The sequence below is a fragment of the Lytechinus variegatus genome, chromosome 2 (genome assembly GCF_018143015.1).
Source record: "Lytechinus variegatus isolate NC3 chromosome 2, Lvar_3.0, whole genome shotgun sequence".
In the NCBI taxonomy this organism is placed as follows: Eukaryota; Metazoa; Echinodermata; class Echinoidea; order Temnopleuroida; family Toxopneustidae; genus Lytechinus; species Lytechinus variegatus.
This window is the reverse complement of record NC_054741.1, coordinates 74887609-75011828: the sequence shown is the minus strand read 5'-3', so window position 1 is coordinate 75011828 and position 124220 is coordinate 74887609. Positions and strand designations below refer to the sequence as shown.

At 35.9% G+C, this 124220-nt stretch overlaps 3 protein-coding genes and 1 long non-coding RNA gene across 7 annotated transcripts; 2 read left to right on the top strand and 2 right to left on the bottom strand.

The window, feature by feature from the left end:
* Positions 1-3833: 3833 nt before the first annotated feature.
* LOC121409021 (ribosomal RNA small subunit methyltransferase NEP1-like) lies at positions 3834-20552 on the bottom strand. Of its 2 annotated transcripts, none has more exons than XM_041600798.1 (5): positions 20385-20552; positions 10802-10903; positions 8444-8585; positions 6231-6439; positions 3834-5270 (listed from the first exon to the last, which is right to left on the bottom strand). In XM_041600798.1, the coding sequence occupies exons 1-5, from the start codon at positions 20523-20525 to the stop codon at positions 5142-5144; spliced, it is 723 nt and encodes a 240-aa protein (XP_041456732.1). In that variant the 5' UTR covers positions 20526-20552; the 3' UTR covers positions 3834-5141. The 2 variants fall into 2 exon arrangements, with proteins under 2 accessions (XP_041456732.1, XP_041456734.1); XM_041600800.1 differs by lacking the exon at positions 20385-20552 and adding an exon at positions 12839-12955.
* An 18493-nt stretch (positions 20553-39045) lies between these two features.
* Positions 39046-43343, top strand: LOC121409634. Its single transcript, XR_005969189.1, has 3 exons — positions 39046-39096; positions 41901-42051; positions 42890-43343. It is a non-coding gene; the product is annotated as an uncharacterized LOC121409634 (long non-coding RNA).
* A 4993-nt stretch (positions 43344-48336) lies between these two features.
* On the top strand, positions 48337-94657 carry LOC121409020 (MLX-interacting protein-like). Of its 2 annotated transcripts, XM_041600796.1 has the most exons (18): positions 48337-48793; positions 63903-64009; positions 76152-76222; positions 76855-76998; positions 77462-77615; positions 78327-78422; positions 78889-78977; positions 79340-81449; positions 81989-82212; positions 82632-82803; positions 83340-83452; positions 84534-84569; positions 87847-87909; positions 88161-88248; positions 88695-88794; positions 89958-90081; positions 91100-91229; positions 91742-94657. In XM_041600796.1, the coding sequence occupies exons 1-18, from the start codon at positions 48453-48455 to the stop codon at positions 91855-91857; spliced, it is 4278 nt and encodes a 1425-aa protein (XP_041456730.1). In that variant the 5' UTR covers positions 48337-48452; the 3' UTR covers positions 91858-94657. The 2 variants fall into 2 exon arrangements, with proteins under 2 accessions (XP_041456730.1, XP_041456731.1); XM_041600797.1 differs by lacking the exon at positions 84534-84569.
* Positions 94658-99202: 4545 nt separating this feature from the next.
* LOC121409018 (RING finger and transmembrane domain-containing protein 2-like) lies at positions 99203-118582 on the bottom strand. 2 transcript variants are annotated; one of them, XM_041600794.1, is made up of 9 exons: positions 118480-118582; positions 113013-113438; positions 111278-111354; positions 110388-110488; positions 107406-107559; positions 106093-106239; positions 105101-105166; positions 104243-104344; positions 99203-102782 (listed from the first exon to the last, which is right to left on the bottom strand). In XM_041600794.1, exons 2-9 carry the CDS (start codon positions 113374-113376, stop codon positions 102651-102653), a joined length of 1143 nt encoding a protein of 380 aa, XP_041456728.1. In that variant the 5' UTR covers positions 113377-113438; positions 118480-118582; the 3' UTR covers positions 99203-102650. The 2 variants fall into 2 exon arrangements, with proteins under 2 accessions (XP_041456728.1, XP_041456729.1); XM_041600795.1 differs by lacking the exon at positions 118480-118582 and adding an exon at positions 113915-113939.
* Between the last annotated feature and the right edge of the window lie 5638 nt (positions 118583-124220).

Genomic DNA, 124220 nt, shown 5'->3' with positions numbered 1-124220 from the left:
GGAAAATGGAGTAAAATATAGTGGAAAAATATATTTTGTCACATGAACAGTGAACACCACCTGACCAAGAAATAACTTTGAACTTGTTCTAACTTCTCTGTCTCTGATCATGTAGTGACTAGCACCTTCAATCATTATAATAGTATCAGTTTTTGTTCAAAAAATACCTGGTGTTTGTCCAATAATAAAGAAGATGATATATTAGGTTTATAAATGTCCACCCCAACAAAAATTTGATTTGCATAAAAAAGAAAAATCCAACAAGCATAACACTGAAAATTTCATCAAAAGCTTTACTTAATTTCACAAAAATAGTTATGTGCATATCCTGGTCAGTATGTAAATAAGGAGACTGATGACATAATCCACTCACTGTTTTTGTATTTTGTTACATGAAATATGAAATATTCTAACTTTCTCCTCATTGTCAAGTGAAACAATGATTTATTCCTCCCTGAACATGTGGAATTAGCATTGTTTAATACTAAATTGGTTCAATCGATTTTGTCCTTATCGTCAAATCTATAAGAAAAGAAATATTGTATAATTCAAACAATAAAAAACAAAAGAAATAGTGGGGACATCACCGACTGTCTCATTTGCATGTTACTGAGTTGTGCACATCACTGTTTTATGAAAAATAAGCAAAACTTTAGAATGTCATAACTTTCTTATTTTACATTCGATTTTGATGTAATTTACAGCATTATGCTAGTTTGATTTTTTCTCTATTTATTTAAATCAAGGTTTTTCTGGTGTGGCCTTGACCTTTAAGTAAATTTTTATAAAATAATAGAAACAGAACCATAACTGATTATAAATGAAAGAAAACCACATTATATTACATGTACCTATGCAAATGCCTTTTTTTTAGTGAGTACAACCACCCACTTGAAGAGGTTAACATGCAATAACTAAGAGCTATGCACACTATATTGAACATGCAAGTCTTCTAGCATAGAGATATATCATTAGCATTTTGGGGGGGATGGTACTTTTATTCCAGAGGGGCTTGAATCCACTTGAGGTAGTGGCCAATCCACCTATGAATCTTATATGACTCCTAACCACAGAAGGTGCAAGGACTCTGTCAGTGATAACCTTCATGATACGGATTGGTGCATTGGCATGCTGACAAATAATTCATAGCAAGCAGTAAAACAGGGTTCCAAAAGGCATCATTCAGTCTTGTGTTTGCCACTTCTCTTTCTTGAATGCTACATTTGTTTGAATGTAGCCAAGTCACCAGACCTTGTCAAGGGCTATGTTTAACTCAAGTGGAGGAGTATATAGGCCAAGTGCAATTGCAGACAATCTTAACCTTGTGATAGCTGCCTCTAGTTTTTAATTGATGGAACACATAAGCTTTAGATCAGGGTTGTCATGTAATGTTCGATTAGATATAGTGTTTGATGAAGATCAAATAAGGATACCTCTCATTTCATGTTTGATATTGCAGCTGCATATGAAATACTGTACTACAATGTTGTAACTATTCTTTTGTGAATTTGATATAGGAGCAAATATTGTACATGCACATGGTATGCGGTTCTGTATTATTAGTTAGTATTAAACTGTACATGAAATTTAAAACAAATCTTCTCAGGTACTAACATGCATGTAAATGTAACATTCATTTATTGTTTTAATTTGTAGAAGTTCATAAAACAAATCTAATTAAGCTCAGCACCAATGGTAAGAATAGTGATTTCCATACTTTCCTTTTCATTCATTTCACTGTTTTGCATGGAAATGTGTGTTTTATCGATTGTTTGATATATTGAAATAGAAATTTTATGTATTCTAAAATTTGGTTTATGTGTGTTAATCATTGACTACATTCCTTTGAATTTATAAATTATACAAAGGTCCGGTCGGGGGTGGGGTATAAGGTAGAGAAAAAAGATGAATGCATACATTTATAATTTAAATACTAGTAGTTTCAAAATTATTGATTTATCTTGGCTTTCTTTGATGATGGTAATCTTTAAAGATATTAATTTGCTTGACCAACGAACATGAATTAACTTTGATTTTAATAGGAGAGGAAGTCTATGATATTTCCTGAATTCATAAATCATGGTGGGATTGAATGCCGATCACAGAAACCATCAAAAGGTTTGAACAAGTGGAATGCCTCTGGCCGTCTCACCTGCATCACGCGGTTCAATATAGCAGCAGTGCTGACTTTGAATACTACTCTAACTCGCACAAGATGTTCAGTGATACATGGTTACTCGTATGTCCACTTTTTATGAACGAGACCAATAAACTTACAGAGATATGATGGTTATTCAACAAAAAACCCCAACATGGCCAAAGTTCATTGACCTTACATGACCTTTGACCTTGATCATGTGACCTGAAACTCGCACAGGATGTTCAGTGATACTTGATTACTCTTATGTACAAGTTTCATGAATCAGATCCATAAACTTTCAAAGTTTTGATGGTAATTCAACAGATAAACCCAATTCGGCCAAAGTTCATTGACCTTTGACCTTGGTCATGTGACCTGAAACGCGCACAGGATGTTCAGTGATATTTAATTACTCATATGTCCAAGTTTAATGAACTAGACTAATAAACTTTCAAAGTTATGATGGTAATTCAACAGATACCCCCGATTCGGCCAAAGTTCATTGACCCTAAATGACCTTTGACCTTAATCATGAGACCTGAAACTTGCACAAAATATTCAGTGATGCTTGATTACTATTATGTCCAAGTTTCATGAATCAGATCCATAAACTTTCAAAGTTATGATGGGAATTCAACAGATATCCCCAATTCGGCCAAAGTTCATTGACCCTAAATGACCTTTGACCTTGGTCATGTGACGTGAAACTCATGCAGGATGTTCAGTGATACTTGATTAACCTTATGTCCAAGTTTCATGAACTAGGTCCATATATTTTCTAAGTTATGATGACATTTCAAAAACTTAACCTCAGGTTAAGATTTCGATGTTGATTCCTCCAACATGGTCTAAGTTCATTGACCCTAAATGACCTTTGACCTTGGTCATGTGACATGAAACTCTAATAGGATGTTCAGTAATACTTGATTAACCTTATGGCCAAGTTTCATGAACTAGGTCCATTTACTTTCTAAGTTATGATGTCATTTCAAAAACTTAACCTCAGGTTAAGATTTGATGTTGACGCCGCCGCCGGAAAAGCGGCGCCTATAGTCTCACTCTGCTTCGCAGGTGAGACAAAAATGAAAGAGAAAAAATCTGAATGGCTAAAGCTCAGTTTTTGTTTTTAACCAAATGAGCATGTGAAAAATTTAACTAGATTGGCTATTGTCATTTCGCAATTGACTTTGTTTCATGGAACAAATTAAAGTTCTACCTTTGATTAAAACAATTGCCATTAATGAGGATTGTACAATAAAAGTGATATCACTATAAAAGCCACCACATAACTAACGACTGGTTCACGATCCAATTTTGGAACAAATCACATTTCGCTCATTTTCTGAAAATGTGAACTGAAAAGTATCTTTTCATTTGAAATTCATATTGACTGAAAGCATAACAATATAACAGTTTTTGAAAATTGCAAGCAAACCTTTATTTTGGAGTAAAGGTAAAATGAGTTTCAAATCATCATTACTAGATATGAAATTAGTCACAGATTTGAACATAGGTTTTCATACTATGATTTAGAACATTACACAGTAAGATATTTCATGTCTCAATATTAATAGCATCAAGATCTATGTTTAATTCCAAAATCGGGTCGCAGACAAATTGTGAGATGTGTGGTGGTCTTTACTTGTAGAGCAGTGTATGAACTATGAAGTGGGCAGAATGAAACATTTTGACATATCTTGCTTTGACAAGACCCATTTATTTTTTTATACATCAACTGATAGGAAATACATGAGGGAAAAATTGCCCATCTCCCAAATATCTAGCCCCTGATATTCCCCCAAAATACAAGCTTTGGGGAGACCATTCTTTCTATAGTCGCCCCAAGATCTGTCAATAAATATTCAAGATTATTAGAATCAATATTCTAATTGTGGCTGAATAATGCTATTTGCTTTTACTGCATAATTACTTGTAAGAAGTAGCCCTTAATATGAAAGAACAAGCCCCTAAAATTCCACAACTACCCCAATGTGGAAAAAAAAGATAGCCCTAAAAATGAAAATTATTTCCTACCCTGACTGATTGCTTAAGTTAAAACTTGATATTAAAGCTATAAAACTAAAAGAAGATTGAACAGAAAACTGCCTAGATATTGAAGGATTTGAATTATTTTGGTTGATTTTCATCCATGATTGACCTTAATAATTGTAGTAGTGTCCCATGAAAATAATTGGTCAATATATGCCATCCAAGCAAACCATTTGCTAAACACATTTGGTTTACTCCAAATTCTTCGGAGGAGCATAGGGACGTTATATCATTATGTAATATGTGCTATACAAGAAGAGTATTATTTCATCATTGGCCAACTTTTGGTCTAATAGACTCTTGGCCCAACTGCCATTTCGTCCAATAATATGAGTCTAATGCAACTAGACAGAACTTCACATCATGGTATCATGGCTCAGCAGCCAATTAAGATCAAGATATACATGATAGATACCAAAACTGAAAGTCTTATGATAAAGGGCCCAGGAGGTTACTATTAGATGAACTAGTTGTAGACAAATAGAATCTGTCTTGCCATTTGCTTATAGAGGAAAAGAAGCCATTATGGTCAACAGGAAATCGAGAACGAGTCTATAATTGACCACTCCCACATAAGAAAGCAGCATGTGATTCAATATTTTACTTGAAATTCTTTCGCTTCAAGGGGAAGGTCCCTGAGCTACACATTTGTATAGATCTGTTCATGATCTACTATATTAATTCAGTAGTGTTAACAATCATACACAACTTGTATGCCTCTGAACCTGTGTAAAAGTCTGCTTGAGAGTAGTATGTGCCAAGCAGATCATGCAGGGCGAAATTGACACGTACGATTTCACAAAGATGGAAGCTCTGAAGATCTTAGATTCTAAGCATCCTCTGCCAGCTCTTTTTAATGTAAAGCTCTAGGTACAAATTGGTGACTGTAGGTGAGAAATGCACAATAACATATGGAAGAGTCTCTGAACTTGATCATAAATATTGCCGACTTCTACGTTCCTGCAAGACTTTCAATATCCCATGCTTCTTCGAAACCCGAGCAGATCTTGGCACATGTGAGGGCAGCAGACAAAGGGTACTGACTAATAGCTACATCTCCTTCTGTGTAGTCTGGCTCCACCTAGGTGTTACAAAAAAAAATATTGGTAGGTTACATAAGTTTTCATTCCACACTTTAACCGACTCTCCTAAGAAGAATTGTTTCCGACTATTGGAACAATGCAAGACCCTGATATTTGACTTCCATTAAACATACACTCTTAATTTACAGTCTAAGTCTTATGTGCGATCCAGACCAAATACATGGCTAACTTTACAGCTGGTCCTCACAACTAAAGTCAACCTAAAAATGTCAGAATACAACTTAATCCTAGACTGTATACTCTGTATTGAAAGAAGGCTGGTGTTAGAGCAACATCAGCTACATTGAAGGACAAGTACACCCCCCAAAAAAGTTGATTTGAATAAAAAGAGTAAAATCCAACAAGCATAACACTGAAAATTTTGTCAAAATCAGATGTAAAATAAGAAAGTTATGACATTTTAAAGTTTTGCTTAATTTCACAAAACAGTTATATGCACATCCTCGCTGGTATGCAAATGAGGAGACTGTGATGTCATCCACTCACTTTTTCTTTTGTATTTATTATATGAAATATTCAAATTTTCTCCTCATTGTCAAGTGATACAACGGTTAATTCCTCCTTGAACATGTGGAATTAGCATTGTTTAATACTATATGTTTCAGTCAAGATGGTCCTTATTGTCAAATCTATAAAAAATAAATATTGTATAATTCAAACAATAAAAAAAAAGAAATAGTGAGTGATGGACATCATCGACTGACTCACTTAGTTGTGCATAATACTGTTTTGTGAAAAATAAGCGAAACTTTAAAATGTCATAAATTTCTTATTTTACATCCAATTTTGATTAAATTTTCAGCACTATGCTAGTTTGATTTTTCTCTATTCAAGTCAGCATTTTCCTGGGGTGGAATTGACCTTTAACAATTCACTAGGAGATGTGTGCTTTCACTTTGCAAATTGGTTTGCTATGCACTAATGAGCAACTATCGTACCTTCCCATGAGCCATTGCACCAATCACTATGACAACAGGCTCATCTGACTCTGCTAGCTCTCTTGGGTGGACACACTTCTCTGCACTGAAGGAAGTACATATCTTGCGACAGCCTACTGGTAAGTGGTCCGTGATAGGATTCTTGATGACCTTTAAGAGTTTTTGAGGACCATCTGCAGCATGGATGCTCAGCTTGTGAAGGAGCTGGACTGCATGGAGCAAGTTGATTAATGAGCAAAAGAGGATGTTAACACACAACATTGAACCCTGTCTTTCAAATAGTACTGAAAGATTTAACTTAACCAGAGAACTGATCACAATTATCTGTTAATTAAACAATTTGAAATCAAGCTTGGTATTTAATTCTATGCTTGCCGTTTCTGAAAGTCTAGGTAATGATTATAACAACTTGCTAGCCATAGACATGAAACATCCCCACTGGATAAGCAGTCACATGGTAACATTAAAGGGAAGTTCACCAACAAAAAGTTTTTTTGTTGAAGCAAAAAAAAAAAACCTAACAAAAAACGTTGCCAGAGATTTGAGAAAAATCCATCAAAGAATGTAAAAGTTATTAAAATTTCAATTATTTTATTTGTGATGTCATATGCCAGCAGTTTGCTACATATCGTAAGGTAAAAAATCAATGAAATGTCATTTTCTCAGAAAATTGAAAATGTTTTTTATTGTACCTTCAGTATAACACAAGACAAATCATTTCTCAGGTCTGCTCCTAAAAAGAAAAATAATCATCACAAAACATAAACAAGTGGAATGCCTCTGGCCGTCTCACCTGCATCACGCGATTCAACATAGCAGCAGTGCTGACTTTGAAAACTACTATAACTCACACAAGATGTTCAGTGATACTTGGTTACTCTTATTTCCACGTTTTATGAATTAGACCAATACACTTACAGAGATAGGATGGTAATCCAACAGATACCCCCAATTCGACCAAAGTTCATTGATCCTAAATGACCTTGAACATGTGACGTGAAACTCATGCAGGATGTTTGGTGATACTTGTATAACCTTATGTCCAAGTTTAATGAACTAGGTCCATATATTTTCTAAGTTATGATGACATTTCAAAAACTTAACCTCAGGTTAAGATTTTGATGTTGATTCCCCCAACATGGTCTAAGTTCATTGACCCTAAATGACCTTTGACCTTGGTCATGTGACATGAAACTCTAATAGGATGTTCAGTAATACTTGATTAACATTATGGCCAAGTTTCATGAACTAGGCCCATATACTTTTTAAGTTATGATGTCATTTCATAAACTTAACCTCAGGTTAAGATTTAATGTTGACGCCGCCGTCGGAAAAGCGGCGCCTATAGTCTCACTCTGCTATGCAGGTTAGACAAAAATTGAAATTTATGCATTTTACATAACATATATGGCAGCTGCTCGATAATGACATCGCAAATCCAAAATTTAACATTCTAATAAATTTCTTAAAGGGGAATAAAACCTTGGAACAAGTAGGCCTGTGTCAAAACAGAAAAATCCAAGAATAAGAACAAAGAAAGTCTGAGAAAAATCGGACAAATAATGAGAAAGCTATGAGCATTTGAATATTCCAATCATTAATGCCATGGAGATCCTCCCATTGGCAATGCGACAAGGATGTGTGATGTCACATGTGAACAACTTCCCCTTTGATGAACTATAAAATACCCCCCAAATGTCTCTTTTTGCTTTTTCTTATGGTGATACAAACACTTTATCAATGATGTATTCTTTAAAAATATGTATTATATTCACTCCTATAGAAAGAACACATGACCTACTGATAGATGTGATAAAAGAGGCATTTCAAGTGAAATATATACTAAAGTAATGGGGAGAGTTGTTCACAAGTGACATCACATATCTTTGTCGCATTGCCAATGTGATGATCTCTATAGCATTAGTGATCACAATATTCAAATGCTCATAACTCTCATTATTTGTCCGATTTTTCTCAAACTTTCGTTGATCTGTTTCTTTGATTTTTCTGTTTTCACAAGCCATTTTGTTCCAAAGGTTTCATTCTCCTTTAATGGATTTTCCTCATATCTTCCCCAATATTTTTCATTATTTTTTCTGCTATTTTTACAACAAACTTTTCTTCATGGTTAACTTCCCCTTTAACCACAAATTTGATGATAAGAAGTTAGATATTGATGAAAAAATTGTATTAATAAGATGTTATCGCCTTACCCATCAAACCACAAAATCTGTCAAACGTTCTTGGAATCCTAGTCTGAGGGCTGATCTGAATCAGAACATTGCGCTGTGTGTGGATGAAAACCTGAAGAAGACCCGCTCGATTGAGAGGACTATCAAACAGCATCAGCAAACACTAAAAACAAGAGAATGAGATGAGAATGTATTGGAGTTTAATGGCACAGGTATTCATACAGATATGGGTAAAGTGAACTAAGAGTCTGGGATTATTTTGGTGAAAGACATCAGGGCTCCAATGCTTTAAAAATCAAGGACAAGTTAGAAATTGCATTCTGCTTGGTTTAAAATAAAGTTGCAACCAATTTTAAAGTTGTGATTGATGGTAAAAATTTTTGCAACAGGACCTTCAAGATTTTTTCAAAAAGAATAAATGAGAGTCTAAAAAAATTACACAATGAGAAAAATGTGTCAAAAGTTCTTCCCTTGAGGGATAGGGAATTAATCACAGACATAGAGACTTTATAAGAGTATATATTCATACATGTTTATATCGAAGTGTTCCATGTCTACATGTATATACTATCAAATTTAACAAAATTTTCAGTAACTCTAAAAATCATTAATTAAATGCCTGTCTCAAGCTTTGGCAAAGGGTTAGAATTATATAGAGTACCTTCTACAGCGCGTATAAAAAACGGGACAGTTTCAAAAAGTATATAAAATATTTGTTTCAAATTATTATATCTATATTTTGATGTTAATAGATGCTCTAAGATCTTATCTTTGAAATGCCATTTAAAAAAATAGTTTTTGTTCATGCTTGAGCGAACACGGAACGTTTTTGTTGGGGGTTCAAAAAGAGGCTTGCGCCAAAATGGCAGAAATTAGAAATTTGATGATTAGACATTTGGCTAATCAGCAGACTTCCTCTTATTCTTTTCATTATCTTTGCCATAATTTTTGAATTATGCTGTCAAATTTCACTTACAAATTTATTTATATACCTGAATTATATTGTTTTTCATTTAAACTTCTTTTACCCTTGAATTTTCCTTCATAAGTAAGAAAAGAAGAGACTTTTTGTCAACCCAAGTAAGAAGATTTGCAATATTAATTGGGAGAATTTGTAACTACTCAAATCCTTTTATTATGTGAAACAAATCATGTTATGGTACCTTCAATAATTATTATGTGAAACAAATTATGTTATTGTACCTATAAAAGACATAAAACCTATTTTCAAGGGGTTATTGAATAATTCACCAAGTTTAATTATGTGCTTGACAGGACAAACAGGAAAGGATTCTTTTCTTTCAATAAATGGTGTATTGAGTCTATTTTGAAGGAGCAAGATATGGCAGATCGGGTAAAATGTATTAAAAAGTTCTGAAGCGAGCAAGCAAAAATTTCCACTTTTTTATTAAAGTTTTGACATAATATTCAGTCAAGACAAGGCAAGAGCGATTTTGTGTCTCGCCCACCAGAAATATTGTGATTTGTGAGGGCACGCAACAGAATATTGTATCGAAACTTGATTGTGAAATGACTGGGATGATAACACTTGTCATAAGAGCCTTGCACATGTAGTGTAGCCGAATGTTAACATTTAAAAAAAAAAAATTGATGTTCTTGCCTAAAGAAGGAATATTCAAAGCTAAAATAGATTATATTAAAAAGGAACAACAACAGAACTATTCAAGCAAATAAGTAGATTTGGAAATCAATTTTGACCGCATAATTCAAAAATTATGGCAAAGATAATGTAAAGGTTAAGAGGAAGTCTGCTGATTAGCAAGAAGTCCGATCATCATATTTACCATTTTATGCCATTTTGGCGCAAGCCTCCTTTTTTACCCAGACAAAAACATTTCTGTGTTTGCTCAAGCATGAATGAAACTAAATTATTTTCATAGGATTTGAAGGATAAGACTCCAGAGCACGTATTGACACCAAAATATATCGATCATAATTTGAAACAAAATTTTTTATAGACTTTTCAAATCTGTCCCATTTTTTTTTGATACGCACTATATAGACAGACTTATCTAGAAGTGTTGTGTTGCGTTAAGGCAACCATTTGAGATAAGCCCCCATCCAAAATATCACCCCAAATTTCATAACTGTAATAATAAGAATATGTAATGTAACCTTGGACTTTCAATCCAATAATTACCTTGAATTCGTGCTCAGCCATTGCTTCTACTGTAACTGTAATTCCCTCATTTCTATCTAAAAATCAACCACTGTGACTTAACTTACATGCAAAATTTTTCATATGTAATTGATTATACCAGCTTGGCCTAATGTAGGAGAAAGCTGTCCTGCTAAGATCTTATGGGAGTTACTGTAACAGAAACTGAGAGGGAGGGATTGCAAGGTAATGAGACTTACCTGATGTGTAATGTCTGGTCTGCAGTCTGAGGGCTCTCTTTTATGCTTCTTCATCAAATGTTTGTGATGATCACAATTCATTAACTCATACCCCTTTGAGGTCTACAGGTAGCAGTAAGAGAAATATGAAATAAAAGATTAAAGATAAATACAAGTTGTGCCACTGAATCCAATCAAATGACTACCCAAGTGTCTGTGTGTGCCAAAGGATTCTGGAAGAAATTGTGTAACTGGTGAGAAATTAGTAAAAGCATGAAAATCTAGCCCAATGCTGTGTCTTTCTTAGAGCAATATTAGTATAATATCCAGCATTTGATTATCCGTGTTGGTGATATTCAGTGTGACCATTTTACTACTTAGATTTCATGATTTAACAAAGTTCAGTTAAATTAATGCAACTGTATCAGATCTATCATATAGTGCAATTACCGTAAGTAACGGTGTATTAACCGCACCAGTGTATTAACCGCACACCCAACTTTGGACTTCAAAAAAAAAAAAAAAATCTTCTCACATTTACATGCATATTTGAGGTACGAAGAAACAAAATCTAAGTTTTTAAGATTTCAAAGTATCCAAAGAGATTACCGGTTATGCAGAAATATGCTGTTCTTGATCAATTCATCTACAAATGTTAGAAAGAAAGAACGGTCCCGACAATATTGGCAACTTACACACTCGCTCACCTCACAGTCATAGTGTACACACACAGCACTGCCATTACATTGCAAACTACGATACAGTACAAGTCATGCCAGTATATCTTATCAAATTATGATCTGTGTCTTTCCCAGCGTAGGAGGAAGAAACATTCACATTTCTTGCATCACTATCTCACAATCACTTTCAGAAATTTGATGTCTTAGCATGAATTTTGGATACGGGATTATCTATGGAAGGTTCAAGAAACAAAGAAATTGGCATTTTTTCAGTTGTTTTTTACGGCTTCGCGCCGTCTCTCTCGTGCGTGGTTTACATGGTATCTTATTAAAAGCAAACAGTACAGGAAGGAAAAAAACAAGCTGGCGCGAAACGGGACTTTGAATAGCGCCAGCTTAAGTCGCACTATAACCACATTACAATGCAATCTCTAAGCTCACTCAACTCTCACTCAGCGGTGACAAAATATTACCGAGTATGCTTGGCGTCTCTTTTAAATTAGCCAGGGAACTTCACTACTTTGAATCGAGAATAAAGTCAAAATTAATGTCATGAAGGTGGGTGCGTTTGTTATGGACATTTAATTAATATAGCAATAATCGCTTCCCATTACCCGCGGCTCATATCCCTCTAAACGACATTGCCTGGGCGGCTACGCCCGGCCACTCGATGTGTTGTTACCTGGCAGACATCGTACATGTACGGGAGGGGTTACGGCGGGCTGGCTCAGACCCGTCACCGTGTATAAACCGCACCCCCGACTTTTGCTTCTACCTCGCCGAAAAAAAGGTGCGGTTAATACACCGTTACTTACGGTAACTTTGATTGTGCAGACTAATGAAAAAAGGTGGTTTATGAACAAGTCTCAACTGATATTGCGATCAATGAAATATGCAATATGATCTTTTGACCCCTCAATGACCCTTGACCTTATCATCCGCATGAACACATATGTGGTATTACCCAATGGCAATTTGTATCAAGTGTAAACACAGTTGATGCAGAAATGATATAGAAATGAGAGCAATTTGAACAAAACTTGACCTTTTGACCCCTAGGTGACCTTTGAACCTATCATTCTTATGGACTCATATGTGATATTACCAACTTGTTCAATGCAACCACCCTGCCTGGGGAGGGGGATATCTACAAACTATGGTATGGCACATGGGTCCGAGCTCAGACCCTCACACATGCGAGTTTTTAAATCGGCAGCTAATTATTTGTATGTGTGAAAAACTCTATGTTGGCTCTAAATCACCAATATTGAGACTGATAGACGCATGGAAAAGAAGTGAAACTTTTTGTAAAGTAAGAATATTAGTTCTAATTGTATTTAAAGATTGTGAGTTTTATATCCCCCCCATAAAATCCCACCTTTGCCACTCGGAGTATCTGAGCGAGTTCATATCCTTGATGTTCAGGTAGGTAAAGCGTAGTGTAACGGTAGTGAAGTTGAGTTGGAGCCTGCACGAACATCACTTGAGGTACTCTTCTCATTGATAAGATATGGATCCATCTTTTAATTTCCGAAATTTGTTGTCTAATTAACTAAAGAGGGCGCAATTTATCTCCATATCAAAGGCCAAACAAGACCATAACCTTGTTCATTGAATGAGTGGGTAGGACTATGGTATGCCAATGTTGTACAGAACACACACTTTAAAAATATCATTAAAATATCACTTTTGTGAGAAAAATTACTAATTTCCATACAGTTGCAATTTATTTTACATTAGTAACTTGGGAATACTTTTTGTATTCACCAGAGTGCTCAAAAACTTGAATTTTGGGCATATTTTTGTGTACACCCTCTATTGGTCGAAAGTAATATGGCAAGAAATTTTTCATTTTTTGATCTCTATTTTTAATTAAGAAAAAAATTATTTAAAGTGTCAAATTTAAATAAGAGCCAAGGTTTATGAATAATAGGTGTAATGGAAACTGTCGGTGTAAAAGAAATCAGACATTCGCCCCAAACAAAAAGAGAAAATAAGTCAAACATTGCCACCCTTATTTTGCCACACATGGAGATACATATAACTGAGAACAAGGTTATATCATAACCTTGACCTTGTTCATTGAATGAGTGCTTTGGAGTTTGGTGGAATGCTCGTTGACAAACGGTAGCACTGCTGGCTCCATTCAAGGGTCCATACATGTTAATGCAAAAATATGTAAAAACATATCATCACAGAGTCCTCAAGACTAACAATGTACAATGTAGGCACATGTAGCCTGGGGCGTTTTGGGGAGTGAAAGTTATATACTGTACGTATGGAGTCACTCCCCACTAACGCCTGGTACTCCTTCCTATACTTCCCCACATACGGGTACAAAACCAGAAACTTTCGCCCCCGAGAATTCTACTTTCCCTCTAAAAGATCTAGCCCTAAAACATGTACCACAGCGACAAATTGTGTACAACGGATAGCGGAGCGTGAACGTAGCGGTCGTGTACATTTTTGCTTATTACATGACGTCATCCAGCCACTGCCGAGAACCAATTTCTGAATGAAAATATAGTGAGCATGCGCAGTGCAAGCCTTTTATTTCCCCACACAGAATTCCACCAAAACAAGTGTGCAATTCTCTATCACCTCGTACCAAAATCGACCTAGAATTTCACTTTCGCGTATTTTATATGAATTATGAAAGGTATTCTCGGAGGATCTATTTTCTCACCGATACCGCACAGGTAAGAGAATTTCGATTACTTTTTGCTTTTCCGTCAAAATCTTACAAATTAGCGTCTATATGTCATCGTGTTCGTTGGAATTTGTAGAGTCTATCGCAACGTGCACAAAGTCAATTGGCTTCCGAGTTTCGGAGCGTCGCGTGAATATGCATGAAATTGCTGAGTTTCGATAATTTTTGACGATACCGTAGCGATCCGATCACGAACCAAGACCATTTACCGCGTACACATCGTGACCGGATATCGTTATCGCTATCGATACTTCCGCACGCAGTCCGAAGGAATTATTTTTCGGACCACGTGATCATGACGTGATCTGCGCGATTGACCAATCAGCGGTCTTAGAATCGCAGTGCGGAGACGATCTATCCGTTGTACACAGTCTATGGACAATTTGCCATTGTGTGTACATGGGGTCCAACTTCATTTCCAACATTTCTGCGATATTGATTTCAGTTTTAAATCGCGCGATTCGCGTGCTGTCACCAAGCGGAAGACAAAGAAATCAAGATGGCGACGTAAACACAGCCGTAAGCTCTTCCTATCTTTTCATAACAAATCTCTCGTTTTTTAATGAATTCTTCTTTAAAAATGAAATCAATATTGCAGAAATGTTGGAAATGAAGTTGGACCCCATGTATGTTAGGCTAGATCTTTTAGACATGTTAGAGGGAAAGTAGAATTCTCGCCATCTCGGGGGCGAAAGTTTCTGGTTTTGTACCCGTATGTGGGGAAGTATAAGAAGGAGTCCCAGGCGTTAGTGGGGAGTGACTCCATACGTACAGTATATACTTTCACTCCCCAAATCGCCCCAGGCTAGGCAAATGTCGCGATGTCGATCGTCGAATGCCGAGCGTCTTACTCTTAGTACTCTATCCATAAATACACGTATAGTCCAGGATAGGCCCCATAGAAACTTGACCAAACCTTGTTTTTTTATATATACAATATTTTTTGATGGTTTCTTGTCAATTCGAGGGTGCTGATTACGAATCTGGATGATGCCACTCGTGTAACCTTGAGCATTTTCCGCAAATTGACAAAATCCAATATGGCCGCCAAAATATGCAAATTTACCCATAAAAATCCTAAAATTGTCCGCACATTGGCTATGAAATGCATGGAAGCGTGTGGCAGGAGTAAAATACACTCTGAAAAAATAATTTTTGACAAAATATTTATTTTCCTGATATTCAAAATGGCCGCCATAGTCCATTGTATACTCTATTATGTACAATATGAATAGGGAAAACTGATTTTTACAAAAATGAGCACTAGACCGCAAAAAGTTACGATATATGAACGAAGTAATATTTGCAAATTATCATTACTAACGAGATATATCATTTATTATGTCATAAATGGGAAGATTTCTGTATTTTGATGCCTAAAATGGCCGCCACGGGCCCAAACAGTAATGCGTACAATGGCAATGGGGGCCAAAAAATTCACAAGAGTGATCACTAAAATGCATATTATTGAGATTAAACGTGTGGAATACTGACTAAAAACATAATTGTTAACGAAATATATTATTAATATGCCATGCATGTGATGAATATTGTATTTAGATATTCAAAATGGCTGCCAAAGGCCCTAAAAGCATTATCCACAATGAGAAAGAGGGGCAAAGAAATCACAAGAGTGATCACTAAAATGCATATTATATGTGATAAATTCATGGGATACTGTTTAAAAACGTATTTTCTAACGAAATATATCATTCAGGTTTAAAGTTTGTGTTAAATACTGTATTTTTACTTTCAAAATGGCCGCCAGAGACAATAACAGTGTTATGCACAGTGCAAAGTGGGAAACCAATATTCACAGGAGTGAGCACCATAAATGCAGGTATTAGTAATCTATGAGTAAAATATTGTCTGAAAGCATAATTTATAACAAAATATATGATATCTTATGTAATTTATGTGATAAATGCTGTATTTTGACATTCAAAATTGCCGCCATAATCCCTATATTTATCATGTACAATGCGAATGGAGAAACTAATTTTCACAAGAGTGAGAATCATGAAATGCATATGACTGTGATATACGAGTAAAAATATTGTCTTAAACATGATTTCTAACTAAATACATCACATATTGGTTGTGGAGGTTATGAATGCTGAACTTTGAAATCCAAAATGGCTGCCATAGGTCCTAAAAGTGTACTTTTGAAAGAATTTGGCTTTGTTTGACTCTATATATTGCCTATAATTGTGAATTCTGATGCAAGGGTGAAATATTGTCTAACACCATGGTTTCTAACGAGATATATCATAATGTTGTGTATTTAAGGTGATAAACACTGCATTTTTAAATTGAAAATGGCCAACATAAGCCCTTATCGTATAATATACAATTTGAGTGTAGACAAATAATGTTCACAAAAAGGGCATATGGCAGCCATTTTGTATGGTGAAATACAGTATTTATCACATAAATTGCATAAGAGATGATATATTTTGTTATAAATCATGTTTTCAGACGATATTTCACTCATACATCACCATTTAGCCATGCAAAGCCAAATTCTGGTGAAAAAATTTGTTCCCATTCACATTGTGCATAATATCGTAGGGCCTGTAGCAGCCATTTTGATTTTCCAATAACAGTATATATCACCTTACTGGCAGAATAAATGATATCTCTTAATAGAAATCATGCTTTCAGACAATAGATCACTAATACTTGCATTTATTGTGCTAATATTGGTTTCCCACTTTGCATTGTGCATATGTCTCTGGCGGCCATTTTGAAAGTAAAAATACAGTATTTAACACAAACTTTAAACCTGAATGATATATTTCGTTAGAAAATATGTGTTTTAAACAGTATCCCATTAATTTATCACATATATATGCATTTTAGTGATCACTCTTGTGATTTTTTTGCCCCTCTTTCTCATTGTGCATAATGCTTTTAGGGCCTTTGGCAGCCATTTTGAATATCTAAATACAACATTCATCACATACATGGCATATTAATAATATATTTCGTTAACAATTATGTTTTTAGTCAGTATTCAACTCGTTTAATCTTAATAATAAGCATTTTAGTGATCACTCTTGTGATTTTTTTGGCCCCCATTGCCATTGTACGTAATACTGTTTGGGCCAGTGGCGGCCATTTTAGACATCAAAATACAGAAATCTTCCCATTTATGACATAATAAATGATATATCTCGTTAGTAATGATGATTTGCAAGTATTACTTCGTTCATATATCATAACTTTTTGCGGTTTAGTGCTCATTTTTGTAAAAATCAGTTTTCCCTATTCATATTGTACATAATAATAGAGTATACAATGGACTATGGCGGCCATTTTGAATATCAGGAAAATAAATATTTTGTCAAAAATTATTTTTTCAGAGTGTATTTTACTCCTGCCACACGCTTCCATGCATTTCATAGCCAATGTGCGGACAATTTTAGGATTTTTATGGGTAATTTGCATATTTTGGCGGCCATATTGGATTTTGCCAATTTGCGGAAAATGCTCAAGGTTACACGAGTGGCATCATTCAGATTCGTAATCAGCACCCTCGAATTGACAAGAAACCATAAAAAAAATATTGTATATATAAAAAAACAAGGTTACGCCTCTTCCAGGGTGACCAGATTTCACAAAATGAAATACGGGACAATCGACAAAAAAAGATCAACAAAGAAGGAATACACAGTGTTACACCCAGTGGTGTACCGTGAGTCACGGCATTGGGGGGGCACCAGCAAAAATTTTGATTCACCTAGTGAGCGCGCGAAGCGCGTTCTTTTGGTAGGTATACTGACTTATAGAGACATTTTAAGGACAGTGTCATTAAACGAATATGTATGTTACTGATCACATAATCCGAGCGCGAAGCGCGAGCTGAAATTTGTGTATATATTGACCCCAAACGGACACTTTAAGGACTATATTGTAGGAATCTATAAGAGTATACATATCTCACCATAGTAATCTAATGCGAGTACCAAGCGCTTGCTGATTTTTTTAGAATTATATGCATCCAAACACATAAAGCACCTGTAGTCATTGTAATCATGATTAACATGCACTTCTCACTAATCAAATATTGCGAGCGCGAAGCGCGAGTTAAAAATTAGGAAATTCACACCTGAAGAGGGGCATTCTAAGGCTTGTTTGTTGGAATTCACGTAGTCCATGCGTATTTAACTAACCAAATGATGCGAGCGCAAGCTGAAATTTTTTATATTCGGATCAGAAAAAGGGACATTTTAGGGACTGGTTTTAGGAATTCATGAAGAGCGGACATATCTCACTAATCCACTAATGCGAACGTACGTGCGGACGTGAAATGTTTGATATTAAGACCTTAAAATGATATGTCACTGCATAAAACAATAATAATTCGAAGTGCGAGGAAATATATTTGGTGTATATTGACTTGAAAACGGGAGGTTTTAGTACAACAGGATTATATATCTCGTTAAACAGACAATGCGAGCTTCAGGAACAATGAAGACATAGGCCCTGAGCAAATTATGTTTCATAAAGTTATGATATTTTTTTTATTTTTAAGTAATATAACATAATTATAATATAATATAACATAATCAACAATAATTTTTCCTTCCCACTACGTTTCTCTCACTTTCTCCCTCTTTTTCTCTTCCCCCCCCCCGTTTTTTTTTGGGGGGCCAGCCGATTGGGGGCACGTGCCCCCCGTAGTTACGCCACTGGTTACACCTGTGAATAATTATAAAGAATTGGAAGGGTGGGTGAACGAAAGAATGAAGGAGAGAAAGAAAAGACGAAGGAAAAGAGATGAATTGAGAAGAAAGAAAGAAAAAATTAAGGGGAAAATGAAGGAAAATTGAAAAAAAGAATAAAAGAAAGTTAGAATAAAAGAGCGAAAAATGTTACCGTCATTCTTTGAATTGAATACAGAAAGAAAAAGAAGGGAATGGAAGAAGAATACAATGTGTGAAAGACAACATAAAGGAGAGAAAGAAAAAAAAGTAAGAAAAATGAGGAGGAAAGAAAGAATGAAGGAAAGAAAAATGTTTCCTTCATTCTTTGAAAGAAAGAAGCAAACAGAGAAAGAAGGGAGGAGGGAAGGAAGGAATTAAGAGAGGGAGATAAAGAATAATGGAAAGAATTAGAAGGAAAACTCAAATGAAGAATGAAAGAAAGGAGGAAAGAGAGGGAGAAAGAATTTAAGTGAGGAGGGAATGAAAACATAATGGAAGAAGAGAAAGAATTTAAAGAAAAAGGAGAGGAAGGGAGGGGGGAGAAAAAAAGTTTTAAGAAAGAAAGAATATAAAACGGGAAATTTGATAAAGAAGACGGGTAAGAAAAAGGGGGAAAGAAAGAAAAATGAACAGAGAGAGAAAGGATCAGGAAAGACAAATAGGAAATAAAGATAGATGGAACAAAAACGGGCAAGCAGGAAGGATAGAAGGATGAAGAAAGAAGGATAGAAAAGAAAGAAAGAGGAAAAAATTTCAAACTTCAAGCAAAAAAAATCCAATCATCTAACAAAAATCATAATGATATTTGGTGTTTTTCAAATATAATTTTAGAATTAAAAATAATGTTTTAGAAATGAATAAAATTTCAAGGTGATTTTTTTTTACTTAAAAATTAGATGAAACATCGCGGCATCATACACAACAAGACTCAAATCGAAAGCTGAAACAACTAGATCTAGTTATGAAAACTCAATAACTTAATTGTTCCTCCGAGATTACATCTCCAAATCAGTAATCTGAGAACCCATAATATAGTCATACAAATTTCCCGCCGATTTTGTGATTATTTTGGCATGTTTGGTGGAGAGAATCTGCTCAGATCCTACATGCCTAGCTAGTAGCCTGCCACACAATGGCAGGAGGCCAGTTAGTTTACGATGTATTGGGTTAGCAAGAAAATCACCGTAGAACTTGCAAATCGATTTTATTGTTGTCTCTGCTTCGTCATCTGTTGGTTATTTTGATGAAAATTCGTCACTTTTAAATACATTTTGTTCAATATTCTGAAATACGGGACAAATATGCGTCCCGGGAAGGGTTTGTCGGGACGCCGGGACAAAGAAGCAAAATACGGGACAATCCCGGGAAATACGGGACGTCTGGTCACCCTGGCCTCTTCTATCCTGGACTAGTACTACATCATTTTGAATAGGTGGGCACAGGATTAAACAATGGGGCTCTACTACTATATTTTACGAGCATAAAAATGATTAAATGCGTCCTACCTTGATAGTTTCCAAAGAAGACTTTTCAAGAACTACAATAAGTCGCTTCTTCTGTTTCTTGTCATGAATGGTTTTAATGATTTTCTGTTTTTTTCGTTCGCCTTCGGCTTCGTCGTATTCATCTCGCTTGCGGGATGCCATGCTTGTAATTTACAAATATTTTGTGACCTGCCCGGTACGTAAATAGTCTTAATGTCAAGTTTTTATAAGTAAAATACTCAGGCAAAATTGCGAAAAAGGCTTGAATTTTTATCTTATCAATAAGGTAACATGATTTTTTCTAAGTTTAAAAATACAAGATTCATCAATCTAAATTAAGCATCAAGTCCTCAGCTAAGACAAAACTCTCAAAAAGATCTTGATTTTTGTGTTTTTTTAATCAAGAATCTAGGCGGTACTGTCGCCTGAATTTAGTCTTGAATACTGTCATGCTTAACGCATAACAGTCGGAGGAGGAGGGGGGGGGGGGGGAGGCTACAACCCTGACAGATTTCACCGGAAAAATAAGAAAAGACGGGAAAAGAGAAAAGGGAGATAGAGATAAAAGAAGAGAGGGAAAGAAAGAAAGAAAGAAAGAAAAAAAGAAAAAAAGAAAGAAAGGGAAGAGAAAGAAGAAGGGAAAAGGTGAAAATAGCCTAATCAAAAAGGAAAGAAATAGAAAGAACATTAAAAAAGGGGAAATGGAAGGAAAGCGGGAAAAGGAAGGAGAAGAGCATGTGAGAAAGTACAAAATAACCTAAAATACTACTAGTAATACATTAGGCATGATTGGCAAGAGAGGGTTATAAAATCAAAAGATATGACTCAACGGCACGGGCAAGCAATGGCGGGAAATCGGAAAAGGAGACAGGAAATACAGCTGGAGCAAATAGCTAAATTGGAAAATCAGAATATGAAGATAAGGGAGGAGAAAAAAGAGATCTTGTATGAAAATTCATAGTCCAGGATAGAAGAGGCGTAACCTTGTTTTTTTTTTATATATACAATATTTTTTTATGGTTTCTTGTCAATTCGAGGGTGCTGATTACGAATCTGAATGATGCCACTCGTGTAACCTTGAGCATTTTCCGCAAATTGGCAAAATCGCATACATTCGTAATTCCGAAGCTTCGTAATTCCGAAGGTTCGGTTATTCCGAAGGTTCGTATTTCCGAAGGTTCGTAATTCCGAAGGTTCGTAATTCCGAAGGTTCGTCAATCCGAAAACGAAATAAGGTTCGTAATTCCGAAGGTTCGTTAATCCGAAAACGAAATAAGGTTCGTAATTCCGAAGGTTCGTTAATCCGAAAACAAAATAAGGTTCGTAATTCCGAAGGTTCGTTAATCCGAAAACAAAATAAGGTTCGTAATTCCGAAGGTTCGTTAATCCGAAAACGAAATAAGGTTCGTTAATCCGAAAACGAAATAAGGTTCGTTAATCCGAAAATTAAATAAGGTTCGTATTTCCGAAAATGAAAATAATTCATTTTGGTAACGAAAACGATGTTGTCATTACAAGATTACACGATATTATGCAATGATAGTAATAACGATCGATGATGTGTGTTGGGGCCAAAGCATGTATTTCATTAAGAATGGCGCCCTGATCAAGCATAGGCTAATTTCGATTTTATCTGAGCAATTGCTGCCTATAAGCAAATGGTTTAATTAAAGATGCAGGGGATCAAGTGTGTTGGAAGCGTGCGAGCAACCTCTAGATAATAGGATTTGTATTGGAGGGGATGTCATTTTTAATAGCAGCTTCTGCTGGTAATAAAAATAAAAATAATACTAATAATGATCCTTGTGAGATGTTGAAAGCGCGAATCGCAAGCTGAAACTAGTAGACATTTCATGTAACAAGACGTGAAGTGAGCATTCGGAGCATTTTTTGTAATCGTGAGAAAGATGTGTAGGCCCTATCTTTCTAAAGAATTAATGCGAGGGCGAGTTGTAATTTGTTTATATACTGACCTGGGGCCCGTTGCATGAAACTTTTTACCTGAGAAAACTCAGGTTGTTTTTACAGGAGTTTTTGCCCTGTGCTAAAGTAGTTGGCGGAAATCAGACTAACCTTAGTTTTCAGTTTTTACCGGAGTTTTCTCAGGTAAAAAGTTTTATGCAACAGGCTTCAGAAAGTAATCTTTTAAGGACTGCATTTAGTGACTCATGAATAGAATATATATCTCACGAACTAAATAATGAGAGCGCGAACCGCAAGCTTAAAATTTGTGATATTCCAACCTGAAAACTGGACATTTCATACTTCTTTTTTGTAACCAGGAATAGAATGAGTTCCTCAATAAACAATACTTGATGCGAGCGAGAAACGTGAGCCAAATTTTTCCGATTTTCCAACCTGAAAACTGGACATTCTATAGCATTCTTGTAAAAAAATAATAATAGCTGGGAGAATAGTTTTCAGAACTGAAGTGGCTTCCCTGGGTAAATGATATCTTTATCAATATCATCATTCTAGGCCCACATGAAATTTCCAAAAGTTTGAGCACGTGATTCGCTCGCAACATCTCACAAGGATGCCCTTTTCACAGTATTGACCAAAAAGGTGAATTTTACATCTTCAGATTTGACTTTTTCCCCCAAACCGCTTGCTCTCTACGCTCGCAGAAATGATACGTAAATATATAACTTTAGCATGTTTAGTGATCACTTAAAAAATTGTGCTCAATTTAGTTACTACAAAAACACACAACCTCTTTACACAGATGATAATCTAATGGTGAAAATATCCGTTTGCACCAAATTGCCCCTATTGGCCCCCTTTTTTTACTTTGCCACCCACCCCCCAAAAAAACAAATACGTTCCGCCGCCATTGGCTAAAACACGATCGTCTTCATGGCTAACTGCAAAAAGTTCTTAAAATGTCCCCTTTAGATCAGATCAGAGCTTATATATTTAAAAATTCTGTTCGCGCTTCTTGCTAGCAGTTATTATCTAAATTTAGTTACATAGGCATCTCGCTTTGAAGATCACAAACATATTGCCCATCATATTAACAAAAATATAGCTCGCGCTCGCATTATTTAAAAAGGGTTTATCATGTTATTACATATTTACTTTATTTTATAAGGATAAAGCTAATTATTGACTGTTAGGACTACCCTTTCAAAGAAACAAACAAAAATCAACTTTAAACTGCCGATCAAGGAAAATATGGCTTAAAAAAAAAATTCCCCACCCCCCCTCTATTTGACGAAAGTTGGATCCGCCGGGAGGGAGGCAGGGGGCATCAAAAATGGAATAAAAAACAGGGGAATTAATATTTTCCAAAATGGGAAAGTTCCCTTTTCAAAAACAAATATGCCGTTTTTCATGTTTTTTCGAAATAAAATACTCTTTTTAAAGTATACAAGTTAAGTTAAGTTTTCAGGCTGGAATATTGAAAAATTTCAGCTTGCGCTTCGCACTCTCATTCGATTGGTGAAATATGCATCCTAAAGAGGTCACTAAACAGGTTCCTTTTCTGGTCAGTATGTTTAAGCTCGCGTTTTGCGCTCGTGTTAATTCTTTAGTTAGATGCACATCTTTTTAATGACAGCAGAAATCTGCTCGGATTTTTAAAAACTAATTTTCATTTTTCATTGAAATAACCTAAAGTTTAGATTGTGATTCACGCTCGCAACACCTCGCAATAATGCCATTTTAAGAATAACTGACCACAAAAAACGTTATACAACTTCACCTTTGAATTTGTTTTACCAAGCCGCTCGCTCATTATACTCTCTCCCGAAAAATAAAGCCTAAATATACATTTTGCCATAATAAGAAGTCACTTCAAAAAAGTTATTCTCTACTTAATCACTATCAAACAGACAATGACTTCAAGCAGATGATAATCTTAAGGTGAAAATATCACCACAGTCCCAATTTTGACGTATGAGTTTCATTTTTTGGCTTTACCCCCAACGAAAATTCGTTCGGCCGCCCTTGCCTTCCCATCCTCATATGATAATTGAACGGCAACAGTGTCCCCCGCCCCCCTCCCCTTGCCTCTGCTTTCCCGGTTTTCATTTTTCGGATTAACGAACCTTATTTTGTTTTCGGATTAACGAACCTTATTTTGTTTTCGGATTAACGAACCTTATTTCGTTTTCGGATTAACGAACCTTCGGAAAAACGAACCTTATTTTGTTTTCGGATTAACGAACCTTATTTCGTTTTCGGATTAACGAACCTTCGGAAAAACGAACCTTATTTCGTTTTCGGATCAACGAACCTTCGGAATAACGAACCTTTTTTCGTTTTCGGATTAACGAACCTTCGGAACAACGAACCTTATTTCGTTTTCGGATTAACGAACCTTCGGAACAGCGAACCTTATTTCGTTTTCGGATTATCGAACCTTCGGAATAACGAATCGTCGGAATTACGCCACAAATGTTCGGATTAACGAACCCTTTTTCGTTTTCGGATTAACGAACATCGAGGTATAGGCAATTTACGTGTTTCGGAATTACGAACCTTCGGAATAAAGAACCTTCGGAATTACGAAGCTTCGGAAATACGAAGTGTAACCGGCAACATCCAATATGGCCGCCAAAATATGCAAATTACCCATAAAAATCCTAAAATTGTCCGCACATTGGCTATGAAATGCATGGAAGCGTGTGGCAGGAGTAAAATACACTCTGAAAAAATAATTTTTGACAAAATATTTATTTTCCTGATATTCAAAATGGCCGCCATAGTCCATTGTATACTCTATTATGTACAATATGAATAGGGAAAACTGATTTTTACAAAAATGAGCACTAAACCGCAAAAAGTCGCGATATATGAACGAAGTAATATTTGCAAATCATCATTACTAACGAGATATATCATTTATTATGTCATAAATGGGAAGATTTCTGTATTTTGATGTCTAAAATGGCCGCCACTGGCCCAAACAGTATTACGTACAATGGCAATGGGGGCCAAAAAAATCACAAGAGTGATCACTAAAATGCATATTATTGAGATTAAACGAGTGGAATACTGACTAAAAACATAATTGTTAACGAAATATATTATTAATATGCCATGCATGTGATGAATGTTGTATTTAGATATTCAAAATGGCTGCCAAAGGCCCTAAAAGCATTATGCACAATGAGAAAGAGGGGCAAAAAAATCACAAGAGTGATCACTAAAATGCATATATATGTGATAAATTAATGGGATACTGTTTAAAACACATATTTTCTAACGAAATATATCATTCAGGTTTAAAGTTTGTGTTAAATACTGTATTTTTACTTTCAAAATGGCCGCCAGAGACATATGCACAATGCAAAGTGGGAAACCAATATTAGCACAATAAATGCAAGTATTAGTGATCTATTGTCTGAAAGCATGATTTCTATTAAGAGATATCATTTATTCTGCCAGTAAGGTGATATATACTGTTATTGGAAAATCAAAATGGCCGCTACAGGCCCTACGATATTATGCACAATGTGAATGGGAACAAATTATTTCACCAGAATTTGGCTTTGCATGGCTAAATGGTGATGTATGAGTGAAATATCGTCTGAAAACATGATTTATAACAAAATATATCATCTCTTATGCAATTTATGTGATAAATACTGTATTTCACCATACAAAATGGCTGCCATATGCCCTTTTTGTGAACATTATTTGTCTACACTCAAATTGTATATTATACGATAAGGGCTTATGTTGGCCATTTTCAATTTAAAAATGCAGTGTTTATCACCTTAAATACACAACATTATGATATATCTCGTTAGAAACCATGGTGTTAGACAATATTTCACCCTTGCATCAGAATTCACAATTATAGGCAATATATAGAGTCAAACAAAGCCAAATTCTTTCAAAAGTACACTTTTAGGACCTATGGCAGCCATTTTGGATTTCAAAGTTCAGCATTCATAACCTCCACAACCAATATGTGATGTATTTAGTTAGAAATCATGTTTAAGACAATATTTTTACTCGTATAACACAGTCATATGCATTTCATGATTCTCACTCTTGTGAAAATTAGTTTCTCCATTCGCATTGTACATGATAAATATAGGGATTATGGCGGCAATTTTGAATGTCAAAATACAGCATTTATCACATAAATTACATAAGATATCATATATTTTGTTATAAATTATGCTTTCAGACAATATTTTACTCATAGATTACTAATACCTGCATTTATGGTGCTCACTCCTGTGAATATTGGTTTCCCACTTTGCACTGTGCATAACACTGTTATTGTCTCTGGCGGCCATTTTGAAAGTATACAAATACAGTATTTAACACAAACTTTAAACCTGAATGATATATTTCGTTAGAAAATACGTTTTTAAACAGTATCCCATGAATTTATCACATATAATATGCATTTTAGTGATCACTCTTGTGATTTCTTTGCCCCTCTTTCTCATTGTGCATAATGCTTTTAGGGCCTTTGGCAGCCATTTTGAATATCTAAATACAACATTCATCACATACATGGCATATTAATAATATATTTCGTTAACAATTATGTTTTTAGTCAGTATTCCACACGTTTAATCTCAATAATATGCATTTTAGTGACCACTCTTGTGAATTTTTTGGCCCCCATTGCCATTGTACGCATTACTGTTTGGGCCCGTGGCGGCCATTTTAGGCATCAAAATACAGAAATCTTCCCATGTATGACATAATAAATGATATATCTCGTTAGTAATGATAATTTGCAAATATTACTTAGTTCATATATCGCGACTTTTTGCGGTCTAGTGCTCATTTTTGTAAAAATCAGTTTTCCCTATTCATATTGTACATAATAGAGTATACAATGGACTATGGCGGCCATTTTGAATATCAGGAAAATAAATATTTTGTCAAAAATTATTTTTTCAGAGTGTATTTTACTCCTGCCACACGCTTCCATGCATTTCATAGCCAATGTGCGGACAATTTTAGGATTTTTATGGGTAATTTGCATATTTTGGCGGCCATATTGGATTTTGCCTATTTGCGGAAAATGCTCAAGGTTACACGAGTGGCATCATCCAGATTCGTAATCAGCACCCTCGAATTGACAAGAAACCATCAAAAAATATTGTATATATAAAAAACCAAGGTTTGGTCAAGTTTCTATGGGGCCTATCCTGGACTATCATAAAGAACGGGAAGAAAGGTGGATGGCGTCTCGGGAAAAAAAAACCTTAGCGAAGGGCTAGCTATAATTATCCCCCTATTATATCCTAACCTAAGTTAAGCTTTACGCTGGTTAGATTCTCATGAAAAAGTGATCTTTTCCCCCTCAATTGCTTTGCTCGATCACGATCAGGACTTAAGCAATTCTTTACCGCGCTCTCAATGCTGTGCCCCCTATTTGTACTTATCACGCACTGAGCTTCGCCCTTATGCTCAGGGACAATAAAAAAAGTCCTGTTCATACTACGATATGCCCAGGGAATGTATGGCTCGCTACGCGCTCGGATATTTTTTGCAAAGTATTATTTTCGGGTATTCCATAAAATCATCAAAATTTCCTTTTTCAGGTCTGATCATCAAAACATTTCAGCCAGCCTGTGAGTCAACATTTTGCTTGGTGAGGTATGTATACTTTCATAATAATTCTATTTCAAACTACTAAAAAAAAAACCCTACCCATTGGCTCGCGATTTGCGATATATCAACCCATGCATTCTATTCATTAAAATGATGCAGTTTTCGGGCCTTAATAGGCATATTAACAAAACTTGGCCTATCATTGTGGTTATTAGATTAATAAGTTAAGATTTTAACATTATCATAATTTCCTTATGTCTGAATTGACCCCCTTTCAGACAGTGGCGTAGCTAGGATCTTTTTTTCCTGGGGGCACTGGGGGTCCTTGCTTTTTCAGGGGGCACCATTTTCCCGGTGTGTGTGTATATGTCACAGGGGCGGATCCGACTTTCTCCAATAGGGGACGGGCCCGAAATTATCTTCACCTATATTTTCCCCGATCAGTCACTTCTTAGTTTTATTCTTACAAAACAACACAAACATGGAATAATCTCATAAGCCTCATAAAAGTGCGAGCGCGAAGCGCGAGTGATTTTTTTTATTTTTTTAACTTTCATGTATTTTGTCCCAAAAATTTAATATTCTGGGCAATGTTATGTGTGATCCTGAACAAGATTCGTTTGTGACTGGATGGTTACTGCGAACGCCAAGCGCGAGCAGAAATTTTTATTAACTGTTCTAGCATTATCGAAAAGGGACCTGTAGGACTGCTGTCAGTTACCCACGAAGACGGTATATGTTTCAATAATGCGAGCGCGAAGCGTGAGCAAATTTTTTTGACATTCTAACCTAAATAAATTTCATTCTAAGCACTTTTTGTTTTAATAAATGGGATAGGTATGTAACTAAACAATAACAATAATTGATGCAGGCGCGAAGCGCGAGAGGAAGAAAATTGAGATTTTAGACCTAAAAGCTGAACATTCTATTCATATTTTGTTACTTATCAATAGGATATAGTTAATTGGGTATCATTAACAATGCGATCGTGAAGCGTGAGCAGACAATTATTGATATTCTGATGTGAAACTGGATAATTTAAGTACACTTTAAATAAAGAGCATGCAGGCTATCCTGCATGTTTTAGATTTAGACCTAGAATCTTGGTATTCTGAATACATTTGTTTAATGGAACATTATGGAATACACGTAGACAATAGGAACTTGGCAAATAAAACAATGTGACCACGCAGCGTGAGCTTAAAATGCTGATATGTAAGTGTAGACCATAAAACGGACATTTTACAGAGCACTGAAATTTGTTAATGAAAAAAATATTGATGATAGCTCGATGTTCGAGCTAAAATATGTTTTGTATATATATATTGACTTCAAAACTTGCTCCATATCAGCCTATTGAGCAAGAGATGAATCTCATCGAACAGGCAGTTCTGGCGCGAAGCGTAAGCAAAAATTTTATATAGTAACATGAAAGTTTTTTTTTTGCAAAGTCTCACCCTCACATTATTTCATTCACTCGTCTTCCTCCTCTTATTTTCCTCTTTTGTCTTTCTTCTTTCTCCTTTTTTTTGCTCTTCCAATTTTTTTCAGGGGGCACCTGGGGGGCACACCAAATCTCAGGGGGGCACGTGCTTCCAGTCCCCCCCTCCGTAGCTACGCCACTGCTTTCAGGATGGAATATAGAAAAGTTTCATTTCCGTTTGTGCTTCGCGCTCGCATCAGTTGTAACTTTCCCGTTCATGATTACAAATAGCGCTAAGAATGTCAATATTTTTTTTTACGTCGGAAAGGCAAAAATTTTCAGCTCGCGCTTCCCGCTCGCATTATTTTATGTTGAAATATGTAACGTCTTTATAGCTAACTGATAACAGTCCTTAAAGGACAAGTCCACCCCAACAAAAAGTTGATTTGAAAAAAGGAGAAAAATCCAACAAGCAAAACACTGAAAATTTAATCAGAATCGGATGTAAAATAAGAAAGTTATGTCATTTAAAAGTTTCGCTTAATTTCACAAAACAGTTATAATCCTAGTCGGTATGCAAATTGGCAGACTGATGACGTCACCATAGGCGGCGGAAGCGGGGGGACGTGTCCCCCCTAAAAAATTATTTGAAAACCTTTTTTTTTTCTTTTTTTTTGCTTGTCAATTTTTTTCCTGCGTCCCCCCTAAATTCACGTGGACCCCCCCTTGAAACGTGTGTTGTCCCCCCCTAAAATTTAGGTTGATGAGCTTTTTTTTTTTTTTTTTTTGCTTGTCAAATTTTTTTGGTTAGCAACTCATAAAAAAAACTTTTTTGGGGGCGCTTGTCCAATTTTTTAACTGTGTCCATTCCAAAATTTCAGGTGGACACCCCCTAAATTTTTTGTCTTCCGCCGCCAATGGACGTCACCCACTCTAAATAGTAAGTCACTACTTCTTTTGTATTTTATTATATAAAATACTCTGATTTTCTCCTCCTTGTCAAGTGAAACGCAAAGTTTTATTTCTCCCTGAACATGTGAATTTAACAGTTTATGGTTACTAAGTTGGTCCTTCTTGTCAAATCTGTAAAAATTGCAATATTGTATTATTCAAACAATAAAAAACAAAAGAAATAGTGAGTGATGGACATCATCTACTCTCTCATTCAGGGGCGGATCCAGGATTTTGAAATAGGGGGGCGCCAGCGGCGAGGGAGCGAAGCGACCGAGCGGGGGGAGGGTGTGGGAGGGGGGTACCCCCCTCCCACGGCAAGGACTTTTTCAAAAAATCATGTCCAAAAGTCGTATTTTGAGAGCACCTTTAGAAGAAAAATGCACACTTAAATCACTGTAACTTCATGAATAAAAGACACATACTGACTCATTTAGGAGCTGGTTTCCAGTCACACACCGTATAAGCGGTCATTCAAAACATACATTTGGCAAAGGCTCTTCACTTGCTTGCATCGTGTGATTGAAACGTCAAATTTAAATGATACGAAACTGAGACTTGTAATCGATAAGTTCCGAATAATCCATTCTGTTTATTGTCATTTGTGTATTTACATTGTGTGTTTCAAACGAGAATTGTTTAGTCGTATGGCAACATGCATAAAATTTGGTTCTTTTTTCCCCAAAATGCACAGTAAATTGTTACAAACTACAGAAAAAACGACATCATCCTCTGGTAATCAACCTTTTCCCTCGTATTATTTTCAAATCATCTTCAATAATCCAGTAATTCTACACAACCTCAAAGTAATATAATGCTTCTTAAGGGGATTCTCATCATTTTTATTGTTTACGTTCAAAGTCTCTCATCGCGTTGCCATCTTAACTTATGACCAGCCAGGATGAAATTGTATTTACATTTATTTTAACATAAGATAATCAATTTTTACGAAGCACTTGTTAAAACTATACCACAAATAATTAAATAAGGTCAATGATAAAATGCTAGAAAATACATGTAAGGAGCTTTGATATCCAGTCCATAATTGTATAAGTTATAACTATCAGTGGCAGACAATGTAAAATAAACCGAGGCTCGTCTTCGGTATACAGAGTTCAGAAGGCATTTTGTAAGCTTTTCATTTATGAAATTACAACTTGTTTAGACCATGAATTCATATAGGCTTCCAATTTGATGTTTTTTTCTACATGTTGAATCAATGTATACTAGCTTTCCAACCAACAAAGTAAATGTTGTAAACTGTATTGATTGCCTTCTGTTGGGCAAAGCTATTCCTGCCAAGTTTGAGCTCAATCATGACTTTTATTTTTTAAAGATGAAAATATGGAAAGTTTATTTATGCAAGACAAACGAAGAACAGACGAAATAGTGGAATTTAATTACTCACACTATAATATATAAGGGATATACTTTTAAAGCTCAGTGGGGTCGACTGGTGATTGAGAATATACAATTTTGCTCCTTGATAATTCGTTGGAATGATTGCTTCGGCGAAACTTAAGCCCCAGTCACATATAGACACGGATCCTCACGGATCAACACGGCAATGCCGGCATGATCCGGGGAGGTCCGGGATAGTTTTGCCCCGGATGACTGTAAACACGGCATCAACACGGCAGCTTCACACGGATCTACACGGACCATGCCGGCAGAGCACGTCGTCAACACGGACCAACACGTCAGCAACACGGACCAACCCGTCAGCTACACGGACCAACACGTCAGCAACACGGACCAACACGTCAGCGACAAGGACCAACACGGACCAACACGTCAGCTACACGGACCAACACGTCAGCTACACGGACCAACACGTCAGCTACACGGACCAACACGTCAGCAACACGGACCAACACGTCAGCTACACGGACCAACACGTCAGCTCAAGGACCAACACGGCAGCTATATTGACCAGCACGGCAAATGAAAATCTGTTCATAACAATGAGCTGATATTTATCTAATTATTTATTTATTTATCTATTTGTTCATTTTTTCTCATCCTTGTCGCAAAATTATCATGTTGTGTTTAAAAATATATCAAAACTTCCTTAACCAGTAAAAACGCAGTTTTTTTTATACAACACAGTTTACTGTTTTAACAGTAGTTGTTAAATGTTAAGTACTTTAAATCTTGAACGACAAATGTAATTTCGATTTGATTTGATATCACTTCATTGAAATCACAATAAAGGAAAGAAATTTACAAAGTCTATACAAAACATAATAACAATTAAGATAGGCCCAGGTTATGACGCATATTACTGTCGATGCAGGGCAGTAGTATAAAACTTAATGTACAATTTCGATGTAACAGGTACATAACATATACATATAAAATATATATTTAAAAATGAAATGTGAAATAATAATAACAGACAAAGTAGTGGGTAAATATTAGGAAAAAAGAAAAAAAAATATTCATACATGCACTAAGTTTACAAATATTAGGTTGGGGCCAATCTCCAAAGCGTAAGAAAATATCCTGAATCATTTAATCATCCACTTGAATAAATTAAGCATGTTTGTGTCAACTGTTTACTAACTACTGAAAAGTTCATAAAGTAAATAGCGCTGTAATGATTTTGATGGGGAAAAAAGAACACGGACTGCCAAGGATACTCCAGGCAGCCACACGGACCTACACGGCAGCCACACGGACCTACACGGACCATCCCGGATGGCTTTGCCAACACGGCAGTCCACGGATGACGCCGGATGTTTTTGACAGTCAAAAACTGCCGTGTTGGCCTCCCGGACGTTCAAGGACCAACACGGACCACCCCGGACCTCCAAGGATGCCCAAGGCGCCAACACGGATCTCTCCCCGGACCACCCCGGATCAGATCCGGGATGGTCCGGGCTCTATATGTGACTGGGGCTTTAGTTGGGGCGCCCTGGATAATATGCCTCTGAATCTACCAGAAAGTGTAAAAGTTAGTTCTATACTTTAAAGCCCCAGTCACATATAGAGCCCGGACCACCCCGGACCATCCCGGATCTGATCCGGGGTGGTCCGGGGAGAGATCCGTGTTGGCACCTTGGGCATCCTTGGAGGTCCGGGGTGGTCCGTGTTGGTCCTTGCACGTCCGGGAGGCCAACACGGCAGTTTTTGACTGTCAAAAACATCCGGCGTCATCCGTGGACTGCCGTGTTGGCAAAGCCATCCGGGATGGTCCGTGTAGGTCCGTGTGGCTGCCGTGTAGGTCCGTGTAGCTGCCGTGTAGGTCCGTGTAGCTGCCGTGTAGGTCCGTGTAGCTGCCTGGAGTATCCTTGGCAGTCCGTGTTCTTTTTTCCCCATCAAAATCATTACAGCGCTATTTACTTTATGAACTTTTCAGTAGTTATTAAACAGTTGACACAAACATGCTTAATTTATTCAAGTGGATGATTAAATGATTCAGGATATTTTCTTACGCTTTGGAGATTGGCCCCAACCTAATATTTGTAAACTTAGTGCATGTATGAATAATTTTTTTTCCTTTTTTTCCTAATATTTACCCACTACTTTGTTATCATATGTATATGTTATATGTTATGTACCTGTTACATCGAAATTGTACATTAAGTTTTATACTACTGCCCTGCATCGACAGTAATATGCGTCATAACCTGGGCCTATCTTAATTGTTATTATGTTTTGTATAGACTTTGTAAATTTCTTTCCTTTATTGTGATTTTAATGAAGTGATATCAAATCAAATCGAAATTACATTTGTCGTTCAAGATTTAAAGTACTTAACATTTAACAACTACTGTTAAAACAGTAAACTGTGTTGTATAAAAAAAAACTGCGTTTTTACTGGTTAAGGAAGTTTTGATATATTTTTAAACACAACATGATAATTTTGCGACAAGGATGAGAAAAAAATGAACAAATAGATAAATAAATATATAATTAGATAAATATCAGCTCATTGTTGTGAACAGATTTTCATTTGCCGTGCTGGTCAATATAGCTGCCGTGTTGGTCCTTGAGCTGACGTGTTGGTCCGTGTAGCTGACGTGTTGGTCCTTGTAGCTGACGTGTTGGTCCGTGTTGTTGACGTGTTGGTCCGTGTAGCTGACGTGTTGGTCCGTGTAGCTGACGTGTTGGTCCGTGTAGCTGACGTGTTGGTCCGTGTAGCTGACGTGTTGGTCCTTGTAGCTGACGTGTTGGTCCGTGTTGCTGACGTGTTGGTCCGTGTAGCTGACGGGTTGGTCCGTGTTGCTGACGTGTTGGTCCGTGTTGACGACGTGCTCTGCCGGCATGGTCCGTGTAGATCCGTGTGAAGCTGCCGTGTTGATGCCGTGTTTACAGTCATCCGGTTCAAAACTATCCCGGACCTCCCCGGATCATGCCGGTATTGCCGTGTTGATCCGTGAGGATCCGTGTCTATATGTGACTGGGGCTTAAATACAAATATGTCTGACCTATACATTTCAGTGAAAACGTACATGACCAAGGCTGAATGATAATGCTGCGCACGTGGCGCCCGATAATAGGGCTTCATCTTTGAGTGAAGAATAATCTCGGGGATAGACATTATCATTCGCATCGTTGACACTTTCTCTCGCGATCTGTTACTTACAATTTACATGTATTTGCCATAAAGACGGACAAACGCATGTTACAAAAAACACAAAATTTCGGGAAAAAATGATATCCAATCCAACATCTTCACACTGGTCACTGCACTGCAGCTCCCTATTACAAGTGGCGCAACTTTCCAACCAATCGACTTGCGCGCCCTGGAATTCCGGAATTTACATATTGCAATACAATTACCGTGTTTACACATTGACTCGGCTCGGGTGTTGAATCCGCGAGCCGGGTTGAACACTGCGAAGAAGGGATCAGAGATCGCGTTTATACGTACATATAAAAAGGCGAGTTCAACACGGCTCGCGGATCTCGAACGGAAGAAGAATTATGACGTCGCAAATTAAACGCGGGAAATTCACCGCCGGAATCGAATCTTGTCCGTGCGAACAACAACAATGCCAAAAGTGAAAGCGCGCGCAGTGACCTGGTCAAGAGAGTTCGACACGGCTTTCTGTTTACATACGAAAAAATTGCCGAGTCTGCTTTGTGCGAACACAAAGGCCATGAGCGTAAGTTAAAATATAGTTTTGACTAGATCTAGCCCTTGAAATTGACTACATTGTACCAATCCAGTAAATATAACCATCCAAAAAAAAAAAAAAAATCCGGCGAAAATAGGGGGGGGGGGGGGGCGCGCGCCCGGGGCGCCCCCCTCTGGATCCGCCACTGTCATTTGCATATCACTGAGTTGTGCATTTAACTGTTTTGCGAAAAATAAGCGAAACCTAAAAATATCATAACTTTCTTATTTTACATCCGATTTCGATGAAATTTGCAGCATTGTTTGTTTCATTTTTGTCTATCGATTCAAATCAACAATTTTCTGGGTTGGACTTGATCTTTAACAGGTCCTTTTTTATCAGACCAGGGCCCTGTTGCATAAAAATTTAAGTCATAATGACATAAATTTCGATCATGACATAAAATCATGCATAGCTTATGTCGTTGACATAAATTTCGTTGCATAAAAATATTTATGTATTGTTTTAGCTTATGTCAAGTTATCACGCGATATACATAAACTGAATAGTCATGAACGAGCCTGTTGACATAAACTCACGTACGTGAACCACCTATAGGCTATGTATCAACTCAGTGGAGCCCGCCATTATAAAAGCCCTCTCGCGGTAGGTCGCCAAGCAATCTTGTTAGCGACGCATGTGAGCACCGTCTTGCTCACTCTCCAAAATGTATGCGATATTAAAATCCTAAAAACTAATGGAATCGTTAAAATTTAGTAAGGCTATGAATACTTATCATTTACATTGACTATCAGTGTATCAACCTATATCAGATTTACAAGCAAGTGCGGATAAGATTTCGAATTACCAGTAATTTTGATGAGTGATACAATATGCCAAAATTTATGAAAATATAGCGTAAATTTCATATAGCATTTCAAAATCGTTATTTTCAATATCTTCACAATTTTTCATTGTTTTAAAAAACATCTTATTACTTTAACTATAATTTTCCCGAACTGATAACGTTGGTAGGCTATTTTCTCCATCGCTTAAAATGGAATGTCGGGCTTTCGAAATCAGGTTAATTTTTGTTATATTTCTAAAAGAAAATCGTTAGATTCGAGCTACTATACCATTGTTCTCCCGAAGAAGGGTTATCATCTCATAATGTTGTGTAAATGATACATAACAATAAAACTTACGAGTGTAGCAATCCATGTTGGATAACATTTTTCAGTATGAGTTTCGTAATGAAGAGAAAAAATAGGTTCATTCTTAGCACGCGAGCCGCAGATTAATAAATTTTAGCGTGTGCAGACAGGGCTGATCGCCTTGACTGTCCGTTCGGATTATCCAGTCCGATACCGCGTCGGGTTGTATATTCCACGTACCTTTTCCCCTTGCGATGACCACTGTGCAGTTTTAGTGTTTAATTTTGATAATCAATCTGTGAAATTAATAGTTTACCGATATCTAAAAATGCTTGGAATCCCGGCTTGGAATATACCTGACACATAAATTATTTTATTTTCGGTAATTATTATTTCTTTCCTGAATTACAAAAAAGTCAAACTGCCTAGTGTCAAGAATGTGTAACATTGACTGTATAAAATTAAAACATTATCAAGGTTTGGGAAATATCTTGTTAAGTTTGCCCAATGTCATCAGTATCTCACGGTATATGTTAAACAGAAAATATAGAACAAGTGTATATTTTGTAAATTCCACGGCCACCTATACCATCATGCGACATTATATGAAACCGACGTGCATGGCCGCCGGGGGGGGGGGGGTACTCAAATTATTTTAAAATCAAAGTAATAGCAATTTTATAGATCTGCAATATTCCTATCCATGCTCTCGTGATAATGACTTAAAATCATGGTGAGTTGCAATGGGGAGGGGTCGATGAGGGATACTGAAAAGGACCAAAATGAGATTGCAGGCCGGTAGAAATAAGAGGGGCAAATATTAATAGGTTAGTTTTATTGGAGGAGAGCTTGACCATAACAGAAGGGAAGGAATAATATGAGACGGTTGAAATTTAGATTGGGAGAGCTGATCTTTGAGATATAAAATGTCACAAACACAAAAACAAAAAAAAGAGAGAGAACAGGGAGATAGGAGGAAAAGAGAAGCTCTTGCAATAAAATATATCAAACAGGCACTTGTCTGGGGCGAAAGTGAGTGATGATAACTTATGCCCGCCCCCCCCCCCCCTCCCTCCACTCCCTAGTCAATCTTGGTAGCAGAGACACCGAGAAGATGATTGATGAAAAAGGGGCTAATGGGACCCGCAGAAAAAAATCAGTAATCTTGAAAACTTATAGTAGGATCCTCATATTGTATAGAATTATAATTATGATAAAAGGTAAAATTCCACGATAAACAACAGGAATTAATATTAGAAAATAAGGTTATTTGAAAGAGAGTGGGAAAAGGACCCCCCCCCCCTTTCTCCCGATCCGCTTGAGACACCTGAACCCGGCTCCCGGCCCTTCCTCTTCTTCTGTATATACCATCTCTTTAAGTTCGTGAGGCGGCCGTGGAATTTACAAAAAATACAGTTCTATATTTTCTGTTTAACATACAGTGAGATACTGATGACATTGGGCAAACTTAACATGATATTTTCCAAATCTTGACAATTTCTATCATGATTCTTGACCTATAAGATTGACGTTTTGTAATTCATGCAGGAAAGAAATAATAATTCTCGAAAATGAAATCATTAATATGTGTCAGGTATATTCCGAGCATTTTTCGATATCGGTATTTCACAGATTGAGTATCAAAATGAAGCACTATATAACTCTACAGTGGTCACTGCAAGGGGACAAGGTACGTGGAATATACCACCCGACACCAGTATGGGACTAGATAATCCCGCGCGACACACCAGGGGTCAGCCATGTCTGCGCGCGCTAAAAATTATCGTTCTGCGGCTCGCGTGCTAAGAATGAACTTGATTTTTCTCTTCATTACGAAACTCATCCTAAAAAATGTTATCTAACATGGATTACTACACTCCTAAAATATATTGTAATGTATCATTTACACAACATTATGAGATGATAACCCTCCTTCTGGCAAACAGTTGGTATAGTAGTTCGAATCTAACAATTTTCTTTTAGAAATATAACAAAAATTAACCTGATTTTGAAGGCCTGCCATTTCCTCATAAAGCCGAGAAACAGTAATCTATCAACGTTATCAGTTCGGGAAAATTATACTAAATGTGATAAGATGTTTTTTAAAGCAATGAAAAATTATGAAAATATTTAAATTAAGGATTTTGAAATGCTATACAAAATTTACACTATATTCTCATAAATTTTGGCACTTTGTATCACTCATTAAAATTGCTGATAATTCGTAATATAACCGTCACTTGCTGGTAAATTCGGTATGAGTTTGTACACCGATAGTCAATGTAAATGATAAACATTAATAGCCTTACTAAATTTTAACGATTCTATTGGTTTTTAGGATTTTAATATCGCAGACATTATGGAGAGTGAGCAGAACGATGCTTACATGCGTTGCTAACGGGGTTGCTAGGCGCGAAAATCCGATTTAGCTCCGCCCACTTTTTACACTGAGTTGGAGGGATTCACGTACGTGAACTTGGCATAAGTTGTCATTTTTCAGCCGCAGGAAGCTCTTGCGAAAAGGCACTCCTAGTACCAATGAGGTCCAAACATTACTGCGAAAAGGGGGTCTTCGGCTTCCTATTTGGACGGGAAAGAGGCATATTTTGGTATGTATCAAATTTTCATTGTTGTATATCGTAGATCATAGATATATCTCACGTTCTGACCAAAATTCAAAGATTCTAAGTATGAAGAGATGTTTTACATAAATCATTATCGCCGTCAATTTTATGTAACGATTGCTCGGATACTCTCCGGCTGCTCTTAGCCGTACACCGCTGGCAGTGCTAGCCGGAGGTTCCGGCGTCTGACAAAGACAAATAATGCATGGAATCAACACCAACAGAACAGTATTAAATTATCTTCACGACATTGATTTTAAGGTTCCGGCGTCGGATAGACACAAATAATTCATGGGATGAACACTGACAGAAAACAGTTTTAATTAATCTTCACTACATTTTATTGGACATTTTCATTGATTTGAAATTAAAGTTTTTTTAAGAGCATCCCTGCTCTCACTGGAATTGGAAAGATCTAGGCCTAGATTAACGGTACTTGTAATGTTAGGCCTAGCCCAACGTTAGAGCCGGACTGTCTAACTACGATTAGACTAGAAGTCTAGACTAGACACTTTAGAGTCTATACAAAAGAGCTCTGTCACTCACCGTGAGGGCCTAGCCCAGGCCTAAATAATTAGTTGTGCTGAGCCTTGCCCCGGGGACCCCGACACGTCTTCAGACAGTGTCACGTGTTCGGGCTGCCGCAGTAATGCTGAGCCTAAGGCTATGGGCTATGTTCGGAGATTTAAAAAAAAACTGAAATTTAGGCATGTCACTGTCAGTGTCAATGCAGGGCTAGGCCCTAGCAAGTAATAGCTTGGCCCCGTTATTAAGTTCTTGTGTAGCATGAACCATCTAGATCTCTCGTTATCTAGTTATCTATCTAGGACTAGATTAAGTCTAGGGTCTAATTTAGTCTTTTAGACTTAGTCTAGCTCTAAAAATATCTAAGTTAAACTTATCTTACCTAGGTGAGCTGAGCTGGCCCTACAATTGACTAGGCCTACCCTTGTTTGGGCCTTGGTCCTGGCCAGTGAATGAGGTGGTGCAGCCCTGCCCCTGGACTGAGTCTGGCTGGGGCTCCTTCCATTCATGCTTTTATTAAAAGATCAAAATCGAGACCTAATCTAGTAACTGTTTAGCAATACAAGAAATCCAGAATAGATCTAGCTCAGGCCCAATATTGAAACTGTGTTTACATCATTTATAGTAAGCTAATCATTTGTTGGGCCTATATATCATCTATATGAAACAAGTAATATAGATCTACTAGAACTACAAAAGTTACTTTAGATCTATTCTATGTCTAATCTTAAGCCTGACTTTTTAACTCTGACATCAAAATTCAAATACAATTAAACTTAGACCTTTGGGAGACGGGTCCTCCACTGCCGACGCTACGGTGATGGAGCCCCCTAGGTTTATGGTAGAGCTACATGTATGGAATAGGGTGTCTAGCTCTAATATAATATTGTTTTCTAGTGCCAGGAGTAGAGGCCTAGATGATTCATTAGTTGGTAGATGTGCACTACAATAACATGTGTAGAGTATAAGACCCTAGCAGCGAGTGGGGGGGGGGTCCCTCTCCGTTCAGAAAAAAACAACAAAGTGATTGGTGTGTAATAAAGAAGATAAAATAATTTAGAAAATCCTGGGTCACCCTCTGTGTTAACGAAGACTGGAGACTACTGAACAGGAAGGGAAAGAAGGGGGGGGGGGAAGAAAAAAAGAATTACACACTGAACTAATTAAGTTAAACATTGAACTGAAAAGACATGTAACTTCACGAAAACTGATGACTACGTTGTATGTTAATATCTAATAAAGATATTAAAGTACATCTATGATAGATACACATTTTCGTTCCTTGATTTGTTAAACAGGTTAAAAAAATTATCAAATGCCTTTTCTATTAATTTACAAAACAGTGCACAAATAATGTGCTTGGAGAAAAGGCATTTCAATTACTGGTAACTACAGGATTTGGTTTCTGATCTGTGGATAAAATAACCATGATAAATGAAGTTCTCTTGATGACTGTTATTAAGAATTCCTCATAGTACATTCTATTCCTTTTACCTATTTACTGTAAAGAGGATTTTTTTTAGATCAATTATTAGAGGAGTGCTTTTTTTTAGAAAACAAACCCTGGCAATTTGAAGTTAAAGAAAATTCCTAATTGTATAAATAATAGAATTATAGGGCCTACAATTTTCTTACCTATCAAAACCTATCTTCATTAGAAGTATTTATCTATGGAGTGTGTGAATCATTTTTCTAACATTTAAAAAAAATAAAGCCTAAATGAATCACTTCTACTATCCTTTTAATATTGCACCCTAAGTGATAAAGGTGCAAAAAAGTTGCCTTGCTATTGTTTGCACCCATAAAGTTTGTTTAAACAATAAAAGGGGAAACATTTAACCTTTTATAAAGGTGCATAATACTTAAGATTAAAAATGTTCAAATTTTTAACCTCTATTACATGGTTCAAATCTGCGCCCTATAATCCACAAGCCCGAAGATGGTGATTAATATAACTTATGCTTCACCCATAAAAAATTAGCACCCCTTATTGTACCAACCCCTAAGGTTAAAATTTGAATCCCGATTTTAAGTGTATTAATCAAACCATTTCAAGGTTGATAGACTAGACCTCATTTGCCTTAAAATAAAATATTGTGTATAGCTGTACCAACACCCCTGTCAAATATATTTGACAAAATCTGTAATGATAAAAATATATTTTTTTAAAGAAGGGACTTCAGTTGTTTTTTATACAAAATCTAAATATGAATTCATTCTCATCTGTTACTATATGAAAAATTTGATATTCACTTTTCTAACAGGTGACCCACACAAACGGTGAGAAGAGGTACATGTATAGAGAGAAAGGGGCACAGCAACTGAAAGGAGAGGGAAGTCCAGACACTCGACCACGGTCTGCCATTGAATAAGAAGTCTCTCTTTGGATCAGGGGGTCAAGCTCCTAGTATGAAGGTGAGTCTTTATGTAAAGTTGAGTTTATTGAACATTCTACTTGTAAATACAAGTCTACTACTGTACGGTAATATTTATTCTTGTTTATTTTATTGTTCTTAAGAGCAGTTGTAAATGTGATGTCCTGTTATAGTAATTTTCAAAGATGAATCTCTTAAAATTCATCCACATCTTGTAATAAATTCATCTTAACTTTACTCACAAAAATGAATAATATCAATCTCATGAATTTTTATAGAAATTCAAGTTTTAATGGACAACTGATCCCTCTTAATATTTCAATTAATGATAATATTATTGTGGAATGCATTTTCAAAAATATGTAAGAGCAACAACAGTGTAACTCGTCAAAGTGAAAACAAAATCTAGGAAGGCTATTGGATGCATCCTATTGTAAAATTATTTTCCACTTAACTTTTGCAAGAGATTCAGATTTGGTTGATTTATATTTTATTAGAATCTCAACAAAGAGACTAACAATGAGAGCTTACAAGCATAAACGCAATTTAAGTGCATTTAAGAATAAAATGATAGTAGTAGTAGAAGGGTATATTTTCATTTTCAAGTAACACCACATATGAAAATTTTCTCAAATGACTTGATTGAAATTAAATATATTCTAACTTTAATTATAAGGATATAAAAAATAATATTCGGAAGCTATTTACCCAATTTTTATTTAACATTCTATATTTTTTTAATTATGCTTGTGACTGCCATCTCAAAAGGCTCTTTCGTAATCTTTTAGAGATACATCATACATGTAAATGTATGTGAACACTCTGCTATTATCAAGTTGAGTTGCTAAAGTTGTTTTCACGGATTCTTCTTATTTCAGATTGTTCAAGAGTCAAGACTGTTGAAGAGGTGACGTCATGGACCTGGTAGCACCTGGCAAGGGAACTATATTACTGTTCATAAATCTATTACTCAAGTATCCTAAAAACGCTTTAAAAATTTGAACATTAACAAAAGTACTAATTTTCATTTTTCAAAGATAATAATCATTATATTGACATTGTGAATATATTTTATGATTATCATAAAATTATTATAATGTAAATGATGATAGGTCATACTAATACAAATAAACAATAAGTAGAAAAGAAGACAACCAAGAAGGAGGAGGAGAAGAAGAAAAAGAAGAGGGGTGGAAGAGGAGAAAAGGAGAAGAAGAATAAATAACAACACTGAGTTCCTCTTCATGATATTACAGAAATCTTCATCTTTAAGTGGAAATATTTATGAATAGTATAATATATAATGTATGAAAAAAAAACATTTTATCTAAATCCAAGTTCCACTTTAATCATGTTTATAAAAGTCATAGGACAGGTGACAAGATAACATTGTTTCACAAAATTTTAGTGTTTATTTTAAAAGTAATAAATTTACATGAAATGTCATTCTTTTTGCTTCATCTCTTTGTTTATTTTATTGAATCGGGGGTGGGGGGTGAGGGTGGTCAAAATATGATTTGCCCCTCAGAACAAACTTGTTTCCCTACTAAAAATAGTATTAATATTTGTAGAAAATTGTAGGATTGTTTTTATCAAATTTGGAAAGTAATTGAGGTCTAGAAATGAAAATGAGATAGATCTATATAGAGATGCAATGTATAAGTAATAATGAGAAAGCGCGGGCGAGGTGAATTAGAAAGGGAAAAGAGAAATGAAAAAGTATAAATGTGAAAGAGTCATTAACAGAGAGGGAGAGATGTATAGAGAATTGTAAAGATAAATTTCGTGAATGATAGTGGCCTAATCTCGGAGGGAGGGAGATAATGAAAGCGATAAAAGGATAAAGCATCTTTTTTTCGGGGGGGGGGTTACATTTGATGAGAGAGAGAGATAGAAAGAAAATGTCCTGGTGCTCAAAGATGAATAAATGTAAATGATTGGTGACAGAGGTATGGATTAAGGGATACAGGTGGTATGAACGTGTCCCAATTAAGGCACAAAGCCGTGATGAGTAGTGGCCCCTCATGTGCACTCTTGGAATTTGGGCAATAAGTGAGCATATTTTAAAGTGGACCCCCCCCCCAATCGCCCCATCTCTAATCGCCAGTTTTGGGCAAGGAATAAAACCCGTCTCTTTTCTTTTTTATTTAGGCTTGTTTGTTTTTTTTCTGTCAAATATTTTCTTGAAGAAATTCCCTCATTGTGCTTCCACATTTGTAACCCTCGCCCCAACTGCATTGGCAAGGTGGTTCCATGACATGCTTATAAAATACGAAATTTAAATTATAAAGAAAAAAAATAATCATTGATTACAGGGATATATGCATGGTTTGCAATCGGTGTTCATGGTTTGGGAATGACTGATACAAATATTGTTCTCTGTGAAGGAGACCTCCACTAGCAAGTCATGAGCATTACTTATGAAGTAAGCAAGATTTTGCCTAATTTCTGACATATATATTGTTACCACGACAACACGATTCCGACACATTAAAAAAATATGTCCTTTACTTTTTTACCTCGAGACCAATGTGTGAGCCAAATTTCATGAGAATTGGTTGAAAACTAACCAAGAAGCAGGAACCAATAGATTTTTACCTAATTTGGGGCAAATAGTATGTGGTAACCATGGCAACATGATTTCCGACACACATAAAATATGTGTCTCTCACATCTTTACCTCAAACTCAATATATGAACCAAATTTCATGAAAATTGGTTAAAAATTGATCTAGTAATTAAAACTGAAAGTTTTTTACCAATTTTATGTCATATAATATGCCGTTACCATGGCAACATGAATTCTGACACACAAAATAGATTTTAAAGCTACGGGAAGCAATTCAAATTCCAATACCAACGCCAACACCGGACTTGAAATCATCTAGTGTGCGTACCAAATTTCTTGTTTACTCACATTTGAATTAAGCCAAAAGGGGATATTCTAGACTGAAAGTCAGAGTTATTATCATTATTTTGGGAGGGAGGGGTTGTGCTTGAAAAATATGTGGCGTTGATATAAATTATGTTATCATTCTAAGGAAAATGTCCTATCCTCAACGAAGTAAACACATTAACTATTATGCTTGGGACTAGTTTTGCTTATAAAAATAAGGGAAATATTTATGATTGTTAGTTTTTCAAATATTGAAAGAATACATCATACGCTATCCAATGACACAAAAATTATTTCGAAAGTCCAAGTAAAACTCAAAATATCATCAAATTACAGAGGACACAATTATAGAAAATAATCGTAAAAGTACCCTTAAGTCACTTATTGCGGAAAGCCGCCGCTTATGTCTTGATTTTAATCACGACATAAATTTATGTCATTCAAATGGATTTATGTCATGATTTTATGTCATGATTTCAGACATAAAGCTTTATGCAACGGATTTATGTCATTATTTGTGTTTATGTCATGATTTATGCTATATGACGTAAATTGTGACATAAATCATGACATAAATCAATACATAAATTTTTATGCAACAGGGCCCAGAATGTACTATAAAAGAAAATTGCTTGTGCTTCATAGCGGTAATTATCTTATTAATTTTTTAGGATTACAAACATTGCCCAAAATGTTCTATTTTCAGTAAAAAGTACATAAAATTTCTAAATGTGTATATACATATATATTGACTGGCTCCTTCAATACGCCTTTGAATGTTTTATGGCGCTATACAAAGGCTGTTCATCATCATCATCATCTTATATATTTATGACTATAGTAATACCCGATAAAAAAGGACAAAGGAAGCGATACTCTATTAATATCAGAAAGCTAGAATTTCTCCACAGTTTTTTTATCATACTGTCATACATGATTCAAACAGTGTAAAATATTTGTTCTGACTAGCACTGGAGATGTTTATATCTCAATAAATAGAGTAAAATTCACAGAGCAAAAAGCTTAAAATTTGATCAAAATCGGATAACAAATAACAAAGTTATTGAAGTTTAAAGATATGCATTATTCCGGTGAATTATGCAGTTCGAGGGACTTTATTCGCTTTGTTTGATTCTTTACCCAGCAAAGTGAGTTAATGACCTCTATTATTGCCTCGTAGTCCGAAAAAAATAATCTCTCTTTCACATCAAAATCAACCCGCCCACCCACCCTCACACAGATGCCGCAACTTCATAAACACTTCATAAAGGAGTATTTACATTTCCTCATTTCCATTTATCTCATTGGTTATGTCTTTTGTTGATCAACAACGGCCAACTGTTCCATTGTTTTACTCCAAAAATGGATTGCTTGATTTGGAAGCAACTAATGTTGAGCCCTTCTCAATATTGTGTATGAATGTGTTGGTGATGGTCCCGGGGTGATGCTGTTTTTGTCTCGCCTGCATAGCAGAGTGATACTATAGGCGCCGCTTTTCCGACGGCGACGGCGGCGGCGGCGTCAACATCAAATCTTAACCTAAGGTTAAGTTTTTGAAATTACATCATAACTTAGAAAGTATATGGACCTAGTTCATGAAACTGGGACATAAAGTTAATCAAGTATTATTGAACATCCTGCCAGAGTTTCAGGTCACATGACCAAGGTCAAGGTTATTTAGGGTCAATGAACTTAGACCATGTTGGGGGAATCAACATCAAAATCTTAACCGAAGGTTAAGTTTTTAAAATTACATCATATTATGGACCTAGTTCATGAAACTTGGGCATAAGATTAATCAAGTATTAGTGAACATTCTGCTCGAGTTTCAGGTCAATGGTCAAAGGTCATTTAAGGCCAATAAACTTTGGCCGTGTTGGGTGTATTTGTTGAATACCATCCTAACTATGAAAGTTTATGGCTCTAGTTCATAAAACTTGGGATATAAGATCAAGTATCACTGAACATCCCCTGTGAGTTTCAGGTCACAAACCAAGGTCAAAGGTTAGTTATGGTCAATACACTTAGGCCATGTTGGGGGTAATTGTTGAATTGCCATCATAACTTTGAAATCATATGGATAGAGTGAATGAAAATGTAGATATGGGTGTAGTTGACAAGTCTTAGGTCACCGTTTAAATGTCATTTATGGTCAGTGAACGTGGTATTATGTCATATGAATGGTGTTTTTGTGAATGATTATAGTAGGTTTCAAAGTTAGCACTTCATGCTGCTATATTAAATCCCATAATGCAGGCGAGACTGCCAGAGGCGCTCCACTTGTTTTTCCCCTTACACACAAGTTATATATTTTTTCACCGTTGCTTGATTCTTCTTCACCCAGCAACTTGGCGCAACTTTCACGACCTACTGTAGATTGTCTCGCAGTCAATCATCGTGCAAAGATCGTGAACGTTGTACTGGAATTTGCGGGGAGAATAAAGCCAGGCTGACACTTGCACGACTTTTGGCCACAATTTTGTCGTGGCAGGTCGTGCCATATTGGGGCACGAACTGGGAGGCTCCTGCACTGTTTTACGACTTGTTCACGCATAGTTCACGACAAGTTCACGAATGCGTGCCCGTCAGTGTCCACATTGACACGAACTGGCACGACGAGTTCACGCATAGTTTGCGCATAGTTTACGCACTTCCCGCATTGGCACGACGAGTTTGCGCAATTCGGACGGTGTCGTGCTGAACTATTCGTGAACACGACGTGAGCTGTTCGTGAACCATTCGTGACAGTCGTGGCATGGCGCGCACTGCCACGCACTGGCACGCATCCTCCCGCATCGTCCCGACGAGTTCACGAACAGTTTGCGCATAGTTCACGACCCGGTCGCTAAATTTTGTCGTGACCAAAATTTTGAACAGTCACGACATGTCACGACGTGTTTACGCACACTTCACGCCAGTTCACGACTAGTTTGCGCACTGGCACGACTTGAGTCGTGCCAATGCGTGACACAAAATCGTGCAAGTGTCAGGCTGGCATAACACAGCATTTCATGGAAGCACTTGTCGGACGTTTTACTGCAAAGAACTGTTTTATCCGACAGTTACTATGGTAAAAGTGTCTCTCAATTAATCATGTGGAGCGTTGTGGCCCAGTTGATTAGTCTCCAGAATTTGAAAGAGAGGGTCGTGGGTTCGAATCCCAGCCATGGCGTAATTTCCTTCGGCAAGAAATTTATCCACATTGTGCTACGAATACAAACTGATTGTAAATTTTTCTGGCCCACTCTGTAAAGTGCGTTTTCCGATATGAAATTAATATTCGATGGTCACGTATGCATGTCACGGTGCGTCATATCTTGAAATCGCCGACTAGATTGGCGATTTATACGCACAGTTACCGCCTGATGGCGCCAGACTTCAAATCAACGCGATATCGATCGAGTCGATTTATTTTTTCAGTTTGCAAATGACGTCACAGTCTGCGTTTCTGCAGAAAAACATGGCGGTAGGATTTCTGCGTTACCTTTGTGGATCCATAAATAAAGGAGTTTTTATCAAGCAAAGAAGGAAAATTTTATTTTGAAATGGCTAGAGACGATTTCCCAATGCTTCAAAGTACTGTTGGAATGGCTAAGTTTGATGAAACAAGATGGAGAGATCCTGCAACTTCGAGGGATTCTCATGGAACAGCTGGCATGTCTCGGCTCGATGCCTCGCCCAAGAGCCCGTCGAGCGAGACCATACACTCGGGTCATTTTATGGTCAGCAACCCGCACAAAGTGAAAAAGAGCAGCGGCTTCAACTTTGATGATGCGGCCAAGACAACAACGGAGAGTTACTCGTTTTCGAAGGATGATAAAAATCATTTGGAAATAGATTCATCTTTTGCCAAGCTATTTGAATGCATGAGCTTGGCTTATCATGAGTAAGAATTTCCTTGATTTCAATTGTTAGGCTAATCATCAGTCAGGCTAAATTTCCTTGCATGCCTTGTAAATTGCAAACAATGTCAGTCAATGCCATGGCTGCAATTGCAAACATGGCAAAGCAATGTCTGACCAAAAGCTTCACTCTCTGTATTTTGGTTGTTCCGCTGAACTGCGTTGGCTCCACATTATAGTAAAATGTCAGAAAATGTTAAATAAATCCCCAGAAACGACACTTATTCCTGTCTAAGCTAACTCTAGTCTGTCTAACTCTAAGCAATTCCATGTCAAGACATTGTCAATGAAAATCACATTTCAATAAAATGAATGAATTATACTATAAAGTTGGTAATGTTTGGCTTATTTTCTCTTGTTCTTGGGGACAATCCAGGCACTGTAAATGACAAGGGTCAATAGGTGGAGTCTGTCTCGTCACTTATGAATATTCAGAATCAAGATGGCAGCTTGCAGGTTCTAACGAACGATTGAAATCTTACGAGAAATTGATCATATAACCAATGAGATATAAGTCCAAATGGAAGTCATTACAGTGCTCTTGAAGGACAAGTCCACCCCCAAAAAGTTGATTTGAATAAAAAGAGAAAAATCTAACAAGCAAATCACTGAAAATTTCATCACATTCAGATGTAAAAATAAAATTAAGTTATGACATTTTAAAGTTTTGCTTAATTTCCCAAAACAGTTATATGCACATTCTGGTTGACATGCAAATGAAGGGACTGATGACGTCACCCACCCACAATTTCCTTTCTATTTTATTATATGAAATATTCTTATTTTTACCCCCTTGTCATGTAAAATCGAGTTTTGTTCCTTCCTGAACATGGGGAATCAACATTGTTTAGTGGTTCAGTTAAGTCAAATGTCAAATTGGTAAAATTTGAAACGCAGTGTAATTCAAACAAAAAGCCACTTGTTCACTGCTACCATCCACTTGTTCACTGGTACCACCCTGCCTGTGGGTAATCTACAGGTAGGACTATGGTATGCCAATGTTGTCCAGAGCACACACTTTAAAAAGTCATTAAAATATCACTTTTGTGACCAAAATTACTAATTTCCGTACAGTTGCAATTTATTTTTCATTAGTAACTTGGGAATAATTTTTGTATTCACCAGAGCGCTCAAAAACTTGAATTTTGGGCATATTTTTGTGTACGCCCTCTATTGGTGGAAAGTAATATGGCAAGAAAATTTTCATTTTTCAATCTCCATATTTGATTAAGAAAAAAATAATTTAAAGAATTAAATCTACATAAGAGCCAAGTTGTATGATGAATAGCTGTAATGAAATCTGACAGTGTAAGAAAATTAAGCATTTGTCCCATATAAAAAGAGAAATTAAGCCAAACATTGCCACCATTATTTTGCCACACATTCAGATGTAACTGAGAACAAGGTTATATCATAACCTTGTTCATTGAATGAGTGCAAAAGCGAAAGAAATAGTGAGTGATGGACATCATCAATGCTCTCATTCGCATGTTTCCGAGTTGTGCATATAACTGTTCTGTGAAAAATAAGCAAAATTTTAAAATGTTATAACTTTCTTAGTTTACATGTACATCCGATTTTATTGAAGTTTTCAGCATTATGCTTGTTTATTTTTCTCTATTGATTCAAATCAACATTTTTATGGGATGGACTTGACCTTAAATAGGTTATGTACTTTTGTAATAATGAGGGTTTTTTTTTAAATAACTTATCTAGATCTGCCATTGAGTCCCTTACTCCCTTTACTGATCAAGTTAGAACTTCGGTCTTTGTAATCGTTGAGTGGAGCCAACAGAAAAAGAAAAAAAAAAAGAGTTCAGCAGAACAACCAATATAGCAGAGACAGAAGCTTTTGGTCTAGTCCCCACATAAAATTTTGCACTTTCGCAAGCCGATGTCGGACATAATTTTTTTGTCTCACCTGCATAGCAGAGTGGACTACATGTATAGGCGCCGCTTTTCTGGCGGCGGCGTCAACATCAAATCTTAACGTAAGGTTAAGTTTTTGAAATGACATCAAAACTTAGAAAGTATATGGACCCAGCTCATGAAACTTGGCCAAAAGGTTAATCAAATATAACTGAACATCCTATCAGAGTTTCATGTCACATGAACAAGGTCAAAGGTCATTTAGGGTCAATGAACTTGGACCGTGTTGGGGAATCAACATCAAAATCTTAACCTGAGGTTAAGTTTTTGAAATGTCATCATAACTTAGAAAATATACGGACCTAGTTCATTAAACTTGGACATAAGGTTAATCAAGTATCACCAAACATCCTGCATTGAGTTTCACGTCATATGACCAAGGTCAAAGGTCATTTGAGGTCAAAGGTCATTTAGGGTCAATGAACTTTGGCCGATTTGGGGGTATCTGTTGAATTACAATCAAAACTTTTAAATGTTTTTGGATCTGATTCATGAAACTTGATAGTAATCAAGTATCACTGAATATCCTGTGCAAGTTTCAGGTCACATGATCAATGTCATGTGAGGTCAATGAACTTTGGCCACATTGGTTTTTTTTTGTTGATTTACCATCCTATCTCTTTAAATGTATTGGTCTAGTTCATAAAACATGGAAATAAGAGTAACCAAGTATCACTGAACATCTTGTATGAGTTATAGTAGTTTTCAAAGTCAGCACTGCTGCTATGTTTAATCGCATGATGCAGGAGAGACGGCCAGAGGCATTCCACTTGTTTCTAGAAAGTGAATGTTACAATTGTAACAATAACAAAAAACATGAAAATTACGACAACAACACCACAAAACATAGTCCCCTAATGTACAGATGTTATGTGTACAGTACTTTCACTTGCTTTTGCAATGGAACTGCGCATTTAGCAGCATTTGTGGGCTGTTCAAAGCTGAATTGCGGCTGCCACCGGGCTTGGGGGAGCGCTATAGGAATTGTACATCGTGCTGTGCACTGGAGGTAGGGCTTCTGCACTCTGGTACCCCATACAGAGAATGCTATCCTGGTCTGACTTCGTGGTCAATTTGACCTCCATGATTGCTATGGCAAGGCTCCACATTAACTTTTTTTGGTGGTGGCCCGTTCGGGCCACCAAAACCTTCAAATAATTTTTTTGGTGGCCCATTAGTAAAGTTTGGTGGCCCGAAAAATATAAAGAAAAACATTAATTAAAAATGAATAAAACAAACTGAAATATTCTGCAGTCACTAATACCATGTACCACTATTCTTTGTACATCTTGTATGTAAATCGTGCTTGCTGTTATTTTACTTTGCTTATTTTGTGGTAATATATAAATTGTTCTATCATTGTGAACATGAAATGATTGAAAGAGAATAAAAGAATTGTATTGTTCCCAGGTTGTGTGGACTTTTAATCTCCGTATAGACACACACTCATAATGGTAAAGTAAATAAATAGTGCATATAGCAAACTCAGATTGATTTACAAAACAATGATTTTTCCTTTCTTCCTTATTGATCGTAAAACCTAGATTATGCAGGCCCCAAATCCAGTTTATTTTCCAGCATATTATAGCAGGAGAAAATCACAGAAAATATGCTGCAGAATTAGAACAATGTATAAAAGGGGGAAATAAACAAAAATAATTTTTAGAATAGTATATTGAAAAAAGAAACAAAAATTGTGAAAATGAATAAGTGAAATAAAAAATGAAGTAAGAAAAAACAAAGAACAGGGAAAAAAATTGAGAAAAAAACAAAAGAAAATGTAAGAAAAATGAATAAGACAAAATTATCAGAAAAAATGGGGAAAATTATTATTATTATTCAGTAGAAACATGTTCTTTAATCAGGCATATTCAATGGGAAGGGGTATAAATGGTTTAATCACTGTAAAAAAAATGACAGAAAAAAGAAGAAAACGGCAAAAGTTATCTGGAAAAAACAGTGAGAAAATTCCTTCCCTGGGTCATTCCATGCCAATTCACCCAATGAATGTGCAATTTTGCACCCGACCGTCTCAGAATTTGTTGTAATTTGGTATACATAAAATTCACCATGGCCCAAGCACAAAACAAAAAAATTAGTCCAATCGGTCCGTCGGTTCTCGCGCTACGGCCCGTCCTTTTCTCCTTGTTTTGACAAAAATGGACGTGACCTTCAACTTTCAATGGCCACTGCGTTTTTACGTGTTGACCAATTTTCATGAAACTGGTACCATTTGATAGGAAATTCAGAGAGGAATCCAAAACATGCATCGAATAATGTATTGGAGCAATTTATAAGGTCATGACCTTTGACCTTAACTTTGACCTTGAGTTTGACCCCCGGACAAATAATTTTTTAACTTGATTTTTGTTTATGTTAATTATTGGTATGATATTGAGTTGACAAAATATGTTAAAATCAATGATGATATTTTATTTCTTCACCTTTAAAAACTCTTCCAAAGATACCATGAAATTTCACTCTAGTCCCACACACTGATATTCATGTTAGTAAAGTGTCCATCATGATGAATAAGTTGTGGCAATAAATATCTATTGCACTTGATCAGTTGTCAATCAAAACAATTGTTTTAGTTCTTGTTAGAAAATTTTGAATAAACCTAATTTCATATAATAGAATACAAAAGGACAAGTAGAGATATAACATCATCAACCCTCATAATGAATATTCATGAAGACATGTCCTGAACTGTTTCGCTGGAAAAATGCAAAACCTTAAAATTCAATAACTTCAAAGTCTTCAATACTTATCCGATTTTGATCAAATTTTTAGCATTTTGCTCTGTGAATTTTACTCTTATGTAATAAATATCTCCAGCCCGCACCATCCCTTTAAAAATAGAAGTATCTGTTCACATTTGAACAGTTCAGTAGTTTGCTGTGAAACGACCTCTGTAAATACAACATACGATGTAGGCTGATATACATGTAATGCCTGATGGTGATTATTGTTATCAATAGTATTATTATTATAATTATTGTTATTATCATTAATATCATCTTCAAGTAACCGATTGGAGTAATGAATACGGTACCCCCCCCCCCCCCGACCCATTGCTTGATTGACCCTGCCCCTGACAATAAGAATAAATAACTACTAAAAACGTCTATATCTCGAGGTAGACGTAGACTCGACTCCACCAACCTGAGATACATGTACAAATTGGCGATATTTTGTATGCATGGGGGCGGTCCGGGCGGCTGGGATCGGAAGATACAAATTCGCGGAGCCAGTGCCCGGCGCGGCCGAGGTTGAGCTCTGATCACGCCTTTCGGATGGTGACGTTAAAGGTCGGTCCCAGACGTAAATAATCATATCTGATTGGTACACATCTACAGGGTAAAAAAACCCTGAAGTGGCTTCACACTGGCATAGATACTCTAGTCAGAGTAAACTGCGCCAGTGTGTGACCATCAAGGGTTTTTCCATTTTAAGTAATCTTCTTTTTTACTTCTGAGCTTTCAATAAATTTCAGATTTATTTTTTAGAGACACACTGCATGACTTGTATGTTAATAGCAAATGATGGTTGAAATAACATCTCTTCAGTGAATCTTGTTTATGGTTTGTGTATTACATGTACTCTTCATTTAATGAAGATGGAAAAAAAAAACCAGCATGAATCCCTTAGCTGGTTCGTGTTAAGGAATTTTTTGGCAAAATTAAGTAATTTCCAAAATGCCCCATAATAAAACATTAATTTGCTTTATAATGTCTTCTGAAAGACCTCTGAATTTAATCTGTGGTAGGAAGGAACAGGGGAAAATAGACAGAGGAAAACAGATAAAATGATATAGGAAGGTGATATGGGACAATACAACATTCAGTTTTCAAAAGTACATTTATTTTAGACTGTCTGTGTTTTCATACATGTACATGTATGTATGCCAAGATGTATGAACTGTACATGTACTCCAGCTGAGTTCTCCGGTGCTTTTTTGTTTCCGGTGCTGCCAGATTTCTGTTGACCAGTGGACTGATGAAATAAATAAAAAAAGAAATAACATAAGGAATTCAAAACACAGTGTCAAAATCTTTTATTGACTATAAAATTTTCATCAATTAAGTAGGATTAGCAATATGAAAAAAATTATTATGATACAGGACTTCTCAATTTTTTTGCTTGAACTTTTTGGCCAGACTCAGACCTTCATTTTTGAGGAGTGTGATCGCGCCGGCGCTCCTACCGCACTCCTTAAAAAAAATAAGGAGATCAAAAAATCATGCTCCTAAAAAAAAAAAAATGAAAATATTTCACATTTCACATCTTTAAATCCATGAAATGGCCTTCTTTTTTCCATAATTCCTTGAAATTACTTTGATTTAGTTGAAAACTATCAGAAAAATGAAGAATATTCATCTCTTTCCCGACTCTGATTTTAATTTAAACTCAGTAAATATTGCAGTCCAATAATGTAGATTTTCATGGCAACACCATGGAAGTCTACATGTGGGACTACAATATTTTCCGAGGTAAGTTCAAATCAGAGTTGGGAAAGAAGTGAATATTCTTCATTTTTCTGATAGTTTTCAACTAAATCAAAGTAATTTCAAGGAATTATAGAAAAAAGAAGGCCATTTCATGGATTTAAAGATGTAAAATGTGAAATTTTAGCAATTTTTTTTTCAATTTTTTTTTTTTAGCAGGAGCGCGTACGACATCTTGTAAACGTATTAACGTGACCCAGGCCTAGTTTCACCACAGATTAATTAATAGCTAACAGTCCAAGCTATTGCATATATACAATGTTAAGAAAAATCTACAATTTATCATACTGTACATGTATTGTAATGAATTGATTTGAGCTCCTCACGGAGAGCGATTCTGAGGAGCTCAATTGAGCTCCTCAAAAAAATAAGGAGAGCGATTTATTGAGCTCCACGAAATTATAAACGTGAAGGACTGCAGACTTATCTTTCCAATAAATTGTTGCTTTTGCTTTGCCACAATAAACAAACAACTGCTACAATTCTTTGCTTCTCAACCTGAGATGGTGCTGTTTTAGTCCAGCGGTCTAGTGGAGCAATAACAAGTTGCAAACAAATAGAATGAATGTGGTTGTGACAAGTCACCATGCATAATCATACATTTAATGCAATGATATCATAACATTATAGGCATTACATAATTCAAGAAAGAAAATATACAAATTCTGGTTGGTAGTCTACCTGGTTGAATAAAGTTTTTAAATTTAATCTATTCAAGTTTTAGTACCGTATGTTGATCTAAGGTTATGTACCATATGACCACTAGTATCCACCCAACCCCATAACGGCCTTGCCGTGTTCGATGATCAACTCCGAGCCCCCCTAATTCCATCATGCAAGCAGTAAATTTGATGAACATCGACAAGCTTACGGATGTGATGTAGTTATTTGCGCCCAATCACATTGCGCATCGGCGAGGCAAGAATTTATACTGAAAAAATCTTGTAAAATTCGCACCCGGTTTCTAGTAAATCAGACAATATTGAGTTGTGCTTCTCAGTGAGAAACTTAAATATCACCTTCAAATCCCTGTAGAATTACTTGAAAATCTTTTGAAACACATGCTTGTAGAGAACAGGTTGACTAGATGCCTTTGAGATTGTAAATAAGCTCCGCCAATTGTAGAAATGGAATTGAAGGTGAATGTTACCGCCAAGATGGCGCTATGACAGGTTTCCACCGATCTGATTATTACTTGGACTGGCAATATTTCTTAGTTTTCCATGAAACTAAGAAATTCGCTCATTTGAAAAAATAGTCCATGCCAGTCCAACCTTGGATGGATACATGTATGTGACTCCTTTCAAAGCCTGGTCATGTATAAGGCCCTTTATTTTTACATGAAATTAAAAAGATATGAATGCAAAGCAATTAAAGTACACATAAAGATACACTTGTATTACAAGTTCACGTACAAGTGTACAAAAATTTTGCTTTTAATGGACTGTTTCAGATCTGTACATGCACTGTGCATGTACATGAAGATGACTTCATTTCGAAACATCTTTACTATTCAATGCTTTTAGCTGGAAAAAGTGTTATCTTTTTCATTGTAGAAAATATTAGGGCTGTATCATTCTTTATATTTACCCAGAGCAAAGCAACGTGCCTCCCAGGCTATGCTTTAAGTGCTAGTGCTAAAGTTCAAAGGTCAAATTTATCACTCACTCTGCGGGTGTTGTAAAGGACACTGTATTTTGTTCTTGTACCTGTCACGCATATGTACAGTATATACAGCTTTCCTGCATGTTAGAGGTGAATTATTTTTGTGGGGACATTGAAACAATATTTAGCAAACGAACATGTACTTGTAATGAAATTTGTGAAATTACAATACAATTCTTGAAATTAAATACATGTCATATACACTTGTACCCTTATACATATACACATACATGTACATTGATGAAGTGGAGGGGAAATCTCAACCTAATGGGTACTCTCTCTCTCATTCTCTCACTTTTTGCAATTTCCATCCAAGATTCCAAAGATCTCTGTGGGATGCTTGTTGATGTACATACAATATTGTAATGTACTGTACTTGTCATTTGGAATCTACAATTAAGCATTTTAGCACACTATTGTTGATTGATTTTGAACAGGTACTGACTAACACATGTAGGTGTGTACACACCAGAGAAGAAATAAGCCCAGGTCATAAACTATTTAATTGCCTGCCAGGCATCAAAGCTCAAACACAAAAACCACAAAAATAAAAGCAAGACAAAATTATAAAGGTCAAGTTTTCTGCACCATATAAAATTTGAAAACAGGTGATCCATACAGAGATGCTGTTTGTTTTTGCACTATTTTACAGTGTATTGTTTTCATTTTTAATGAATATACTGAAGATTTCAGATACCTTTCCCCAATTACATTTATTGTAATTATTAAGTCATTGGTAGAAATTTGAAAATGCTGTTCTCCTTGTTTCTACCCTAAATGTTTTGTTTTTTTCCATCCCTCAAAGTACTGCATTCTTTTTAAAGGTTGGGAGCACTATACATTGTACATGTACCAAGGCAGTAGAATTCAAGGTGCATACAATAGAAGAGAAAGTGGACCTTTTTACCCTTTAAACGAGGGCCCCCAGTAGTACCACCAAAGCCTGACACCCCCTAAAAAAAGAAAAACTGAAGATTATAGGGTCAGGTCCAAAATGCATGTTAGTGAAATGTAAGAGAATCATTTCTCTTTGGATTGTGATGTAAACGCAGGTATACATGTCAAACATCATACATTCAGGAAAATAAGCAGGCTGTTAGTAAATAAATAGTTACAATGTAATATGCATATTCTGTACATAAAATCAACAATGGCACTCTTTATACATATCTGTGGTGGATGTACAGTGTATACTCAGACCTTCATTTTTGAGGAGCGCGATCGCGCTGACGCTCCTAAAAAAATAAAGAGAAGAAAAAAATGTAAAGAATGAATGAAAACTATCAGAAGAATATTCACCTCTTTCCTGACATATGTAGACTTTCATGGGAACACCATGGAAGTCTACATGTGGGACTACAATATTTACCGAGATTTTTTTTTTTTTAGCAGGAGCACGATATTGATCAATGAAGTTTTGTAAACGTATTGACCCAGGCCTAGTTTCACCGCAGATTAATTAAAAGCTACATGCACACAGCTATTGCATATACGATGTTCAAAAAATCTACAATTTATCATACTTATGCATTGTATTGAATTGATTTGAGCTCTTCAAGCAGAGCGATTCTGAGGAGCTCAATTGAGCTCCTCAAAAAAATAAGGAGAGCGATTTATTGAGCTCCACGAAATTATAAACGTGAAGGTCTGTATACTGTATGATGTACATGTAAATGCACAAGCAGGACTACATGTACATTATGTACATGTACGACTGGTATACAAACATGTACTGTGTGAGGAGAGGTAAATTAATCATTGCATTTCCCTTTATGAGCATACGTTGTAGAGTTTGGCTGATATCCAAGGGATCTGAATGCTTGTCCTCAAAAAGATTCAGGTCAATTCCCTGCAACGTATTTCTCTACACGCCTGAGGCTCGTTCACATACATGTAAGACGTAACCAGTGGCACTGGTCTGTAGTTCTGGAGGTTCTATAAATTTTCAGTCTCGCCACTCCTGCCGGTTTATTTCCAATTCGTCTAATGCCATTTAGCCCAATTGCCAACTCGTCATCTATCACGTGGTCTACCATCAATTCATCCACGTACCACATGGTCTTCTTTCATTTAGTCTAATGCCCTTCCGTCAAATAACCGGTTGGTCCAATAGCCAATAGTCCATATACCATTTGGTCTAACTTGACTATAAAGTGTTAAATTGTGCAAAATGAATGAAAATGAAATGGATATTAGACCAACTGGTTATGAGACAAAATGGTCATAGACGAAATGGGGATTAGAGTGATTGGACCAAATGGTTGTTGGACAAAATGTCGATGAACGGAATGGCATTAGACTAAATGAAAGTAGACCATGTGGTGAGTGGACGAGTTGGCAGTAGACGAATTGGCAATTTACCCTGCTGCCATACATGTAGCCTGTAATCTAGACGACTGCAGCTTTTGTCTTTGTCTCTATGAGCCTGATGCTGTCATGCATAATGTCAGATGCAGGATATTGTACCGTGAAGCAGCCACTGTCAATACACTCTGGTCTTGCATTATTATTTATCAAATATTTTTCTAAAACTTAATCAAATAGATATTTTGTCAATATCCTGATTTTGTAAAGAACTTTTGGATGAATGTTGTCATAGCCTGGGCTCTGTGAAATATTGATATAACATTTTCAGTTTCTGTGAAGGTAGTATGATGTTTTATCTTTGATCATTTGCCCTATTTTTACAAAAAAGTTATTGAAAGCATTAACGATATGAAGTGGTCTGAAATATTATTAATTTGCTGCTTCTTGTAAACCATTCTCTGAGGAATGTTTCATGGAAGAACTTGTTGGACGTTTTATCAGACAAGTCCTGTTTTATCCGACATTTACTTTAGTAACAGTGCCTCTCAGCCAATCAGAATCAAGGAAAGTTATCAGATCTACAACTTGTCAGGCAAAAATGTTGATGAAATGCTCCCCTGACTCTCCTATGATGTTGTTAAAGGTCAAGTCCACCTCAGAATACCGGTAATGTTGATTTGAATCAATAAAGAAAAATCAGACATGCACAATGCTGAAAATTTTATCAAAATTGGATGTAAAATAAGAAAGTTATGACATTTCAAAGTTTCGCTTATTTTCAACAAAATAGTTATATGGACGAGCCAGTTACATCCAAATGAGAGAGTCGATGATGTCACTCACTATTTCTTTTGTTTTTTATTGTTTGAATTATACAATATTTCAATTTTTACGAATTTGACAATTAGGACCTCCTTGCCTGAAGCACAAAATGTTAAAATAATGGAATTCCACGTGTTTAGGGAGGAATGAAACTTTGTTTTACAAGACAATGATGAGAAAATCAAAATATTTCATATTTCATATTATAAAATACAAAAGAAATAGTGAGTGAGTGATGTCATCAACTCTCTCATTTGGATGTAACTGGCTCGTTCATATAACTATTTTGTTGGAAATAAGCGAAACTTTAAAATGCCATAACTTTCTTATTTTACATCCGATTTTGATGAAATTTTCAGTGTTGTGCTTGTTAAATTTTTCTCTGTTTATTCAAATCAAGTTTTTGTTGGGGTGGACTTGTCCTTTAAAGTAGACAACCGAAGAATCAAAAGTATTTTATAATGTCTTTTTGTGATCATCATTATAAAGGGGAAGTATTACTAATCAGACATATAACTTCACTTTTTAAAATAGTGATTAGAGTTTGCAGAAATCAGCTCTCAAAAATGACTTATTTTCATGGCATATTTCTGCCTTCGTCCGTCCTCTGGCGAGCTCCAGCTGAGTGACGTCACACCAAGAGCAGAGCAGCTGAGCTGACAGCAGCCCATTGAAGACGATCTTTCCAATCAGCGTTTTTTGCTCTTAGAATTGTTTATTCCTCACAAGATTGGTCTTATTACATAGATAAAAGTTTGAATTTTCTGAACAGTAAAATGAAATGCACATTTAACATATTTTGGTAACCGATATTTAGCTTAGAAAAAATTATTTGTTTTCAAGAAATATACGTGAATAAACAAAGCATATTTTCACTTAGAAATCATGCTTGCACCACATTGATATTATTATCAATATAAAACATAGACATTCGTCTTCACGACTGAATAAAAATTATGAAATTTAATTACGTAGCAAGTTCAGGAACCACAAAAAAACACGGCAATATCCATCGCGAAATGATTGGAATTGCAGTTGGATTGCCGAAGCATTGCGAGGCAACAGCAGCGAACGCACTTTGTATATATATCATTATGAACCCGGAAACGATAAAGATACTCTCTGTGGACAAATCTGTACGCACGTAGGTTTTTTGTGAGTGCGGGGATCCTGGTTCGAAACTCTTTGATTTTTTTTGGTTCGGGATTTTTTTTTTTTCAATTATATTCCTTCCCCGTTCCTACCAGCTCTTTTTTCTCTTTTTATTTTCATGTGAGATTCTGTTCAGTCCTGTATTTATTAAATCTTTCTTAATTGCTGCTTTTTATTTTCAAGTTAGATTCTCTATAGGCCTACTTTGGGCAGCGACTCCCTCACGGTAGTCACTTAAGAACCAAGTTTGAAAGGACACTCGTAAAATTACGTCACTCTCGCCGATGAATATTCATTAGATCGTGGTCGTGCGTGTTCAATACAAACTCTCTGCATGCATATGCATGCGCATGCATGCGAGAGTGACGTAATTTTACGAGTATCCTTTCAAACTTGGTTCTTAAGTGACTACCGGTACCCTGATCACTCACTGACTGGAGTGGAGCAACACAATGACGAATGCAGTAGACAAAATCGGTCTTTACAGTCCACAATTCAATAAAAAACGGGCAAAGGAACACAGTTCTGATTCACGTTTGGTCTGAAGTTGTCGAAAACAGAAATTGAATGTCACATAACATGAAGAAAACGGTAAATTCGGAAGATATTGAACAGGTCAGTAAGGTGATTCAGTGCATGATGCACAGAGAGCTGATGAGCTCGTCGATTGTGTGACGTCATTATTCTCGACCGTTTTCGGCTGCGTGATTGTCGGTCTGGGGGGCTGAGAAGGGTGTCTAATAATTTCATTTCTTGCATTTCCATGACATCTATAATACTTTTTAGTGATATATTTGTGTATAAAAAGACAATACCTTTCCATCCATATATAATTTGTCTATAATCATCACTTTCGTGAATTTTCTTCGTGTGTATCCTTTAACTACTTTCCTGGTTGCTTTCATATAACGCTTTGGATGGCAAACTTTTTGCCATGGATGTAGCTGTGTTTAAGAGTTATACATGATATCATTCATACATGTAAGTACATTGTAGGTCATCTTGAATGAGGGTCAGTTTGCTATTTACATGTGCTCAATGTCAGTTTGAAAATTCAAATTTCATCCTGAATGATGATTTAAGGTGTGATAACAAAATGCATTTTGAGAAACAAAGGGTGTGTTCAATGTCCTCCATTACCAGTCGTAAAAGTAAGCATCTTCCAAATCACTATTCGGAGGAAAATTTAAACGTCAAAAAGATCAACTGTAAATATGATTTCCTCAGATTTTACGACCTTCAGCATCACGAATGCGACATTGAACACAATTGAATTTTTTAATTTGCTCTCGCAGTGGAAGCCTTCACAAACAGGTGCCAAATTGACCTACATGTATCTTGTGATGGGTCAAACTGCGCAATAAAGCTGCCCTAACAAAAGTGAGAAATTTACAGATGATTAATATAAACAGCTTTATACTTTTGACAGTGCATCGCTGATCGTGTTTGTGTTCTGTGGTTTGTAATTGAGTTTTCAATTAGGATTCATGTTGCTGTTTAAATTTGATACTCGACATTGAACACACCCTTAGGATACCATAAACATCATCATGGATAACAGTAGGTGGTTTCAAACCGCCTCGATCACAAGAATCCCCGTTAAATTACGGGAACTGTTTTCGGTTAAAAAATACCCATTAATTATTCCTGCATTCACACCGCCCCGAAACATACCCTTCGGGATAAGTTCCTGAAGTTACGAGCATGCGCATAGTATGGTCTGATAAGCAGGCAAGGCGCAAGATTCAAAATCACTAGCCCAGCAGCCACCCACAGCTCCCGCGCCCAACGACACACTGGGCTAAAAGTTCCCGTAATTTGCTTTCACATCGCCAAAATACCTGCGACCTTGGAAAAATCCCCGCGAAAGTTCTCGTAATTTTGCCAAGTACCTACTATTTAGCGGGTATTTTCTTTTGGGAGATTACGCGTAGTTTGCTTTCACATTACCAAAATACCTGGTATTTTCTGATCGGGGTAAATTTCCCGATCAGAGAATACCTGGAACTGACGAACTTCGAGGTGGTCTGAAACCACCTAGTGTGTACAAGCAGACATACACAGTCCAGTCAACAAACACCTGGGTTGACTCCCAAGGCACTGTTGACTGTGATGACACTTGACAGATGTAAACCTCTGTTTCCAGTGTACAACTTGGCATATAAACATGGTAGAAGCTCATTAGTCTGCAAAAACAGACCATTAAGTGATCTTCTGTGTTACAGAACTTGTGTAGTAATTTGTTGAAAAACAAAATTATAATCACAAAATAACATCTGTATGCAGTCATGTGAGTTGTAAATCATATATCAGTTTCCTTATGAAAAATCAAAAAGACAGCAGCAGTTGCAAAATGAAATGTGTGAGAAATACAAGGCCTGAAATGTACAGTGCAAATGCAGGCTTATTAAAGCATTTTGTTTGCTATCTTTTTGCTTTCCTTAAAAGTAAAAATTTGGAAGATATTCCCACACATGATAATTATGCCCGTACTTAATTTCCTTTTTAAAAGTATTAAGAAGTTTACATAGATTGATAAGCCTTAGTAGGCCTTCAATGTATATCATATGTAAGAGAATTAATTTGTGTATGTTGAGGTACATTGTAGGCCTACATCATGATGTAAATTTATAAATGGAACAATGTTTTGGTAACATGGCTAAAATATACTAAGGCAATATATTAGATCTTTTTTCAACTTTTCTTACAGATGTGTCATAGTTTCACCGAAATGGAAGACCTTCAAAGGATTGAAATTGAGTTGGAAGGACAAGATTCGACTGAACAATGCAATCTGGAGAGAATGGCATAATCAGTGTAAGTAATTAATAAAATGATTTTAAGGGGAATTCAACCTCGGTAATAAATTTATTTGTGTGAGAGTGCTTTAATAGAACAATCACAAATTATCCAAAATGGCAAAAGTCTGAAAACAAATCATTGAATCAATTAAAGAATTATGCATATGTACAGTGTATTTGAAAGAAAAGAATATTTTTACTAGTCCTACATGTTTTCTAATTTCTCATTCGTGTTTTATTATTATCAGGATGTATACAAGGTATTTTTCTCCTACATGTAACATACCGGTAGTAACTTTTTTTTCCATGGGCAGCAAGAAAAATACACAAAAACATGTAGGAAGTATCACATGTCACATCATTACTACATGTACATGGTGGTCCTCATTTAATTGATATAATTCCTCCTATAACTTTAGAAAAATGTGTGTTTTCATGCATTTTGTGTAGCAGAGCAAATGGAACAGCAATACTTTCTGTGCATATCCATGTACCGTTTCACATTTCTGTATACGGTACATCATTTGGCCAATTTGATTCCCCATACATATACGTGTATGTGTTTTCCTGCTTGCAAATTTTGCAAGTAGTAAAATTCGTAACTGATAGTACAATTTGTTCAAACTTTCACCCATAGATTTGCTTCTATAGTATAATTTGTCTAACATTTTTTAAAAACTTTCACTGTGGTTGAAAATATGAAATACATTTAATTCCCCGTATATAAAGATTATACAGCCATGTATGTATCCAAACATGTACCTCAATGTGAATATCAATCAATCACATCGCCTGTCTGGCAATGACTTGATTGCATTCCTGCTCAGTGAGCAATGATCACTGCATTCCAGGTTGAGATACATGTATGACTCTACTACCACAATGTCAACAAAATCATGCTTGAATACAATGGTTTATTGTTTATAGTGGCTAGCTTTGTATTCCAGTATTTTTCAAATAATTGACAGTGTACATGTTCATATATACACTTGCACATATACAGATGGACTATGGTCAAGGCCAGATTGTTAATTGATTAAATGGCGTTTCTATTTAAGGTAGATAACGGCAATAAAAAAACAAAATGAAAATGAGTTCTTAGTAATGATATGTGTTCATAGCAACCAACATATCAAAACACATCTACATGTACATGAGGGTTCTCTTATTGTCCTCTGCGTTGCCCGCAGTATATTGTGCTTCAGCCTACATGTACTGTACCTGTAGTTCTTTTCCTAGACTTAAACACTAATTCATTGATTTGATTTATTGATTGAATTTGTATCCTACATTAGCAAAGGGAAATTTGGATCAAGAGAAAGTATTGAATTTGTCCAGTTGAGAAACATTTTAAAGTATCAATGGTAGTAATAAATACATTTCCTCACTTTCCAAGCTCACTACCACCGAAGAATTCCCTTGACTAAATATATTGATAAATCACTGAACAGTTACATTGAAATAAAATATACTGGTAGTTTTATGGGCATTAAATACATGTACATGTAGGCCTACATTGAATGTAGCCTTGAGTCTATTTTCCTTGAACTCAGTTATTGACCCATTTCATTTAATTCACCGACCTACATGTAGTAAAACCTGGAAATTTACATGTAGGCCTACATTGTAGGTTAAGAGTCTCTAATGTTCTTAATGTGAACTTGTACTTTGTAGCAATCAGGATGTCATGTACACTATAATTGAGATGTGAAACCATTTCCATTTCCCAGGTCTTGTATTTAAACCCTGGGAAATCTATTTGTATTTGGAAGTGTTGTGGTGTAGCGGTTCAGACTCTCGCCTTGTAATCAGAGGGTCATGTGTTCGAATCCCACCATGGCCTAGCGTCCTTTGGCAAGGCGCTAATCCACACTTTGCCACTCTCCACCCAGGTGTTAAATGGGTACCCGGTAGGATGTGAAAGACTATATGTAGTATGCCTAGCAATTGAGTCTTGGAACTCTTGTTGGAATGCTCCCAGGGAGAGGAAAAGGTGCATACATTGTATGCGGGCGCGGCATGCAAGGATCCGATGACCGGGGTAATAATATGTCTGTAAAGCGCTTAGAGACGTTCTGATGTATTAAGCGCTATATTAATGCGGATTATTATTATTTCATCAAAAAGATAAAAATGAGTAGCTGCCTTGCCTCAGTTGCCTGCCTTTCATTATAAGATCTTATGTATAACCAAATCGTAACAGGTTTTAACATCTTAATATTTACTTTCCGTTGTGATCATCACATTTTCAATTTTGCTTGCAAAGTTTGTCAGAGAACTTTGAATATAATTTTATAGTCCCTAGATGCAAATAATCCTATCCAATTATTGAAATTGAGCTTTACATGAATTATGCTTCCACACTAGTAAGAATCAGTCACAGAATGTACATGTTGTCAAGAATTTGCCTTGGCAGTGTCTGCAGTGCTCTCTAAAGGGATTTCCAGAAACTGAATCCAAAATTTCCTGAAATTTAGAGACATTTCTTGGAATCTTGAAGTTTCATTTTAAACAAAAATCAGACAAATACAACGAGCCTGAACTTGGGCTTACATATTGTACATATACATGTAGTAACCCTAATCAAGGACATTATAAACCTTCACGCACTTCGTAAAACGGGAACGAAATCATTACTGCGAGCATGCTCCATGTGAGAAGAAACTCAGCAGGCTAATGAAAGTCTGTATGTTGGACTACAATAATGGCATTATTGTGAGCTGAGAAAGAAGAGAATATTCTACATTTTTGTCATAGTTTCTGACTATTGAAATATGGAAAACTAAGGACCATTTCGTGGATATAAAGACATAAAAATTTCAGCAAATTTTTAGAGATTTTTATTTCATTTGAAGGTTTAGCAGACTTTGTCAAAAAAAGAAAATGTTTATGATTTCATACAGACATGTCCAACACGTTTAAGTTCTTTTCTTCATGTATGCCATTGGACATAAATTTGAACAAATTCTTCACCCAAATCTGACATTTGTATATTTTGGGTCTGCTAAAAAAAATAACCCTTTTTTGGGCACTTTACGGTGGGGTCGGATGAGGAAAACATCCATTTCTTTAGGTCTCATGAGGCAAAATTTATTTGAAATAACATTCATGTTGAAATTTGCTACATTCAATTACTAGTACCTGTATTGTAATTTCAGATTTCTTGGGTTTTCCTGACATTTTTTGCTTTCCCAAACCTTTTTTTGTAAAAAAGTTGGTAATTTGATGGATTGATTGATTTTATTTCTCAAAATAAAAAAAACAACACAAAATGTATACATTCAAACAATAAAAACTTAATAATTGAATTAATGACCGCCGGAGAAATTTAAGCGTGCCGCTTGCTAGTAACTAGCATGCGACTAGCAGGGCGCTCGCTTAATAAGCGAGTGCCTGCTAGCGAACAGTCCCTGCTCGCTAAAAGATCGCTTAACTATTACTCTGCACGCATATCACACGCTTATTAAGCTAGCCGCATGCTAGTTACTAGCATGCCGCAAGCTTGCGCAAGCTAGTCGCACGCTTCCCGCAAGCTTGGAAATTTCTGTAGGGGGACATAGTGAACTTTTATATGAATATGAAATTATAAGATTTTTAAGAGAAACATGGGAAAAACCAAAAAGCTACAAGGACCTTGAAAAAGCATAATACGATTGCCGAATACACAAATACAAAGAAGGCACAAATAAGCTCATGATGTAACTTGCCTATTATTTCCCAAATTCCAGGAAAGAGTGGAAATAATGAGGCCCATATTTTTGGAAGATGTTTCAATTGTACCATTGTACAAAACTAAGAACTATCCAGATTTTCGTATGCTTTCTTTAATTGCATTCACTAATTGAAATCCAATTAAATACTAGTATGCGCTTTTGGCAAAGGATGATAAAAGAAAGAAGAGAGATAATGAGAAATCTGAATAATCCATTACTTATAATGGAAACTTCTTTTGAGAATCCTGGGTCTCTGTGTGTGATGTAGGCCTAAGATACTTAGGCTGCGTTTATGCGACCTCGACCCAGAATCATGATTTGAATCACCATTTGAATCATGATTCAAAACAGCAGCATGAATCACGATCCGACAGAATCAGCGTTTATACGACCATCTTTCTAACGCTGTTTCTCCCTGAATTTGGGCCGATCCAGTGCGCATCACAGTGCGCAGTTTGACCCAGGAAGTATAGGTCAACATTTTCGCACGTGTTTCTAACTTCACGTCGGCTGCTAGATTTTTGCTGCCGCCGGAGCTAATGCGCGATCGTTTGTGCAAGTGCAACGCTTACTCGGCTTCCGAAAAATAAATCTTTTACTTCCAGAATTCCGTGTATTGTACCTCGTATTTTTTTTGATCGGGAACCAGAAGGGGTCATCATCCTCCCTCCCACCTCCCGATCGATTTTTCTTGTCTATGATGGTCCTGTACTGGGCACGAATTCTGTTAATTTTGTCTCGACAGGCGGTGCCACATCTCCGTTGAAATCCCTCCCTCGCAACCGCCGCTGAAAGGGATCGTCTTATTTCTGTGAATCCCGGTAAGGGATGCTTGTGCTTCAGGCTGAGCCCAAAGCACAAGCAGAGCCCTGAGTTCATCGTCAGTCCAATTTGTGTCTTTGGAACTTGAAGAAATGATGGATGAAAACAATGAAATATACAAATGACGCTACAGTACAACCCCGGGGGTACAATACACAGAATGATAATTCGTAAATGCTGGCAATACTGCTACACGAAAATTAACCTGCACGAAACACAGCGCGGGCCTTTGAGTCGAACCCGGAAGAAGCACGACACAATGACGTCATAGAATCATGATTCAAATCACGATATCGTTCATACGACCTTTTTCGTTCGTGATTCTACAGAAACGTCTTTCCAAACGCCCCTTTTTTCGTGTTTCATGTTTGTGATTCTAATCATGATTATATTCAATTTCGACTAAACGCAATCGTGATTCTGCAGAATCGTGATTTGAATCATGATTCTAATCATGATTCTAGGGTAAAAAAGTGTCGAATAAACGCACCCTTAGAGTGTCTGTAGGACACCATTCTCATTATACTGTCTGAAACTGGTTAACTGGAAACCAGTTTGGAAGATCGCTTTGCTAGCATTCCAAATTGTTCACCCCACTTAAAGCGGTCTTGTTGATATGGGAACACTCACTGGGGTGACATGATTCATGCAAAATTTGATACCGCAGCGTAGGTATTCCACATAATGTGGAGTACTGCACTCGAAATGTGCGAAGATTGCGGTTTCAAATTTTGCGCCAAATGTGTCACCGCACTGAGAGCATTTCCATAGCAACAAGATTGCTTTACGTGAAGTGATTTTGAAAACCACTTTCATGTGATCAATTCGGAACGCTAGGAAAGCAATATTCCAAACTGGTTTCCTGAATTGGTTTCCAGTAACTAGTTTTAGAAACCGTAATGAGAACGGCCTCTAAGTTTCCACCAAACTAGTTTCCAGTATACGAGTTTTAGGACGGTATAGTGACTAGTGAGAACGGTGTCCAACTCCTGTATATTGGATACCTCTTGTTTGAATAACTGTACATCTGCTGGTCCCATTTTCATATGATTCTCACAAGAATTGTGGTCAAGTACATGACTTGAACAAATTATGAGTTGATATTACTCTGTAGTCTGTCAAGACAGACTTTTAATTTGGTGCTTTGATACAGTTTTCCAGCTTGCCGACATTACCTGTAATTTGGTAGGCTTCATGTACTTGTACATTTATATTGTCAGTTGGAGCTGCATGTAGTGTACATTTATGTATGTCAGAAGTAAGACATACATGTAGACTATGCAATAATCCAGATTTCCAAAGTCAGTTGTATTACCTAGTCGGGTAACACATGTAGATGTTGGCTCTTTATATAGATCTAGACTAATGTGCAAAAGTAAATTTGAGTCTGTCCTTGCAGACTAATATGTAAACTGGCTTCCCAGCAATTATGAAACAGGCAGCTCAGGACATGTGCCAATACATGTGTTTGTAGCAAAGACCATCAAGTGTGTATACAAGTTATGTCATAGCCTGGCCTATTACATTTCATGTCCTTTCATCCGTGACACTGAGCTGAGGAGTGTGAGAGGAGTGTCTATTGAGAAATTGAGAAGAGAATTAATGACTAGTCTACAAGTGGAGACTCAATCCCATTCTAGAGTGTTAATAAGGTGAATCATCAACAAACAGGTGTACATACATGTAGTAAGTTATGACAGATAGATGGGGTGGGTAAATGGGGGGTCTCAGGTTGATCATGAAAAAAAATCTCCATTGCACTAAAAGCATAAAACCAGTGAAGTTGCTTTTGGGGCGAATAAAGGCCTTTCCAAAGACCTTCAGGAGGAGACATTCCTTTTTTTTTAATTTGCAGGCCATAATTGAGCTGCTGTTGTTTCATGGCAATTACATGTACATGTAGGGCAAAATAGTATTCAATTTAATTGAAAATGATTAAGATAAAAACTTCAAACACAGCAGGAAGCCGAATTTTTATAATAAAAAGGATTGCAATCATAAAGAAATAGCATAATGTATGATAATATAACACACAAAAAATTATATGACAAAGTCCCATTGCTACATTACATAAGATACCGGTAAACAAAAATTATCACTGGACAAAAGCTGGACAATACGATATTAACGTCAATGACAAGAATCACAGAACTAAAACAAAAAAAGTTATAAAGTTTCAAATTTCGCTCAAAACATGTGATCCCTACTGAGAGCATTCCCATAGCAACAAGACCACTTCATGTGAAGTGGTTCTGGAAACCAGTTCAGGAGGTGGTGATGAGAATGCTAGCAAAACGGTTTAAAGGAAGCCAGTCCAAGAAAGTACATGTACATGTAATGTACATGCAGATGAGAATCTCGTAAGTAACGGTGTATTAACCGCACCCGTGTATTAACCGCACCCCCAACTTTGGACTAAAAAAAAAAAAAAAAAATCTTCTCACATTTATATGCATATTATGGTCCCGACAATATTGGCAACTTACACACTCGCTCACCTCACAGTCACAGTGTACACACACAGCACTGCCATTACATTGCAAACTACGATACAGTACAAGTCATGCCAGTACATCTTATCAAATTATGATCTGTGTCTTTCCCAGGCCCAGCGTAGGAGGAAGAAACATTCACATTTCTTGCATCACAATCTCACAATCACTTTCAGAAATTTGATGTCTTAGCATGAATTTTGGATACGGGATTATAGGAAGGTTCAAGAAACAAAGAAATTGGCATTTTTTCCATTTGTTTTTTACGGCTTCTTGCCGTCTCTCTCGTGCGTGGTTTACATGGTATCTTGTGAAAAGCAAACAGGAAGGAAAAAAAACAAGCTGGCGCGAAACGGGACTTTGAATAGCGCCAGCTTAAGTCGCACTATAACCACATTACAACGCAATCTCTAAGCTCACTCAACTCTCGCTCAGCGGTGACAAAATATTACCGAGTATGCTTGGCGTCTCTTTAAATTCGCCAGGGAACTTCACTACTTTGAATCGAGAATAAAGTCAAAATTAGTGTCATGAAGGTGGGTGCGTTTGTTATGGACAACATTTAATTAATATTGCAATAATCGCTTCCCATTACCCGCGGCTCATACCCCTCTAAACGACATTGCCTGGGCGGCTACGCCCGGCCACTCGATGTGTTGTGAACTGGCAGACATCGTACATGTACGGGAGGGGTTACGGCGGGCTGGCTCAGACCCGTCACCGTGTATAAACCGCACCCCCGACTTTTGCTTCTGCCCCGCCGAGAAAAAGGTGCGGTTAATACACCGTTACTTACGGTAGTCCACAGGATCTATTGCATGTACAGCTGTACATGTATGCCCGTGCTTGCCCTGGACTACCCCCCTTTGTTGAATGGCTTGCTGTATTCACATGATGAAAAAGAGAATTGAATACCTGGCTTGCTGGGGGAAATATGTTTTGTTCAGATTTTTCATAAATCAATTGTTGTTCATATTGCGTGTTTGTTTGCAGGTTGTGTGAACAGTTGAGCCTGTGCTGAATGTGTGCTGTTTTCTTGAGCAGTGATTCCAATAGATTGCACTCACATGTGAATTTATTTATCATGTTGGTGATTAATTGAGAAATTTGCGTGCCATGCTACGTCCCTTATGTTCATAGCCTATAGCCCTGTTTCAAAGGTGTTATTCATGTTCATGACTTAACAATTGAGACCTTTTACAAAATAATAGGAGTCTGGGTATTGGTATGTCATGTTTCTATAAATTCATAATGGTTTTTAAATAGGGGCCTACGTACAGTGTATGTTTTGTTATCTGAAAGATTCTACCCATTTCCTACATGTAATTACTTAAGAATAGCAAATCATCTTTGATGTTTCACTGAATTTTCCATCTTGAGTTACTTCAGGTGATTATAGCCTACATATATTTTCATTTTGCTAACTCTTTTGGTACTTTATTTATGTCACTGTTATACAATGTTTGATATGCCCTGCCATGGTCAGATAGGGACTGTGACTTAGGCTTTCTTTTGTTTATTTTTACACTGTTCCTTTTATCGCTTTTTTGTTCGATAAAGAGATGCAAAACAGCATGTGTTGGTTATTGAGACAGATAAATTCTGGATGAGGGGTGGAGGGTCTTTCGATTTTTAGTCACAGGAAGTTTCAGGAAGCACCGTATTATCACAGGCATAATCACATCACCTTGGTCATATCTGGATTTGCAAACATCTCAATGTCACCTTCTCAAGGACAGGTACACAGGGCGGAAAAAGTGTCATCACCATGGAGATAGCCAGCCTTAATTATTGTGATCTGTCCAGCGTGTATTGTGTCATACATAAACAGGACAATACTTAAACCTATTTTCAAGATGAAATTGAACGCAAAGAGCATATGGTAGAAAAAAAGTAAACAAATCATAGGTGATTAGAACAGTGATTGATAAGAATTTTATGATGTCTCATTAGATACCGGTACTAATAATGATAGATACTAGTATTCACTAGTTGTGATAAGATTTATTTTCCTTATATATGTACATGTAGAGTGTTAAAAATAACTTGACATGGTAAGGGGGAAAAAGTACCGGTACACTACCTGTACATATATGTAGGCAAGGCTCGACATTAGCGGTGGCCCGGGGCCACCAAAAATTCATCTCGGGCAACCATTATTGAAAAAATGTTAAGTTTTGGTGGCCCGAATCGGGCAACCAATAATTTTCAAAGTAACGCAATTTTTCTCCCGATTTTGCATGCATTTATCAACTTTCTACAGTTCAAATTGCAAGTCAATTCGTCATGCGCCTTTTTTGGTAATCTACACACAAATACACACACACACACAAAGATTGCACAGTCATGACAGTATGTAGGCCTACCGCTAGCATGTACAGTAACTATTATTCAGCCGGCCGTGCCGGCTGTCCGGCTGAGCTTTGCATGCGTGAAACCACTGCAGCTGGCTGTGCACCAGCAGACTATTCAGACTTAGGGAGCTGCGATGCGAAATGTTACTGCTTAGAAATTTTCCCCAGAACTTTGAAAATATACGTCAAAGTCACATTTTACACCAATGAAATGCCCTTCTACAGTCCATATTACTGAAACCTGATAATTTGCAAGCATTAAAAGGAGGAATTATGACCTCTCTTTTGACTCAAAAAGACCGATTTCCAAATGCATTAATACACATAAAACACATAGGTGAGTACATCACAGTCCCACATGTGAATTTGTATGTATGTTGATATTTGGTTTATTTTCGAAGCTGTCTTGAATAGACAGCTTCTTTCTTTATTTATAAATGACTTCTTAAACCACTCTTAAGGAAGTAAATACTTTGGGAAGACATTTTATTGATATGAAATGTGAATTTTTCCATCATTTTGTTAAATATAGGGAACGAATTTTCTCACTGTTTTTTTCCAGATAACTTGCCGTTTTCCTATTTTTTTCTTTCGTTTTTTTTTACAGTGATTAAACACACTTATATTCCGAAACTTATAGATAAGCCATCTAACTACTATTCTAAAAATTATTTTTGTTTATTTCCCCCTTTTATACATTGTTCTAATTCTGCAGCATATCTTCTGTGATTTTCTCCTGCTATAATATGCTGGAAAAGAGAAAATAAACTGGATTTGGGGCCTACATAATCTAGGTTTTACGATCAAAAAGGAAGGAAAAATCATTGTTTTGTAAATCAATCTGAGTTTGCTATATGCACTATTAATTTACTTTACCATTATGAGTGTGTGTCTATACAGAGATTAAAAGTCCACACAACCTGGGAGCAATACAATTCTTTTATTCTCTTTCAATCATTTCATATTCACAATGATAGAACAATTTATATATTACCACAAAATAAGCAAAGTAAAATAACAGCAAGCACGATTTACATACAAGATGTACAAAGAATAGTGGTACGTGGTAGTGACTGCAGAATATTTCAGTTTGTTTTATTCATTTTTAATGTTTTTCTTTATATTTTTTTGGGCCACCAAACTTTACTAGTGGGCCACCAAAAAAAATTATTTGAAGGTTTTGGTGGCCCGAACAGGCCACCACCAAGAAAAGTTAATGTGGAGCCTTGATGTAGGACTATGAAGGCCTACCAGATCACCTTGAACTGGCTAGATATTTATAGTGAACCAGACTTGACCTTTGTGATCAATTAGGTTGAGTTTGACAAATGTGTTTGTTAAAGATCCACATTATGATTGAAGATTAAGACTAAGTGTACATGTGGGATTAGTCTGTTGGTGTTAACTCTTTGCTCGCCAAGGACCTAATATCTCCTCTGCCACATTAATTTTAAGGTGCAACCCAAAGAGGGGTTTTGCATGGACTTATGCTAATTAAGCTCCCAATATCTTTTGATTGGTTTATTGTAAAGAAAAGCTTTGTGTGTACACTGTACAATGCAATGCACATAGGCCTACCACTATTGTGCATGAGTGCACATGGACAATAGACTTAATTTAATGCACTCTGTGTGAACTGTGACTTGAGTCGTCCTTGGCGGTCCACTGTATGTGACTCTAGTCGTCCGTGGCGGGCAAAGAGTTAAGCATACAGTATACACTGATCGACATGTACATGTATAAATCTATGTAGATGTGTTGTTTGAATCTCAAGGTCAGGGATTTGAATCCCACCATGGCATTCGTATCCTTTGGCTATGCATTTATCTACATTTGCTACTCTCCACCCAAGTGACTGTACATGTAGTAATGGTTCCTCGGTAGGAAGGAAAACCTTGAATGCTCAAGGACCTGTCACCTGATCAGGGTAGCTGTTCTAAAGCGGGGGGGGGGGGGGGGGGGGGATAGCATGGCCCTTGGAAGCAGGGATGCTGAAACACACCAAAAAATTCCCTTGGGGGTACATGTATTATTCTCCATCTCCATAGGCAGCATCCCCAGGTATTTTGGAAGTTGTGTAAAAATAGAAAAATATAACTAAAATGACCTTTATTTTTTTTTGGGGGGAGGGGCTTTTTGATTTCTCTGGATCACTTTTACCTGCATTTTGTAGTGGAAACCAGTACAGTACACATAACCAGAAAAATAGCATGTCAACCCTACACAATGTGCAGATTCTAAATGTAATCTCTATAAATTAAAAACCACTCGAATTATTTCAATTAAAGTACAATGTTGTATGGATATACCATGTAACACTCATGACATTAAAGAGAAATTCCAGTAGTTGCAGTAAACACTGATTTCATGAGAAAGTCTATAAACCAATGCTTAATTGTCAGTATATCGGGGATCTAGATCGGGTACAGTTACATTAACTGAACTTTGTGAAATCTTGAAATCTACGCTGAAAAATGTTCACACCGAAGATCCCAACACAGATAAGCACACGTGGGACAATGTATAATTATTGCTTAGAGCGTCGGGCCCGACGCTCTACCCGAATCCTGTGCTTATTTGCTGATTTCTCAGCAATTACACAATTTCTTCCAGAATCCTTTGGCACATGCGTTTTTTTTTATACAACCAGACACTTTGGTGGGCATTTCATTGGATTCTGTACGAACTCATTTTGATATCGTTACCAAAACTAGCATTTACCTTTAAAGAACATGATCTGTATTAATGATTATTTGTTTTCATTGTTTTTATCACAGTTATCTTGGGTAGGCAACCCCAAATTTGCCAATTTTCATCTCCGTTGATTGACAGCTACAACACCCCACAGGTAATATGAAAAAAATCCTGACTCAAATCCCACACTAGATAACTTGATGCATTTTTGAATTTCTTTTGCTTGCTGATTTTTAACGTTGCTTTTCATATTTAATATGCGTGATATATTTTCATTGTATCATGAAATCATATGAAATGTTTGTGCGAAAGTAGTACGGAAAAATGTTTAAAATTGCCTGCTATTCGCCATACTTAGCTCCTTTGTGTAAATACATGTATCTCTTCTTTCTCTTTTTAATTTTCTGTTTAATGCATATTATTTATATGTACTTAGATTTGGATTTGCTAGGTTTATAGAATTCGTATTGGACTGTATAGCCTTTTTTGTATGATTTTTTTACCATAAAAATTGACCTGAATTTGGGATGAAGCAAAATTTTGGGTTATGTCATACACAGTGTAATTCAGTGAATAGCTCAGAAGAATTTCTTAAGTTTCCTTCTTTTTGGCATGTAATGTAATGATATCTTCCACATTCTTGGAGGCCTCTAACAATTTTGCCCTAAGACAGCGTTCTAAGCTATAAATAACACTCAATGTGCACAATCTGGTCTGACAAAAATGCATTGACTTGGATGATGATTCAACAATTGTGACTCAACTTAATTTTTCGTTCATGTTCAGGCTGTAATTCTTGAAGGCAAGTATTGGAAGCGAACTCTGTGTGCAGTTGTCAAGGAGTACCAGAAATGGAGGGTATTCTACAAGAAGAAGTCTATCCAATCAGGACAGCAGGAAGGAATTCTGGAAGACTTACTCTACCAGCAGGTATGACCCCAATACTTACATGTATTTTACAGATATTCATTTTAGTATATTACTTTATCTGGTAGTTAGTTTTTTTCTTAAGATTTAAATATACATTTAAGTTTATATTATAGGAAATCTTTCATACAGTCCTGAAGGATATTTCAAAGAGCAAAATGTTCATACAGCTATTCTTATAAAATATCTGATTTGCTAACCAAAAAACCAACAATAAGTCGCCTATAAGGAATTTTTTGAATTTTATTGGTCCTGAAAAGCACATCCCAATAATTTCCTGAAATTTGCAAAATTTGATCGTTTTGACAAATCACTTTGACACTCTTGAATTTTTTATTTCATTATGGCTGAAATGCAAGTCTGTACCCCCTAGAAATTCATAAATGGGATGGGGAAGCGGTAAATACAGTATTTATGATCAAGTACCTTATTGCTATTTCATTTGTTATTTCAAATGTTGAAACAGCATATCCAGGCGCTAAGCAAGAACTTCCTGGACACCAGCTCGGAAGAAGGGACACCAATGGTCCTGGATGAAGAGACACTCTTCTCTGAATTCTCAGACACACTCTTCACCAGCCTTAATCCAAACTTCCCCTTCCCGAATCCTAAGGAGATAGGTAAGCTACTTTCTCAAATAGTTTACTTGCCCAAGAAACTGTCAGTTTCAAGCTTTTGTCTGTGATTATGACTCATCTTCTAGATCAGAGGTCTGTAAAGTGAAACATATCGGGGACCTGTTTCATGAAGAGTTACGACTATATTAACTTTTCCATTATGGTAGCAGGGCTCAGCAGCAAATCACTATCTAGGTTTCTATGGTAGTTTCAATGATGGTGAAGTTCCAATAGTAACAAGTCTTTGTGAAACGGACCCCAGGCTATACAACTTTTAAATTATAGGAAGCTTTTTTTAATTTGTATTAGATTCAAGGAAGTTAGCAGTACATGGATTTTTTTTAGTGTTCCCATCACAGCTGTGTGCCAAATATATTAATATTAATTCCCTTAAGAAAAAAAAGTTTAAATGTATACATATAGTGTGTGAGTTTCTTTTTCATTGAATTTGTAGTATATGTAGAGTTGTGGTTGATATAAGAATAATAATTATCAAGTCTCAAAGATTGCAATTGATTGAAGAGAGTGGAATTCTAATTAATCATTAGCCTCTAGAACTCAAGGATTTGCTGAAAATTATCTATGAAATCAAAGTGCATGACTGTATGACACATTTCTACCACATTAATGAATTTGCTCTGCCACTAAATTTTTATTTTCCTCTATCTGTGTTATATGTATATTTTTTAATATTCCTCTTTTGTCACCCCATAGCTCATGCTGGTATAAATGCAGACATCATTCAGCCTGGTTTAGTTCAGCTACAGCCATCCTTGGACGATGTAATGGATACATTTGACTCAACACCAGGTAAAAATATCACCATCCCCCCCCCCTTTCAAGGATGGGAGATGTACCTTTTAATAGAGGATTTTTACTGCTATGAGAACATTATTTGTCATGAATTAAAAAAAAAAAACACTGAATATGACCTGTTTTAATTGTCTGATTGCTTTATATTATTACAGTGGGAAGTAAACATGGACTTTTACAGATTGGGATTTCTTATTAGTCATTTTGCAGTTCGTCTTTATCCTTTTGTTTATTTTTCTCAACTTCATTTCTGTTTTCATTTTTTTTTCATTAATTGTCAAAGATATTTCCTAGTGGTTTCTTATTTCCTTTTTTTCATTTTATCTGTTTTCTTCCTATAGTCTTTTAAGCATCATCATACACGTAAATGTATGTTTGGTTTTAATGTGCTATTTAGAAGATCAATTTTATTTTATTTGTGAATACTACATCTCCCTCTTTCTCCTTCTTTATTCTTCCCCAGATGTAATGAAGTCCAGCTATCCTTCTGCTGCTCAATCAAATACATTTATATTCACAGGTCAACAAACTCAGACACAGCTCCTACAACAGGTATGCTACTATTAATTACAGTTTGTGATCCAAACAAGCAAAGTAGGCTAGGTGTAAGTTTCCTTTCAATGCTCAAAATGTTTTTTTTACCTTTTTTTTAAAGTATCAGTACATTTATGCAACTGATGGCTGAGATCTCTTTAGGAAATATAAAACCTTCACTGTGGGAACCTTATCCATATTTTGGATCTGAAGTTGTCCCAGATAGAAACATCCAAACAAGAATATGATATAAAGGTGTCATATGATTAAAACATAGGTAGAGACCAAATATTAAGCCTTAAGAATGTTTATGTCTATAAACAAAAATGAATAAGCTTTTGATATAATACAGGATATTTTACTTTCTGATTGTTTTTCAGAATGCTCTATGTATTGACAGCAGCATATCATCTTTCCAGACAACCCCAACAATGTCAGGAGAGGAGTCTGTTAGTATGCTACCTATGGATGATGTTCCGCTTATTGCAGGAACCAGTGGATTCAATCAGCCGCAGCGGCAACAACAGCAACAACAGCAGCAGCAGCAACAGATGTTACAGCATATCCAACCACCCCAGCCACAGCAACAGATGCTCCAGTCGCTTCAGCAGCCTGTGGAAACACAGAACACAATGTCTTCTTTTAATCTGGCTGGGATGCAGCAGGATAATCAAGACCAGATTATGAATATCTTGCCCAAACCTCAAGTAGGAGATCTAAACCTTAGCAATGGCAATCTGATCTTGAACCCACTAAATGGTAATACTACCCAGGGTAGTGTTGCTACTCTGGGCCAGCAGAATATGTTTGGTACACAGCTTCAGCAAAACACTACCCTTGAGTTGGGTGGTTTGGGTGGTGGACTTCAGATGACCAATTTACAGAATAATGTCCTGCAACAGCTTTTGCAGCAGCAGCAGCAGCAAAATCAACAGCAACAACAACAGCAGCAGCAGCAGCAGCAGCAACAGCAGCAGCAACAACAGCAGCAGCATCAACAACAGCAACAGCAACCACAAACAGAAGTGATCAACCAGTACTTGCCTCTGCAGGTACAGATCAACCAAATCAGTCCTCAGTTTGCAATGCAACAGCAGACAAAAGATTCATCTGCTCCACCTAGTAATCAAGCTGCTGCAGCGAGTAGCAAGCTACAGACAGTTACTCCTATAACCTTACAGACTGTGAATGCTCTGAATCAACAGCAGCAGCAAAAACCCCAGTCACGGACAGCAACAATGCAGAGAAGTCACAGTCTACCCACCAACAGCTTGCAAACTCCTAACCTCACACAGGGTTCTACTGTGATGGATACCAGTTTGGGTCAGTTATTTCAAGGCAGTCAGAATAAAAGTATACTCCAAGGAGTCAGTAATGCGCAGATGTTGCAGTTACCGCAGCCACAACAGCAATTGCAGGCCCAAACATCAGATGTGTTTGGCAGTGCTAATACTGAAACACAGGCCAAAGCTAGACAGCTTCTGAACACGCTGACATCTACGTTGGCCCAGGTTCAGAAGCAGCAGCAGCAGCAACAGGCACAAGGTCTGAGTGGTTCTCTCAATGTTACAGGTCTCACTGTCCAACAGACACAGGCTTTAAAGCTGTTGCAGGAGGTAGCCAAACATGTCTCTGCTGGTGAGCTTTTACAAAATAGCCAGCAGCAGCAGCAACTCCAAAAGCAGCAGCAACAGCAGCAACTTGAACAGCAAAAGCAGCAAGAGGAGCAGCAAAAACAACAATTATTACAACAGCAGAAAGAACAGCAGGCCCAGCTTAGGCGACAAAGGCAGAAAAATCAGAGGCAGCAAAAGCTGATTCAACAGCAACAGCAAAAGCAAGCACAACTGCAGCAGCAACAGCAGCAGCAGCAAAAACAGCAGCAGCAACACCAATTGCAACAGCAAAGATTGCAACAGCCCCAACAACAACCAACCCTCCTGCAGGGTATGAATACATCTAGAACTGACAGTCAACCTGTACTTACCCAAATCCTTGGTCGCAATTTCATTACAACTGGACTCTCTCAAGTGGCTACCATTTCTGGTGCAAATAACATTCAAAATCAGCCAACCACCTTTGCACAAACCCATTCTTTGGCACAGCAGCTGCAACAGAAACCCCAACAAGATGGACAAATCCAAACGCTACAAACAATTCAGTTCACAACTGGACAGCCTTCAATCTCATTGGCAACTCCCATTACCATCACATCCCTACAACAAAATACAGCCCCTTCACCCGAACAGAACAGTGCTAATACCAAACCCCAAACCACTTTCAAGCTTCAAACTAATCCTTCAGCAGGAGTCAGTCTGAAGCAACCGATCAAACCTAAGCAAGTCATCAAACCCAAGATACCAGCTAAGATTGCACCAGCACCTGTAGCTCCTGACCCTATACCAGTTATAGCCAAGAGCGAAATTGGAAAGACCAGTACTTCATCCAGTGGCACAGCACTTCTTACACAACTCCTTGCAGAAGGAGCAGGTATTTGATTGTTTCTTGATTTATTTATTTACTTGGATCTACCATTTGTAGATACCTGTTAAGGTTTTCTGGGAAATTGATCCATTTCTTTTATATTGCCTCCCCCAACCACTTATGAAAAACGTTTATATAAAAAAAGTAACAGGGTCATATTCTTCATTTAAAAACAAACCCAGAAAAATAATTGTTTTTTAGTATTCATTATTCTGGGCATTTTTTAAAATACCAAACTGTAGCCTTTGTTTGCATTTATATAATTATTAATGTCTGAAGGTTGTTATGTGTCCCAACTATTTTGTTTTTTGTTTTTGAGCCTTATGTATCTATTGGAGATAATGTAAGTAGCAAAAGTATGTTGAATGTTAAAGATTATTTATACCTGGCAAGCTTACAGCATTAGCAAGCAGAACTTAGACTGACCTTACAGCATTAGGGATCAGAACTTTAGAATGTGACTGTAAAACAACCTTATATGGCGATCTTTCAACATGTAAGATTGATTACATCAATCATTGACTTTGTCCTTCAATATTACACAGGCAAATATGACACATCACCAGCCAGCATTTCAATAAAACCTGAAGGTGGTTCTTGTACCCCAGTGAGGACCGTTGTCTTTCACCAGGTTAAGACTGAATCTAAACCATCTACCAAGGCAGCCCCATCCACACAGGCTAGTGCTCTCTCATTGGCCTTGGCCTCGAATTCTACTACAGCAGCGGGTAACAAGTCTAAAATAAGCAATACACCCATCAAGATGTTGGTAAGTTCAATATTTATTCATTGGTTTAGCATGGAAGAGGCTTAAATGATATCAAATCTATGAGTAGCCCCAAATTTGAAGGATGTACAATAAAAAGCAGAAAAAGATGTGATGAATTCTCGGTATGACCAAATAGTCCTTAAAAAGAATTTGATGACTGACATTTGATTTGTGTTTGATTGGGTTTAGGCAGTAATTTGTATATGGGATAGTTTAAGGTCATTGTGTTATTTACTTTCATAAATAATTTGATAGATTCACATATTGAGAAAGCACAGGAGAGAAATTTGTGCAGAAACACACATTGTCCTTGATGGAACTTGCTCTGCTTGTAGTTGTTCAGTGTAAAACTATTTTTTCAACGAGTGTTTATTTGATTTTACATTATATCAGTATGCATTTTCACTATTTTCATGTAGTCGAGTGAGCCACCTAAAACACAGGCTGTGAGACCTCCAACAGCAGGGTTCTTCACTTCTTCCCTGGCGTCTGTTTTTACATCTCCTCAATCATCCAACAATGCAACACCGGCTAGTTCAGTCATCACTATAGCAACCAGCGACATTGCTCACTCAAGCAAGTCTTTGCAAAGTGAGTCCAAAATAGATATTTGTCTTATAAACAGAGATGTTCAGTGATGTGTATCACGGATGCCTCATGAATGAAATCAGCTTGATTATCAGTCATTTTTATCAATTCTCTTGTAAATCATGAACTTTGAATTTTTTTTGTTCTTCCAGTACAGAAGAAATTATTTACTCTTTTGGCCCTTAACTACTTCATGGAAGTGAGCCACTGATCAGACTGATCCTACATCATTCTTATAAGATTGCTGCTAATGTTTTCATTGTTTTTTTATCAATCATTCCTAGATTCGTAATTCAAAATAGAAGTAAATGAACGTGTTGTGAGCTCTAGATTTATCTTGATTTGAGAATAAGAATAAATTGTTTCATAGTGTCTTCTTAGCTTGCGGTTACTTGCTATTCGGTAGTTGAAATAACTGACATTTTTCATGGTTGATTATCCTAATCATTGTGCATATAAAGTCTATATAAATTTTGTTATCAGTGTCATTCTTACTGTTCTATGTTCATTTTTTTTTTATTTCTTTGATAATTTATCAGGAATAGAACCAGCAAAAGAGCCTCTGATGTCACTATCACCATTCTCTTTGAATACCACACCTATTTCCATCAGTCCAGCACCAAGTCCAATGTCTATCATTGAAGATATGGATGTAAGTAGTCCCATGTATAGAATTATGTGTTCTCGTTAACAAAGCCTGTAATAGTCCAGTAGTGAAAGTTAATTCATGAAAATTGCTATGGTGCATGAGGATTTCAGCTTGGTTAGACTGCAAACACTGAAGTGAAAACTTTGCAGATTGTTTTGAAACGGAGGGTTCAATTGTCAACAATGAATTCTTGTCTATAAAGGCACAATGACTTTTTCACAAGGGAAGAGTCATTCTATCCATCATTGTTTTATGCAGAAGATATGAAAATAAACTGAATAAGATTGGAATTCAAACTACTCGTTAAGCTGTCTGTTAATAGTACAAATCTGGTTCTCTTTCAATATCATCTATATGTTTTACCCTAGTCATACATTGCATATTCATATGCTATATTTCTAGAATTTCTTATTCAAACTATATTTCATACCTCGTGCTATAATTTAGAAATAGACTTAATTCGTTGTGTGACTAGTCAATGCTCTAATTCTGTTAGAGATTACCGGTAGAATGTTCTTGTTTTCACAATGGATAGTCATTTCTACATCTAATAGAGCTTGCTATGTCAAATTCTTGATTACAGCTGCTTTTCATAATACAGTTTGTAACTTTAGATACCAGCAGCGAATGACCTGAATACGATCATGTTGAGTTTATCATTGTAGACATAGTTCATGAATTTGTTTCTAGCTTTAGACAAACAAGTCTTATGTCATGCTAAGTCAAGACAGTAACAAACTTTATATCCCTCCCCTTCCCATATATATCTCTACCCCTTCCCCAATATATACCTACCTTATCCCCTTTTCTTTCCACGATAACTCTTTTCTACCATCTCTGTACCCAACCTTATTCCTAATCTCCCCCCCCCTTTGCCTTCTCCACCATTACCATATCTTGATCATCACCATACCTCTATACTTTCCTTTTTTCACTGTACCCATACAATACCTAAACCTGTTTTGTTATTACAACCATATACCCCCTGTACCTCAATCATTCTTCACTTCATATACTATACCATGGTTCTTTCTCTTTGGTTCTCCTCCTGTATCCAACCCTTTATATTTCTTCATATATGCAGAGCATGAATGATGTGAACATGTCGTCTAAGGAAGAGGTAGGCAAAGAATTAAGGGACTCTATTCTTAATGATTTGCCTGCTCAACCGTTTTGTGTTCCCTCCTTTTGATTTGGACTGTGTTTCATTCTGTTGGCATTAAGCAGAGCTTGATACTTGCTTGGGCTCAACCTAGGATGTTGCTCAGTGAACTAAGGAAATCTAAAATTTTTCCTGCATGTAACTCTAAACTCCTCGAAATCCAGATTTTCTGTATAATCTGTCATGCAACCAAAAACTTGTATGTTTACATATTAGTATTATGTTTTCTTTTTGTTATGAATGAAGCATCTTTAAATCAATAAATTCTTTTACACAATATTTAATTTCTTTTGTTACCTTTAAATGTAAAAAAAAAAAAGAAAATGCTTGTTATATAGATCAATCCCAATTTTCAGGCTACTGCTTGATTTCACGATCTATTCCTGTATTATAGGCAGCTCTAAACTGATTTTGACTAGCCTCAATCATCATGGATTATTTTTTATACTGAATGAATCACTTTCATTCAGGCTGTCAAAGTGAATGTTTAACAAATAACGGTTGTACAGTTCATATAGTGGGGAAACTGTGACATTCAAAAAGCGAGCTTCACAAGTACAACGTGAAGATGTCAGTGAGGTTGCATGTATCTGAGCAGCAGAGTGTCGAGTTCTGTTTTTGTCTCACCTGCGAAGCAAAGTGAGACTATAGGCGCCGCTTTTCCGACGGCGGCGGCGTCAACATCAAATCTTAACCTGAGATTAAGTTTTTGAAATGACATCATAACTTAGAAAGTATATGGACCTAGTTAATAAAACTTGGCCATAAGGTTAATCAAGTATTACTGAACATCCTATTAGAGTTTCATGTCACATGACCAAGGTCAAAGGTCATTTAGGGTCAATGAACTTAGACCATGTTGGAGGAATCAACATCGAAATCTTAACCTGAGGTTAAGTTTTTGAAATGTCATCATAACTTAGAAAATATATGGACCTAGTTCATGAAACTTGGACATAAGGTTAATCAAGTATCACTGAACATCCTGCATGAGTTTCACGTCACATGACCAAGGTCAAAGGTCATTTAGGGTCAATGAACTTTGGCCGAATTGGGGATATCTGTTGAATTCCCATCATAACTTTGAAAGTTTATGGATCTGATTCATGAAACTTGGACATAATAGTAATCAAGCATCACTGAAAATTTTGTGCAAGTTTCAGGTCTCATGATTAAGGTCAAAGGTCATTTAGGGTCAATGAACTTTGGCCGAATCGGGGGTATCTGTTGAATTACCATCATAACTTTGAAAGTTTATTGGTCTAGTTCATTAAACTTGGACATTAGAGTAATCAAGTATCACTGAACATCCTGTGCGCGTTTCAGGTCACATGACCAAGGTCAAAGGTCAGTGAACTTTGGCCGAATTGGGTGTATCTGTTGAATTACCATCATAACTTTGAAAGTTTATGGATCTGATTCATGAAACTTGTACGTAAGAGTAATCAAGTATCACTGAACATCCTGTTCGAGTTTCAGGTCACATGATCAAGGTCAAAGGTCATGTAAGGTCAATGAACTTTGGCCATGTTGGGGTTTTTTGTTGAATAACCATCATATCTCTGTAAGTTTAATGGTCTAGTTCATAAAAAGTGGACATAAGAGTAACCATGTATCACTGAACATCTTGTGCGAGTTAGAGTAGTATTCAAAGTCAGCACTGCTGCTATATTGAACCTCGTGATGCAGGTGAGACGGCCAGAGGCATTCCACTTGTTAAATTTTGTATTGCTGTGTTATTGCAATGTGTTCATGGCATGTAGTGCTTTGTACACCTTCGTTATTTTTTATTTTAACTTGCTTTAACAATTTTCTTTTTTTTTGGGGGGGGATTCAATGGGCAATATCAAGTTTGGTGTAGATGTGTCAACATTTCAGGCATAACTTGCACTATCCTGCTAGCCACTACATCTAGCCTGAAATGAAACTAGCGCTAGCATTGAATTCAGTAGGAATATAATGATTTGTTATATTATACTGCATAGACTGATTTTAGCATTGGGACGAGAATCATTAGCTCAATTTGCACTCTCAACACCCACACATACCCCAAACTCGATATTTCAAATGTTATTCAAAAATGTTCACTGATGCTTCCCATATCAAAGTACAAATAATTTGTCCTTTGAACAATTTGTTTTTTTTGGGGGGGAATTCATTTTTCATTCTACATTACATTTTATTAATCTCCCTCTTTCTTCTATTTGTGTTTATTGGTGATGGTAATTATTATGCAGATACCACTTGTGTATACAATGAATTTGTTGTTATATTTGTATTATGTGAATATACATCTAGTGTACAATAAGTTATGAGTGATTGTGATGGTTATTAGTCTCCATATGAACTAACATAATGTTGAAAAACATCAAAAATTTACTTCAAGCATCATCTCCCCAATTCTTTTCACCTAAGCCATTATTTTTTCTTTTTCTAAAGTGATTTCTTTTTTTGTTTGTGGATAAATTGCAGGTTGATATTGTCTTTTATTGGTGTACATTGTACATGCACCTTATGCACATTAACTTTGATATACTGTTTTTTTTTCAAGATCATGAATTCTTTGAGCTTCTTCGGCATGTAATTTAAGTTTGTGGAAAACAGGTTGTAAAGCATTATTAAACTTTAGGCCACCATAGTAACCTTGTACTTCTTTAAAGATATATGATCAAAATCCATTTCAAATACATTTAATACTTAAATACTTTTGATTAAAAAGTACTTAACTTACATAATACCTAGAAAAAGAAATTCATATTCAATGCTTTAAATAGGACAAACTCAGGTCATTGTGAATTTCTTCGATTTGCATGAATAATGACATGAGGGCATTTAATTTGAAATTGTTTCTTTTGACTATATGTTTAACTTTCTTTTACACATATGATATTACGATAGTTAATTTCAACCTCATACTTTGACTTTTTTAGAACTCATAATACTGGATCACATGAGAATGTTTGATTATTGGAAATATATATTCTATTGAGCTATGTAGGTATCCATTTTGTTGGGGAGGGGTGTTTGAAATTAGTTGATGAAATATACAAATTTCAGCAACAACAAATTTATATTAATTTGATTGAGATACTTCAGTGCCCAGGGAGGTTAATTGGAAAAAGGGTCAGTATTTTATAAAGATTATATTGCTGATAATCTGTTTACCTTTTTAGAGAATTAAATGCATTCCTTCCAAACTCATAATCTCAATATAACTTATTCTTCTCATTTACAGGAAAAAGGAGGAGGGAAACAATCTCATATTTCAGCTGAACAAAAAAGGAGATTCAATATCAGAGTAAGTTTGAACATAATAATCTAAAACAACCAAGGCTATCAACACCTGTGGAATGAACTTGGCAAAGATGGAAAAAAAATGATTTGCCAAGTCTATTTGCCCTAAGTTGACCAACTAGATTAATTGTGATTGGTTTATTAACTTTTTGGATAATTTTAATATAAAAAATATTTTGCCAGGTCTTTGAACATTCTGTAAAAATTGGTATTTGATAGTGATTTCTTGTTTGTTTCTTTCTTTCTGCCTTTCAGTCTGGATTTGATCACTTGCATTCACTTATCCCGTCCCTGGCTCAGAATCCTAGTGCTAAGATTAGCAAAGCCAACATGCTTGTCAAAGGTAAGCTCACGTTGAATGGGTTATTAAATCCCCACTTTCTTGAGTAAAGTGTTAAAACTGTATGTAAAGAGTAGAGAATAAAAGTTATTGAAATAAATGTGAAATCTATTGAATTATGAAAGAACTGTGGGGTTGAAAAAAATTAATGAGAATACCATTAATGTCCTTAAAGCAAAAAGAACATACAATTAATATTAATCCATTCTAATTATCTGCCATATTATGATTTAAGTGACCTTACCTAATTTCAATTCTTAAGAAAGAAAAGTCTAGGTTGAAATAACTAGCTTGAATATATCTCGTGGCGTTTCTTGCATAATACACATAATCTTCATAAATAGAGTGTAAAATGAAACCCATCTTTGTGAATGAAAGGGCTAGTATGCAAGAGTTTTTGTGTATAACATTAGATAAAAGGGTAAAACCAACCAATCAATTGTTTTTAGCTGTGGAATACACCAAGAAACTCCAGTCTGATCGAAGGCAGATGAAAGAAGAGATCAACAGTCTCAAGCAAGAAATTGCGGGTCTTCATACTGACATCGGGTAAGACCTATTGTATCGTTTGCAAGTTCACATTATCTTGTGGCAAGTTTCTAAATGGTTTATATTCCATTCATCCGCAAGCAGTTGGTCTAGACCTCAGATACTACATGGGCGGAACCCAATTAGCCCACTATTAATGTGGTCTAATTGCTATTTGGTCTACATTACACTTGGTGTAATACCTAGTAAGTCTAATGCTCATTAGTCTAATTCTCATTTGGACAAATTTCCAGTAGTCTCATTTCCATGAGGATGTCCTATAATTTTTTCTTTGTCAAGTGAAAATTTGGTTCATACAGTTCATTTAACCATATAACTTAGATCAAGTGGATATTAGATGAAATTGATATAGCTTAACTTGAAATTAGACCATATGGTAAGTTGGCTAGTGGCAATTAGACCAAATGGTTTTTGACAGGATACCATGTGTGATGAAATATAATGGAAAGAAGAGGAGGGTGTAAACCAATCGTCAAGTTAACTTTAAATTGTCATTCTAAAGACTGAAATATTTCATATTTTGTATAATGTAATACAAATATTTTCTACTCTCCACCTACTTGTTGATGGTTCTTCATTTTGGGCTGATGTAAATTAACCACTTAAAGATAAATTCCAGTTTTGGTAACGATCTCAAAATGACTTTTTACAGAATCTAATATAATGACCATCCAAGTGTCTGTTTGTATGAATAAAAAATGTGTGCCTATCTGTGTTGGTGATCTTCAGTGTGAACATTTTTCAGCGTAGATTTCAAGATTTCACAAAGTTCATTTTATGTAACTGTACCAGATCTAGATCCTCGATGATATACTGACAATTACGCCGGGTTTTACAGACTTTCTCATGAAATCAGTGTTTACTGCAACTACTGGCATTTCTCTTTAAGCAACTTTATTTTTAATATGAATATTTTCTTCTATGTTCCATATGACATCCTATTGGTAGATTCGCCCCCATGATTTTGATGTGTCACTTGGTATTGAATCACAAGAGGAACGTTCTTTGCTCCAGACAATCCATTTATTCATTTATTTGTTTGTTTATTTATTCATGTCATGTCATGTCACTCAAGAAAATTCTTTTTACATGCATCTTTAAAAAGTTTTATGCCAATAAATATTAAATCTTGCTTTTTCTGTATCTTCATGTCATTTGATCAGTGAAAGTCAATCACAGTTGCCAGCCAGTGGAGTCCCTGTTACCAGACAGCGGGTTGACATGATGCGTGATGTATTTGATGAATATGTCAGAGAGAGGACCACACACAATTGGAAGTTTTGGATTGTATCCTTTTGTTTCATACAAACAATGATGTACAGGGAAAACATTACTGTAATATTCAAGCACAGCTTTTAAGACTAAGATGTACACGGAAATCATTGCTGTAATATTCGAGTACAGCTTGTAATATAAAGATGTACACAGAAAGCATTGGTGTAATAGTCTGTTTATTAAAAGATACTTTTATTAAGCCTCTAAATCTGGGCCACTTAAAACATTGCTGAGCAATTGATCTAAAGGCAGACTATGTAGGCTCGATTTAATTCATCATTATATGCAGTCATTCGTACAAATCAAATCCGTGAGTGATTGATAGGATGTGTGTTGTAGAGCCTGGGTCAGTTTTTCAGTTAGTCTGTACCCTATTGCAAGACATTTTTTCTTCCTCTTCCAGTATTTGTCACTTTGCATGAACTAAACAAGAACTTCAAGTTTCATTTTCAGTGGTACTTGTATTTCGTAGTACCAATTTTCCCCTTTGAATGATTAGCTTTGTGAATGGGTCTGAAGAATAATCAGCAATTTCCTGTTTCGTATTAATTCAAAGTCTTTTTTGAGACTACATATTTGAGATTTACTGTTGTCTTTAAATAGTCATATTTCTACTAATAACACAGTATCACACGCAAACAATTCTTTACAAAAGTCATTAATTTTTTAAGAAAGAAAACTATTGGAAACAGTTCTCAACACACACTAACAGTCCAGTTTTGACCCTTGCTAGAGGTGAGCTACTTTTCCCCAACACCAAAAATACAGGGAGACTCATTAAAGTCACATTCTCCTCCCATCCCACTTCAGTAGTGGGCTAAAGGGGGGGGGGTTATGTGACGTTTGTGAGTCTCCCTTTATGTTTAGTTTTGAGGAAAGTAGCTGCCCTCTCACAAGAGTTCAAATTGGGCTAATCACACACTGATGGCACACTCACTCAATTGGATATTGGAAGTGGTGTCAAGAGATTTTTTCATGTTTCCCATTGAGTTCTTCCTAGCTTTCCTTAGCTAATCTTTTCAACCCTCAGTACAGCATTATTATCCGACCTCTGTTTGAGTCATTTAACAGCACGGTTTCCACGTCTAGTCAGGAAGAGCTGACAAGATCTGTTCGGTCGTGGCTTGATCAACACTGCTCCCTCCTAACTCTTCGACCCAGTGAGTTCCCTTAATTTGTTATATAATCTTTTCATATTTTAGGTTTACAATGTATTTAGACTCTTTATTTGATATTTGCTTTCCTTGCGCGCAAGTTGCTCCCATATTTTGACATCTCATCCTTTGCATGAATCCAGCCTTTATTCACTACGTGCCCCATTCGCATGTTGATTATTCTAACTTTTCTGTATAAAGTAATAAGTACTCAAGATTTTTTTTTGGCTTTAATCCTTTCTTTATCATAGTTGTGAAGTTGTCTGTAATGAACACCCATGCTTGTTAACATGAAATATATTATCAGTTTCTTAGACTGATATCAGTTTTAAATTCATACTCTAAATAATTATGCTTAAAGGTGTGATTGATTATCATACCGGTGCACCCTGAGCACTCTGCATCGTGGATTGAGCGTATTATTATTCATATCTCTTTATTATGACCATATTTTTCTTTGTGATGATATGTACATTAAATTCATTCTTTCTTTACCTCCTTTCTTCCCTTCTTTCCAGCTGTATTGTCCTCGTTGACCCTTCTCAGTCGGACCACGTCCATCCTGTCAGACCCTACACAGATCCCACAGCAAGCCATTGATGCAGTCACTCGTAAGGAAGATGAAGTGGACTAGATGGAACAAGTCACCAGAAACCACTTGTCTTGGATTGCACAATATTTGTGCATTGGTGTTGATTAGTAAGGTGAATGATGTTCGGTTTATGAACACTGTCAACAATGTAACTTGTCTGTGAGAATTTATTCAAAGCCTTTTAAGGAAATAGTTATTGAGCCATGACAATACTTCTGTTTTGATTGTAATCATATAAGTTCAGGTCTAATGGCATAAAGCTGGTTTTGGATACACGTATGTGGTCTAAAAATCATTAATCCATGCTTATTGCATGCCTTATTGACAGTTTATAGCACTTATATCAAGAAGAGTCCCATAATTAATGCACATTTTTGTCATGGAGTGCTCCTTATTCACTTGTTACTATGGTTTCAGCCGTTGGATACCGAATGATTTTGCTATAACAGATCTTTTTCATAGACTCCAGCTTTCATAAATGCAGGCTCAGTCTCCTAACAGGTTAATCGACCCACTATTTATTTGTGTGAACGATGGGCTTGATATTTAAAAACAGTGGGTTCAATGTCTGATGAAATCATAGCAACACACACATGTATTATAATGCCCTATGACAAAAGGGTGTGTTTATAAAATTGGCGATGTTCTCAGTGTATACACCAAATTGAACATCATTAGCATGGATTTAGATTCATAACCATCTTTGTGCCTGTGAGACTTCATTGGTTTTCTTAAACTGACATATGACAGTTAATGATCAATTCCATGCTTCTGTCATGTAGGATTTTCAGTTTGATTTTAGAACTGTCAAGGGTCTTCATTACAATTATGCAATGCATCTGTGTTGTTTGTCTTTGGATTGACTACATACTTGATATACAGTTAAATAGTTTGTCATAAGGTTATTCATGAGGGTTTTCTTTCATTTATACTTATTATAATGACAAATTTGCAATAACATTTCAAAGCTTCTAAAATCACTCAATTTCATGGGCTGAAAGTAAATCAGTTATATAAATTGTATTTTGTTTCTAATTATAACTAGTCTTTATGAATCAGAACCCAGAAATGAGTAGATTATGGCCATGCATCAGGGAGTATTATGTTGTAACTTGAGAATATTTGTGCTATTATCTGGTGTTTGTGTTTGAACCACCAACGTTTATTTTTCCCCCAGTATTGTATCTCCAATGCTTCTTGTTGTCTTGTATGTTAGACTTGGGAGGCTTATATGAGATAGAATTCCTATTATGATTATTAAAATGAATACATGACTATCACTAACTGTGCTATTGGGATAAATTCTCTTGCATAATATGGTATTAATATTCATCCATTTCAGCATTCTTGATATTATTAATCTATTTTTAATACAGGTGGGCAACATGGATAGCAGAATTATTATTTTTTTCCTTTAAATACATGTTTTAATCTTTATTCTTTATACTGCTTGAAGACAAAGTTGAAATGTATTTAATGACATTTCACTCTATATTTGAAAGCAATGAAAGTAATGTAATCAACTTTTCTTGGTTCACGTTCTTCTGAGAATTTTTTTTTTTAAGTTGCAGCTGATAATATGATATAGATATGATAAGAAGATGAAAAGTGTAGAGTTTATGTGTTGTGGGGGGCAGATGAGCAATTCAAAAATATTGTTATAATTTTGGATAGATGTATTTTTATAAAGATATGTATGAATGATTTCATAAAGAGCAATTAGAATTTTTATAAAGGGGTTAAATTTCTTGTTATAAAAAAAATGAAAAGTAACTTTTTTTTTATTGCTGCTTACATTTTCCATGCCATTTCAGCTGAATTTTTTTTAAGATAATACCTAGTGCATGTAGGACTTCATGCATATGAAAGCTCCTGTTAAAATCTGTATACAATTCTAGTTTACCATAACCATACTCTGGAATAATGCTTGACATTTAAATTTTGGTCCAGGCTCATCACATTTCACATTTCTGTTTAGTGCCTAGCATTTACATCCAAATATTCCAATTCAGCATGATAACAGTATCATATACCCATTGAATATAAACTGATTTGAGGGTGAATTTATAATCACATATTCATTTTTTGCTTTCTAATAAACTAAGAAAGTCAGTAAGGTATTTTTCTCCCTTCTATGCAAAGCATATCAAGATATATTTCTGAATTATAAAATAATCTTATAGCATTATTTCCCACTGGATGGCCATTGTTATTGAACCATGGTTGATATTTCTTTTCTGTGTCAGTGTGTATATAATAGAGCTTGTAAATTGTATATAGAATGCCTTGTGTATATTTAGTTATGGCTTTATTCATGTACAGTACTGTTGTGAAGAAATATAAAGAGCACCTGCTTGAAATTGAAATTGGCAGTAAAGAAAATTTTGCCAATTGGGAGATGGTTTAGTCATATTGAAAGATGCACAAGTAGAGAAGTATTTTGTAATTGATTAAAAGATCTGTATTCCTATTCAATGCCTGCATGCATATGGTTTGCTACCCATCATTGCACATTTAATTTTATGTATGTATGTATAATGTCTGTGTCATTGGGTGTCGTTTGGAAAATCATACTTAGTTTTTCACTGTGAACACAAATTTATTGGATGGATCGAGACTGTATTAGTGGTATTAGAGATGGTGTTTCATTACAATGATTTAGGAATATGTTTAGCATGGATTGTACAAGAGAATGGCATTGGTCACATTGAAGGAGCACAAGATGGATTGAAGTACACTTTCAGCCAGTCAAACAGACAAGGCATTGAAATAACTGGGTCCTGTTTCATAAAGGACTTGCAACTGTTGTAACTTTGCTGTTATGGCAACTACCATGGTAACAGGGCTCAGCAGCCAATCAGAATCAAGGTTTCCATGGTAGTTGCCATAATGGCAAAGTTACAACGGTTGCAAGTTGTTTATGAAATGGGCCCCGGATCCTTCTGAAGGAAGATGACAAAACACAGTGGATATTCCATGGTGTAGTTAAATCTGGCTTAACTTAGACTACACTTGTATGGAGTACCAACTGTCCATTCATTTACCAATTGAAGATAATTATCCTGCAGCAAAAAAATTGTCAATATCAGAATGCCATCCCTCAAGCATCTAATAGAGCTCTCTATAAGACAGGAAAACCAGCAGGACTAAATCAGTCCCCGGACATAAAAAATAGGTATCAACCAGTACCTGGATGAACTTATGCACATTTGTTTCTAGTACTTACCTTGCCCCGTCAAACCTGTTGGACAGTAATGCAACAATAATACATATTGGTAAGGGCACTTGTAATAAATACTTAAAAATTATTATATCAACAGCCGAGATCTCAAGGAGGGCCTCCAAGACCACCCCAACGCCTCCTCTCCCTGCCATATGATATACCAAAATACCCCAGCCTAGTTAGGGTTAGAAATATCTGAAGAAAATCCAAAAATAGTAAGCTTTAAGAATTTGGAATGTAACTCCATTACTGACTTTAAGGAAATAATTTACAGCTTTTATGTATAAATTTTGACTCTTAGCTTTGCAGACTATGCAATATGATATTGTGTAAACACAGTTATTGTAGCCGTTATCTTAAACCATCGCTGAAACCAAAGGGCCAACTATAATTAAAACTTGCTTTTACACAAAGATGGGTTAAGTTAATCCAATGCTTTGAAGTTATGTGATTTTAAAGACTTCTAAGCGAATTGAATTTTAAATTTTGTTACTTTTGACTAATTTGTATTCATGGTAGAGTTTACCTCGTTAAGAAATGACATGTGGAAAGAAGTTTCTTTCACTCCTACAAGTAATTGCTATCGGCAGGGATATCATTAGGTATTATGCTTAGGCAACGATGCGAGATCAGTGGTTTGTGTTGTAGTGATAAGAATTTATTTATTTTTGCACAGTTTTGAAATACGTGGTACACATGCAATTATTTTCTGACTGATATCATAAAATTGTAAATATCCCACACCTTATACCCTTGTAGTCTTTAGCCTAGCTTATCAAATGCCGCTTTCTCATATTTGCGTATCATGTAGTGTGATTAATATTCTTACACATTTGATTAATTTTTACCAAATGTATTCTCTTTCAATCCCTATCTTGCTCTAACATTTATTTTGTTCTTTTATCGACTTTGGAAGGGCATGAATGAATTGATATATTGTTGCTGAAAAAAAAGAGAATATTCACCAATGAATTCAAAGAGAGCTAATAATAGCAATAAAGATCACTTTTCTGAAGAAAAAAAAATTACCTTTCCTCTGCTATTTGTGCAATTTCAAATAGAAACCTTCATTGATCTGTAACACATGCAACAGTCAATATTGGCAAAGCTCACCAGTGCATTGTAGTAAAATGATAAAGCATAGGCAACTGCTTTTAATATCTTGTATCAGTTTTGCTCAGAAACATGTGGATAATCTTTATATTCTAGAGCTAAAACAACGATAGGATTTCATGCTTAACAAGTGAATGCTTGCGTTGGTCTCATTGAAAAGTAAAAAAAGGTGTCGTAATGTATATGTATTCAAGCAACTGACCGAAAGAAACACTGTTTGATTGGGTTATTGTATGCATGGTTTATGCATGAACTTACCAACTGGCAATTGTATCTTGTAAAAGTGAACATAGTATATTCATTACGAAAGTGCATCAAGTTTTCGTGCACATAGGTTTCTCCCTTTAAATTTCACTAACATGAGATAAAGCACCCTGATTTTTTTTTGTCCCCATTCACAATGATTTTTGTAATATTTGCTGTTGCTATTATATATTTTTTCCTTCTGTAAATTGCACTTTGAGTTCTGTTTGAGCCATCTACTAGGTGCCATATCTTCCAGTTACTACAAGGAGTTAGATTATGTGGATAATCAACACTCCTGCAATTGCACAAATTACTAACACATATGACTAGCTGGAATTTTGAAATTTGAAAGTCGGAGACAAATAATCTGAACTATCATGCAATGTAGATACTAGTAAATTTGACATAGACAGGAATTTAATTGGCCTCAGAGATATTTGACTTATCTGATCAAAATGAATACATGGAAATAGTTCATTATTGTAAAATTTTCACTGTAATTGATCTAAATTCATTGTTTGCATAATAGCATTTTTGTTGATGAAAAAGTGAGGGAAGGGCAGTTTTAGACAGATTTCATTGCACCTATTCATCTTAACACCCTTTTTTTATCAATTCACATATCCTTCGCGTTTCACTCATATTTAGAGGCCTTTAGAGAAACTAAAAAGCTTAATACATAAAAGGGAACATGCCTATATTCAAGCATTTGTGTTGACTCATTTTTTCCTTGTGCTCAAAATCTGAAATATTGCTGCATCAAAATGTTAGTCTTTTACTGTTTTCTGTTTTTGGTTAAACCGAAGCAATGTGCTGTTGTTGCCATGAATATAAGCCAGATTTAAAAGTTGTTTAATAATTGTTGGGTCAATTGATTTTTTTGTTAATATCGTGGTATTCTGTCAAACAAATTCAGATTAGATGGAATTGAAGTGCCTTAGACATACATAATGAGACCAATTGAAATATATGAAAAATCATGTGCTATTAGAGATGGCAAATTGTAACTGTAAAGCACTTCTACAGTTGCATTATAAACACTATCAGTACATAGCGACAGTTTGATTTATGACATGTGCGATTTTAAAATCCCTTTTTCAATTTTCTATATTTTCCTTGTTATTCCTCTTTTATTTTCTTGCCCACTGCCCCTCATTTCTATAAGGGGCATCATTAACAACACTTTGCTTCACCTATGTAATTTCCTGTAAAATATGTACAAAGGAATTCTGAAAATATCCAAGGGATTTTTTTTTTAATGTTATGCATCATTTGTGTGTGTACAATTTGGTTTGCCCATATACCGTTATTTTGATCTTGACCTAAGTAAGTTGAAGAAAAAATATACAAATAAAAATATCAAAGAAAGATTTCATTAGTGTCAGTGTATCGTTTGTTAAACGTGCAAGTGTTTGCATGTTAAACCTGTGTGACCAGAAAGTCAATATGATATCAACCTAATAGGTACCATCTCACAAGAACCTCTAACACTGCTGTAAGTGAGAGAGCTGATGGCAAGTAACATTTCCCCTACGGCGAAGTCAAAATAACATTTTTTATACCAGCTACATACATAAAGGTGGTTTGAATAATGGATCTACAGTGCGTATCAAAAAAAAGTTTACACTTAGAAAAAATCCTGTAAAATTATATATTTGTAATATCCTGACGATTTTTCCACATTTTAGCATTAGTACAGATCCATTTAAGCAAATGACGATAAACCTGTCGAAAAATATTTCTGCTTGAGTGAGCACCACTTGGTTTTGAAAAGTTGGTGAAAATTGATTTGCGCAGAATTTTGAAATAGTTATGCGAATAAAAGTAGACCTTAATCATGAAGAACACGTGGAAATTAGCAAATAAAATTGATATGAAGATATCTTTTACCTTTTTAAACTTGTTTCCTTGCCCAAAACACTTCGAAGAGTGCATTGCGCCCCATCCCACTCCCCCACACATCGAGTCCATCGTGACGATATTTGCTTTACACTGAGCTGTGATTTACATGAAATTGCTTAGGCTTGATTTTCATTTTGTTAATCATTGCCATGCTTGGGAAAAGTGTGGAGAAACAAGTATTAAATGAAAATGAAATGTATACCAACTTTAAATGATAAAAACTTAGTGAAAAATGCTGGAGATGTCTGATATAAACTTTTGTTCAGATTCAGTTATGTCCTCAGATCCAGCTGGCACAAAAGGGTAAAGGTTGTGCTTACTAAGTGTTGAAATTTCAAATTTGGGCGGCAAAATTGTTACAAAATGCTTGAATGTATCCGTTTTATTTCAATTGGCTAAAAGTGCTAGCGAAATTTATGAGAAATGCTTCACAGGGTAAGTTTGATTTCGCCCTTTCCCCTTGACACAGCGTGAAAACAAGCATTTCTGCGCAAACAGATTTCTGCGAGCTTTACAAAAATGGACAGTGCTCACTTGAGTGTAACATTCTGTCAAAACTTTTACCTTCATTGGATAGATGAGACCCAAACCCATAATTATATGGGAAAAAATTACCCACATGTTGTATATTTTTTAATTCCCAGGGCTTTTTCAAAGTGTAAACTTTTTTTTGATACGCACTGTAGTATCACATCCCAAATTACTCTCAACTTTCAGGCTAGTTGAATGTAACATGAAATGAGCATTTTAAGAGAGCCCGGTGAGGAATGAATGGGGTTGGACTGGCCTTGAACATCCCCCACCACCACAGAGGCAAAGAGGAAAATATATGTACTTGTACATGACAGACAAGGACTTGTAAAAATAAATTTAAGACACAAAAAACAAAATGACTCAATGGTATACATGAACAGCAGGTAAATTTATTTCTATCTTTGTAAACATTTGCTGCATTTGAACATAAGAGCATTCACAACTTGAAATGAATTAGCCTCAAAATATTGAATTTGAAACAGAACTTCACCATGGACTCTTCGCAAAATGATTCCGGTATTCAAAGGGATCGTTGCACTTTGTGAGCAGCCAATGAAATAATCATCAAACTAAGATGGAACATGTGTATGAGTGCTTGTATTTGTTATTAAAAAGCCCTGAAACAAAACATAATATACTGTAAGAAGAAAAACTATAGTTCAGACACAAATAATGAATTATAAGCCTGGTTTTGATACCCGTCTCTGAGACGCAATTAGGTCATGCCCAGTTTTCTCACATTCAAAATATCTGTTGGCTGTATGTAACACCTATGCACAAAGTATTATTACCTATTATATATTGCACACACAGTACATATGTCATGCAGGGTTTATCCAGAGTTCTTGTGTTGTGGTACAGATTTTTTCTTTACACGTCATTGAAACCAACCCCATTCAGTTTCAAACTTTGGTTTACATCTTCAAAGTTTTAAAATAGGTTTCTGAAGATATGGTACTTTGAACCTTTTTGACTGGTATTTCACACTATAAGGCTTATGATCTGCCTATTTCTAAAAACCAAAATGAGAATTTTTAAAATCAGAACAAAGTAAAATGAAACACACATTGTTAAAACTTGCAAGATTAAACGTGTACAATGTTCACAAGCGTGGCGACACTTGGTAATGAAAAACATAAATCCCCATGATCACTACTTTCAGGATCTTTCACATATCGATCACTGGTAAGATATCAACCTATTAAAAAGTATCATTTTTTTAAAAAGTACTTGTAAGTAATAAACGAAACCTTCATCTATTATTTTCCACTTCTCATTAATTGTCGGTATACCAAATAAATCAAATCATGAGTCTCTCGCATATGAAATTTAGGAAGAATATCCAAGAACATAACAAAAGGCAATGTTATATTTTAGAAAAACCCAAATGATTAGCCTGCTTGTTTTCTAAGTATGCAGTCATGCCTACTTTTGCTTTTTTTTTTAAATGAACTGTTTCTTTGTTGCGGTCAAAAGCCATTCCCTAGAATCTCCAGTAATACATATCATTGCATAACATGAAAGCTTACTGTTTTTTTTACTAAAAGATTCCTTTTCAGACCCAAACATACAATACATGTTTAGTTAAAAGATATATCCCATCTTGAATTTGATCCTGGGATGGTATTCTGAACATTGTCTTTGCTCAAGAGATATGACAAAATTGGTATTCTAGTAGATGTCACAACTTTCGCCATAAAAATTGTCATAAATTTTGTTTCATTCATCTTCTATGACTATTTTCAGATTTTTTTCATGCTACAGTTAGGCCCTACAAATCAAGTCCCTTTATTTCTCTCTGTTTTCCCCATTTTTTATCTCTCTTCTACAATTTCCATAAAGCTCCCTGTCTCTCCTTGCATTTAAGTACACACAGTTGCGCGATGCCAGCTACTGTATTGAGGATACGCCCACGTGCCACCCGGGCCTTCCTATTGGTTAAAAGGGCTCCCACTGGGATCTTACAGTGATTTTGATCGGTTTGCCTCCGAAAAGATGGGCGGGAACTTAGAGAGATATGACAGGGAAAAGACAAAGATCAGAATACTGATTTGTGACAATCATACCAGTGTCACATCTCAGAGAGAAATGACCAAATTTATGACAAAAGTTACGACGGTGTTCCAGAATACCGACCCTGATTTTCATATTGAGCACCTGCCTCTTTTTTGTTGGGGGAGGGGGGCATACATGTATATTATTCATTTTGAAATAGAAATAGTCTGACGAGAGTGTGACTTAATTTTTCATTCTTGAAAGCTGCGCTTCTTTTAAAATCTATGATTCTACGGCATTTTACTAAACCAATTGCGGTTATTTTGTTGGTTTATTTCAAATATATATTTCAGTGAAAGATAAAGATAAAGATGTCAATAATGTGGCTGCCTTATCTCTACATTTTTGTGACGTGTCAATCAAAGAAAACACTAAACAATAACAAGGCAGAAAATAATTAGAAATAATATTAGTGTGCAATGCCTTTCTAACTCCTAAATAGATCTTTTCATGATAATAACACATATTTGGGAAATAAACAATACATGTAATGAATAATATAACCTGTAACAGAAAATAATTATACTATAAGTTGGGACATAACATAGTTACAATTGATCAATCTATTTATCCTGGATTGTCATGGACTGATGTTTGAATTTGAACATATCTTTTTTAAAAGGCCAGTCAAAGAACTAATGCACGAACTTAATGTATGGAAAATTGATACATTCAGTTGAAAATAATTATGTGCTAGTCAAAATGGAAGGATCAATATGTCACTACATTTGAAGTGTTTTAACACATAATATAATATATATTTTTAGAATGCATGAGGTTATTAACCATATGTAGTCTACCATATATTCTGAGGGGTGCTTATCTAAATAGAAACCCATTGAGGGAGTGTACACAGTGATATCTCTTTCCATTCATAACACTAGAAAAGACATTTCTCATTGATGGTTTTTTTTTGTCTGAACATACTGTTATCAAGTACTCATCTATGTTAGTTATAAATGAATTGTATCCATGACTTCATAACTTGGGACTTTTATATCTGATTTACTGTTATCTAATTATGCACATTTCAACATTACTTTGGAAAATTCAGGAACTTGAAAAAATCCTCCACTCTTGATGTGTAGATGAAGCATCCTTCATACAGCCAATCAGTATCAGTTTATTCTCAAAATGGCGTTTGTTCATCAGATCAACGTCTCTCACATTTTTCTTCGTCAAAATTGTAATGTCAGAATTTTCAGTAACAAGCGGTTTTATTCATAAATACATGTTTTGACATCTCCAAATGATAACAGTCCAATCAATGAATGATCCTCAAATTGGCAAACCTGTCAAATCAATTCATCAATTCATGAAGAAACTGAATGAATTTGGGTCTAAGTATATGATCTGACCTATTGTATGAGCCTGGAAAAAGACGCAGAATGGTTGAATGAATAAACATTTCTCAAACCGATCAGAGTTAGCTCGCTTACTCCTAACAATAACTGTCATTCTTCAACCATTGCATACAGGTCAATCTTCCACACTGTCAGCAAAGCCTGATCTGCAAGATATTTTCATTGCTTGCATACTACCCCTTGCCTTTCATGAGGTATCTTCATGTCCTTGAGGTGTACAAGACCAGTCTCAGTCACTGCACTTCTCTATCCTTCATAGTCTTTCACATTCAATGATTCCTTCAAATTTGTCAATCATTTACAATGACTTCAAACCACTTTTCATGTGAAAACATTGATGTTATTCATATTGCTGGTATCAAACATTCCTGGGTCAGCAATCACGATGGGCCTTGAACTCAAAAGAGTTGTATTGACATAGCAGTCGAGCCGTCTTTCCAGATAGGCGATGCTGCAATCTGAGCCCGGCACATTGGACAGGTCTGCTCTCGATCAAACCACATGGACACACAGTTCTCACAGAAAATATGCTGTACAGAAACAACAAATATAGCAATCTTATATCAAGATTAAATCTATGAAATCAATTTGATAAATCTTTGGAAAAAAAATACCTTCAAATCTGAATTAATTGTCAGATATTATTAACAGATGAATGGAAAATGAATGGTAAAATTGAGATTGTATAACTGCAGAGATGCCAACCCTCCCGATGAAATCGGGAGGCTCCCGAAAATTCATCCCAACTCCCGCCCTTACGATTACCATCCTTATCCTCCCGAAATTACGATTTTTTTTGCATTGATCAAATTGGATTGGAAGTACATGTACATGTATCGTCTGCTAACTTTAGCATGTATTAACTCCATTACGTTCGCTGCTACTAAATTGTGTGTGAAAGGCAGACAAATAAGGAGCAGCGAAAAGCTGGTGCATGTGATATGCCCAACAGGAATCCACTGTGCACCAGGCCGGTAGGCCCGGCTAGCTTCGTGAGCCGTGTGCGCTCGCGGCTGCTGGATTTGTCGAGTCGTGCGGTGGAATATCGGTGTGTGATTTCGGCGTGTTGATGGGTTGATATTGACACGAAATGGCGGAAAATCAACAAAAGAAGACCAAGAAATGGTCTCAGAAGTATAAGACTGAATACAGTCTCTAGCACCCGTGTATTTGGAAGTCGGAAAGAGGAATTTACCATGCATTTTGCACAATTTGCAGCGTGGACATTTCAGTTGAGCACTGAGGTCGTGATGATATTCGAAAGCACTTTGTTGGGAGCAAACAGCATACGGACATTGCGAAGACAAGATCTTTACAGGTAGACGTAATTAACGCGCTGAGCTTTTCTTTACTCGATTTATACTCAATTATAGTGGAACATAACCTGCCTATAGCTGATAATTCCTCATTATTATTGTTGAACAGGTACTTTTCTATTGTCCTCTCATTTTTTTAACATGTAAAAATGCATATTTGATATTTTTTATGTTAAAAAAGTGGGAACAATGTTTTTTTAAAAACATGTGAAATGCTCCAAAATAAGGGTCAGATTGCACCAGAGAGCATCTAGAAACCCAGAGCTTCCAGGGCCCTAAGGCGGGCCCTGGTCCCCGGCCGCAAGAGTTGAGCGCTCTGCGCTCGAGATGTGCGCTATGCGCACATAATTTGGTGTCGGTTGCGAATCCTCCCTCATTCTGATTTCCAAAAGTTGGCATCTCTGTAACTGATTCAAGTGGGCATTGTTTGTACAGTAATACATTTAATGCAAACAATGACAATATTACCTACCAAAGTCAGAAGGCGTTTGCATAAATTTTAACATCAATTGCAGATCTAGTATCATATTCCAAATTTTCCAAAGAGGTGTGTTTACTACTTTATCCCTTTTGTTTTACCTGCTAACTTATTCTAAAATACCTTCAAACTTAGTCTTGGCAATTGAAACACAGAAAAAAAAATGAAATAATTGTGCTAGACTTTTAATATTCACCTTGCAAGCCAGCTGGATAGGATCTTGAAAATCATCTTGACATATTGGGCATGCCTCACCGACTCTACGGATCTGGTCTTGTGAGGGCGCCATTCCATATTGCTACAGGAGGGAGAGATTAATGGTATATGTTGGGAAACGAGATATGCATGTACTGTACATCACAGAGTAAATATATGTTGTATTGAAGTACTTTCCCCAAGACTGAAGACATCAGGTTGAGGAATAACAGTACAATCAATAATGCTAATGCTACATATGAGAACAGAGATTTAATTAATCTAAGGCTACCAAGGTCTTGGATGCCCTACACATTGGCATTGATGACCCTCTCACTGATCTTTGAAATCTTTCTGCCCTATTTCAATTTGTCCATTTGTGTTTAAATATAGAAATGTGCCCTACAGAAAATGGCCTTGCTCTAAAATCATTAAAATCTAGGGACTGGCACTACTAGGTTCAATATTAGGAATCACAAGAATGGATATTTGCCAAGTCTGTTCACTTTATAGAGGTGCCACGGCCGAGTGGTCTAAGTTGCCTGACTAGAGACACCAAAGTTTGGGGTTCAATCCACGGCCAAGGCACTTATGCCTGTGAGCGAGGTATTCCATCAACAGTGCTCTTTTATCCTACATCCAAATAAATGGAAATGCTATACACATTCTTGGTAACTATGTGTGCACTTATTTTTTTTTAAGTCTGTTCACTTTTGTACTTTAAACAGGAAATGATGTCATAATACATGTAACCAGAGAAGAAGCTTGATATATGAATACTATTTCTTGTTTTTACAAAGACAAAGCACTATATCAAAGTACTGGAAATTTGGAAGAGACAAAATAAGTATGCACTTACCACATCAATAAAAACATCTTGTAAAGATTTTCTTAAATCCTTCTGTTTTCTGTACACTGTAAAAGCCTGAAAAGGAAAAATAAAATTAGAATTTTACATTCATTTATTGATGAAATTTATTCCAAATACAACCTTCTCATCCTTTAAACTATTTTATCATCAGAAAATCAAGAGAAAGAGAGATAGAAAAGCAGAACTTCAAATAAACATAATCCTAATTTGAGTGTTCAATTAAGAAATGAAATATTAGCGCATAGTTGGGCAATGAGGAATGACACAGAGATAGAAAAGCAGAACTTCAAATTAACATAATCCTAATTTGAGTGTTCAATTAAGAAATTAAACATTAGCGCATAGTTAGGCAATGAGGAATGACACAGAAAGAATAGCTTTAAATATTTTTAAATTCAACAATTACAAATACAATTTCTGTCTACTGGTAAGTACAAATTTGAGTTCACAAAGTAGCTCATGACAGATAAAAACGACTGCAGGCTTAGCATGTGGGAGAATGCTTGTAAGTTTGTCAATTGCTTTCTTCTTTGCTTTATACAAAATAACTTCTTATTGATTCCATGATGATTTCCTAATTGTGCTGATGTATATTTCACTAAAATTGCATACCAGTTTGTGAATTTCACAATCAATCAGGAAATGATAGTGAAATCTGAAACCTTCCAATAACTGATGAAAAGATGAGCCCTAATTTCTTTCTCAAAACCAAGGCAAAATTTTACAGACTTCCTGCCTATGTGTGTCTGAAACAGTGTGTATGTGTTTATTATACAATGCACACAGCACTGCCTTGTGTAATGGAGACATCACATCATGACTCAATTTTATTACCCAAGAAAATAAAAATGCACACTTCTCCTCTCGCTTAATTAATTGATGGAATGGAACGTTACTGAAGCCCTTTATTCAAACAAAGATTTTGAGCAGCAGTACAACATTACTTTGTATTTACAAGACATACCTAAGATTCTACTTACTTTTAGTATTACATAAGCAAATGTTAAGAAGTAGCTAATTATCCAATGAGATTCACTGTAATCTGAGAAGTAGGACACCCAGACCGGGAATGGTGGAAGAAGTCGATACGTCTGAGATATTTCCTCTAAAGCACGGTAGATTTTACCCTGAAAAACAAAAATTTACAACTTCAGTGCATTTATTATGACACTTACATTTAAAAAAGTAAACTCTAGATGCAAGTAGGTATCTATGTAAGTGAGTCTTTTCCAAATAATTTTGGTAAATTTTATTCATTTTCAAGTATTCATTTTCATTGTTTAGATAAATTTAATTGCATCTTGTGTAAAAGTGCAGTCAAAAGAGTTATTTCAAAGGTAAACTTTGCAATCAAAACATTAAAATATATAATGAAATTTGAGTCCTCCATAATTTGGGTAAAAGGGAATAAATGGAATGCATAATTACATGTAAAAGTAAAATTATGCTCTCCATTTATTCCCTTTTACCCAAATTATGGTGGACTCAAATTTCATTATATTTTTTAATGTTTTTTAATTACATGTAAAAGTACACACTTTACTGTGTTTTATTTGAACTTTGATAAGTTATTTTTTAAAAGAAACAATTTTTAATCTGTAATCTCAAGTTATGATGTTGCATGAAAAAAAAATGAAATAGATAATCATACATGTGACATATACATCATCATCTTAAATAAACATGTTTTATTTTTATTTATTGGTATATATGCACACAAAAATTGACCAGCAGCACATGCAGAAAGGGTCAATTTACAAAAATCCCTGAAGTACAATATACAGATATAACAAAGCAAATTAACTAAAACATAATTACAGTATTCCATATCAAAACTATAAGAAACAATTTATTATACAAATGATGATAGGCTGATAACCTAAATCATATCAAAATTAAAATAAACTAAGAGCGCAAGGAGGGGCAACCTTCCAATGTGCACTTCCCAGGTTATTTGGTTAATGGTTTCATTAACAAACAAACAAACCTATGATTTCTCAAGGCCCAATCTTACAAAGAATTGTGATCAAGCCAATGGCACCATCATTTTCATGTAGAATGCACAAACCCATTTAATTAAAGTACTCTCCAAATGCAGTGAACATCTATGCATAAATGTCATTGTTTTGACCAATGAGCATGCTTTTCATTTACTAATGAATGCATCTCTGAATGCATTTAACAGAACTATGAATACTATGGATCATCATCATCAATTATTACATTGATGGCTTTCCATAGTTGAGTTTGCATGCATCAATCACAATTGAAGCTGACGTAATCACTAACTTACTCTTTTCTTGAAGCTGAGGACTGATCCAGGAAGTAAGGTAACCAGACACTTAAGCATCAATGTAGAATACTTAATAACAAAATCAGTGATTCCAATGCACCACAACACAGCCCACAATGTCATTACTGCGATATTTGGTGGTAGGAAAATAAGACTGTAAAAAAGAATAAAAACTAGCACATCAATGATGTGGAGCTCATCCGGCACTTCGCAACACAATTTAACAAAATTTTAATTTCAGCCCAGTTGACACTGTAGTGAATTATATTGGTGACATAAATTGAGGAAATAGAATTGAAATTCATGAAGAAATGACATAGAAGCATTTTTTGTGATCTATGAATAAATTTCATATAAATTAAGTATCAATTATTATCTAGTCAAAGTTTCTTAACTCTGTGTAGAACCTTGGTGAACCTAATGTAGCTCTCAGATGGAACAAAAATAACCAAAATCAATCAACAAATAAGTAAGCAATTTTTGCGAGTTTTGAAAATATATAAATAAATAGCAGATTCAATGAGTTTCAAAATTCCATGTTTAAATTTTGTATCACCACCTTGAGCTATCATATGAAGCAAACAAAACTGAAATTGATCAACAAATGAAGAAGAAAAAACATTTTTTGTGATTTATGAATAAATTTTGCATCAATTAGAATAAATAATTTTCCAGACAAAATTTCAAAATTTTGTGTACAAGTTTGGTGAACCTCATGCAGCTCTACCAGATGGAAGAAAAAAAATCAAAATCTGTTAACAAATAAAGAAAAGGAATTTTCTGTGATTTATGAATACATTTCGCATAAATTAGCATAAATGATTTTCTACTGAAAATTTTCAAAATTCTGTGTAGAAGTTTGGTGGGCCTCATGAAGTTCTACCACATGGAAGAAAAAAATATCAAAATCTGTCAACAAATAAAAAAGAAGAGGCATTTTCTGTGATTTCTGAATAAATTTCGAATAAATTAGCATAAAATTGTTCTAGTCAAAATTTCAAAATTCTATGTACAAGACTGGTGAACCTCATGAAGCTCTACCAGATGGAAGAAAAAAAATCAAAATCGGTCAACAAATAAAGAAGAAGAAGCATTTTATGTGAATTTTTAAAAATATGCATAAATTCATTTTGCATAAAGTAGCATAAAAATTGTTCTGGCCAAAATTTCAAAATTCTGTGTACAAGACTGGTGAACCTCATTAAGCTCTACCAGATGGAAGAAAAAAAAAAATCGGTCATCAAATAAAGAAGAAGCATTTTATGTAAATTTTAAAAATATGCATAAATTCATTTCGCATAAATTAGCATAAAAATTGTTCTGGTCAAAATTTCAAAATTCTGTGTAGAAGTTTGGTGAACCTCATGAAGCTCTACCAGATGGAAGCAAAAAAATCAAAATCGGTCAACAAATGAAGAAGTAGCATTTTTTGTGAATTTTGAAAAATGCGCATAAATTAGCATACTTAATGAATTTCAAAATTCTGTGTAGAAGTTTTGAATGCCCCACCTAGTGCTATCATATAAAGCAAACAGAATTGAAATCGGACTTGAAATGGCGAAGTAATAGCATTTTGAAATTGTGGACGGACGACAGACGACGGACGCTACGCCACGGCATAAGCTCATCTTGCCCTTCGGGCCGGATGAGCTAAAAATAAGATGTGCTTGACTTATAATAATAATAATAAGTATGGTTCTTCACATAATATATAATGTAGAATGCAATGTCATTTATAAATATTCTTTTATCAGAGACCCTACCACAGCAAATAGGTGATGCTAGAGGCATAAATGTTTCATGTTGATGGATTGACTTCAAAATTTATTCAAGAATGCAGTGAAATAGAAAATCCAATTAGTTTGGAGTAAGCATAAGTCATGTTTTTCCCCACCAGTGAGACTGAAATTATAATCAACCATTCAAAATCGGATGTAAAACAAGAAAGTTATGGCATTTTAAAGTTTCGCTTATTTTCAACAAAATAGTTATATGAACGAGCCAGTTACATCCAAATGAGTCGATGATGTCACTCACTCAGTATTTCTTTTTTTTTTATTGTTTGAATTATACAATATTTCAATTTTTACGAATTTGACGATTAGGACCTCCTTGCCTGAAGCACAAAATGTTAAAATAATGGAATTCCACGTGATCAGGGAGGAATGAAACTTCATTTCACATGACAATGACGAGAAATAACAATATTTCATATAATAAAATACAAAAGAAATAGTGAGTGAGTGATGTCATCAACTCTCTCATTTGGATGTAACTGGCTCGTTCATATAACTATTTTGTTGAAAATAAGCGAAACTTTAAAATGCCATAACTTTCTTGTTTTACATCCGATTTCGATGAAATCTTCAGCATTGTGCTTGTCTGATTTTTCTCTTTTTATTCAAATCAATTTTTTGTTGGGGTGGACTTGACCTTTAAATGAACCTGGATATCAATTGAAACTTTTAGGAAATTTGATTCTGAAAATGGCTAACTTTAAAGTCATTGACCCTATTTTCAAATGTATTTCTTAATCTTTATTTCATAGGTCCATTGGTCTGGGGGAACCATTGGACTGGCCAATTCATATCACACCTAGGTTCGGTGGTGAGGAGGTCAATGAGGTCATATGAATGAAAATATATTATTCTCATAATAGAAGGACTGTTCAAGGGACTGACTTCATACTGGCTAATGTATTCATATTAGAGTGAGGATAATCTAGTTAAGGGTATAGGGTCATAAGATCAAATTTCAAAGGTTACAGAGGTCTTGTATGTATGAGTCATTCATGCAATAAAGAAAGAAAGAGGGAGATGGAATAGAAGGAAGAATGAAAGGAAGAAATGGAAACAAGAAATTTACAAAAAAAGGAAGAAAATCGTAAATGGACTCAGAGAAATAGACAGACAATGATGCAAATATACCTAAATTCTATTACTAATTTTTTACACAAAATCAATAGATAGCTCCGACACTTACCATTTATAAAGTTGTTGTTCTTCCAGGACGTAGTAAATAAAGATGATATTAACAAATAGTAATCCCAACCGCATGACTACAGACAAAACCTTCCTTTTCTCCTATAATAATGTAAACAAAATTGGAAGCAGATAAATTGAGTCTTTTTTTTTAACCTCACTATTGTACACTGCCCAGCACATAGCCACTCACACCACCAAACTTAACAAATATACGCCATGATCATTTCAGCAAAACAATCCTCAGAGACCTATCAAACCATCAAGATTGACAACCAAAAACAAATCAAATTCTTCAAACTAAATCTCATGGAAAGTCTTATTGAAATTATAAAAAAATCTGAGGTGATTAATAACAATACATAAGAGATATAGATTATTGTAAACAAATTTGAGAAATCTGACATACCAGGAAAAAAAATGCACAAAATGTCAACTAAACAAAAGTTGTAGCCAAAGAGCATATTATTTCTGAATTCTGATCACATGATCCTAGTAATTAAATGTCCCCAATAATTTTTTTAAATGTACATGCTAAAATGAAAATTACACCTTTTAATAGCTGCCAGTATTTCTTAACATATATGTGTACACGCAACATACTTTCCAAGCAGGTCAAGGTCAATTTGTCAGCTCATTTGGCAATTGAATCATTTATAACTGGCTGGGATCAATTACTGAAATAATTCTCTTCCTCATTAAATCAGACGGAAAGAGCCAAGGATAGGAAACATATGATGTAAATGTAACTTTGAAGTATTAGGATTCTGTGTAACTCTGACCATGGCCTAATTTAAACTGGACTTCAGTAGAATGACCAAGGTGAAAAAATGTAAATAAAGTCACATGATTTGGCACAACTCCAATTTGATAACATTTATTTCAACATACCTTTAATTCAATTTCTCTCTTGACACTACTGCTATGATGAACAAATGTCCCAATTAGACCAAGGAATACTGTCAGCCCTGTAAGGATATACATTTATATGTTTATTGAGAACAGCACAAGGTATTTTTAAAAATCTGCATCATACCATTGAGCTAGTAGAGCTCTATTAGTGTAAATAATTGATGCTTTTTCTGAAAACCAGGTGGCGTCATGTGTGCTCTTTAACACTGCTTATCAAGTCCAGTCTGTGCATATGATAAACAAGTGGAATGCCTCTGGCCGTCTCACCTGCATCACGCGGTTCAATATAGCAGCAGTGCTGACTTTGAATACTACTCTAACTCGCACAAGATGTTCAGTGATACATGGTTACTCTTATGTCCACTTTTTATGAACTAGACCAATAAACTTACAGAGATATTATGGTAATTCAACAAAAAAAACCAACATGGCCAAAGTTCATTGACCTTACATGACCTTTGACCTTGATCATGTGACCTGAAACTCGAACAGGATGTTCAGTGATACTTGATTACTCTTATGTACAAGTTTCATGAATCAGATCCATAACCTTTCAAAGTTATGATGGTAATTCAACAGATACACCCAATTTGGCCAAAGTTCATTGACCTTTGACCTTGGTCATGTGACCTGAAACGCGCACAGGATGTTCAGTGGTACTTGATTACTCTAATATCCAAGTTTAATGAACTAGACCAATAAACTTTCAAAGTTATGATGGTAATTCAACAGATACCCCCGATTCGGCCAAAGTTCATTGACCCTAAATGACCTTTGACCTTAATCATGAGACCTGAAACTTGCACAAAATTTTCAGTGATGCTTGATTACTATTATGTCCAAGTTTCATGAATCAGATCCATAAACTTTCAAAGTTATGATGGGAATTCAACAGATATCCCCAATTCGGCCAAAGTTCATTGACCCTAAATGACCTTTGACCTTGATCATATGACGTGAAACTCATGCAGGATGTTCAGTGATACTTGATTAACCTTATGTCCAAGTTTCATGAACTAGGTCTACATATTTTCTAAGTTATGATGACATTTCAAAAACTTAACCTCAGGTTAAGATTTCGATGTTGATTCCTCCAACATGGTCTAAGTTCATTGACCCTAAATGACCTTTGACCTTGGTCATGTGACATGAAACTCTAATAGGATGTTCAGTAATACTTGATTAACCTTATGGCCAAGTTTTATTAACTAGGTCCATATACTTCCTAAGTTATGACGTCATTTCAAAAACTTAACCTCAGGTTAAGATTTGATGTTGACGCCGCCGCCGCCGTCGCAAAAGCGGCGCCTATAGTCTCACTTTGCTTTGCAGGTGAGACAAAAACACATACACACTATATGTAGACCAATATTTGTTATAGTTTTAATGAATATTAAATCTTTAACTTAGGCAGATCCTTATTTCTTACAAAGAATATGTTTTAAATCATGGAGTACGAAAATAAATACCCCCTAAAATAATAACAAATAACTTTCCACTACTCTTTACAACATTTCATACCATTTTATATGGACATAAAACAAACATCCTACAGTAATATTACTATTTTATGATAAAGAGCAAATAACTATTGTTTATATTCCAAAATTCACAATAAATAATTTCAAAGGTTTTATCATAAATAAGGCTCAACACAGTCTCCTTTACTGAAATGGGGATGTCTGTCACATCAACACAAGCCTTAGATTCTTACCTAATCTGTGATCATATGCCAATTTGCATGCCAAGATCAGCACAAAAAGAAGGAGTTCAGCAATCCCTTCTGACAAGTAATTGGTAAGATTTGTATCATTTAAGGGACCTCTCCCTCTATTCTGTTCCTGGTCTCCTTCTGTCTCTGTGTCTCCCACTGATGCACTCCCTCCTCCTCTTCTGCTTCCACCTCCTCGGGAAGAGGGGAACCTTCCTTCCGAGTCTGGCATGTTGATGACGACGGCATCCTGGTGTGAATGTCCATCTGGTGTCTCTACTTCTGGAGGTGCGTCCATTGTCTGAAGGCCTGGGATCATGTTCTGAATGGCGTGGTTGAACTGATTTCGTATACTATTGACTGCCATTGCAAAAGATTTGGATAGTGACAACGCTTCTAAGACTTACCCTTCACATGTCTAACTGGTACCTGTTGATATAAGCAGAGACAAATCTTCTCAGAATCTGATAGTAATCCATTTAGAGAGATAGGTCAGATTCCAAGCATCGAACTTTGCATCTTGTTTCTAAATCAAATGCTGATTTGTTTTATTTTTTTGTTTTATTTTTATTCACTTATTTTTTTTTGACTAGCTACATGTATACCAAACAACCATCTTATTTCTTGAAGGTCAAGTCTACCTCAGAAAATTGTTGATTTGAATCGATAGAGAAAAATCAAACAAACATAACGCTGCTGAATTCATCGAAATCGGATGTAAAATAAGAAAGTTACGGCATTTTTAAGTTTCGCATATATTTCACAAAACAGTTAAATGCACAACTCAGCAATATGCAAATGAGAGTCGATGATGTCCATCACTCACTAAAGAAAAGCATTGTTGCTCGAACGCAAGCCATAACAGCAGACCACTGCAACGAAAGAAGCACATGAAATTGACTAACCTGTTTTTATTGTTTGTATTAAGTTGATTGATTACAATGATGATGGTGGTTATGGTGATGATGGTGGTGATGGTGGCGGGATAATGATGATAATGATGGTTGTAATGGCCATGATGATGATAATGACATTGGTGATGATGATGATGACTAGATGTTGTTTTGTTATTTTGTCTTTGAATAAAATAAGTAGTGCAAATTTAAATTCATTTAAACTTTATTATGAAAATAGCATAAAAAATAATAAGAAGAAATTGGTATGCATTGAAGGAAAATCTATCCCTCACCAAAAGAAAATTAAAAAAAAGTGATAATTGAGAGACGACGTAGGCCTATATGCGAGCAGTTTTCCTTCAAATCGGAAACAATTAATGTTTAAAAAAATAAAGGAAATGTCATTTTCTATAAATACATGCTAATGACATTCATTGTACCTTCAATATATCAATAGAACTTCATACCCGTTCCAAAAAGAAAAAAGATGAGTCATTACAGATCATTAAAATTGTAACAGCTCGTTTATGACGACAGAAATCAAGCATACTAAAATTTATTAACTCTAATTTTGTTCAATTAAAACCTCTGATTTTTTAATAATTTTTCTTATTTAAAAAAAATTATCAGGGTAAAAATCCCCTTTTACTTGCAAAAAAGTTTCAGTGTGTAGCGGTAATTTAAATCATTCACCTGATAACCAGAACTATCCAATAAACAAGATAAGTATCATTAATTCATGCGTGCGCGCAGCGTGTGCTGCAATGTTTAATATATTGCTGTGAAGCGTAAACTAGAATGAATGTCATTTGAAATATATCTCACAGATGAAATAATACCAGCTCGACGGGCGAGCTAAAAAAATTATGTTTTTCCGACTTTGTTTATATCAATAACAAAATGGATATGAAATTAATTATGCGATCATACAATTTAGACAGGGTCTATCCTATAACCTTTATAATATACAATGCCTAAAGTCATATAAAGAGAAACGCAGATTCTAAGTATTTTTTTTTATAGACAGGATAACTACATAGACAATTTATTAATTGAAAATTTGGGATTCTTTTCCTAAAATGAATATAAAAGACAATAAAGAACAAAATTTATTTTCGGACGAAGCCAACAAAATTAGGGGACAACCAAAAATTTTGTACAAGCAAAAGAAGGCTTTACAGGGGATTGGGACCGATAATTTTTGACAAGCAACAACAAATTGTTATCACCAAAAAAATTAGTGCGATCTTCCCCCATCAAATTTAGGGGGCAGGTCCCCCGCCCCACCCCCCCCCCCCCCCCCCCGCTTCCGCCACCTATGGTTTTAGAGCGTCAGAGAGTGCGACTTACCTTCAACCGCTATCACTATCGGTAAAATGAAGCAATTGGAACATTTTCCGATTCCATCAGCTTATCACTCTTTGCAAACAGTCCAACAAACCCCGCTCTTGTAAAACAGGAAGACATTAATTTGCTCAAACGGACAACATCTCAAACTCCATATTAGTTTTACACGGATACATAAAATCTCGCCAACCCCAATACTTTTCTTACTATTTTCTCCTCCCTTAAATTTTCTATTAATTTTTTATTTGCTTGCTCTCTTTTTACTCTCTTTTCTTCTTTCTCTACCTCGATCCTTTCTGTCCTATTTTCTCTTCTATTTTTTCCTCGTCTCATCGCTTTTCCTAATCCCCAGCCCCCGACTGCCGCGCACATTAACCAACAATATCCAGAATAGTGTGAGAAAAAGGGCGAAAGGGCAGAAAACTCTGCCCAAAGGGGGGCCAGGGGCTAGAAAAGGGTTTATCACCCCATAGTCAGGTCGTCTGGTGCAAAATACATGTTTCATTCAAATTTAGATTTATGTATTTCTTTCAATAATAAAAAAACAAAAATAGTAGGGGATATTTGATATTGTACCCCCTACTATTTTTATAAAGAGACGCATCTCCCTGGGAATTTAGGCCATGGTGGGGGGATTCAGTGGCGAACCGTGACCTGGGGGAGACAAAGCATTGGGGGGGCGGGGGCACAGCATTTCACAGACAATGCAGTCCCCCCCCCATGCTTTGTCTCGTCCGGGTCACAGTCCGCTACTGGGGGGATTACTTGTACCTCCCTTCATTTTAGTGATGGCCGTGATTCTAGGTCGGAATCATAATTATTTTGGAAGAGTGTAATACACTCATAGAGATGTATACGCTCGATCTCATACAAATGCAGAATCTCCAATATAAATAATAGAACAGAAAGAACGCCTTGAACACAGGCCAAAATGCCTAACAATTTCTCTGCAGCATTAACAACTATCGTAAAGGGCGCTCCATTTATAAATAAAGATGGATGAACAGCTGTCTATGGCGACAAAATTTACCGCTGATATTTTCCAAGAATTGTGAGAAGTGGTCTGGAAATGCAACAAAAGAACCGGTGAGTACCGATTAAACATTTTCAGTGTAGTAATTGATATATATTCCATCAGTAGAATTTACTAACATCTCGCGAATTCAACTTAGTTCTAAGCTAGGGCGGCCCGAACGCACGTGAGTGGAGTCGCAGTTTATTAACACGGGTAAGTATTGCGGTGTCGCCTAGGCTAGAGTGCCAGGGAATGGGGATAAAAAACATTAATTCCACAGTCCTTCAAATCATGTCTCGAAAGGTGTCATTCACCAGAGTAAATTGCACATTGCATGGAAGCGACATCACATCTAGACGATAGTGCTTCTAAGCGATGTCTGGATTATCCTTTTCTCGAGATTCTGAGATAGACCTTATCGCAAATAGCGTTTGTCGCGTGAGGGCGTCTGTCATCGCAGAGGATCACGGGATGCGAAAGGGGGCAAACGCGGAATCGGATTTCGGGAAGCCATACAACGCCATATGTTTTGTGTAGTGTCACTCAAAATCCAGGCTTTTTTAAAAGGCTGATTTCTTCGTATTTAAATTATTTTGGATACTTGAATTTGGGTTAATAGAACAATCTTTGTATCACGATTGCCCAGTGAAAATATGAACTCAATACTCACCGTATTTTCGAAGTTTTCTGGGGCTAAACTTGGGAAGATTTTGTGGGAAAAGTGAGACGGTGATTGCGGGTCAATGCCGATCGAAAAAAAGAAAAGAGCACGTTGGCGATCAGAAATATTTTTCCATTAAAGAATATTCATGAGAATCATGATGTAGACCATATTATCTCCACATAAATTTAGCTAGTTTTTGTCATTTTGGGGGAAATATATAGTCCTTTTTTTGCAAGCCGGGGGCTTTTGAGTTTGATCATACAAGCTCTGTTACGGGGGAGGGGGGTGAAATATAAACCAGCAGGAAAAAAAAAACATTTTATGACCCCGTGAAACCCTATATCCGTCCAACCTCTCTGTAATTTTATTTTGTCTGAAACTTAGCAGATGATGGATATTTAATTCATATAAATTATATATATTTCATTCTTTTGATTAAAATATCTTATTTCAAAATTTCATCGCATTCAGTCACTTCTCTTACAGATCACCTTCCTCATTTATTTTATTTTTTTTTAAACTTATTTTACCCTCAACATACTTTCATCTATTCTCATTTTGTTTAGATTCATTATTTTGTCTAAGCATGCCACTAATAAAACTTCAGAATGTCCGACCATAATCCTGAATCATATGCAATAATTATGTAGCCTATCTGTGGAGAGAAAAAGAAAACACAGCTCCGGGTTTACAGGCCTACTCTGAATAAAATCGTGATTGAGATATTTATTTATATGAAACATGTATTCTTGACTATCGAATGATATTACAAAATAAATAACTAGAACAAAGTAATCTACTGCAGATCTTGTTTTATTGATTATCATTTTATTATTGCTTGGAATTCCGGGACCAGTTTCTTCCACCGTGACTGCCTCGCCGACGTACACTATTACTGGGCCGAGAGTGCCCGCTGTCCGTGCATATACAAGCACACTTTGCACAGTCACAGCTGCACAGCTCAAAATACGCAAAGACAGTGCGCGAAAATGAAACAAAATTGCACTTGTTTTCGTAAAGTCTGTTGTGATTCTTGCAGATATAGACAGCACATCTATCTCTGCCACCCATGATTAAGAAGAAAAGTGATGTTAGACTCTGGAACAAATATGACGAGGCGTTTAGTGGAAATTAGAAAAATGTTGGCTGCGGGCGTCGATCGTATTTTTATTCACTATGGAAATCGTACACTATATTGTCGGCTGCTTGAGGTCGCATGGTCGCATCCGGACAATAGCGGCGCTATTGCCCCCTTTGCGATCCCATGATCCTATGCGTGAATCTATTTGCGATAAGGTCTATAGGTTAGACGCTCACTTTTCGACTACATCTAGGGCCCAACTCAAATAACAGCGTGTGGGACTGAGTTATACGATTTGCGGGAAATCTAATCTAGCTAGATTTCATTCATGATATAATTCACGAATCAGGACATGAACAAATCAAATTCCTATATTATCTAATTCCCCAGATTCATTGTTATGAAGATACATCCAAAATGAATATTTTCAACCAAAAGAATAGACAAATACAATAAAAATCACTTACGAGTTCCGATCCATTTATGACGAAGGCAAAGCCAGCTTGTTGTCTCAAAAGATCAAGAGTCAAAAATAGCGAAAGATGAATTGCGAAAGTCACAATGATGACGTCATATCATCAGGATCATTTCGACCCAGTTTTGATATAAAACAGTGACCCAGTTTTAATTTAACTTGAACCCGGGCCTTAACCTCATCGTCATCCTTTACTTTAAAAAAAATGTGCCCCATCCCCCTTCTAAAATTCTAGATCTGTCCCTGTCTGTATTTCGGAAACTTTCATGGAAAGACATGAAATCATATCAATGAGAGAATAATAATTTTGTTGCTTTATTTGTCAGGTAACAAGTAAGCCTATTCATGGATTGACATGATTGATTAAAATACTGTTATAAGATTCGGGGAAAATTCTATTTGACTTGATAGTCCTTGGACTGAAGTTTTAATTGCTAAAATATTTCAAAATCATCCATACTTAGAGGACAAGTCCACCCCAACAAAACTTTATTTGAATTTAAAGAGAAAAATTCAACAAGCATAACACTGAAAATTCATCAAAATCGGATGTAAAAGATAAAAAAGTTATGGCATTTTAAGGTTTCGCTTATTTTCAACAAAATAGTTATATGAACGAGCCAGTTACATCCAAATGAGAGAGTTGATGACATCACTCACTCACTATTTCTTTTGTATTTTGTTATATGAAATATGAAATATTTTTATTTTCGGCGTCATTGTCATGTGAAATGAAGTTTCATTCCTCCTGAACACGTGGAATTCCATTATTTTAACATTTTGTGCTTCAGGCAAGGAGGTCCTAATCATCAAATTCGTAATGAAAATTGAAATATTGTATATAAATTCAAACAATAAAAAACAAAAGAAATAGTGAGTGAGTGACATCATCGACTCTCTCGTTTGGATGTAACTGACTCGTTCATATAACAATTTTGTTGAAAATAAGTGAAACTTTGAAATGTCATAACTTTCTTATTTTACATCCGATTTTGATGAAATTTTCAGCATTGTGCTTTATTTCTCTATTGATTCAAATCAACATTTTTCTGAGGTGGACTTGACCTTTAGACGAGTTTTGCTCACTTTTGTAAGACAAGCAACATTTCGTAGTGGGTGATTCCATCCGTTTTCATCAGCTCCAGACAATGGACAAAATAGGCAAACAGTGAAATTACAGTGCATAGGCGCGGATCCAGGGGGGGGGGGGTAGGGCCCCCCCCCTATATTGGCCGAGGAAAAAAATAGATAAAGAAGGGAAAAGAGAGGAGGAAAACAATTAAGGGGAAACATAAGAGGAAGAAGACGAGTGAATAAAATAGGGGAAGACTTGTAAAATAATTGTTATAATCTTTCATGTCACCGTCGCTCACGCTTCACGCTCGTAACGCCTTTTGTGATGAAAATATCTTGCTCAATATGAAGCTTAAATATCAAATTTTGAAGTCAGTATACAAAACATATTTCAGCTTAGAAAACGAACTTTTATTATTTTATTTGATTACAATTTGATTTTTAAAAAGTTGCTCTGTAAAAATTTCGGTTTTATATGATGATTATTAATATTTTCTGCTCGTGCTGCGCGCTCGCAAAACTTGATTTGTCAGATAGGCCTACCTATCATTTTCCTGTATTCCATACTCTCAAATCTATATATTCAGGTCAAATTGTCAAAACGTATCAGCTATAGCGATGCACGCTCGCATTTTGATCAGATGGGTGAGTTATGTCTCAATATTAATTCTCATATTTCAACTTCTGAAAATCCCCATTTCATGACTATCAAAAATTTCGGCTCGCGATTTGCACTCGCATTGATTGTTGAAAATATATCAATTCATGCTTCATAAGTACAAAGTTCTTTAAATGTCCAGTTTTCAGGCCCCAATATCAACAGATTTCGCGCTTTAAAAGGCTTATTAGATTAATAACTTAAGATATTAAAAGATAATAGAATTGTCCCATTTTCCCCAAAAAGTTTTAGAATGGAATATCGACGAATTTCATCTCGCGCTTATAGGAAGATAGCCATCATTTTCACATGATGACATAATATTCTTAGAATGTCCCGGTCCTATGTCAAAACTCAAGGTAATAATAATGAAACATATCAGCTCTTTATGTCTAAAACTGTGATCCATATCCACTATTTTCCTACAAAGTGCTTGAAATACAGAGCTTAAATTGACAAAAAAATTCAGATCGGAATATCAAATATTTTAAGCTCGCGCTTCGCGCTCGATTTATTGATTTTCATGATGAAAAAAGTATTTAGAATGCGAAGATTCTAGATCGAAATCTGAAACACGCGCGCGCATGTTTATTCAGATACGCAGCTTGTTCTCTATTTAAATCATCCAGGAACCAATCCAGTTTCAGATCACAATATCAAAATTTTTCTGCTCGCGATTTGAGCTCGCATTTTGTATGTAGGGATATTTTCAATTCCTCATCCTTTTCTCGATTTAAAAAACATGAATAGAGTGTCCAATTTTTAGTTATAAATCTCATTTTTTTTTCACTCACGCTTCGCAATTGTTTAGTTATATACTTATTCTTTTTTACGATTACAAAAAGTGCTTAAAATTTCCATTCTTCAGGTATAGAAATGTCAATATTATAAGAAAAGCTTAGAAGTGACTATAGGACTACCCCTTCAAAGAAACAAACAAAAATCAACTTCGAGCGGCCGATAGGGGAAATGTGGCTGAAAAAAAATTCTGCCCTTCCCCTATTGCTGGAACCACCCCTGCAGTGGATCGATGCTTGATGGATATAGAGCATGTGAAACACGTATGCAATAAATGGATACATAATGCTTTCCAACGGATGGCAGGATTCTTCTTGTCCGTTTTTAAATCCTCTCTGCATAATAAGTGCACGTGGGACAAGCCCTAACGCTTCCTTGATTAGGACTATTTTTTTCTCATTTGATTCATCTGTCTTCATCGCATACGGAGTTGGTATTACTAATTATTTACCCGGATAATATCCCTCATATTTCACGTCATTGCACCTTTTTTCAAGATTGTAAATGTCATTTTTATATTTTTACATATTCATAGGCCCCTATATCATGTATATGGATTTTGAAACATCTAATCAAATCAACGCGAATTAAATTCAAGATAATGTAGGAATCGTTGTATTTTTAAAAACAAAGTCCAATAAAGTTACGAAGACACGATATAAGAGAGAAAAATAAGTAGTTGTATGTAAAACAAAACAAAAATAAATCATTTTAATACGTGCTTAAAATTTTTGAATGAATTTTTTTTAATTAATTACATTTCTTTGAAAAAAATGTTTTAAGATCATTTTAAAAATGCATTTAAATTAAAAATAATTTTTATTTAAACACATTTTTTAAACACGTGCACACTGAAGTTTGGTATCAATAATGCATCGATCTACAACTTTTTCATTTATTTGATGCAGATGTTAAGAGCCATGTGAGACCACTCGGCTTGGCACTTCCCTACACACATACAAACCCTCCCTCACACACCACTACACACGGCCGTACACCCACTTTAAACGCACATCAACATTACTTATAAAGCATCAAAGAAATGCTCCGGGTTGAAGATATTTATATCTTAATATATTCCAAGAGCAAAATGCTGAAAATTTCATCAAAATCGGATAATAAAAACTAAGTTATTGAATTTTAAAAAGATAAGCAATATTTTGTGAAAACAAAATATATGCACGTCGTCATGAATATTCATTAGGTGGGCTAACGATGTCATATCCCCACTTCCCCTTTTCTTTATGTTATTATTTGAAATCATATGCCTAATTGTTTAATTTTTTCATACATCTGTAAATGATTTGTCTCCATTAGGATTAAATGAGTTACAGCAATAATGCAATTAATCAGTTGTCAATCCAATTCTTTTAGTTCTTGGTAGAAACCTACCTCACCTACCTACCTCATATACTAAAATACAAAAGGACAAGTGGGGATATGACATCATCAGCCACCTTCTGAATATTATGAAGTCATGCTCTGAATTTTCGCAGCGAAATAATTCAAATCTTTAAAATTCAATAACGTCGTTATTTGTTATCCGATTTTGATGACATTTTCAGCATTTTGCACTGAATTTTACTCTATTTAGTGATATACATTTATTGATTATGGCCCTGGAGCATCCATTTAAGACGCCCTCTTTATTTTTTCTTTCTTTTATTGTTAGATCTGTACTTTAAGAGGATGGTTTTGCCACATTTTTCAAGTCCTGAATTAAACTGATTCAGACTAGTTGCATATTTCCTTACTCTTACTTACTACAGCTCCTCAAATCAGGCGCGGATCCATGGGGGGGGCGAGGGGGCCTTGGCCCCCCTCCCTTCGGCTAAAAAAAAAGAGAGAGGGAAAGAAAGAGGGAAAAAAGGGGGAGAGGGGAAAGAAAAGAAGAAAAAGAAGGGAAGAAAAAAGAGAGGAAAAGGGGGGAAAGAAAAAAGGAAAAGAGAGAGAGGTGAGGGGGAAAAGAAGAGGGGAAAAGAGAGGGGAAGAGGGGAAAGGAAGAGGGGAAAAAGAGAGAGGAGAGGGGAAAAGAAAAGAAGAAAAAGGGAAGATGGGAAGGAAGGGAAGGAAAAGAGAGAGGGAAAGGGGAAAGAAAGAGAAGGAAAAAGAGAGGGAAAGGAAAAGGAAAAAAAAGAGAGAGAGGGGAAGAGGGGAAAGGAAGAGAAGAAAAAAGAGAGAGAGGAAAAAGAGGAAAGAAAAGGAGGAAGAGAAGAAAAGAAAGGGGGAGGGAGAGGGAGGGAAAAAAAGAAGAAAAAAGAGAGGGGAAAGAAAAGAAGAAGGGAAAGAAAAAAGAAAAAAAAGAGAGAAGAGGGGAAAGAAAGAGAAAAAAAGAAGAGGGGGAAGGAAGAGAAGAAAAAGGGAGGGGGAGGGAGAAGAAAAAAAGAGGAAGAGGGGGGAAGAGAGAGGAAAAGGAGAAAAAAGGAAAGAGAGGAAGAGGGAAGAAAGAAGAGGGGAAAAAAGAGAGGGGAAAGAAAAGAGGAAAAGAAGAGGGGAAAGAAAGGGAAAAAGAGGAATGGGGGAAGGAAGAGAAGAAAAGGGAGGGGAGGAGTAGAAAAAAAAGAGGAAGAGGGTGAAAAGAGAGAGGAAGAGGGGAAAAAGAGGAAGAGGGAAGAAAGAAGAGAAGAAAAAAAGAGAGAAAGGGGAAAGAAGAGAAGAAAAGGTGATAGGAAGAGGGGAAGGACGAGAAGAAAGAAAAGAGGAAGAGGAGGAAAGAAAATGATGTTTGAACCAAAAGGGCGCTGAAATGATGTTCGAAGGAATGTTAAAGTGATGTTCGTAGGGGGGGGGGCGAAGTGATGATCGACCTACATGTAGGGGCGCCGAATTGATATTCGAACTAGGGGCGCCAAATTTATGTTCGACCTACATGTAGGGGCGCCGAATTGATATTCGAACTAGGAGGGCGCCGAAATGATGTCCGAAGGGATGTTAAAATGATGTTCGAACTGGGGGCGCCAAATTAATACTCGAACTGGGGAGGGGGGCGCCACTTGATACTCAAACTAGGGGGGGGGGCCGAATTGATGTTCCCAACTAGGGGGGCGCAAAATTGATACTCGAGCTAGGGGGGGGGTGATATTCGAACTAGGGAAGGCAAATTGAGTTCGAAGGGATGCCAAAATGATGTTCGAACTGGGGGCCGAATATTGTTCGAACGGGGGGGGGGGGGCAAATTGATGATCGACCTACATGTAGGGGCG

Coding starts and splice junctions, on each gene's coding strand:
- LOC121409021 (XM_041600798.1), bottom strand. CDS start 20,525: ATGGCATCCCGCAAGCGAGATGAATACGACGAAGCCGAAGGCGAACGA. Junction 10,904..20,384: donor CTTCTTTGGAAACTATCAAG/GTAGGACGCATT, acceptor TGCTACCTGTAG/ACCTCAAAGGGGTATGAGTT. Junction 8,586..10,801: donor GACCAGACATTACACATCAG/GTAAGTCTCATT, acceptor TCTTGTTTTTAG/TGTTTGCTGATGCTGTTTGA.
- LOC121409020 (XM_041600796.1), top strand. CDS start 48,453: ATGGCTAGAGACGATTTCCCAATGCTTCAAAGTACTGTTGGAATGGCT. Junction 76,999..77,461: donor AAGACTTACTCTACCAGCAG/GTATGACCCCAA, acceptor ATGTTGAAACAG/CATATCCAGGCGCTAAGCAA. Junction 87,910..88,160: donor AAAGGAGATTCAATATCAGA/GTAAGTTTGAAC, acceptor TCTGCCTTTCAG/TCTGGATTTGATCACTTGCA.
- LOC121409018 (XM_041600794.1), bottom strand. CDS start 113,376: ATGGCAGTCAATAGTATACGAAATCAGTTCAACCACGCCATTCAGAAC. Junction 111,355..113,012: donor GGCATATGATCACAGATTAG/GTAAGAATCTAA, acceptor ATATCCTTACAG/GGCTGACAGTATTCCTTGGT. Junction 104,345..105,100: donor AAGATGTTTTTATTGATGTG/GTAAGTGCATAC, acceptor TCCCTCCTGTAG/CAATATGGAATGGCGCCCTC.